The sequence below is a fragment of the Salvelinus alpinus genome, chromosome 14, assembly GCF_045679555.1.
Source record: "Salvelinus alpinus chromosome 14, SLU_Salpinus.1, whole genome shotgun sequence".
Taxonomy (NCBI): domain Eukaryota; kingdom Metazoa; phylum Chordata; class Actinopteri; order Salmoniformes; family Salmonidae; genus Salvelinus; species Salvelinus alpinus.
The window spans coordinates 30508275-30652453 of NC_092099.1; the positions used below are offsets into that span (position 1 = coordinate 30508275).

Here is a 144179-nt window from a genome sequence, read left to right on the forward strand (position 1 = left end):
AGCACACAGATTGAAAGTTGCCTGCCTCTATCTATCAAATTAAATGAGGTCATTTCGTTTGTATAGGTTCTGATAGTGATTGTGATCATGTTGATCGTTGCTCTTGTTACTTATCCTGTAAAGTTCACATTTGATTATTTTATAACTAGCATCTTTGGTTATGATTAACTGAAATACATCAAGGTATTAACAGTCCTATGGACCTCCTCACTTTGCCATCTGCCAGTATTCTTCATTGAAGCCCATGTTCAGGTCATACAGACACTGTCAGTCAGTAGCCTAGTCAACACCAACAGTGGTATTATAGATGAGTATCTCTGAACCATAATGGCCTCTGCTACAACCATCACAAACACAATATATAGAGGTCGATGTGGAATGAGTCACACATATCTTATAAACCCAGTGCAATCAAAATTCAAAATGTATGTCCTATGGTACAACAGCTTATAAAACTAACACTGTAAAAGTGTTAAAAACTGTGATCAGTGTTATTTCCTTATAGTTGCTGGGTGATAATACAATCTACACGGGATCTTCTAATCAGTAGGTTTGCATGGGCGGGAATTTCGGCTTTCCATGGTGACATCACCTTGCGGTAAATTGGTTAATAGACTCCCCACTCAGACCAATTCCAGACATTCTTATTAAAATACTTGCTTGAGAAATAGTTTTTTGCTAGAAAGCTATTTTTGCCCATTTTAATGGAAATCTATTACAGTAAGGTACTTAATTGTTACCCAGAAACTGTTTGATATTGATATAAAAACAGCTGTATTGGGCCTTTAACCATAACCCCTCCAATAAATCCAACACTTTCTGTTGTGGAATGAATACAGACCACCTTTACATAGCTGGCTCACCTTTCATTTTCCCTTCTTCCCCCCCAACACTTTCTATATGGTCTCAGAGCAGACAATACTATCTATAGCCATTGCATGATATTCTTCAGCCTACTGCACAGAAAACAGACCATTGGCAAAAGAAAGGGACCATTCCCATACCTCCCATACAAACTATAGGTCTTTCATCGCTACAGATGATCCCTTATTCATCTAAAAGCACGAGATGATTGCACATTGCTGAGGTCTCTGGGATGATATTGAGATACTGTATAAGCTGCTCAAAAGCCAAAAATAACAACAAACATGATGACGTCTCATGGCATCATGAGTGCTAACACCTGGGATGACATCATTACAACAGATGCACGTATATCTTCCAAGTGGAGGCAAGTAGGGCTGAAATGGTGCCATTGAAAACACAAACACTACAGTATCTTAAATTATATAACGGTTAGATCTAGACTCTAGATTCTAGTCTAGTCACGAAATGTATTTAATTCTTGACATGGCGGTTTTATTTCCTACAACCAGGGGGAATCATTTGAGAGAATGTATTTTGGCTTCTTTTGGACCATTTCAATATGCATTGATGACTGTTATCAAGTCCTTGGCAATACTACAGACTTTAATCTTGGTTTATTTTACAGATTTAAAACCCATTACTTAAATTAGTGTCTTTTTTTCCATTGGCCAGATATTCAACTGTGAGAGCTGGCTTCATTTCACGGGGTTCTAATAAATAAACTGAGTATGTCACAATTCCAGTCTTAGGAAATGATTACACTCTCCTCAGACTTACAATGGCCCCTCTCAATTTGGTACAGTAGTCTTTGTTTGTAACTCTAGAGTCTAAACTGGACTTAATAGGCAGTATCTATTCACAAGACTTTCCCATATTCCCTGTGACAATATTTATCCTCTATATGAGGTCGGAAAAACTGTTCAGTGTGAAAGAGTTCTAAACATAGACGCCCTTGGAACATTGTTCTGACAATCACCAGCAGCTCCCTAAACAACACTGCGTTGTGCAGCACTGTAGGCACTCAGATCAGCGTGCTGCTATTCTCATCTCGACCAAAGTGGACAGCTTCCCAAAGTGCTTCCAAAGTGCACAGCTTCATTTAGTTATATCCAATAACTGTAGAATTTAAATATATACTTTAATGTGCTCAATGTATTTTGATTGATGTGTGAGTGTCCCTCAGCGGCAGTCAGCCGGGTAGACAGAGAAACTCAATGTTTATTATTTTGCTGGGTGGGCTAACCTTGACTTGTCCACTCTAGCGTTAGCGCATTTAGTGTCCACTAGATGGCAATGCTGCCACACACAACTTTTGGATGCTGAGACCTCTACTTTGTTTCGTACTTTTTATTTGGAAATAATTATTTCCAGGAGAATATTCAGCATTAATAGTAAACAATGGATAATTACTTTTGTTTTTCTTGTCTGAGGATCATAATGACCAAAATAAGATATATAATTCTAAATGTGTTTTGTTTTCTCTCTCCTTCTCTCTTACACACACACACACACACACACACACACACACACACACACACACACACAACATTTGTATAATGATTTTATGACCTATTTTGCTAGATGATATAATGATAGAACAATGCCAATCATTCTCGTCTCACCTGGTAAAAGATCATCAGGAAGGGCTTGTCAACCTCATATGAATGACCTTTATCATGACGAGATAAATACTGCTTGTCTTTTACTCCAGTCCACCTTACACAACACCTTTCCTCTGCCACATGCAAAATCCCTGGCCCATACCGCATACACCCAGTGTCATTGATATGTATCTTTGTAGGGACTAGGGGATGCAACTCAGTAATTAAGTAGACCCAATGCATACAAACAATCCTGTAAGTAAAGCCAGGTGATAGTGTGGGGTGACAGCTCACTTAGCTGCATTACAACTGTCATTGGCTGCCTGGACTGAGTGGATGGCCCCATTACACTCAATATGCTGACATGACAAAACTGGGCTGAATCCACTGACTACACAGCAGTAACTAGCTATAGCATACATCCCCATCCCCAAGCAAACAATACATTGTCAGTATCAGATCTCCAGTGAGATTTACATTTACTAATTTCTCTCTGTATAAATCATAAATTGTTTAAGAATTATCCAGGCTGTTAGGTGAAAATCATTAACCATATCCGAAGCATTTAGTTGCCCATAGGGGGCATTGTGGAAGGTAAAAACCAGACACTATTGGTTGAAATATGTCATGTTAGTACTGTTTGAGGCTTGCTTTTCTCTTTTATGAAATTGAATCCTGTTTTATGATGTATAAATATCATCAAGGTCTAATAGCATACTAAAACAGGTTTCGTCCTTCACAATGTTGTTATTGGATAGCATTGCGGTGGTGGTACACATTGGTTTGAATTAAAGTTAGGGCAAACTATGGTTTTGAGTGAGCTGTGTCACCTCTGTGGACAGTGAATAAGAACAGAACATTTACATTTCTATTTAGCTACTGAGTGTGAAGGGTGTATCTCCATGGAAACCTGGAATTGCTGACATTTCAACTAGCAGTACCATTAAAGTAATCTGCATTGCACATGCTGGGGCACACTTCATGCTATAGCAAACACATACATACCCTATGACGCCAGTGCTCTTTTCAGACATATTCTATTTTGGCTGTTGAAATCAGAGACAACGTCACCAAATATCATGTCTGGCTGTGGAAAAGGACCTTTAATATTAATTTAGCCTATATTACAATCTAAAAGCGTTTTTATGTTTACTTTCCAACAAGACTATGTATACATGAAATTAATGTCGATATCATTGCAAATATTGGGCTTCATTTAGCCTTTCTGACATTTTCTTGACCCAAGACATCTTGAGCAGTATTAGATTAGTATTATGCACAGATTATGAGTAAACAGACTGCAGTTTGGATACTGATTGTTGTTGTAATAGAGCCAAATAAAGATAGATTTTCTATAAGAGACAACTTCTCAATCATGAAGGGAATCAAGTTGCTTCTCATCCACAGCTATTACCTGTTTTCCACATTCTTTTCTACAATCACAGTACATTAGAATAAATAACCTCCTAGAGACATAAACTGTAATGCCATTCTGTAGCACTTACTGCTTGAGTGCCTGGTGAGGGAGGGGAAGGAGGAGGGAGGAGATGGAGGGAGGAGAGGAGGGGAAGCAGCAGGATCCACAGGTCATCAACCCTTGACCCCTGACCTCAGCCCTTCAATCTCTGACATCTGTCTGCTTTTCCCGCCTTTTCTCTCCCTCTCTCCTTCCCTTTGGTCTGTAAGGAATTTGACTATAGCCAGAAAGAATGCACTGGAGTAACCCTTTGCATTCCTCAGTGTGTGAACATATGTACAGTACCAGTCAAACGTTTGGATAATCATTCAAGGGTTTTTCTTTATTTTTACTATTTTCTACAATGTAGAATAATAGTGAAGACATCAAAACTATGAAATAACACATATGGAATCATATAGTAACCAAAACATTTTGATTATATTTGATATTATTCAAAGTAGCCACACTTTGCCTTGATGACAGCTTTGCACACTCTTGGCATTCTCTCAACCAGCTTCATGAGGAATGCTTTTCCAACAGTCTTGAAGGAGTTCCCACATATGCTGAGCACTTGGTAGCTGCTTTTACTTCACTCTGTGGTCCATCTAATCCCTAACCATCTCAATTGGGTTGAGGTTGGGGGATTGTAGTGGCCAGGTCATCTGATGCAGCACTCCATCCCTCTCCTTCTTGGTCAAGTAGCCCTTACACAGCCTGGGAGGTGTGTTGGGTAATTGTCCTGATTAAAAACAAATGATAATCCCACTAATTCTAAATAAATAACCGACAGTGTCACCAGCAAAGCACCATCACACCTCCTCAATGTTTCAAGGTGGGAACCACACATGCGAAGATCCGTTCACCTACATGTCTCACAAAGACACGGCGGTTGGAACCAAAAATCTCAAATTTGGACTCATCAGAGCAAAGGACGTTGATGTTGAGATGTGAAATATATTTTGATTTGTTTAACAATTTTTTGGTTACTACATGATTCCATATGTGATATTTCATAGTTTTGATGTATTTACTATTATTCTACAATGTAGAAAATAGTCAAAATAAAGATAAATCCTTGAATGACTAGGTGTGTCCAAACTTTTGACTGGTACTGTATATTTTTATTTTTATTTATCCGTTATTTTACCAGGTAAGTTGATTGAGAACACGTTCTCATTTACAGCAACGACCTGGGGAATAGTTACAGGGGAGAGGAGGGGGATGACTGAGCCAATTGTAAACTGGGGTTTCTTAGCTGACCGTGATGGTTTGAGGGCCAGATTGGGAATTTAGCCAGGACACCGGGGTTAACACCCCTACTCTTACGATAAGTGCCATGGGATCTTTAATGACCTCAGAGAGTCAGGACACCCGTTTAAAGTCCCATCCGAAAGACGGCACCCTACACAGGGCAGTGTCCCCAATCACTGCCCTGGGGCATTGGGATTTTAAAAATATATTTCCTCCAGATAAACATCTTAGCAGAGAATTATTGTAGAGCGGCAGGTAGCCTAGTGGTTAAGCGTGTTGAGCCAATAACCCAAAGGTCGCTGGTTTGAATCCCTGAGCCACCCCCATTCTCATCGACAGGGCTGTAGTGGAGCAGGTTGAGAGGTTCAAGTTCCTTGGTGTCCACATCACCAACAAACTATCATGGTCCAAACACACCAAGACAGTCGTGAAGAGGACACGCCTATTCCCCTTCAAGAGACTGGAAAGATTTGGCATCAAAAAGTTCTACAGCTGCACCATCGAGAGCATCTTGACTGGTTGCATCACCGCCTGGTATGGCAACTGCTCTGCCTCCGACCGCAAAGGGAGTGGGGGAGGGGTGGTACAGTGTTACTGAGTACACAAAGCCTTCCATCAGTGGAGTAATATCTAACAAATGACAGAACATATCCCCAATACACACAAATCTAAGTAGGAATGACTTAAGACTATATACATATGGACGAGCGATGTCCGAGCGGAACGGACTAAGATACAGTAGAATAGTACAGAAAAACAGTATATACATATGAGATGAGTAATGCAAGCTATGTATGCATTATTAAGTGAATGAGATACCATAGAATAGTTTAGAAAACAGTATATACACATGACAGGAGTAATGCCAGATATGTAAACATTAAGTGACTAAGATACCGTAGAATAGTATAGATGTCTGCTCCTGCTCCTCCCCTCCGGCGTACGACGTCGCCAGAGTACTAACCACCGGTCCTGGCACTCATCATTACGCACACCTGGCACTCATCATTAATGCGCACCTGTGATGAATCCCAGGACCGGTGGTTAGTACTCTGGCGACGTCGTACGCCGGAGGGGAGGAGCAGGAGCAGACGTGACAATAGAATACAGTATATACATATGAGATGAGTAATGCCAGATATGTAAATATTATTAAAGTGACTAGTTTTCCATTCCTTAAAGTGGCCAGGGATTCCTAGTCTATGCCTATAGGCAGCAGCCTCTAATGTGCTAGTGATGGCTGTTTAAGAGTCTGATGGCCTTGAGATAGAAGCTGTTTTTCAGTCTCTCGGTCTCAGCTTTGACGCACCTGTACTGACCTCGCCTTCTGGATGATAGTGGGGTGAACAGGCAGTGGCTCGGGTGATTGATATCCTTGATGATCTTTTTGGCCTTCCTGTGACATCGGGTGCTGTAGGTGTCCTGTACACCTGTTGTATTCAGCGCATGTGACAAATAAAATGTGATTTTGAGTAGGTGAGACATATCGTCGCTCCGGATAAGGGCATTTGCTAAATGACTAAAATAAATGTAATATGTAAGTATAGATCTATGTAAGAAGAAGGTTGTATACATTTGCAGGGAATTGTGTAGTCATATAAAAAGTATATTCCCTCTGTGAAGTCAAATTTCACATGAAGGTAAACATACTCAAATTCTGTGGCTGAAAATAGCTTTGTTTTTCTTGTACGATGTGTTGCTGTGACTGGAAAATGGGTCTGTATGACATAACAGCACCAAAGAAACCCTAATGCGTCTCCCGCCTGTGTGGCTGCTTGCAGTGGGGGATGGGAGGGATGGGAGTAGGGGAGGGGTGGTTCAGTGTTACTGAGTACACAAAGCCTTTCCTCACACACACACAGACGCACGTGCATGCACTCACAGAGGCATACACATGTGCTGACTCGCGCACACACACTCTAACACACACACACACACACACAGTAGGCTTTTGTGTTGGTGGGTGGATGGTCTTGGCCCTGCCAGACTGACTCACACCCTGCCTGTGCTCGTAATCTCTTTATGGTATGAATAAAGCAGGAGGGCTTGGGAGCTAAATCCAATATGTTGATGGTACTGCAGCACTGTGAGAAACAGAGACACAGCTGGATAATCCCAGCTAGAGGCTGTGCTTTGCCTGAGCTTCCCAGGCCTAATAACAGGCAAACAAGAGTGGTGTGACTATCAGCACCCTTCCCCCAAATCAACATATTACCATCCCCCGCTCTGTGCCGTCTAGAAAGGTCATGTGACCCTCATCAGTCTCCCGGGTTGGGGGAGGGGAAGTAGATTGAACCTGTTCTTTGTTAGGAGGTCAGCCCCAGCTCCATGGCAGGAAGTGCTCTTTACCACACATACACTAATAGCTGTGCACACAGGCTACAAATAAAGCCCAGCTCTAAGAATTGGTGTACTTCAGGGCAGAACACTATAGCCCACTGGACATGTATCTCAGAACACAACATCACCAGAGGCCTGGAGAGTGTGGCTACACGTGCAGATATGAAAAGTCCATGTTTTTGCTAGTTTGACCCATAAATAAGGTAGGCAGGTAGCCTAGTGGTTAGAGCGTTGGGCCAGTAACCGAAAGGTCACTGGTTTGAATACCGAGCTGACAGGGTGAAAAATCTGTTGATGTGCCCTTGAGTAAGGAACTTAACACTAATTTGCTCCAAGGGCGCCATTCTACTATAGCTGACCCTGTAAAACAACACATTTCATTGCACCTATCCGGTGTATGTAAAAATAAATAAGGGGGTTATAATGTAATAAGACAATGTTTAGTTGAATATGATCAAACACTTTTTTAAATCAAATATCAACATAGGCGTACAGAGGCCCATTATCAGCAACCATCACTCCTGTGTTCCAATGGCACATTGTGTTAGCTAATCCAAGTTTATAATTTTTAAAGGCTAATTGATCATTAGAAAATCCTTTTGCAATTATGTTAGCACAGCTGAAAACTGATAATGGGCCTCTGTACGCCTATGTAGATATTCCCTAAAAAATCTGCCGTTTCCAGCTACAATAGTCATTTACAACATTAACAATGTCTATACTGTATTTCTGAGCAATTTTATGTTATTTAAATGGACAAAAAATGTACTTTTCTTTCAAAAACAATGACATTTCTAAGTGGCTACAAACTTTTGAACGGTAGTGTATACTGAACAAAAATGTAAACGCAACATGTAAAGTGTTGGACCTATGTTCCATGAGCTGAAATAAATGATTCCAGAAATGTTCCATACACACAAAAAGCTTTTTTATCTCCAATTTTGTGCACAAATTTGTTTACATCCCTGTTAGTGAGCATTTCTCCTTCGCCAAAATAATCCATCCAGCTGACAAGTGTGCCATATCAAGAAGCTGATTAAACAACATGATCATTACACAGGTGCACCTTGTGCTGGGGACAATAAAAGGCCTATCTAAAATGTTCAGTTGTGTCCCACAACACAATGCCACAGATGTCTCAAGTTTTGAGGGAGTGTGCAATTGGCATGCTGACTGCAGGAATATCCACCTGAGCTGTTACCAGAGAATGTAATGTTGTTTTAGGGAATTTGGCAGTACGTCCAACCAGCCTCGCAACCACAGACCACGTATAACCACGCCAGCCCATGACATTCCCTCCCGGATTCTTCACCTGCGGGATCATCTGAGACCAGCCACCCAGACAGCTGATGAAACTGAGGAGTATTTATGTCTGTAATAAAGCCCTTTTGTGGGGAAAAACTCATTCTTATTGGCTGGGCCTGGCTCCCCAGTGGGTGGGCCTATGCCTTCCCAGGTCCACCCATGGCTGTGGCCCTTCCCAGTCATGTGAAATCCATAAATTAGAGCCTAAGGAATTAATTTCAATTAATTGTTGCATGTAGCGTTTATATTTTTGTTCAGTATACATAGTCATTGAACACTGGTCATAGTAATAATGTTTGCATACTGTTTTACCCACTTCATATGTATATACTGTATTGTAGTCAAGGCCTATCCTATATAATTACTACAATGTTATATTCAAATACTACCAATAATGTCTATACACACAATAATATACATATATATTTATATCCCGGACTCTGACATTGCCTGTTCTAATATTTCAATATTTCTTAATTCCCTTCTTTTTATTTTTGGGATTTACGCGTAATGGTTTGTATTGTCAGGTAGTACTGCACGGTTGGAGCTAGGAACATAAGCATTTCGCTACACCTGCGATAACATCTGCTAAATATGTGTACGCGACCAATTACATTTTATTTTATGATTAAATTACATAATTCTGTAGTCTTTGTGCGCAAATATTCAAGCTCGTACGGTAACCAAAGGAATGTGTCACACCAATGTAGACCTGTAATGATGTCAACTTGTTATTTACTTTCCAAATCTGAATGACTGAGCAAGGCGAAAAGAGAATTAATCAACCACTATGTGACTCGGCAGGCGAAAAATACAGAACTGTGGGGGAGGGGTATTGACCGCTAAGGCCACATACAATGTCGGGTTGCACCATGAAAAGACTTCAGCTGCTGTAGCCCTTTTGTTTGACTAGATCCAACCAACCCAGGGTTTTTGGCCTTCGTGCATTTTAGTAATTTTTAACAAAACTAAGATTATAATGACTGCAATTCTTCAATCTTGGAATTCTGACTAATTTAAAATATATATTTTGGGATTACCGTTTAGCATATTCTTGATTGATGTCGATCTAAAGTAATACATAGGCCCAGTTTGAAATTATATCACAAAATACGTTTTATATTGGGTTGCAATGAAATTAATCAATAATTTATATTAGACTTTTAAAATGTTCAAATGCAATATAAAAAAGACAAGTAGGCTACCAAAGACAATACATTAATCTAGCCACAATGCTCTTTGATTGTAGTTTTGCAGTGACCATGTTCTGAGACCACATGAAGGCCTACATTATGTACAAGGCAATATAATACAAATTACTTTTTTAAACCATAACAAATTGCACAATAAAGGTCAAACAAAGCCATTCACTAGCACTAGTTGCTCTAGCTGTAAAGGAAATTACTTGTGGTCAACATGATAATAACCACATGGTCATTTAGTTACATTTTACTGGAAGGAATTTCATGTTTTAAATAAGCAGGTTTAAGGTCAGGTGCTAGATAGATAGATAGACTGTCATGACCTACAATAAAATAAATTGTAGGTCATGACAGTCTCTCCCCCCCCCCTCCCTCCATTCAAGTCAATTCAAAGGGCATTATTGACATGGGAAACACGTGTTTACATTGTCAAAGCAAGTGGAATAGACAATAAACAAAAAGGGAAATAAACAACAAGGGAAATAATCTCTCTCCCCCCCCCTCTCTCTCTCTCTCTCTCTCTCTCTCTCTCTCTCGATGAGTGTTTGCTGCCGTCTCTTCGTTTCATTCTCAGAATCGCTGGAAACTCTATTCCACACATCCCCAGCGTTATTTAGACGTCAAGCTTCTTTAAACTTTACATCCCACACAAACATTCGCGAGGAAATATATTTTAGACCGTTTATGTTACCTTCGGAACGCAGAGATTGCACCGGTGTTCAGAACTTGAATTATGATAAGCAAAATGGGAGGAAAGTCGTTTCTTGCTCACTGAAGTTGGAGGCTATCCTAGTGGAAGAGGTGGCGGCAAGTCGGCAACACCACGAGCTCACCCTCTGAGAAAGGTAAGTTAAAACTTTCGCTCAAGTTTAATGAATTGTAACATTGTAATTTCATGAATGATACATTGTTGCATGTAATTACTTGCTGAACTTAGTAACACTGTTTATTATGAATCATTTACTGGGTCACATTAATCACTTTACATGTGTATAAATGTTTCCCGAAGGAACATTGTTCTTTATTTGTAATTTTATTATTATATTAGTAGTTACGAGCTAGGCTTATCAAAACCTTGCCCTTTTATTTTGACATAATAGTCGAAATATTGTATATTTGGGCATAAATGAACGCTTTTGTTTTGAACTACAAGACATAAAATGCATAAACTTTTGGTGGCTATTGTTTCCCAGATTTTTTTATTATTAAGTTTGAGTATTTAAAGTTACTTCATCAGTTTTCTTTCTCATATACTCTGCAAACTGTAATGATATTGGCTACATTTAAAGGGTATTGCACATGCTGATAGTTCGCAATGAGTGGGGGAGGGGAAGTTGATTCAATACACCACCAGACGTTGGTTTCACTAGTAAGTAGCCTGCTGCCACGGTTACTTCTTGTTACAGTATCAGTCAAAATGGTGACATTTAGACCATGTACAAAAACAATCTTCACCCTCATGCCTATTCAAGAAATCATTTAGAATGCTAATTGGGCATTAGATTTTACAGTTGGTTTATTTCGTTATGTTTACACATGACATTACATTAATCTTTAAAGAATGATTATACTGACTGTTGGCACTTTATTTCTGAAGGGTATTGGGGAAGCTTCAGGAACAAAGACTGGGAGGTTTGAAAGAGGCATCATCACGTCATGGGATGTAGCCTAGGCCTATATGGCACCACCTCTAACACCTGTTGATCTGGTGATTTATATGGTCGAGCTGTGATTTTTCTAGATCTAGGTCCTTACTTTAGACACAAAATATGGTGATGTAAAGACTACTTGGGCTCTATATTAACGTAAAGTCATTTCCATCCTCCCACTTAAGTTTATGGGATAATGTGCAGACATGTAAGACTTGACAACACCCACCAACATTCTTCAATGTATGGCAACAGTTCACCAGTACAGTGATACTGGAATTATCTTACTCCAACTCCAAATATGATCTTCCAGTAATAAGGAATTTGAACTAATAAAAGTGTAGAATCCCACAACAAAAATGAGCTCGTTGTGCCTGTGTCCACTAGTTTGGTTGTAGATTAAACCAAATGAGTCATAAAAAACAACTGGTTTAGTGCCATCTATTAAAAGAACAATAGGGGTGTATTATAGCGTAATTGCTTGTCCTCGACGACTCGAGGCTTTTCCATTTGTTGAATTCTACAAGCTATTAGAGAGTGGTAATGTTGGAACCCATTAGTAAGCTATGGCTGTGTGAACCTTGGTAGAATGGCACCGTGTTGGACATGGAGAGGTAACAGTGAGTGGTAACAGCAATGCTAAATCTCCATGATATCTGAATTGGTTTATGCCTCAGTGAACATTCTGTTCTGGGAGATTGTATTGTGATTTTTCTTCTGATAGGCTGTTTCAGAAGACTCAGATAGTTTATACTTGAGTGTCTCAGCGTTCTAGGGGTATATGTCTACTGAAGGTTCAGTGAGCTTGTTTGAAATGACACTACACCTTTTGGCTTTAGTGTTTGTTGACTGTGTGTGTTCATGTTATAAATGAGCTCCAGGGCAATGATACAGTTTATGTTTCAGATGTAATCTTTGTCCTCAGTCAGGATGTAGTTTTTTTTTACAATTACATTTTTCATTTGTTCAAATAGACAAGTTTTACATGTAAAAGAAACATTCATTGACGAACAAGAGAAAGCACCCTAACACATAAAAGGTAGCCTATTACCCTCCATGGCATGGACCAATAACACAAACCCTCCAGTCTCCAATGTCCCACACTATAGGTTAATGGTCATTTAGACATTCTCCTTCAGACAGTAGTTGTTTCATTTGGGTACACATTTTTTAAATTTCGTTACAAATGTGTTGGTTACCTCTTTCTGCAGGAGATAGAGGTTATTTTCTGTCAAACTCCCATTTGTTCACAGCAGTGCTTCATTCCCCATACACCAGCAGTACCTGAAATTAGCCCCACATACAGAAATCCCATGTGAAAACAACCACTCTCAATCTCAGCATTTGTCCAAATGTTTATGCAGCAATATTTATTCCTAATAGAACATGGGAGGAGAGATGGCAAGCCCTCCCTTCTAGAGGGGTTTATTAAGGTTCACGTGGGCCACCAGTGTTGGCAGGCCAATACATTACATAGAAGTAACACTCATTGCAGTACAGCCTTTTTCAAGACTACAGCTATTTATTTGGGACCAGGGGTGGCTGTGCCTTTATGACCTTACAATTGTGTTCAGGCTAGGCTATAGAGACAAGTTGGAGGTCTGTCCAGAGTGGACCGGAGGCCTGAACAGAAACCTCGATGTACATGTTGATATGGCAACTGCTCTCTTGCTCGCTGCAGCTGCAAACCAATGTCTATTCTCGGACCTAAACTGTAATGATTGTTAGAGCCCTTGTTTGAAAGCTGTAGAATCGAGATACCCCCCCCCCCCCCTCCATTCTGCTCCTGTTAAAGCACTAAAGTAATTGATGCATATCCAATCAGTTATGCTGTGAGTTGTGTAAGCGAGCATATAGGATATGTATGTATATACAGTACCAGTCCAAAGTTTGGACAAACCTACTCATTCTAGGGTTTTTCTTTATTTTTAGTATTTTCTACATTGTAGAATAGTGAAGACATCAAAACTGTGAAATAACACAAATGGAATCCTGTACTAACCAAAAAAGTGTTAAACCAATCAAAATATATTTGAGATTCTTCAAAGTAGCCACCCTTTGCCTTGATAACAGCTTTGCACACTCTTGGCTTTCTCTCAACCACCTTCACGGGGTAGTCACCTGGAATGCATTTCAATTAACAGGTGTTCCTTGTTAAAAGTTAATTTGTTGAATTTCTTTCCTTCTTAATGTGTTTGAGCCAATCAGTTGTATTGTGACAAGGTAGGGGTGATATACAGAAGATAGCCCTATTTGGTAAAAGACCAAGTCCATATTATGGCAAGAACAGCTCAAACAAGCAAAGAGAATTAACAGTCCATCATTACTTTAAAGACATGAAGGTCAGTCAATCTGGAAAATGTCAAGAACTTTGAAAGTTTCTCAAGTGCAGTCGCATAAACCATCAAGTGCTATGATGAAACTGGGTCTCATGAGGACCGCCACAGGAAAGGAAGACCCAGAGTTACCTCTGCTGCAGAGGATAAGTTCATTAGAGTTACCAGCCTCAGAAATTGTAGCCCAAATAAATGCTTCACAGAGTTCAAGTAACAGACACATCTCAACATCAACTGTTCAGAGGAGACTGTGTGAATCAGGCCTACATGGCCAAGTTGCTGCAATGAAACAACTACTAAAGGACAACAATAAGAAGAAGAGACTTCCTTGGGCCAAGAAACACAAGCAATGGACATTAGAGCAGTGGAAATCTGTCCTTTGGTCTGATGAGTCCAAATATGAGATTTTTGTTTCCAACCGCCATGTCTTTGTGAGATGCAGAGTAGCTGAATGGATGATCTCCGCATTTGTGGTTCCCACCGTGAAGCATGAAGGAGGTGGTGTGGGGGTGCTTTGCTGGTGACACTATCTGTGATTTATTTAGAATTCAAGGCACACTTAACATGCATGGCTACCACAGCATTCTGCAGCAATACGCCATTCCCATCTGGTTCGCACTTAGTGGGACTATCATTTGTTTCTCAACAGGACAATGACCCAACACACCTCCAGGCTGGGTAAGGGCTATTTGACCAAGAAGGAGAGTGATGGAGTGCTGCATCAGATGATCTGATCTCCGCAATCACCCGACCTCAACCCAATTGAGATGGTTTGGGATGAGTTGGTCCGCAGAGTGAAGGAAAAGCAGCCAACAAGTGCTCTGCATATGTGGGAACTCCTTCAAGACTGTTGGAAAAGCATTCCAGGTGAAGCTGGTTGAGAAAATGCCAAGAATGTGCAAAGCTGTCATCAAGGCAAAGGGTGGCTACTTTGAAGAATCTCAAATCTCAAATATATTTAGATTTTTTAAACACTTTTTTGGTTACTAGATGATTCCATGTGTTATTTAATAGTTTTGATGTCATCACTATTATTCTACAATGTAGAAAATAGTACAAATAAAGACAAATATTTGAATGAGTAGGTGTGTTCAAACTTTTGACTGGTACTGTGTGCCGTGTGTGTGTCATAAAAAAAAGAAAGCAAGAGATTTGTGTGAGGGGAAATACAGAGGAATTCATATTCACATTTAAACACACACTGCAAAGTATGGTTTAGATTTGTTTGTTGACCAATATCACAGTGTAATTGGGTGGCATTTACTGTGAACTCATGATACAATTACAGCATCCGAAAGGAATTCCCAATATGTGTGACATTGTATTGTCCCCAATGAGTTGTGAAGTTGTTTTTAGTGTGAAAAAAAAAGTCTGCGGTGTGTCCCTTCTCTAGTATTCTATTGCTGTATTTTTTTCTTGAGAATCTTTTGTTTGTTGTGAATAGTCACCCTTGAATCATTACTGTATGTCAGTTTCTATTTTTTAGGAATTAGTGTCTTAGACATTTGATTGGAGAGTATATGTTGGAGCTCAGAGAATAAAAATATCACTGTACCCTGCGATTACATCTTGGTAATTTCTCTATTCCAAGCTGTTAAATATTGCTGTGCATGTGACAATTTTTTTTATGTTACATTTATTTAACTTGGCAAGTCAGTGACGGCCTACACCAGCCAAACCCTAACGCGGACGATGCTGGGCCAGTTGTGCACCGCCTTATGGGACTCCCAATCACGGCCAGTTGTGATTCAGCCTGGAATCGAACCAGGGTCTGTAGTGACACCTCAAGCACTGAGATGCAGTGACTTAGACCGCTGCGCCACTCGGGAGCCCAAAAATCTAATCTACTGTAAATCTATCATTAACCAAAGTCCAGTGTATTTTTTCTAGCAATGGGACATAGTCACTGCAGTTAAAAGAAGATAACATTGAAGTTAATAATTCATGGTGTTAGTTGTAATGATTTCTGATGCTCGAAGTTTGTTTGTGTTGATCATCCGTCTGCTCTTGGCCATGGCCAAACTCTGTCTGTTAAGGTTATCATGTTTCCAGGATAACCCTGTCCTTGAATAGTGGCTCTGGAATGGATCCCAAACATTCATGTGTAGGATGCCAGAGATAGTCTACCTCAGTTAGTTGTTATCTCTGCCATTTCCTGCCGTTTGTAGTTTGAAACAGCCATACGCTCTCATAATGATACCACTGGAGGTTCTGAGAGGTTGACTAACACCTAGACACTGTGACAAGTAATACAGACTTTGTCTTGTATCTGAATTCACGGCCCTACCATTTTAACTTACATTTACATTACATTTAAGTCATTTAGCAGACGCTCTTATCCAGAGCGACTTACAAATTGGTGCATTCACCTTATGATATCCAGTGGAACAACCACTTTACAATAGTGCATCTAACTCTTTTAAGGGGGGGGGGGGTTAGAAGGATTACTTTATCCTATCCTAGGTATTCCTTAAAGAGGTGGGGTTTCAGGTGTCTCCGGAAGGTGGTGATTGACTCCGCTGACCTGGCGTCGTGAGGGAGTTTGTTCCACCATTGGGGTGCCAGAGCAGCGAACAGTTTTGACTGGGCTGAGCGGGAACTGTACTTCCTCAGAGGTAGGGAGGCGAGCAGGCCAGAGGTGGATGAACGCAGTGCCCTTGTTTGGGTGTAGGGCCTGATCAGAGCCTGAAGGTACGGAGGCCAACTTCTTCAGTCAACTTCTCAGAAAAAGCTGTTTGGTTGAGATCTGAGATCATTTTTATTCCTTAGATATCTTAAACCCACACCTTGTGATAAGCTAAATGGTAAAGTAATAACCAAATGCAAGCGGTTCCTCTACCATGGTGGCGTAGACTAGGGCACTCGGCCAAACCAGCTATTGGCAGCGTGGAGGTCCTATATAAATAGCTCTGCGTTTGAATAGATAGTTGTAAATCATTACAGGAAGCCTTGGTTTAATGATTAAGCGGGCAGAAAAGTCACTTTCAGTGGAGGTGTATCCTTCCTAAGTCCTTGTTTCAATGAAAAAGAAAGCACTTGAATAAGGAGAATTTTAGACATGTTGGCAAGCCTAACAAGCAATTTGTTTAGACTTAGGAATATTGCGTACACATAGGCTAGTAGCTTTATGATTAAGTTTGGGTTTCTTCTCTGGGTCCTATGTTGGCATTATTGGCAATTTACATAAAGGTTGAATGTTGAATAGCTTGTGATTGATTATGAGCCTGTGATGTCACCATCCCCAAGTGTTTTTACCCACTGTGGTGATGAGTTGGGCAAAGTTGTAAGGGACAGAGAGGAAGATGTTCAAGAGGAAGTAGGAGGATAGGGAGAATTTATTGATTTTGACACTGATCTATAAAGGCGGGGGTACATGTCTGCAATAAACTGTGAAAACTGCATAGAACGGTGTTCTAGTCATAAGAGCCAATATCACTCATCTTCAGCCTGTCTAGGCAGTGTTGAGAAGTATCTCCCATGCATATATCTTTTTGCCTAAGTCTTGGATTAATGGGTTTGGATATATGCACCAATGTCACTCAGGCTTTATGTTACGGTGTTCATGCTTTACAACATGTGAGTCAGAGAATGGGTTGGAATGATGGTCATGCCCAGTATTTCCATGGACTGTTACTTCTTGCCTGTCTGACCCTGGTGCAATAAAGGCTCTGTGGGGGTCTAAAGGTGTCAGCATGCTTCAGTTTGGCTGGCGCCTAGCCAAACCTGGCTAACCAAACGAGTGTGCTCTCATATTCCCTTAAAATATCTTCACTTGAAAAATGAGAAAAGCGGCAATAGTACTGTTTGTCCGTTTTGAGACGCCGTAGCCAGTATACATTTCCTCAAAATAGTCAGAATTAATCTAAGATAACTCATGAAATCTGTCATTTAATTTTACGTTTTTACTGAGGAGATCTTAGTCGGGCAATTTTACATCTAAGATGTTTGGTGCAATATTTCTCAACAAATTTTTTTGCATGGAAATTAGTTGTCTCGTTGACTGACAACAAAGACTTTATTGAAGAATCCCTACTGTTGACCAGTTACCAATGAAGGGGCGTAGACTTCGGCTCCGAACTTTTGCTTGCCTCCAGAATTTTTTTGTGTGCCCGAACAGCCCAAAAACAACCTTGCCAATGACCAAACAAATAAAATGCAGTCATAATATATGCATGCATGGCTTAAATAATACATGTTTTACCGAAATTACATTGCATTTCCTATTCTCTAAATCAGGCTGTCGTATTTGTGTATAGAGTTATTATCCTACCCATGTTAGATTACGGAGACATAATCTATAGATCGGCAGGTAATGGTGCTCTCGAGCTAGATTCTTTACCATGCGGCCATCAGATTTGCCACCAATGCTCCTTATAGTACACATACTCTTCTGTAAACTGGTCATCTCTGTATACCTGTTGCAAGACCCACTGGTTGATGCTTATTTATAAAACCCTCTTAGGTCTCACTCCCCCCTATCTCAGATATCATCTACTGCAGCCCTCATCCTGCACATACAACACCCGTTTTGCCAGTCACATTCTGTTAAAGGTCCCCAAAGCGCACACATCCCTGGGTCGCTCGTCTTTCCAGTACGCTGCAGCTAGCCACTGGAACAAGCTGCAACAAACACTCAAACTGGAAAGTTTTATCTCAATCTCTTCATTCAAACTCAATCATGGACACTCTTACTGACAGTTGTAGCTGCTTTGTGTGATGTATTACCTCTACCTTCTTGCCCTTTGTGCTGTTGTCTGTGCCCAATAATGTTTGTACCCTGTTTTGTGCTGCTACTATGTTGTGTTGCTACCATGTTGTCATGTTGTGTTGCTACCATGCTGTGTTGTCATGTGTTGCTGCCATGCTATGTTGTTGTCTTAGGTATCTCTTTATGTAGTGTTGTCTCTCTTGTGATGTTTTGTCCTATATTTTGATTTAATATATATATTTTTTTTAATCCCATCCCCCGACCCGCAGGAGGCCTTTTCCTTTTGGTAGGCCGTCATTGTAAATCAGAATTTGTTCTTAACTGACTTGCCTAGTAAAATGAATAATAAATAAAACATTAAAGCAAGCTATTGGCTCCATACAATCAATAGTCTAGTCTACTCATGGACGAAGGTGTCTGTCGCCAATCACGTACTGTTATGAGAATCATGGAGATGTGTACCAATAGGCCATCACTGGTTCTGTCAGACAGCCATCTCTTTCAGGGACATGATGGAGTGAATGGCTATTGGATAATCTAATCATAAACACTGCAGTCAGGAATTTCTGTCCTGTTGTCAGATTTGCATGCATGTATTTACAGGCTATGAAATATTTAAAGCTTGTGATATAGCGTGAATGGTACCGGTTGATCCACACAGCCTGTATAGAGGATAATAGTGATGGGATAAAAATTGATACACTAGAGTATCACAATATTATTTTTGACGATATTATATAGATTATATGACTCCAAGTATCAATTCTCAAAAAAAAAAATAGAATTGCAATAATAAAATACCAGTATCGAATCGCAATACATATAGAATCGTGAGAATCGCAATACATATCAGCACCTAGGTATTGGGAGATTCCTGGCAATTCTCAGCCCTAGAGGAGGATGGATCAAGATTACAAGGTTTATTCCACAACGCTGTAATTGCCCTGGTCGTTCTGCTGTCAGAACCATTCTACTATTCTGGTTCTCCCTCGGTTGCTCTGGTAAATGCCAAGAGTCTAAAAATATTGTCACCGGTAGACCTATGCGATGCTAAACAGTGGATTTTGAGTGTAGCGGATCATAGGTCATGTTCATAATGATAAGTCATGATGAATCCCTTCAATTTGCCTAAGTATCTGTCTCTATCCCATGTGTTCTCCAGGGAGCCACAAAATAAAGGTTATAGATAACTCAGGATAAGGTTTCAAAGGGGGGGGTATTTTACTGAAAACTTGCGAAGTTGACGAGTAAACTACTGGAATTTTGCTATCATTCAAGGATTTTATGTTATCTATCAAAAGACTTCATGTGGCTCGTTTGGGTTCTTCAGATTATCACGTGTCTGTAATTTTCTCTGGACCTCTCTCTGGCCTTATCACATGTAAAATATATGAAATAATTAAATCAGATTAAAAAATAGAATGACAAAGCTGTCAAACATTATCCTAAATATAAACCATCAACTTAGTGAAAACCATTGGTGTTTTAAAGAAGGATTTTAAGCCTTGAGACATGGATTGTGTATGTGTGCCATTCCGAGGGTGAATAGGCAGGAAAAAATATAAGTGCCTTTTGAACAGCGTATGGTAGTAGGTGCCAGGCGCACCGGTTTGAGTGTGTCAAGAACTGCAATGGTGCTGGGTTTCCCGTATGTATCAAGAATGGTCCACCACCAAAAGGACATCCAGCCAACTTGACACAACTGTGGGAAGCATTGAGCTAGCATCCCCATGGAACGCTTTCGACACCTTGTAGAGTCCATGCCCCGACGAATTGAGGCTGTTCTGAGGGCAAAAAGGGTGGATGTAACTCAATATTAGGAAGGTGTTCCTAATGTTTGGTATACTCAGTTTGGCCAACATTTTTATTATGATTATACAAACTCGATCTTTGGCATAAATGCAGAAATGATGTCAATGGTCAATATGCATGAAAGTTCAAGCAAGTCGTGTATGGATTCTATCCTGTCCTGTGTGATCTTGTGTAGGACGCAAAAGAACTAGGGCAAAGTTAGTCACTGGTGGTTGAAAAGCTGCCAGCTGAAATGATGCTTTGATATTACTATTCACTGTACTACTCAATAAATTACGCCCTCTAAGTCCCTGATGTAGACCTACTACATCCCTTTAGATTTTACAACCCATGTAACCCTTCAATATTAAAACTACAGAAACACAGTCATCTTCAAACTGTTGTCAGTAAGTCACCTCTATCCAAGCAGGCAGGTGTGGGAGAAGTGGTTTCCCCTAGAGACAGTAGTGCTACCATCCCCCAGTCCCCACAGTTTCCCTCCAAGCCCACACCGCCTGTCGTTGAGTGAGTCATTGAGAAAGGCAGACAGTGATGCAGAAGTACTTGTTGTGACTACCTGATTGTGGCATCATTAGTTATCCTTCCCTACCCCCTATCTCTCTCTCTTCCCCCAATGGTCAGGCGAGACTGCAGCCCAACCAAAGGCGGATTTTACTCATCAGAGCAGTTCAAGAGAAAATGGCTGCTGTTTCCAGGTCTTGTTTGCACATCTGTCAGGAGGTGACTGTACAGGAGAAAATGGGGTCCTTGGCATGTTGGTGTAGAATGTGCCTTCCTCTCTTTTTTGTAAACCTCTTTTTTCTCTCAATTTTGTAGTGTCCTGTTTTTCTACATCAAACACTTTCAAAACCTACACACACTACAGCCAGGCATTTTTCTTAGCTTTACTGTCTTTGTGTTTTATCTCTGAATACATTGATGGCATGATGTCTTATAGCTTATGTCAGGATTTATTCTTTACTTTTACACTTAATTTCTCTTCATATTGGACACTTTGTTGTGGTTGATAAAAATGTTTGGAAATAAGGATACATTTGTATTTTGCAAGGGTTTTGTGTGTTTTCTCAACAATGTTTGGACGTGGCTGTGTTTTCTATTTCTTCAGTATATATCCAATCAGACTTCTCTAATCTGAGAGAGCATATTGCTCTGTACGTGAGTTTCACACCACAAACCATCCACATCCATTTTTAGGATAGACAGCAAAAATTTGCATTTGCGACTTATTACATCCACTCATGGTGACCTTATCATGAAGACTTACCACAGCTTCCCCGGCTTGTAGGTTGTCTGTTTGTTAGATCTAGGAGTATAGTTAAAGCAGTTCATATTTTTACAGTATGAATTTAAGTGGCTGGCATTCCTGTTTGTAGTGCACCAGTGTGGTTATCTACCATCAGTTGACCCTTCCCCAAATTTTAAACCTCACAGTTGGAGAGGGTAAGACATCTGACCTTAGATCAGTGTGCTGGAATGACTGGACGTGTTTGTGGAAACACTGCAATAAATACAGTTTTGAATGGGCTGGAACACTCATGAAATGCTTATATGACAGCAACTCAATTTTGGTTTGAGTCCTGAGATCTTTTTGGTTAAGCCATTTTACCTGTTGCAATGTGTTTACTTACATGGACATTCAACCTGATGTGGTGCTTTTTCCAATGACTGTTTTTTCAAACAATGCTAACATGTTCATACAAACGGCAGCCTACAGACTCACACAAACATCGACGACATCACACCTGCCCAGATCCACCTGCTCACACCCCCATCTCCAATGCCCGCATCACACTCTCCACCACATGGTGTCAATCTGCACCATTTTGTTTCTCTCTGTCACCCACGCACTTTCAACATTTAGATAATAAAGCATTTGACCTTTCCATTGTGTTAACGATGGAGGATTGGTTGATTTCCAGTTAAATATATGTTTTTTCAACATGATTGACAAAGGTATCGTCCAACCCATCGTGTATATCACTGCACCCATATATGCCATGTCTTGAAATATGCAGACAGATGGATTAAAAGTACATTTACATAGTAATACTTCTGACAGCCAGCTTTCTAACTCTGCCCATAATGTTTTTGGACTTTATAGAATTCCCAGATGGGATGGATTATTGAGACATTGTTAGTTTTACACTCAAGACATGACTCGGTTATTGTATAATAAATTCTATACATTAGTTTACACTGAATTAAGTGTACATTTTAGTTAACTAATGTCATTAGTTATGTTCCAACATTCCCTCCATCTTGTGCCAGTATCAGTTATTTTTAAGTCTTAGTTCCAATAGTTTAGATATTTTTCTAAGAGATTGTCAGTTGGATAGGCTCTCTGCAAGGTTTTGTGTAGCTTACCTATCATATGAATATCCTTATCTGATTCAAATAGGATTCCCTCAAGATTGCTCTGATGTCCACACGATTTCACACAAAAAAAAAATGGAGTTATGAAACTTAAGTATTCATGTATTTGAAAATATCTACTTTGGTCAGTCAAATTGCTTTTTAATTCTGTCATGGAAATAAATGTGTTTCCTATTATCAGGTAATTTATGTTTTTATGCCTTTAGTTTTCCATGTGAATTCTGAAAAGCTATCCAAGGATTGTTCTTTTCCAATGAGTTTCTAATGGCTCAGGCAGCTAGTATAGATGCAATTTGGTTCATAGCAACTACCAGTTAATTGGACATCCAGTTAAATTGTGTTGTACTTTGACCACAGCCTCAAGCATAACACTCAGTTACAACCTAAACACCGTAGCCTGGATGAATGAATGACTGGATGGTTGCTGCTGTTGTACTTTGACAGTAAAGTAATCCCCTTTACTGTGCAGTAAACATGCTAATGATTTCCCTAATGAGTCACAGGGCTGACCACCACTGGGAAGCTCATCACTGCCCAGTGGGATGTCCATTTGTCTTCTACTGCAGTGTAAGTCAAGTCCTGGGATATGCTATTGAGGCTATATGCAATTGCTTGGGAACGGTGTGAATGCGTGCATCAAACTAGGACAACCATTTGAACAAGACAAATGTACTTGAAATGGATCTGACGAGAGGCACTACACTATAGTACATTTTGTATGTACCTGATGTACACTTATTACAACCAGTTATGTTTCTTACCAGCTGTTTATGCTGTAATACTTTTTTACGACCAAATCTGTCATTTGGATGTAAGTGGCATGTTATAACCCAACACATTTAAATTGTGTCATTTTTCTAACTTTATCCGCAATGTTAGATTTGTGCAACTGAAGCTGTTTCCTATGCAGAGCTGTGCAGGCCGGGGGTGTCCATATATTTTACCGACACACCTGTGTTGTACAGCTGCGTAGGGGAAATGGTTCAAATCGCATAAAATGGAATATAACATTGCGGATAAAGTTTGGTATGACACAATTTCATGTGTACAACATCTAAAGACCTGCATCACTATACTGAGAGCGTGTCTGTTTTTCAAAGCACTTTGTTTGTTTTTTGTTCATTTGTTATTTTAGCGCCCATACTGCAGAATAATGATGCGGAAGTCAATTGCTGGTTGGGGTAAGTTTCTCAAAAACAAGTGAAATCCCCACAAAGTGTATTACATGTAGGTTACATCTAAAATACAGATTTGGTTGTAAAAAAAGTGAACTTCTCTTTTAATGTCCATTCACCCTCAGGGAATAAACTCAGTCTCATGCAATCTCTTTGGAGAACATTGGAAAGCAATCTTGATTGGTGGGATGTAGGGTTCTATAATGAGCTGATAAATGTAATCCTTATCCTACATGTGGTATTAGAGCCCTGAAGCGTATGGGAATTCCCATGTAAAAAGCCCTATGATCACCAACTTGAAGTTCATAGGAGAACATCAAATTTGGAGTAAAATGAAAGCTAAGTGTCTATATTTGAGAAATTAAGACATATATATACATTTTTCAACCATGTTCCATCCTACAAATTAGGAATAAGCAATGGCTTTGATTTCGGGTCAAATATGGTTAAAGGGGTCTTAGAAGACATCTATCAGTATAATTTACTATATTGTACTGTGCTGAACTATGTTATACATGCTGTGCTGTGATGTCCAAACTTGTGAAACATAGATGGACCGGACCAACCAAATTGGTCTTGTTTTTAAATTTAACCTTTATTTAACTAGGCAAGTAAGTAAAGAACAAATTTTTATTTACAATGATGGCCTACCGGGGAAGAGTGGGTAAACTGCTTTGTTCAGAGGCAGAATGATAAATTTTTTCCTTGTCAGCTTGGGATTTGATCCAGCAACCTTTCGGTTAATGGCCCAACCACTAGGCTACCTGCCACCCCAGGTATCCTAATAATAATAACCAGAGTGTAGAATTATACCCAAAAATGCAAAGGAGGATATTAAAATCTTCTACCTTTGTGTACCTATTAAGGATACATCCCCATGAAGAGAATAATATTCATAATTATGCATTTCTGTGTAGTACAGATCAGTGACCCATGTCGTTCTGTTACCATCCCTCTTACTGTTTTCATCCACTTCACTTACTGTAGTTCAATAACCAAAATAGATTTGTTCAAACTCAAGGTGTCATCATAGCGGACACCCCCTTCTTTCTGCAGAAATAGACATTTAAGAGTTTTTGGAAAACATGGTCACATAAAAAACCAGAGGAAGATTTTACCTTCATTCTGTTACCTAACTTTGCATCTGCACTGTTCTTGAGTAAATGTGTTTTTGTAAAATGTATGGAAATTGTCCCTTTGCATAGAGTTGTATGGTTTGTTTAACTTTGCAATCAATGGCTTTTGTTTGGCATTCTTTTAAAGTGAAAAATTGCAGTCTCATTCTGTTACTTTGGAATTGCCTATGTAGATTGTGTACCGAAAGATATGTTCTTCCAATGATACTGTATCATAGCTGATACTCAAGTCAGTTTACATAGAATTATGATACCCAACGGATAACATTTTCAAATACGCACAAAAAGCTTATTTCTCTCAAATGTTGTGCACAAATTTGTTTACATCCCTGTTAGGAGCATTTCTCCTTTGCCAAGATAATCCATCCACCTGACAGGTGTGGCATATCAAGAAGCTGATTAAACGGCATAATCATTACACAGGTGCACCGTGTGACAATAAAAGGCCACTCTAAAATGTGCATATGTCTCAAGTTGAGGGGGCATGCAATTGGCATGTTGACTGCAGGACTGTCCCAACAGTCCTGTTAATTTCTCTACCATAAGCCACCTCCAACGTTGTTTTAGAGTATTTGGGAGTACATCCAACTGGTCTCACAATCGCAGACCACGAGTAACCACACCAGCCCAAGACCTTCACATCCGTCTTTTTCAACTTCGGGATTGTCTGAGGAGGGGGATGGGGGATGCTGAGAAGTATTTCTGTCTGTAATAAAGCCCTTTTGTGGGGAAAAACTAATTCTGATTGGCTGGGCCTGGCTCCCCAGTGGGTGGGCCTATGCCCTCCCAGGCCCACCCATGGCTGCATCCCTGCCCAGTCATGTGAAATCCATAGATTAGGGCCTGATTAAATTATTTAAATTGACAGATTTATTTCTATGAACTGTAACTCAGTAAACTTTTTGAAATTGTTGCATGTTGTGTGTTCTATTTTGTTCAGTATAATTATGTTTCCAGTTGTTGTGGGGGTGGCGGCCATGGGAGCAGCGTCTCGCAGCTTTGATACAGATATGCCTTCCCTTCTAGCCAGACCCTGCTTGTTATCTAATTAGCCCAAAGAGAAGCAGTTTAGTGGGTTGGCATTGAGCTCTGCAGGCTCTGCAGGCCACCCAAAGTATCACACAAAGGCTTAGCTTAACTAGAACGAAGAAAAAAACTTGTTCCAGCTTTGGTGTTTGTTGTACTTTTTAAAATGTATAATACGTTATTGATCATATTTAAATGTATTGCATTTTGGGTTTTATGATACTCTAAATCAAGCAATGCTTCTCATTCAATAACATGTGGTATGATTATGTATTCATGGAACGCCATAAGGGGAGATTGATTCTCACACCAGCTCCAAATCATAGCACCATCTCTTTTTTTGGGGAGGAAAATTAATGTGAACATTCACACTTAGCCAATATTGGTGGTTATTTCATTTGAGCGCTGCATGTCTGCTGTGCGGTGCAATAAAGCCATAGAGTCCATGTGAAAGAATATCCCAAGGTGAAAGACGTGTGTTATTCATGTTGGGTAACATGTTCGACCCAGCTGGCACAGGGCCCACTGGTAAATTGGGACAACACTATTCTCTGTGTATTTTGCCGCTGGTTCCTGCTCGTTGCTATGCTACCAAAGGGTGACTCTTGGGAGTGAGTTGAGCTCTGTGAGTGGTGTGGTATGGAGGTTAGAGAGGCCTGCATTTCTTACTGACTGGCTCTACTCTGTATCTGGTCTGGAAGGAAGCTTGTCCCTCTTGTCCAGTTATACCCCTCAAGTCAGACTGAAAGCACAAAATATAACAATGGCCATGATTCAGCATTCTAAATGATAGGTTTAGGATCAAGTTCAAATGTATTGTTCATCTCTGAGGAAGTCTTAACTGTTTTAGTGGGGGTGTTTATGATGAATAACTGGCAGTTTTTGAAGAGGTACAGAGGTTCAATTTTTTCAATCTTTGGTCAAATGTTGAATATGATTGGCGCTGCCAATGTGAATAGGAAGCATTTTACAATGTATGGTTGTCTACATGGTATTGACTGCATTATGTGTGGTATATCAAATATTTGTTGTCTGCTTTGCCTTCAGTTTGAGATTCAGCTCTACTCTTAAACCGATACATGGGCTTTGATACAAAATAATGTTTCCCTTGTTGCACCTTCAGTTTCAGAATTTTCTCTCAATTAGAAAAGTAAAGTTTCAGTCTCACCTTTGTATTTCCTTCCCTATTATGCATAATATACTGTGTACTGCCAATTCATTAATATATTGTTGGAAAATGATGAATCATTCCATTGTAGCGAAGCCCTCATTAGCCTGAAGGCTAGCTCATCAGTGGGAACAATAACTAAATTGCTGTGATTCTAAAGGGTTCTGTTTTTATGTTGTTTTTCTTCAGCTCCCAGTAGTTTTGAAAGAATACCAAGTTGAAATGTTCACGTCGGCGCCAATAAAGTGTTATCTGAGAAAGAGATAATGATGTGAAAGTCCCCCAACTTTACCAGTAATTATCCTTACGCCGTGTGCTCTATACAGTTTACTAGATAACGGCAGTATGCATTCAATGCCCTGTAATGCTTTATTAGGCTTCTATCCATCTAGATCAGTGGCCAGGTCACTAATGGAATTGGACGCCGCAGTCGTGTCACAGTAGAGAGATGGGGGAATACTTGGCCTGTGCAGTGGAGATGGATTCGCTGGCTAAGTGACCCGGTCATTGCCATTCTCAGTGGGTCGAAAAGTGCAGCCAATGGGCAAACGGGGGCCCACACTAATGGAGGGAGTTAGTTGCGTTTTCCTTTGTGTGTGCGCTTCTAACCATGGACAGAGACACATTTATGTTCTTGCTTTATCTCTGTATATGAGGACATGGTAGCTTGTCAAGTCATTTGGTTATGATGATTGGGGACCTACCAAGATATACGGTAACCTACATTGTCCCACTCGTTGGGAAGCTTGTTGTCTTCTGAAATTATGTAGCTAGCTGTGTAATGAATCTAAAACTCAATGTCTTCCTCTCTCTCTTCCCTAGACTGAGTCCATCTTTACTACATACAGTACCTCCTCCATCGAGGTGGGCTAAGATACAGTACCTCCTCCATCGAGGTGGGCTAAAATGAGTATAACCAGTGATGAAGTGAACTTCTTGGTCTACAGATATCTTCAGGAGTCAGGTATGTATGACTGCCAAACTTCCTGGAACACTCTGTCTGTGTCGGTGTGTGTCGGTGTGTGTCGGTGTCTGTCTGTGTCTCTGTGTCTGTCGGTGTGTGTCTCTGTGTCTGTCGGTGTGTGTCTCTGTGTCTGTCGGTGTGTGTCTCTGTGTCTGTCGGTGTGTGTCTCTGTGTCTGTCGGTGTGTGTCTCTGTGTCTGTCGGTGTGTGTCTCTGTGTCTGTCGGTGTGTGTCTCTGTGTCTGTCGGTGTGTCTCTGTGTCTGTCGGTGTGTCTCTGTGTCTGTCGGTGTGTCTCTGTGTCTGTCGGTGTGTCTGTCGGTGTGTCTCTGTGTCTGTCGGTGTGTCTGTCGGTGTGTCTCTGTGTCTGTCGGTGTCTCTGTGTATGTCGGTGTCTCTGTGTATGTCGGTGTCTCTGTGTATGTCGGTGTCTCTGTGTATGTCGGTGTCTCTGTATGTCGGTGTCTCTGTATGTCGGTGTCTGTCGGTGTGTCTGTCGGTGTGTCTGTCGGTGTGTCTGTGTCTGTCTGTGTCTGTCTGTGTCTGTCGGTGTATGTCGGTGTCTGTCTCTGTCGGTGTCTGTCTGTATGTCTCTGTCGGTGTCTGTATGTCTCTGTATGTCGGTGTCTGTCTGTCTGCCTGTATGTCGGTGTCTGTCTCTCATGCCATTCATGCTAACCTGTATTTCACAGGTTGAATGAATTATTGAGTTCCTAGCCGCTGTATTTTATTACTCTTTTGTTGGGGCTTTCTTTGAAGCCCGTCATTGGTGAAACGCATGATAGCTCTGGCATTTCAAAATGTATCGCACTGAAAAAGTATACTTGGTACGGATAATTGACTCGCTCCGCTGTCTGCGTTCACTTGTATTTTTTGATAGCATAACATTGACATAAAAAGTGTAGATATGTTTGTATAGGAGTGAGAGGTTTGTGTTGCAGGGTCTCTGGTGTTGTCATTGTACTGACTGTGTTCTCTGTGTGTTCGTTTCCAGGTTTCTCCCACTCAGCGTTCACCTTTGGAATCGAGAGCCACATCAGCCAGTCCAACATCAATGGAACACTAGTGCCCCCTGCTGCCCTCATCTCCATCCTGCAGAAAGGCCTCCAGTATGTGGAGGCAGAGATCAGCATCAATGAGGTGAGACCAGCTGCTCCAGTCCAGGCTGCTTTCTTGGGACACATTCATTAGTGCACACCGTAGCAAAATGTTTTGCAACAGAACACGTTTTTTTTTTGTGTGTGTAAAAGTCCACAGTTTCCTCCCTGTTTCAATCCATTTTCTATTGTTTGGGGCCTAGAGAATAGAACCTTGGACTACCACTGTCAGAACAAACACACACTCTCTATATAAATCAATGGGGTTATATAAGACTGCTTTCACTAATATAGTGAAGTAAATTGATCAAAATCATAAATTATTAAGAATACAAAAATCAATACAAAAATCAATACACTATTGTACTTGGTAAATGAAAACAAATTAAATCCCACCTTTAATGAAATATGGTGTAACCATGGCATGTTTGGCGTTATGTTGGCAGGATGGCACAGTGTTTGATGGGCGGCCCATCGAGTCTCTGTCACTCATCGACGCGGTGATGCCGGACGTGGTACAGACGCGGCAGCAGGCCTTCCGCGACAAACTAGCCCAGCAACAGGCGGCCTGCACCATGGCAGTTGTTGCCGCTAGCAACCAACTTAATGCAACAAAGAACGGAGAGGCCACCGTGAACGGGGAGGAAAATGGAACACACACCATCTGTAAGAATTACTTCCTCTCTGAGCCATTTAGCTGTTGCTAGCTGGTATTTTCGTGTCGTAACTTAGCAGATTATATTTTTCCTACATTATCTCGATACTTACTATGTGAGACAGCTGAATCTCCATAAACCAGCAAACCCAAGCAGGATCAACATCACATTGGTTTATTTGAGCACAGTACTAGTACAGCTTTAAGTGTGTGTGTGTGTGGGGGGGGGGGGGGGGGGGGTTACTTCAGTACAGTGTGGTTTTCACCAAATGTGAGGTCATTAGTGACATGGCATTGAGTGTTGGTGAATTTGATCCTGCCTTTTATTGTGCCTCCCTAACTGTTCAGATGCTTGTAGAGTTCAGCCAGTGAAACCAGAGAGGTGTGGGTCAGGTGACGCATTAGACTAGGGAAAAGCGGAGTTTGTGGATGTTTGTCAGCCGATCCCACTGGAGTTAAAGTCTAATGTGTGGGTGAGTGGCAGAACATCAGGAAAGACTATCTTACTGTAAATAATGATTACTTGTGCCATGGAAATTCAGTACTGAGAGAGATTGGGTAATTTCTTCAAACTATCATCTTTATTTAATATCGATTTAATTATTGCAATAAGTGAGTGTTGGACCGAGTGAGTGTTGAGTGTTGGACCGAATAACCTAACCAAATGCAGAGTACCATATATAGCTGACACTAACAATGCTTGGTTCAACCCCCCTCATGCAGACCAAGGAGCATCATAAACCACTTTGGGTTTATCCTGTCGTTGTCTTAACCCCACCCTGGCTTAGTTCCCCAGTTGCAAGGATGATTTTGAGACAATGAGGGATTGTTCTACTCCCAAGCTATCCCTAGTAAAACACATTATTGTCTATGTAATGCAGTCTAACTCATTTGTCAGCTCAAGCCATCTTTGGTGACCATTCTCCCAGATTAGCTGCAGGGAACTAGAGTGGAGTCCATTAAAAACACAGACACTAACAGGACAGAAATATCCTCCTATTTGTTAAGTATTAATTGCTAACTACTAATATCAAACAAATCAGGTAAATATGTAATTTTTCTTTCACACTTGTCTGAACAGACAGGGATGCTGCAGCCCCTTAGGATTGCGCTGCAGCAAAAACATGTCTGGAAGAAAAACACATTTTATCAATACTGCTGGCAGGATACAAAGATGATTACTGGATTAGCTCTTAGTTCATCTCCCCAAATAGTTGAGCTTTGAACCTGCACAGATTGGGTCAACAAGTATGTTTGATGCGGTAATTGAAAATCTTAGATAACACGGTTATTTAAAAATCCCACACTCTGCTTTTTGAAGGCAATGTTTTAGAACTAGCCTAATTAAAATGATTTGATCTTGAATGGTTACGATTTTGAACGGTGAGAGGTTAAACATCTCAGATGTTTGTCAGAAACGCACTTAATAGATGGAAGCAGTCCAGATAGTTTGTTTTTGAAGCTGAATATGGCACTAGAATAGAAAGATTGAAAATATGGTTCCATTTCCATGTGATATTCTGAATAGTACAGTAGGTACTGGGAGTTGTATGTGTCTAACAGAGGGTGGGTTTGATCTGATTACAGATAACCACAGCGAGCCCATGGAGATGGATGTGGACGTGGAGATCCCAGCTAGCAAGGCCACGGTCCTCCGAGGCCATGAGTCAGAGGTGTTCATCTGTGCCTGGAACCCTGTCAGTGACCTGCTGGCCTCGGGGTGAGTCTCACTGGAATGGGTCAGGGGTGGGTGTAGGGCTGGGCGATATGGCCTAAAAATATATATATTTTTTTCTTCTAACTTATGGGCGATTCACTATCTATATACAGTTGAAGTCGGAAGTTTACATACAGTGTAGCCAAATACATTTAAACTCAGTTTTTCACAATTCCTGACATTTAATCCTAGTAAAAATTCCCTGTCTTAGGTCAGTTAGGATCACCACTTTATTTTAAGAATGTGAAATGTCAGAATAATAGAGAGAATTATTTATTTCAGCTTTTATTTCGTTCATCACATTCCAGAAGTTTACATACACTCAATTAGTATTTGGTAGCATTGCCTTCCACAAGCTTCCCACAATAAGTTGGGTGAATTTTGGCCCATTCCTCCTGACAGAGCTGGTGTAACTGAGTCAGGTTTGTAGGCCTCCTTGCTTTTTCAGTTCTGTCCACAAATTTTCTAAAGGATTGAGGTCAGGGCTTTGTGATGGCCACTCCAATACCTTGACTTTGTTGTCCTTAAGCCATTTTGCCACAACTTTGGAAGTATGCTTGGGGTCATTGTCCATTTGGAAAACCCATTTGCAACCAAGTTTTAACTTCCTGACTGATGTCTAGAGATTGAAGATGTTGCGTCAATATATCCACATAATTGTCCTCCCTCATGATGCCATCTATTTTGTGAAGTGTACCAGTCCCTCCTGCAGCAAAGCACACCCACAACATGATGCTGCCACCCCCGTGCTTGAACGGTTGGGATGGTGTTCTTCAACTTGCAAGCCACCCCCCTTTTCCTCCAAACATAACGATGGTCATTATGGCCAAACAGTTCTATTTTGTTTCATCAGACTAGAGGACATTTCTCCAAAAAGTACGATCTTTGTGCAGTTGCAAATCGTAGTCTGGCTTTTTTATGGAGGTTTTGGAGCAGTGGCTTCTTCCTTGCTGAGCGGCCTTTCAGGTTATGTCGATATAGGACTTGTTTTACTGTGGATGTAGATACAAGGTTCTTTGCTGTTGTTCTGGGATTGATTTGCACTTTTCGCACCAAAGTACGTTCATCTCTAGGAGACAGAACGCGTCTCCTTCCTGAGCGGTATGACGGCTGCGTGGTCCCATGGTGTTTATACTTGCGTACTATTGTTTGTAAAGATGAACGTGGTACCTTCAGGCGTTTGGAAATTGCTCAGAAGGATGAATCTACAATTTTTTTTCTGAGGTCTTGGCTGATTTCTTTTGATTTTCCCATGATGTCAAGCAAAAAGGCACTGAGTTTGAAGGTAGGCCTTGAAATACATCCACAGGTACACCCCCAATTGACTCAAATTATGTCAATTAGCTTATAAAGCAATGACATAATTTTCTGGAATTTTCCAAGCTGTTTAAAGGCACAGTCAACTTAGTGTATGTAAACTTCTGACCCACTGGAATTGTGGTACATTATAAGTGAAATAATCTGTCTGTAAACAATTGTTGGAAAAATTACTTGTGTCATGCACACAGTAGATGTCCTAACCGACTTGCCAAAACTATAGTTTGTTTAACAAGAAATTTGTGGAGTGGTTGAAAAACGAGTTTTAATGACTCCAACCTAAGTGTATGTAAACTTCCGAGTTCAACTGTACATTACCAATCAAAGGTTTGGAAACACCTTCTCATTCAAGGGTGTTTCCTTATTTTTTGTATTTTCTACATTGTAGAATAATAGTGAAGACATCAAAACTATGAAATAACACATATGGAATCATGTAGTAACCAAAGAAGTGTTAAAAAAATTGAAATATAATCAAGATTCTTTAAAGTAGCCACCCTTTGCCTTGATGACAGCTTTGCACACTCTTGGCATTTTCTCAACCAACTTCACCTGGAATGCTTTTCCAACAGTCTTGAAGGAGTTCCCACATATGCTGAGCACTTGTTGGCTGCTTTTCCTTCACTCTGCGGTCCAACTCATCCCAAACCATCTCAATTGGATTTAGGTCGGGTGATTGTGGAGGCCAGGTCATCTGATGCAGCACTCCATCACTCTCCTTATTGGTCAAATAGCCCTTACACAGCCTGGAGGTGTGTTGGGTCATTGTCCTGTTGAGAAACAAATTATAGTCCCACTAAGCGCAAACCAGATGGGATGGCGTATCGCTGCAGAATGCTGTGATAGCCATACTGGTTAAGTGTGCCTTGAAACTGAAATAATCACAGACAGTGTCACCAGCAAAGCACCACCGTGTGTGTGTCGCTCTAGGCTCCCAAGTCCCAGAGATGCTCAACCCAGCACTGACCCAGTCCCTCCCCCTGCCACTCAAAACAAAGAGATGAAAGATCACTTCTTCCTCTATGACAACAAGCAGTTTCAACATTATTTTACTGTAATAGAGAACTTAACCTTTGTAACGATACTCTTTTTATGTCTTCACTCCGGAAATTTAGAACAGAGCAGACCCTAGACCGGTGGAAATCTGTCCTTTGGTCCAAATTTGAGATTTTTGGTTCCAACCGTCGTGGCTTTGTGAGACGCAGATTAGGTGAACGGATGATCTCCACATGGGTGGTTTCCACCGTGAATTAGTAGCCAGCTAATGTTTATATTTAAAGTCTAGCCAATTTGAATATTTTCGCCTGCTAACAAGGTACTGTTGAACTGTTATAAATACACCCTCCTGGCCGTCTCTAAACGTTTGAACAACAGCCTGTTCACTTTGTTTAGATGTTGAAATCAACTGACTTACCTGGATAAAAATATGCATATTTCTCAGAATGAGAACGAGTTGCCAATTTTTTTATGCTCATTGCACATTTATAAAACAGACAGCTAGCATGTAACTGTCTGAGGCTAAAATGCTGCTAGCAGTATGTGGTACCGCAATGCTGCACGTGACAAACTTAGCATTTATTTTCCACAATCATCTTCATTGGTACTCCCGTCGAGTAGGGTCTGCTCTGTTCTACATTTCTGGAGTGAAGACATAAAAAGAGTATCGTTACAAAGGTTAAGTTCTCTATTACAGTAAAATAATGTTGAAACTGCTTGTTGTCATAGAGGAAGAAGTGATCTTTCATCTCTTTGTTTTGAGTGGCAGGGGGAGGGACTGGGTCAGTGCTGGGTTGAGCTTCTCTGGGACTTGGGAGCCTAGAGCGACACACACACACACACTGCCGCACACACACTATGTATTGAATTTTTCTTCTATATTCTATCTGTTTGTGTCCAGGTCGGGAGACTCGACAGCCCGGATCTGGAACCTTATTGAGAACAGTAACAGCAGCTCCACCCAGCTGGTGCTCAGACACTGCATCAGGGAGGGAGGCCAGGACGTCCCCAGCAACAAAGACGTCACCTCACTAGACTGGAATGTGAGTTCTCAGTGGTCCATTCCATCCACGTCTACTGTATCTATTCTTACTTGACTGAAATGGTCTGGAACAGACCATTAGAAGCCATCTACACTGAGGACAGTTAACTAACAGTTCTGTTTTACCCCACAGAGCGATGGGACACTCTTAGCAACCGGATCCTATGATGGATTTGCAAGGATATGGACAAAAGATGGTACGCTGAGTTTTGTAGCTTTTTAATTCAATTATACAACAGTGCCCAATGCCCATTCTGAATCATACTGTTATCTGTGCAGATACATTAAACTCTTGTCTTTCACAGGTAATCTGGCGAGCACCTTGGGCCAACATAAAGGGCCCATATTTGCACTGAAGTGGAACAAGAAAGGGAACTGTATCCTCAGTGCTGGTGTAGATAAGGTATTTTTGATTGAATGCATCATGTCACTCATGTAGCAATCAATTAATATTAGTTCAAGAATGCTGACTGAATTTTTTTGTATACCGCCCAACAATGTTCCTTCAAATGTTTTTGGGCACTGAGCAAATTTCAGTTCTGATGAGAGCTAACTTGAACGTTGTGAAAATTCTGTGCGCGTTTACTATGAACACTGAGGCTGTATCCGCTGTAATTTACTGTTTTAACAGTGACCAAGTAGACTACTGTGGCTATTTGATCATAATGTAGGTCTACCAGAGTGGCCTACCATCAAAAACAATGGAAAAAATGCATCCCATAACATTTTAACATGGAAATAGCTGTTCTATCGTTCAGCCTACAGTAGCAACCAATGTGTGGTGTTCAATGTAGGCCTACATTCCATGAGACTTTTGATAAAAACATGCAGGGCTTGACATTCACCTGTTTATCCACTTGTCCTTCAGACAAGGAGGTGACAACATTTTGTTGTGTTTGATGCAAGAAGCCACTTACAAAATAAAATGCATTATTATTCCCATACCGTTATTACAGAGATAACAGACAAATGCTGCTACCCTCTGCCTATTGGTTACTTAGCTTGTTTAAGCCTGTCTCAAAATACAACACTGCCCCTTTAAGACATATAAAAAAAGCTCTTTACCTGACTCGCTTTTCTAAGATGGCTAGAAATGTTAACGCTGTGTGTTCTTGTAGGAAGCAACCACTCCCACATTTCTTACTACAAATGAGTTATAACTGGACTAATAACTCACCAACCGGCAAAAAATATGAACCGATATGCACACGTGGCTACATGCAGCTCTCACTTTGATCTCAAAACAAGCTCATAATAATTGTGACCACTCATGCTGTAAAACAGTCCAGTTCAAAATGAATGGTACAAATCCATATATGGCAATGGTCTATTGGCATATAGGCCTACTGCAGCTCTGATTAATTATGGCGCACCAGTCTGTGTAGAGTGCAGGGGCCTGAGTCCTGCCTGTCATTGCTATAGAATCCTACTCCGATGCTCTCTGCCTAAAACAAAATCTCTTGCATAGTTTGTTTTTCATACTAAGTCTTGCGAAGTTTGTTTTGTTTCGGTACTTTGCATTGAAAGTGGCTAATATTGAGTTGATTCGATCACAATTCCCACAGTAAAGGGAAACATTGATAGTGTTAACTAACGGGGAAAACTCAAGAAAGTTTAGTGAAGTTCAATCTCATGCTTCTATGCGCAGGCTGATATTTCTTCTGCGCGGCAGTCCCGGGGTAGCAACGTGCACAGCTTAGAGGGAACATTGCCGCCCAATTGTCAAGAGTTTGTACTGCATTTTCTATGTATCTATTGTCATTTTCCAGACGACAATCATTTGGGACGCACACACAGGAGAGGCTAAGCAGCAGTTCCCCTTCCACTCAGGTAAGCCCCCTGTGTCCCGAACAGAAAGATGTAGGACTTCAGCTTCCCGGCTGATGTGAGTTAACCCTTTGCAAACCCTCCTGTCCCTGTGTGCTGCCTCCTACCCACAGCTCCAGCCCTGGATGTGGACTGGCAGAACAACACAACGTTTGCCTCCTGCAGCACAGACATGTGCATCCACGTGTGTCGACTGGGCAGCGACCGGCCGCTCAAGACCTTCCAGGGCCACACGGTAAACAAACAGACAGCGTCTGTGTTCTAACCTCTACATCTCACACTACTGAGGACATAGTCACACTTAGGATTTCTCTACTGAATGTGTTTTCCCCAACTTTTGTACTTCTGTAAAGTAAACAAGATTATTTTGTGACTAGTGGTAGGAAGAGCAGGATGTCTTGTGTTGGTCCTCTACGAGTCTACATGATATCTGCCCATGTGTGATTCAGAATGAAGTCAACGCTATTAAGTGGGACCCGTCAGGGATGCTTCTAGCCTCCTGCTCTGATGACATGACTTTAAAGGTAATGCCAGTGCTTCTACTTCAGGCAAGATTCTGGACACACAATGAATTCCACCTCTTTCCTATGACCATGATCTATATGTCAATATAAGAATGTAATGATTACATAGTGAGTTTAAAGTGTGCTGTGCTCTTCCCCAGATCTGGAGTATGAAGCAGGACTCATGTGTCCATGACCTCCAGGCCCACAGTAAAGAGATCTACACTATCAAGTGGAGCCCCACCGGCCCAGGCACCAACAACCCCAACTCCAACATCATGCTGGCTAGGTGGGACACACACACAGCTCCTAAGCTTGTTCTGGGACAACGTTGTGATTTATTAGTTGAAAATGGGCAGTGTGTGTGCCAGTGAAAGGGTCTCTTGTCAAAAAGTGTCCCAGACATCCTCCCAGGTCTAATAACTGTCAGTGGTTGAGGGACATAAAGCCTATGACCCAGACATGAATGCATGTGTAAATGTTACAGTTCAAATAGCAGAGGTATTTACAACCTCTACTGGCATCCCCTGGGATGGGCCTATATTTCATTCTTGATGTAAAACTGCCATTACTGCTATGACTTGTGAGGAACTTGATAGTTATCTGAGGTAAATGCGGTTATTGTACACCGAGATACAGCTCCTGTCTGATCATGTGATTTTATTTGGTTCTTTACGGACTTTTTTAAAATTTTGTTTTAATCTCCATCTTTTCCTTTGTCTTTGTAAAGTGAGATTTGCAACCTAGCCAGGTTGACTTACACTACCTAATAATAACATTTTGATGAGAAAGTGTTAATGAAAGTCTGCTTCTCTTTTCATTAACACTTGCTTTCAACCGTGTCTCTCCTTTTGTGGTGACAGATATTCACACCATCACCATTTCACTGATCCTACAAAATCACACATCTTGTTTTGGCTCTGTGAATCAGCATTTTGAAATAGAATTTGTGTCGAGCACCAAAGCAAACTTATTGACATGTTTCTTACATTTCATATCCTTCTTTCCATGTGGTGTTGTTGTCAATCTAAAGCTGGAAAAACTACCCGGCTGCTACTTTGTCATAAAGGTGTTAAATCTGTCAAACCCTGTAAATTAACATTCGTATGGAAAGACCAATGATGGCTTGTTGATATGAACATAAACTTAAACAAAGTTAGAGCTTGCATGTATTTCAGTTACAGTATGTCTTTGCATGTTGTAGATGGCAGTTAGTAGATGGAGAACTAACCATGTGCTATGTTGTACCCCTTAGTGCCTCGTTTGACTCAACTGTGCGTCTGTGGGATGTGGAGCGAGGTGTGTGTATCCACACCCTGACCAAACACCAGGAACCCGTCTACAGTGTGGCCTTCAGCCCTGACGGGAAGCACCTGGCCAGCGGCTCCTTCGACAAGTGTGTCCACATCTGGAACACCATGGTGAGTCACCCAGGAGATTATAACAGCTTAAACAGGTTATAGCAGCTTACAACAGTTAGTTACTTGGTCATGGAAAACTCCTGGCCCCAATGCATGACCCAGACAGTGAGATCAGTGATGTTGTAAGGTCGAGCAGGCAACTATGGCCATCTAGCAGTCCTCACCAGAGTTGGTTGTGTTGTGGTTGCAGACTGGAGCCTTGGTGCATAGCTACAGGGGGACCGGAGGGATTTTCGAGGTGTGCTGGAACAGCACAGGAGACAAAGTTGGTGCTAGCGCTTCTGATGGCTCAGTAAGTTGTCATATTTTAGTTGAATTGGATTATAATTTGTGAATCAAGCTGTATATCATTTGTAATGATCTGTTTTCTTTCATTTATGCAAGCACGGTCAATCACACGTTTCTGGATGTTAAAGGGATACTTCGGGATTTTGGCAATGAGGCTCTTTATCTACTTCCCCAGAATCAGATTAATTTTGTGGATACCATTTTATGTCTCTGTGTCCAGTATGAAGGAAGTTAGTTTCGTGAGCCAATGCTAACTAGCGTTAGCGCAATTACTGGAAGTCTATGAGCATCTACTAGCATTCTAGCAGGTACCCATAGACTTCCAGTCATTGTGCTAACGGTAGTTAGCAATTGCACTAGCACTAGTTAGCAACTTCCTTCAAACTGTACGCAGAGCCATCAAAATGGTATCTATGAGTTCATCTGACTGGGGAAGTAGATAAATTGCCTCATTTGCAAAATCCCAAAGTATCCCTTTTAACCAAAGTGAATAAAAGCAAAGCCCCTAATGCTTTAGTCTCGGGACCAATGCTTTCAGAAGTGCATGGAGAGGAACCAAAATAATCCGAACCATAATATGTATTATTAATCATGTTATCTTTGCCCTCCAGGTATGTGTTCTTGATCTCAGAAAATAGCATCCTGGCAGTGACTTTGAAGTTAGACCCTGCCATCAGCAAACACTCTCATAGCTCAAAGCAGGCCTGGCAACATGGAGGACATCCTCATAGGGCGGACACAGGAGACCTTTTAACAACCACAACCTACTTAATGGCAGAGGCAATCCTCAGTTTGTGGATTTGTGTCTCCTGTTTAAAACCACAAAAAACATTTCCTGGGTTAATTAACATACTGGACTAAATCCAATTTATTTTGTTCAGCCATGTTTTTAAAGGTGCCTAAAGAGGAAGTGAAATGATGACCTGCCTCGTGGCCAGCGGCCCTGCTGTTATCTGGCTAGGGTCTGAATCATGAGGAAGAGGGTTTGTACAGGAAGAGGTGTGAGGAGATACAGACTGGTGTTTTGGGTGTGTTTTACATGAAATTGTGAGAGAAAGGTTGTGTTTTAGAACTTATCTAAGCACATGTTAGCCCTATGGTGTCCTGAGTTGAGATACAATATGGGAGACATGAGGAGAGGGAGATTGTTATTGCTGCACTGGCATTCTCAAATGATGTGATGTTTAAATTGTCCTCAGTGGAGAATAGTTCCTGTTTAAACAGTACTTCTTGCAGATTTTTTACAAACGGACTTCTGAAAGTCAGAGTTAAAAAAGGTGCCGCTATGAGGTAGTTCTGTGCTCGCATTTAATAACATCAAGGTCAACCAAAATCACCAAACTGCCAAATTTAACTTCTCTAAGTTTGAATGACATTTAATTCACTTTAAAAAGAAAATATGCAAAAGAATGTGGTTTATAAGCATATATTCTCCCTTCTGGATGTACATTTAATGAATGTAAAGATATGTAAATTAGAAAAATACACAGACTTATATACTGTGTATATATGTTTATATTCAGTACACTTTAACATAATCTTCTAGACGCTCAATACTGGCTAGAGCTATCACATCTTTTCTTTGCTGATACTCAGTTACAAGACCCTGATTTAAATTTAATGCATGTCAGATAGATGTTTCTTTTGTTACCATGTATGTTATTTTATTCTGCCAATTATGTGTGTATCAGGTTGGTGTGTTAAGTCAGGTGGCGCTGAAGTGGACTGTAGTCATTTCACTGATGGCTCTTTACACTTTAAGCCATGGAGATCTGTGCCTCAACGTAACTACATGGACTGCATGGGTAGTGATGAATGGGATAAAGATGAGATGTTACATTCTGTAGGCTCTACCTGTTTTGTTGTGGTTACCCCTGGCTCAGGTCTGGGATGTGAAACAGGACCTGACTGTATTCTGCCCTAATGACAACCATTGAAATGGAAATCGGAACAGACAGAGAGCATGTTGACTGAGAAGGAGAGGATGCTGTGAAAATGTGTATTGTGTTGTCTTAATGTTGCTTTAGTAGCAAAGTGTCATCACTAGTCATCTACTGAGCTTTTCTTACAGTACTCCTTTGTTTGGCAGCGTGATCGTTCTGGTGGAAACCCAGGTTACACGCTGACTGATCAACCAGGCTCTGATTGGTCAAGTGGAAGTCCTGCTGTAGCTTCTAAGCTGTGATTGGTTGAGTTGGGTTGAGGTACCGACATTGCCACCGCCTGATCTAATTGGTCAGATTGGACTTATTATTTGACTTGCCTGTATGATGGATTTAGCTTTAATTGTGTGCAGTATGTCTACTTGTACTTATCGTGGTCTAACGTGACGGTCTTTTCAAACTAACAAGCCACCACTTTGAGAATGCCTTTTTTTCTGGTCCATTCTCTTTCAGTCAAGCTCATTTTTAGAGCACTTTTTCAGAAGGTAGGCTCAGCTTTTGTTTGGATTTGTGCTGAAAGAGGAAGGCCAGCATTTTATTTCATTTTTTTATATAAATAAATAATCGGGCGTTTGATGTTTTTTTGCTGAAAGCCAATATTGTCTGTGTCAGACTGAGAATCGGGCTGTGGTTGGTGGCCATCTTGGCATGTTGAGAAGCCCAGTGTGGAATAAAGTGCTGTGACTGACAGCGATCTCTCTCCTACCCCAGTCTAGGATATGGTCATCTGTTTCCAAGACTAAACAATGAATTCACACTCAATGTCTCAAATAAATCACTCTATTTTGATATGAGAAAACACTGCGTCTGTTTCTTGTATTGTTGTTTTTTTTCCACTTATGCAGCAGAATGTATAGCATTACTATGGTCATGTGCATAATGATGAAGTAGACACTTAGTGTGTTAGTGTAGCACTGTGGGAGATATTTAATGTTATCATTTAGCTTATGATACATTATCAAATTTGAAATGACAATGCACTGAAACCCTGCTTCAATTTGGGTTAAAGATAACACCACAAAACCTCAACAATTGCTTTATGTTTAATAATGTATAAAATAGAATGAAAGTGCAATGTAAAAAATGTAATGTTAAAAACCTTAACTACAAATTGTTTTCCCTTAAATAGCATCTCAGGAAAGATATTCCCATTATTTTATGCTTTTGGGGGCTAATTATGTGAACAAGTCATATAGGCATACATGCTTCTGCAGTAAGTAAGGCACATTTAAAGGGCAGTAATACAGATGTAAGATCTTAATTTGAGCCAGTTTGCTAAAGCAGGAATATAAGGTAGCCTTGGGGACTATTCCATTACTGTACAGGTGATAGTTCAATAATGTAACACCACACTGTCTTTAGCAAATGGCGATTTAAGAGGGCTGTGTGTGTTCAGTGCTGAGACAAATTAACTGGTCCTGTTATGTATCATCACGACATGAGGAGCAGACTGGTGGCCAAATGTGTCATGTTGTTCTGTGACAACGTCAAACCTATGACTGTGCTACAGCAGTAATTAAATGGCAGTTTTTAAGAGCGAAATAACTGAAATGGTACAGGTAGACAGATCATTTTTAACACTGCTGTTGGATCTAAAGAGGTGTCTGAGTTGAGGGTTTTCAAACAGCGGATGGGAACAGGGTCTAAAACTCAGTGGGGGAGAGACAAAACAAGATGGATAGTGGAGGCTGGCAGCAGGTGATGCAGCAGCTTGTGGCTCCAGCTAGTGCCTTGCAGAACTCCCCAATGATTCTCCATCTGCGTCTATATCCTCATAGTCTTGGTGCTCAGTGGAAATGTCGATTTCAATTGTACTAGACTCTGAACCTAGCAAGACAAAATAGGGGATAGGGGAGATGACTGAGTTAAGTGGGTATATACAATATATCCCTTCTCTTACACTTCAAATCATAACTCCCAAGTGCCTAAAATTATCATATGTCCTCTGCTGCTGCTCTCTTCATTCAAGGCATGCACAACAACTTCATACAAATATATCTGGCATATGTTTCAAATGATTGACAAATGTATTTTGGGAATTTTAGAATAGTTTCGACAGGACTCTATTTGCATGTGTTATGGGTTCAAATATTTGGATCCTCTTGTTTAAAAAAAAAAAAAAAAAAGAAAAGTCAAGCCTAACAATTTTCACCTCAACTCTATATTGAAACTTAATTCACATTGGATTTACGATCCTTGAAAGTCATGATTTACATATTTTTATTTTATAAAAAATCTATTAAAATATGCAGAGCCATATTCATAAACAGGAAACACTAAAGCCTTAAATGTTTCTTTATTTCTTAAGGGGTTTTCATTTAAAAGTTAGGATGACTGCCAGGGATCCTGACCATCAATCAAAAACATTCAATATCGGTGTACATTATCTTGAAATTGTGCACACAAACAACTCACTAAGTCTGTTTAAATAGTAGAACATTTTCAATATTTGACATTATGGACTTAAGATATACAGCAGCACATCCCTGTTCACTACATGTTCTACTATACTACAAAAACAGTACAGTGCCTTCAAAGTATTCATACCCTTTGACTTATTCCACATTTTGCTGTGTTACAGCTTCAATTCAAAATTGATTAAAAAAAAATAATTCTCAGACATCTACACACAATACCCCATAATGACAAAGTGAAATTATGTTTTTAGAAATACTCTATACAGTGCTTTCGGGAAGGATTCAGACCGCTTGACTTTCTCCAAAAATGTTTACATTACAGCCTTATTCAAAAATGAATAAAATAAATAAAATCCTCATCGATCTACAAACAATACCCCATAATGACAAAGCGAAAACAGGTTTTTACAAATGTGTCGAGGCACAGATCTGGGGAAGGGTACCAAAGAATTTCTGCAGCATTGATGGTCCCCAAGAACACAGTGGCCTCCATCATTCTTAAATGGAAGAAGTTTGGAACCACCAAGACTCTTTCTAGATCTGGCTGTCTGGCCAATTGGGTGAGAAGAACCTTGATCAGGGAGGTGACCAAGAACCCGATGGTCACTCTGACAGAGTTCCAGAGTTCCTCTGTGGAGTTGGGAGAACCTTCCAGAAGACAACCATCTCTGCAGCACTCCACCGATCAGGCCTTTATGCTAGAGTGGCCAGACAGAAGCCGCTCCTCAGTAAAAGGCCCGCTTGGAGTTACCTGAAGGACTCTGACCATGAGAAACAAGATTCTCTGGTCTGATGACACTAAAGATTGAACTCTTTGGCCTGAATGCCAAGCGTCACGTCTGGAGAAAACCAGGTGAAGCATGGTGGTGGCAGCATCATGCTATGGGGATGTTTTTCAGAGGCAGGGACTCGGAGACTAGTCAGGATCGAGGGAAAGATGAACGGAGAAAAGTACAGTGAGATCCTTGATGAAAACCCACTCCAGAGCGCTCAGGACATCAGACTGGGGGCGAAGGTTCACCTTCCAATAGGACAACGACACTAAGCACACAGCCAAGACAACACAGGAGTGGCTTCAGGACAAGTCTCTGAATGTCCTTGAGTGGCCCAGCCAGAGCCCGGACTTGAACCTGATCGAACATCTCTGGAGAGACCTGAAAAAAGCTGTGCAGTGACGCTACCCATCCAACCTGACAGAGGTTGAAAGGATCTGCAGAAAAGAATGGGAGAAACTCCCCAAATACAGGTGTGCCAAGCTTTTAGCGTCATACCCAAGAAGACTCAAGGCTGTAATAGCTGCCAAAGGTGCTTCAACAAAGTACTAAGTAGGGTCTGAATACTTATGTAAATGTAGTATTACATTTTTTTATATGTAATACATTTGCAAACATTTCTAAAAACCTGTTTTTGCTTTGTCATTATGGGGTATTGTGTGTAGATTGATGAGGAAAAAACAATTTAATCCATTTTAGAATATGGCTGTAACGTAATAAAATGTGGAAAAGGTCAAGGGGTCTGAACTTTCCAAATATATACATACATACAGTATACGTACATACATACATACATACAGTACACATATATCCACATCTTTTAAAAATATATTTTCCTATATTATTTTCGCAGAATCCTATCACCCCTCCCCTAATTGGAGTAAACTAATGAACAACAACACTTAGGCATCTACTTCCAGCTTATACTATATCAATTTTACGGACACAATCTATTTTACAATAGTTATCTTTATTTGCCATATATTTTTAACTGTGATGTTTCACAAAAGTTCTGAACCAAGCCAAAACTGTTACTAGGCCACTCAGGAACAGTGGTGTGTATTCATGGCTGCCAAGGGAAGCCAGGCTTCCCTAAAAAATGGACTAAGAAAAAAGTGTATGTTTTTTGTGTTTTCATAATTTTCTTTCAATTCGCAAGATGCTGAATGTATCTCACTGGAGAAAGCATCCAAGTGAGCGAAACAGTGCCCCTCTGTCTCTGTATGTGTAGCCATCCATCTGATGCTGTCTGGTCAAAAAGATTATGACATTGTTGCCGCCCAAAGCATTGAATACAAGGGAAGCCAGTGAGCATTTGGCCTTCCTTGATTGAAAAAGTTTAAAATAATAGCAAATCAGCGTTGAGCTGAACTGTGAATGGTCCTGGTACGCCAAAAGAAAGTATAAAGGGAAACCAGTTTGGATTTGGAGGGAAACCAGTTTGGATTTGGCTTCACTACTATCACAGAGAAATACGTCATCGATAGAAACAACTTGAATTGTTGCATCTTGTTGTGTGTTGTCTTCCGGTGGCTAGCTAGCTAGCAAAAATTGTCCTTTTCCTAAATTAGCCATGTATGGGGATAGGGATTTGGTCTTATGGTTTAAATTTAATCTCTATACTGGTTAATAATTATAACTGCGATTTTGATCCAACCATAAAATACATTGTTCCCCTGGACTGAGATGAAGGAAGGTCAATATGTAGCTAGATGTAGAAGGCTAATGTTAACTAGCTAAGGTTGCCCATGAAAGGAAATTAGGCTAGCAAGCAAGAATTTTAGCCAGGTCGCCTAGGACAAAAGAGGAGGTTGGCATTGGTATTTCTCTACAAGTAGGGTTAGTCAAAATGTTTTTTCTGCTTGCATGAACACACACACAAATCAGAACCATGGCCAGCCACATCACATTTAGCTTATGTTGATTGGACTAAATTGTTTTTAGTATCTTTAAGTTGTCAGTGTATTAGAGTAATCATAGGTGATATGATGTTGAAGTTGAAATGGTGCTGGAATAGTAGTGTTTGCGACCTGCAGTATTTCTCTGTGGTTCTAAATCAATAGTTGTTTAGTAGTCCGAAATTGTCGGAAACATTAACTTTATTGACCATACTGTAGGTCATGTAACTGTTTGTTACCTGCAATATACTTTACAAAGTTGAATTTATTCTGCCACTGTGTCTTTTTAGTGTCTCAGCCTTAGTTCATATGCCTTACGACCATGATATATGCCTAACAGGTTTAATAGCAAACAAGGCATTTATCACAACACATTGTATTGTATATTTGTCCTTGTGTTTTAGGTTATTGTCCTGCTGAAAGGTGAATTTTTCTCCCAGTGTCTGTTGGAAACCAGGTAGCAGGTTATCCTCTATGATTTTGTCTGTGCTTAGCTCTATTCCGTTTCTTTTTATCCTAAAAAACTCACTAGTCCTTGCCAATGACAAGCATACCCATAACATGATGCAGCCACCACCATGCTTGAAAATATGAAGAGTGGTACTCAGTGATGTGTTGTGCTGAATTTGCCCCAAACATAACTCTTTGTATTCAGGACATAAAGTTAATTTCTTTGCCATTTTTTTTTTGCAGTTTTAATTTAATGCCTTATTGCAAACAGGATGCATGTTTTGGAACGTTTGTATTCTGTACTTCTTTTCACTCTGTAATTTAGGTGGTGAAATCTCTGAGCGGCTTCCTTCCTCACCATCAACTGAGTTAGGAAGGACACCTGTATCTTTGTCGTGACTGGGTGTATTGATACACCATCAAAAGTGTAATTAATAACTTCACCATGCTCAAAGGGATATTCAATGTCTGTTTTGTTTTTTTACCCATCTACCAATATTTTATATATATTTTTATATTTAACTAGGCAAGTCAGTTAAGAACAAATTCTTATTTACAATGACGGCCTACCCAATAGGTGCCCTTCTTTGCGAGGCATTGGAAAACCTCCCTGGCCTTGGTCTTTGTGGTTGAATCTGCGTTTGAAATTCACTGCTCAACTGACCTTAAAGATACAGTAACTGTATGTGTGAAGTATAGAGTTTACGTAGTCATTTAAAAATCATGTTAAAGACTATTATTGCACACAGAGTGAGTTCATGCAACTTATTATGTGAATTGTTAAGTAAATCTTTACTCCTGAACTTATTTAAACATGCCATAACAAAGGGGTTGAATACTTATTGACTCAAGACATTTAAGCTTTTTAATTAAATTGTTAAAAAAAAAAAAGTAAAACATCATTCCACTTTTACATTACGTGTTTAGGCTAGTGACACAAAAGCTCAATTTAATCAATTTTCAATGCAGTCTGTAACACAACAACAATTGGAAAAAGTCAAAGGATGTGAATACTTTGAGGGCACTGTAAATGTCATTTCTTGATGAGAACCAAATCCTTTTGTCCCTGGTAAGTTCTCCTGGCTCAGACCATCATCCTCTACAAGAAATCATCTAAGCTGATCCTGGGGACAATGTCTGACAGTATTATACTTTCAAAACTGGCTTTACTAAGGGAACCTTTGCCTGGTGAGTGAGGCACATTTCTATGGGTCTGAAGCCATCTATAACTTTATAATCTAAAACCAAACCCACGGTGGTATAATATGAAACAGACCAAGAGCAGCTTTATTGGCAGCACCATGCACAGTAGAATCTAGATGATGCTGACCAGTGTGGGTATTACCGGTTTCACCAGCCCTGATACGCTCGGGAGTTACCATTGCCATTCTCCCTGCTCTGCAGCCATGTATGCCCATTACCTTCTGATAGGACGCTGATGGCGTCGGAGGCTGGCTGCCCATTGCCCTTGATGTTCTTGCCAGTCATGTTCTTGGCCTCCTGGACGTGACTCTGGTAGAGCAGGGTGGAGCCCACGATGGGGTTGTAGCCCCCCACGTTAGCCGCCGAGGTGGAGGCTGAATCCCAGGCCAGCTCTCTTCTCCTCTGCAGGCTGCAGTCCACGTCAAAGCCCGTCCAGCCATGGAAGGCCAACGTGTTGAGGAAGCCTGACATGGGGTTCAGGATCCCCTTGAAACAGTAGAACACAGAAACCATCAGGTATGAACAAACCTGAGCCTTCAGTGTAACACACTAACATTGGTGCTGGCCAAGTTTGCTACACAAACAAACGCTTTTGGCTAAGATCGTTTACTATAATCAAAATGGATTCAAAGTGAACCCACCATGATAAACCAAGTGATGATGGCTGTGTTTCGTATATTTTTCAGGTCACTGGGTTTTATGTCCGTCTGCATCTCCAGGTAAAACAGCAGGCTCTCATTGATGATGTTGGGAAGCCAGCTGAAAAGTGGGAATTATGATACAGGTATTGTACATTAATGGCAGGAAAGCATACAGAATGTTTTAGAGGGATTTGTCTTAAAATCTATTGTCGATTAGAGAATGAGTAGTGGTCTGATACTCAATAAATGTTGAACATGGAGGAAACCTCTTCTACTGAGGCTTATTTTTAATAGTGCTAATGTTTTGTTCCATTGCTACCTGGACAGATTCACCCAGGGCTACCTACAAAAGTAATTAAAGTAATTGATTAAAAGTGTAGTAAAAAATCAGTTGAAGTGCCAGTTATTCCATTTGGAAACTTGGATATTAGATTCCAAGGGGCCTCTGCGGGTCTTCATAATGTTCTGAAAGTGTTTTTTTAGAAATACATGGATTTACACTACAGCATTATAAGTATGACCTCTCTGAGTAAAGTCATGGACTTTATGAAAGACAGTCAGGAAGGACAGTTGCCTTAATCAAATTTAACGTGACTTTGTTGCCAAGAGCTGTAATATACAGTACCAGTCAAAAGTTTGGACAAACCTACTCATTCAAGGGTTTTTCTTTAATTTTACTATTTTCTACATTGTAGAATAATAGTGAAGACATCAAAACGATGAAATAACACATATGGAATCATGTAGTAACCAACAAAGTGTTAAACAAATCAAAATATATTTGAGATTTTTCAAAGTAGCCACCCTTTGCCTTGATGACAGCTTTGCACACGCTTGGCATTCTCTTAACCAGCTTCATGAGGTAGTCACCTGGAATGCATTTCAATTAAAAGGGGTGCCTGTTAATTGTTAATTTCTTTCCTTCTTAATGCATTTGAGCCAAGCAGTTGTGTTGTGACAATGTAGAGGTGTAATACAGAAGATAGCCCTATTTGGTAAAAGACCAAGTCCATATTATGGCAAGAACAGCTCAAATAAGCAAAGAAAAACAACAGTCCGTCATTACTTTAAGACATGAAGGTCAGTCAATCCGGAACATTTCAAGAACTTTGAAAGTTTCTTCAAGTGCAGTCGCAAAAACCATCAAGTGCTATGAAGAAACTGGCTCTAATGAAGACCGCCACAGGAAAGGAATACCCAGAGTTACCTATGATGCAGAGGATAAGTTCATTAGAGTTAACTGCACCTCAGATTGCAGCCCAAATAAATGTTTCACAGAATTCAAGTAACAGACACATCTCAACATCAACTGTTCAGAGGAGACTGCATGAATCAGGCCTTCATGGTCGAAATGCTGCAAAGAAACCACTAATAAGAAGAGACTTGCTTGGGCCAAGAAACACGAGCAATGGACATTAGACAGGTGGAAATCTGTCCTAAGGTCTGATGAGTCCAAATTTGAGATTTTTGGTTCCAACCACCGTGTCTTTGTGAGATGCAGAGTAGGTGAATGGATGATCTCTGCATGTGTGGTTCCCACCATGAAGCATGGAGGAGGAGGTGTGATGGTGTGGGGGTGCTTTGCTGGTGACACTGTCTGTGATTTATTTAGAATTCAAGGCACACTTAACCTGCATGGCTACCACAGCATTCTGCAGCGATACACCATCCCATCTGGTTTGCCCTTAGTGGGACTATCATTTGTTTTTCAACAGGACAATGACCCAAAACACACCTCCAGGCTGTGTAAGGGCTATTTGACCAATAAGGAGAGTGATGGAGTGCTGCATCAGATGACCTGGCTTCAACAATCCCCCGACCTCAACCCAATTGAGATGGTTTGGGATGAGTTGGACCGCAGAGTGAAGGAAAAGCAGCCAACAAGTGCTCAGCATATGTGGGAACTCCTTCAAGACTGTTGAAAAAGCATTACTCATGAAGCTGGTTGAGAGAATGACAAGAGTGTGCAAAGCTGTCATCAAGGCAAAGGGTGGCTACTAGAAAAATCTCAAATATATTTTGAATTGTTTAACACTTTTTTGGTTACTACATTATTCCACGTCTGTTATTTCATCGTTTTGATGTCTCCACTATTATTCTTCAACGTAAAAAATAGTAAAAATAAAGAAAAACTCTTGAATGAGTAGGTGTGTCCAAAACTTTGGACTGGTACTGTAGATTCCTCCATAACCATTCCACTTGCCATCAAGCTATTTGTATGCTGTTTGGCTGACAATACAACAGAACACAATACAACACAATACAACAGAACACAGGAGAAATTGCATACTGTGTACTGTGTATACAACAATGAAATGCAATATTCTGGTCTTACCAAATAAAGAAGACCAGCATGATTTTGAAGAAGCGCATTTTTATCTCTGTTCCCAGGCGTCTCTCGTTTTCTGTGTAGATCCCTTGTCGTCCCTTCAATAATGCTGTCACTGAATGGAAAATACAAACGTTCACTTCCTTTCCTTTCTTTCTATTTTGATGATCATCACAAAACCTTTATTTTGAAAAAGAATAGGTATGAAAGATTAAAACATTTAGAGATAAAACACATTTCTGTAGCCCTATACAGTTCAATACAATAGAGCTGTTAGTATTTATCTCTGTATGGAATATCTGATATGAGTGTGCTGGGCCCTGGTAAAAAGTAGTGCACTAAATAGGGAATAGGGTGCCATTTTGGAAGCATATGCCTGTTCAGGGCTCTGTATCATAAAGAGCTTGGGCCGGAGGGGCAGGGTGAACTGACCTGCAGACACAGTCCTGGCGAACAGTGTAGGGTTGACTATAAGCACCAGCATTAGAGGAGCGTAGGTAGTAATGTAGTGAGGAATGGCATGCTGCAGGCCATTTTCACAGCTGCAACACAAGAGAGCACACTGAGAGAAATGCACTGCACATCACACAACCATGCACGTTTCCTCCAAGCAGGGAGGAAGGATCACAGGATAATCAGTAGAGAGAGAAATGTTGGTTTTGCACACCACAATCATCAGGCATTTAAACTACAATATGGCTATTGACTGCCAGCACTGCACAGGTCTTGGAATGCACAGAAAACTGGTCTAACATCAAGAACAAAAGCAAAACATTGTGTTCTTCACTGTATAACCCACACCAGTTAGCACAATATCATACATTCCTCATCATCATGTATTCTGAGACAATGCTCACTCATCCCAGTATGTTGACAGTCAGCAGTACAGTAAACAGTCGCAAGTCTACATTTTCAGTGCATTTCAGAACAACACAAATGTTATGTCATAGACACAGACAAAGCCAACCCACCAGGCACACACTGGTTGAATCAACATTGTTTCCACTTCATTTCAATAAAATGACGTTGAACCAATGTGAAATAGATGTTGAATTGACATCTGTGCCCAGTGGGAAGCTGTTGACATACCTGGAGATGGATGGGTAGTAGAGCATAGCCACACCCTCCACACACAGCAACACAGCCAGACCCCATGTGATCATGTGATAGAGGATGATGGTACTGACGGAACAACAAGACACACATCACGTCATGAGCCAGGCAGAGATTTCAACAGACACATAGTATACGGCACACAATATTTCACTGATTACATATGAGATACATGGTAAAGCCCAGAGAGAAGTGGTATCAGAACCGAAGAGCAGATTTACACATCCGCTTTCTAATGGAAGTGGCATATCATTAGGCCAGTATTAATAATTCAACACAATATTTGGTTTTGCGTTACATCAGAGGCTGTAGTACTTTTCCCCAACTGGAAAGACAGGAGTTCTATATTGAGGAGTTGTAGCTATATTATATTGAAAGATTACAGATATTATATTGATGATAGCGCACATCAGAGGCTATAGTACTTTCCCCCAATTGGAGACATAGTCAAGAGTTTTATTGAGAGAGAACAGATTTGATATAGAAGTGATATAGCAGAAGGTGATAGATGGCAGGAGGAGAGTATAGACTACCTGATTCCTGCAGATCTTCTGACCACCAGGAAGACGTCCACAGCGTAACAGAAGGTCCACCAGAAAGATGCACTGAAGAACAGCTGGATCCACATCTGGGGAACACAAAACCAGATTCAACATCAGAACAACACACTGTATATAAACAATACTTAATCGAGCATCATACAGGATTATAAACATGGTTTAGAATCTCTCCTGAATAAGTAACTAGATAGCTTTTTAATGTAACAAACTAATATACAGTGGGGAGAACAAGTATTTGATACACTGCCGATTTTGCAGGTTTTCCTATTTACAAAGCATGTAGAGGTCTGTAATTTTTATCATAGGTACACTTCAACTGTGAGAGACGGAATCTAAAACAAAAATCCAGAAAATCACATTGTATGATTTTTAAATAATTAATTTGGATTTTATTGCATGACATAAGTATTTGATCACCTACCAACCAGTAAGAATTCCGGCTCTCACAGACCTGTTAGTTTTTCTTTAAGAAGCCCTCCTGTTCTCCACTCATTACCTGTATTAACTGCACCTGTTTGAACTCGTTACCTGTATAAAAGACACCTGTCCACACACTCAATCAAACAGATTCCAACCTCTCCACAATGGCCAAGACCAGAGAGCTGTGTAAGGACATCAGGGATAAAATTGTAGACCTGCACAAGGCTGGGATGGGCTACAGGACAATAGGCAAGCAGCTTGGTGAGAAGGAAACAACTGTTGGCGCAATTATTAGAAAATGGAAGAAGTTCAAGATGACGGTCAATCACCCTCGGTCTGGGGCTCCATGCAAGATTTCACCTCGTGGGGCATCAATGATCATGAGGAAGGTGAGGGATCAGCCCAGAACTACACGGCAGGACCTGGTCAATGACCTGAAGAGAGCTGGGACCACAGTCTCAAAGAAAACCATTAGTAACACACTACGCCGTCATGGATTAAAATCCTGCAGCGCACGCAAGGTCCCCCTGCTTAAGCCAGTGCATGTCCAGGCCTGTCTGAAGTTTGCCAATGACCATCTGGATGATCCAGAGGAGGAATGGGAGAAGGTCATGTGGTCTGATGAGACAAAAATAGAGCTTTTTGGTCTAACTCCACTCGCCGTGTTTGGAGGAAGAAGAAGTATGAGTACAACCCCAAGAACACCATCCCAACCGTGAAGCATGGAGGTGGAAACATCATTCTTTGGGGATGCTTTTCTGCAAAGGGGACAGGACGACTGCACCGTATTGAGGGGAGGATGGATGGGGCCATGTATCGCGAGATCTTGGCCAACAACCTCCTTCCCTCAGTAAGAGCATTGAAGATGGGTCGTGGCTGGGTCTTCCAGCATGACAACGACACGAAGCACACAGCCATGGCAACTAAGGAGTGGCTCCGTAAGAAGCATCTCAAGGTCCTGGAGTGGCCTAGCCAGTCTCCAGACCTGAACCCAATAGAAAATCTTTGGAGGGAGCTGAAAGTCCGTATTGCCCAGCGACAGCCCCGAAACCTGAAGGATCTGGAGAAGATCTGTAGGGAGGAGTGGGCCAAAATCCCTGCTGCAGTGTGTGCAAACCTAGTCAAGAACTACAGGAAACGTATGATCTCTGTAATTGCAAACAAAGGTTTCTGTACCAAATATTAAGTTCTGCTTTTCTGATGTATCAAATACTTATGTCATGCAATAAAATGCAAATTAATTACTTAAAAATCATACAATGTGATTTTCTGGATTTTTGTTTTAGATTCCGTCTCTCATAGTTGAAGTGTACCTATGATAAAAATTACAGACCTCTACATGCTTTGTAAGTAGGAAAACCTGCAAAATCGGCAGTGTATCAAATACTTGTTCTCCCCACTGTAGGTCTAATCTCTTTTATTTCAAATAAGCCTATGTATGTGTCTCCATATGCATTAAGAGTTACATGTATACATGACCATCTCCGCAAATGTCAGTCAGTGTGTTCAAGCCCAAAAACTGGATCAAGGTTGCTAAATGCTCCCTGCGGAGTAATTTACTTATTCAGGGAATTTCACATGCTCTAAATCAGTGGTTCCCAAACTTTTTATAGTCCCGTACCCCTTCAAACATTCAACCTTCAGCTGCGTACACCCTCTAGCACCAGGGTCAGCGCACTCTCAAATGTTGTTTTTTGCCATCATTGTAAGCCTGCTACACACACAGACTATACGATACGTTTATTAAACATAAGAATGAGTGTGAGTTTTTGTCACAAACCTGCTCATGGGAAGTGACAAAGAGCTCTTATAGGACCAGGGCACAAATAATAAAATAATAATAATCAATAATTTTGCTCTTTATTTAGCCATCTTACATATAAAACTTTATTTGTTCATCGAAAATTGTGAATAACTCACCACGTCAATGAGAAGGGTGTGCTTGAATGTAGGTACATTACTCTGCAATATTGGGTTGTATTGGAGAGAGTCTCAGTCTTACATAATTTCCCACACACAGTCTGTGCCTGTATTTAGTTTTCATGCTAGTGAGGGCCGAGAATCCACTCTCACATAGGTACGTCGTTGCAAAGGGCAGCAGTGTCTTAACAGAGCGATTTGCCAAGGCAGGATACTCTGAGCGCAGCCCAATCCAGAAATCTGGCAGTGGCTTCTGATTAAATTCAATTTTCACAGAACCGCTTGTTGCAATTTTGATGAGGCTCTCCTGTTCAGATATCGGTAAGTGGACTGGAGGCAGGGCATGAAATGGATAATGAATCCAGTTGTTTGTGTCATCCATTTCGGGAAAGTACCTGCGTAATTGCGCACCCAACTGAAGCTAATCTGAACACAAGGCTCCCTAAATTTTATCAGCATATCCACTGGGATCCTCTGCCTCTAACCCTATTACAGGGGCTGAGTCACTGGCTTACTGGTGCTCTTTCATGCCGTCCCTAGGAGGGGTGCGTCACTTGAGTGGGTTGAGTTACTGACGTGATCTTCCTGTCTGGGTTGGCGCCCCCCCTTGGTTTGTGCTGTGGTGGAGATCTTTGTGGGCTATACTCGGCCTTGTCTCAGGATTGTAAGTTGGTGGTTGAAGATATCCCTCTAGTGGTGCGGGGGCTGTGCTTTGGCAAAGTGGGTGGGGTTATATCCTTCCTGTTTGGCCCTGTCCGGGGGTATCATCGGATGGGGCCACAGTGTCTCCTGACCCCTCCTGTCTCAGCCTCCAGTCTTTATGCTGCAGTAGTTTATGTGTCGGGGGGCTAGGGTCAGTTGGTTATATCTGGAGTACTTCTCCTGTCTTATCCGGTGTCCTGTGTGAATTTAAGTATGCTCTCTCTAATTCTCTCCTTCTCTCTTTTTTTCTCTCTCTCGGAGGACCTGAGCCCTAGGACCATGCGTCAGGACTACCTGGCATGATGACTCCTTGCTGTCCCCAGTCCACCTGGCCTTGCTGCTGTTCCAGTTTCAACTGTTCTGCCTGCGGCTATGGAACCCTGACCTGTCCACCGGACGTGCTACCTGTCCCAGACCTGCTGTTTTCAACTCTCTAGAGACCGCAGGAGCGGTAGAGATACTCTTAATGATCGGCTATGAAAAGCCAACTGACATTTACTCCTGATTATTATTTGACCATGCTGGTCATTTATGAACATTTGAACATCTTGGCCATGTTCTGTTATAATCTCCACCCGGCACAGCCAGAAGAGGACTGGCCACCCCTCATAGCCTGGTTCCTCTCTAGGTTTCTTCCTAGGTTTCGGCCTTTCTAGGGAGTTTTTCCTAGCCACCGTGCTTCTACACCTGCATTGCTTGCTGTTTGGGGTTTTAGGCTGGGTTTCTGTACAGCACTTCGAGATATTAGCTGATGTACGAAGGGCTATATAAAATCAACTTGATTTGATTTGATGATATCGAATGCGCGACCCGGGCTGGGAAAATTCTGGATCATTGTTACTCTAACTTCCGTGACGCATACAAAGTCATCCCTCGCCCTCCTTTCGGCAAATCTGACCACGACTCCATTTTGTTGCTCCCAGCCTATAGACAGAAACTATAACAGCCCGTGCTCTATAAACGCCCGTGCTCAGGTCTGTTCAACGCTGGTCTGACCAATCTGATTCCACGCTTCAAGATTGCTTCGATCACGTGGACTGGGATATGTTCCGGATAGCGTTGAACAACAACATTGATGTATACGCTGATTCCGTTTATTAGCAAGTGACTATTAAAACCTTCCCCAACCAGAAACCATGGATTGATGGCAGCATTCGCACAAAACTGAAAGTTTTTAATCAGGGCAAGGCGACCGGAAACATGACCGAATACAAACAGTGTAGCTATTCCCTCCGCAAGGCAATCAAACAAGCTAAGCGTCAGTATAGAGACAAAGTAGAGTCGCAATTCAACGGCTCAAAAACGAGAGGAATGTGGCAGGGTCTACAGTTAATCACAGACTACAAAAAGAAAACCAGCCCCGTCGCGGACCTCGATGTCTTGCTCCCAGACAAACTAAACAACTTCTTTGCTCGCTTTGATGACAATACAGTGTCACCGACACAGCCCGCTACCAAAACCTGCAGACTCTCCTTCACCGCAGCCAACGTGAGTAAAACATTTAAACGTGTTAACCCTCGCAAGGCTGCCGGCCCAGACAGCATCCCTAGCCGCGTCCTCAGAGCATGCGCAGACCAGCTGGCTGGTGTGTTTACGGACATATTCAATCAATCCCTATCCCAGTCTGCTGTTCCCACATGCTTCAAGAGGGCCACCATTGTTCCTGTTCCCAAAAAAGCGAAGGCAACTGAGCTAAACGACTATCGCCCCGGAGCACTCACTTCCGTCATCATGAAGTGCTTTGAGAGACTAGTCAAGGATCATATCACCTCCACCCTACCTGACACCCTAGACCCACTCCAATTTGCTTACCGCCCCAATAGATCCACAGACGACGCAATCGCAATCACACTGCACACTGACCTAACCCATCTGGACAAGAGGAATACCTATGTAAGAATGCTGTTCATCGACTGCAGCTCAGCATTTAACACCATAGTGCCCTCCAACCCCGTCATTAAGCTCGAGAACCTGGGTCTCGACCCCGCCCTGTGCAACTGGGTCCTGGACTTTTTGACGGGCCGCCCCCAGGTGGTGAGGGTAGGAAACAACATCTCCACCCCGCTGATCCTCAACACTGGGGCCCCACAAGGGTGTGTTCTCAGCCCTCTCCTAGTACTCCCTGTTCACCCATGACTGCGTGGCCATGCACGCCTCCAACTCAATCATCAAGTTTGCAGACGACACTACAGTGGTAGGCTTGATTACAACGATGAGATGGCCTACAGGGAGGAGGTGAGGGCCCTCGGAGTGTGGTGTCAGAAAAATAACCTCAACTCAACGTCAACAAAACAAAGGAGATGATCGTGGACTTCAGGAAACAGCAGAGGGAGCACCCCCCTATCCACATCGACGGGACAGTAGTGGAGATGGTGGAAAGTTTTAAGTTCCTCGGCGTACATATCATGGACAAACTGAAATGGTCCACCCACACAGACAGCGTGGTGTAGAAGGCGCAACAGCGCAACAGCGCCTCTTCAACCTCAGGAGGCTGAAGAAATGTGGCTTGTCACCAAAAACACTCATAAACTTTTACAGATGCACAATCGAGAGCATCCTGTCGGGCTGTATCACCGCCTGGTACGGCAACTGTTCCGCCCACAACCGCTCTCCAGAGGGTATTGAGGTCTCCACAGCGCATCACCGGGGGCAAACTACCTGCCCTCCAAGACACCTATACCACCCAATGTCACAGGAAGGCCAAAAAGATCATCAAGGACAACAACCACCCGAGCCACTGCCTGTTCACCCCGCTATCATCCAGAAGGCAAGGTCAGTACAGGTGCATCAAAGCTGGGACCGAGAGACTGAAAAACAGCTTCTATCTCAAGGCCATCAGACTGTTAAACAGCCATCACTAACATTGAGTGGCTGCTGCCAACATACTGACTCAAATCTCTAGCCACTTTAATAATAAAAAATGGAATGTATCACTAGTCACTTTAAACAATGCCACTTTATATAACGTTTACATACCCTACATAACTCATCTCATATGTATATACTGTACTCTATACCATCTACTGCATCTTGCCTATGCCGTTTGGCCATCGCTCATCCATATATTTATATGTACATATCCTTATTCATTCCATTACACTTGTGTGTATAAGGTAGTTGTTGTGAAATTGTTAGATTACTTGTTAGATATTACTGCATGGTCGGAACTAGAAGCACAAGCATTTCGCTACACTCGCATTAACATCTGCTAACAATGTGTATGTGACCAATAAAATTTGATTTGATTTGAACTCACTCAGATGCTTCGCTATATCACATTTGACATTGTCCGTAAACTTCAGTTCATTTGCACACAAAAAATCATACAATGATGGAAAGACCTGTGTGTTGTCCTTGTTAATGCAGACAGAGAAGAGCTCCAACTTCTTAATCATAGCCTCAATTTTGTCCCGCACATTGAATATAGTTGCGCAGAGTCCCTGTAATCCTAGATTCAGATCATTCAGGTGAGAAAAAACATCACCCAGATAGGCCAGTCGTGTGAGAAACTCGTCATCATGCAAGCGGTCAGACAAGTGAAAATTATGGTCAGTAAAGACAACTTAAAGCTCGTCTCTCAATTAAAAAAAAAAACATGTCAATACTTTGCCCCTTAATAACCAGCGCACTTCTATATGTTGTGAAAGCGTTACATGGTCGCTGCCCAAGAGTTCATGGTCGCTGCACAAGAGTTCAGGGGCCTTGCTTAAACAAAGTTAACCATTTCCACTGTAGTGTCCAAAACGTCTTTCAAGCTATCAGGCATTCCTTTGGCAGCAAGAACCTCTCTGTGGATGCTGCAGTGTACCCAAGTGGCGTCGGGAACAACTGCTTGCGCGCACGTTACCACTCCACTATGTCTCCCTGTCATGGCTTAGCGCCATCAGTACAGATACAAACACATCTTGACCACCAAAGTCCATTTGATGTCACAAAGCTGTGCAGTACTGCAGAAGAGGATGTCTTCCCTAATTGACCCCCCATAAACATAACGGACATATACCAGGAGCTGTGCCAGGCCCGCCACGTCTGTTGACTCATCCAGCTGTAATGCATATAATTCACTGGCTTGTAATGCAAAGCAGTAATTGTTTCAAAACGTGTCCTGCCATGTCACTGATGCGTCGTGAAACAGTGTTGTTTGATGGAGGCATTGTCTGTATAGTTTTTGGGGCCTTTTCCCCCAGCATTGTCCCAGCCATATCCGCGGCAGAATTAAGTCCTCCACAATAGTATGGGGCTTGCCTATCCTAGCCACTTGGTAGCTCACCATATAAGACGTTTCTAGCCCCTTCTTATTAATGGTATATGTTGCTTTTATACGTCTTACTACTTGAAAGTCATCTTAATTCTCGCTCAAAATACTCCCGTGGCTTATTTTTCAAATTGGCATGTTTTGTTTCTAAATGTCTGCAGAAGAGTGAAGGTTTCATCGTGTTGTGAGATAGTAATTTTGCACATATAACACACTGTGGCTGAGGAAAGGCACTACTCCCAACATAAGAGAACCCCAAATCAATGTAGTTCCCATCATATTTGCCCCTCTTCGATGGTCCAACGTCGCTGTCTGTTGTTCGGTGCTTTCCCGGGTACATACGGACCGTTAGTGGAATTCCCGCGAGAGAGTAACAGTTAATGTGATTGGATGTTAATTATTTGACTAGGCTACCTGTATTTGACATTGTGTTGTTATTTCGATGAACACTAGATGGTTTAATTTTATTTTTGGTAGTGAAACGAGGCTACTCAGGCGGAAAAAACCTCACCCAAATGTATAGCCCCGTTGGAAAATATAAATGAACTGTTTGAAAATGTGAAGAATTTATTTAAAAAATTTAATAATTAAAAAAAATGTGAATCACATTTTTATTTGGCGTACCCCCAACGGCATTGCACATACCCCCAGTTTGGGAATACCTGCTCTAAATAAAGGTGTTGGTTCAACACGCCTGACTCTCCTCAACACCCTCTGCTGTGTGCAGTGAGATGGTTGTTATAACTTCTTTAAGCTTTAGGTATGAAGGAAGTTAGAGGTAGTTTCGTGAGGCAATTAACTAGCGTTAGCACAATGACTGGAAGTCTATGGGTATCTGCTAGCATGCTACTTCTAACTTCCTTCATACTGGACACAGAGACATAAAAATGGTATCCACAAGTTCATCTGACTCTGGGAGTAGATAAAGGGCGTCATTGCCAAAATCCCGAAGTATCCCTTTAACCACCATTTTGGCATGCAAGTGACTGTTCAAATGTAAGATCATAGCATCTGCTAGCCTGTTACTCCCAGTACTGTATATTTGCTGAGCTCATATTTGTCTCCTCTGCTAGGTCAGATGGTTTTCTTGGTTAGGTCACATGGTCAAGAAAACATCTATCATACATACTGCACTGCCGACACAGAACACCTCTGGCCACATGTCGCTGTTGTTGGCCACATTGATCCCTCTGACAAGGTTGGGCAGGCCCAGCCAGATGGATGACCTCACTATGATACCTGGAGGAGACAAACACAACAAGACCTCTCAAAACATCTGACCATCATATAAAGATCTGTTATACAGGATGTCAATGAGGGGGGCTCCCGAGTGGCGCTGCATATCAGTGCTAGAGGCGTCACTACAGACCCTGGCCTGGTTCAATTCCAGGCTGTATCACAATCACAATTGTGTGTGTATCCGTTGCTCCTCCACATACACATTCTCCTCTTAGTCCTTGTGTAATGATTGCAGTGAGACCCCCAGGCCTGTTATAAAATCAAGCTAGTAGGCTAACAATCCATTCTTTGACTGATGATATGTGAGACATATTGGCCTGCAAAATGCCTATTGCATAAATTGTATTTCACTAGCTACAATATCTGGTTCCATTGTCATAAACTGTGATAAACAATCTAAAATTGTACAGTAAAGTAGAGGGACACAATTACAAACGTGGTGTACGCCTACAACTTTGATTAAATTCTCCATGGTATCGACTGTGACGCGAAAGGTGTTCATGAAAAGTAACGGGACATAGCCTTACCTGCACATCCCAGTATATCACATATGCTGATGATAAACAATATTCTCGACGAAGACGCTGGTTTGGGAAGAGGGTACTGTCCAAGGCGCCTGTAACCCCTACGTTTGGGCAAAATTTGTAAAATAGAAAATATCAAACTTAAACTTGCGCTACCGATGCAAATGGCGCCAAAGAAGAGGGGCTGAAAAGTAATGACAAATTCGGTCGATGCGTCTCGGTTTGGGCAGCAGAACGTCTCCAGCCTTGGGGATGCCATCACGGACTCGATGGAAAGAAGCAGGCTACGGTGTCAGGGGAGAAAAGAAAGGAAAATTCATTAATTTAGTCCGTGGAATGAGGTCTGTTTCAAGTGAAAATCACGGGTTGAATCATCATGTGCTTCTATTTAATCCTTCCAGTCAGGGTTTAACTGCCCCACATTGGTAAGAAGCCACATAAGAATGTTGCTCAACATTTGTAGTAAAAAGGCTTAGGCTACTTTTTGTTAAGTTAAATGTTTCCACAAAATTGTCCATGCCTCTATAATATTAAGTATAAATTGCATTATGAGTGTGAGAAAACGTGGAAATTAAGTGTATAAATGTGTGTTCAGGAAAATACTGAATCATACCTTTAATAAATAGCAGATGCAGTAGTACTAGTGGAAAATATGAAATGCACAGTATGCAAACTTTTACCAATTGTACAAGAACATCTGATACTATGCAGTTGTTTGGAGTGGTTTGAATGTAGGTAGGCTACATTAGGAAGTTGAAATAGAGTAACAAAGTTACTAAGCCCTACCCTGTCCAGACAGATCATTTATGAATAGCCTACTATGCAGCACCTGACCTGAGTAGCTAGAGGAGCTGCTACATTCCAGCTCTAAGAGCCTGAAAAGCAGGTAAACCGTTGTAGAAATGATTTGTGGATCAATGGAGCTATGAATATGCATTGATTACAGAGAGGCCATTCAGTGGGTTTATACAGTGGTATTCTAATCCATGCACCTTCTCTGACAAGGCACAAAGTAATGTGTGTTTTAGGTTTACAGTGGCAACATAATAATAATAGTGAATTGTAGGCTATTATGATTTTGGATTTTTGCAGCTCTCTCTTCTCTTTCCTTCTTTCTCAATGAACAAACCTAGCTGCTACTGACATCTGGTGGTGGATAAAATAACTTATGTAGAGAATGTTTTCATTAGATAATCACGTTGCATCCATGAAGAATGTATGTCACAGAATGTGCATGCTAAGGAGTGCCTTGCCATGTTTTCTCACTGTCAAATGTTTGCCTTGATAATGTCAATGTGGGGTAGCAATTCTGGGATATTTAAAAATAAACTAACTTATGTGGATGATTAGTTTATTCTCATGGCGGATCTCATGGCGAACCGGATGCTAGTTTATCTATGCCAGACAATGCAGTAAGTAAGTAAGTAAGTTTTCTGGCGTGTTTCCTCTGTAAAACAACAGCTTATCCTCCAAATGGAAAAAGTAGGGAGCATAAATTGGTTTCTGGCAAATAACTCTGGCAAATTTCTGTGAGCCTGGAATTTCTCCTTGTAAAGTTTAGGCATTTATAAGTCTATCCAGCCATCTTTTTGAACTGCATTTCTTTCCAAAAATGTATTGGATTTTTGGAAACTTGCATGTAAAGTCTGAGTACAACTGATGAATAACCAGGCATGGAAAAGTCCTCCACTGAAAGCATGGCTTTACAGTTTATATCCAAGGGAAAAGTGTCAGTTACGATGTTGACACATTACCCAAACTACAAAAACAAACGTGTACCTGCACATCTCCTACGTATCTTTCCAGCCCCCCCCCCCCTATTTTTCTTACTAAAGCCCACTCCTTCCCTCTAACCCTCCCTCTTTAGCTGGAGGTGATGGGTGTGAACTGTCTGTGATGACAGTGTCAAGTTACAGACCTGCTCAACAGGATTCTACCCACTATCTCTGCCCACAATTGGGTCTAATGAACACCATATGCACTGTAAAAACAAGACCAGCAATGCATTCAAAACCACTTCCTGCAGGGCAGGCTGAAGCTGAGGGGAAATGACATCACAGGCTTTAAGTTGGGATGTGATGTCGAAATCACCCAAAAACAGTTCAGGAACAGACGGGTACAGATAAATGTTGACACCAGCGACAGGTCGAAGTCCAGTTGCTGATGTTACAAAACCAATGGTGCAAGACAGACTACTAGACTGCCGTCTGATTTGGGGAACTCTATAGGTCAACAATGAGACAGGCTACAGGACACAGCAGTGACAACCCGAGGAACAATGCTATCCAGACTGGATCAGTTGTTTTTCTCTCCAACCCTTTGATGAGTGGTGAGTAGATTGCTTGGTGAGATACACTAAAAGTTTCCACTTGTCTATATCTATGCTTTGGCCAATGAATGTCTGTATCTGTGAATGATCCTATAATTGTTGTTCTTCTCTTATAAGATATTGAGTCAGATTGGTCCCCCATTCATGATGCAGCCTACAATGGACGTGTTCTCACACTGAGAAACCTAATAGCGCAGGTAAGGAAGGCACACCCAGGCCCACAGGGCACAAACGTTTATTCCACGTTGGTTCAATGTAATTTCATTGAAATGACATGGAAACAATGTCGATTCAACCAGTGTGTGCCCTGTGGGTCCTTATTATGCACGCTCATGCCTGCAGGCTTTAGTGTAACTGCTATTTGTTATTTCTGTTTATAAAGTAACAATAGCCTTACCATTGTCTGCGGAATGGGGCTGTAGATGGAATGCATCACTTAAGCACAGCATTATTCAAGGGACAGCTTAGCACACTGAACATTCAAAGCAATTTCAATATGGAGAAATGTCTGTCTATTGTTGGCAGAGGGAATAGGATTGGTTTTATATTTGTGTGTCATTTTTCAACCCTCTTCACAGGGAACGTGTGTCAACCTGGCCACTCTAGACAGAGTCTCTCCCCTTCATGGAGCATGTCTGCAGGGACACACTGACTGTGCCCGGTTACTGATAGAAAATGGGGCAAATGTGAGTAAGGAATTTCACTCTAATCTGCACCATCTCTGAATTTGGCTGATTTTAAGACTTATTTACATGATTATGATTCAATTTCAATGTAGAACAAGCACAGGCTAAATACAGGCAGACCCCTCTGAATATGGGTTATAAATGTTTCTGTGGAGGTATTAGGCGATTAACCTCACTCATTCCTTGTCACTTTAACATTACTAGCACAAATCTGTAGACAACAATACCCCAACTGTACACTGAGTGGGTGTAAAGTCACATGTTTCAATAGCTACTGAATTGGAGTGTAACAATTTATTTAACTGTTGAATAGTCTACATTTTCGTTTTTAAAAAGCACTGAGCGAAAACGGAATATCAACAACATAGCTCAGGAAGTAGGAAGCTCTCTCAACCATTTATATGCAGATGATACAGTCTTATACTCAGCTGGCACCTCCCCAGTAGTCACCTCATACAAGTACTTGGGAGTATGGCTTGACAGTACACTGTCCTCTCAGCACATATCCAAGCTGCAAGCCACGGTTAATCTAGACTTGGTTTCCTCTATTGTAATCGCTCCTCTTTCACCACAGCTGCGAAACTAACCCTGATTCAGATTACCATTCTACCCATGTTAGATTACGGAGACGTAATTTATAGATCGGCAGGTAAGGTAGCTGTCGAGTGGCTAGATGTTCTTTACCATTCGGCTATCAGATTTGCCACCAATGCTCCTTATAGGACACATCACTGCACTTTATACTGCTCTGTAAACTGGCCATCTCTATATACTTGTCGCAAGACCCACTGGTTGATGCTTTTTTATAAAAGACTCTTAAGCCTCTCTCCCCCCATCTGAGATCCCTGCTGCAGCCCTCATCCTCCACATACAACACCCATTCTGCCAGTCACATTCTGTTAAAGGTCCCCAAAGCACACACATCCCTGGGTTGCTCCTCTTTTCAGTTCGCTGCAGCTAGCGACTGGAACGAGCTGCAACAAACACTCAAACTGGACAGTTTTATCGGCATTTCAACATTCAAGGACTTAATCATGGACACTCTTACTGACACTTGTGGCTGCTTCACGTGATGTATTGTTGTCTCTACCCTTTTTGCCCTTCGTGCTGTTGTCTGTGCCTAACAATGTTTGTACCATATTTGTGCTGCTACCATGTTGTGGTGCTGCCATGTTGTGTAGCTACCGTGTTGTTGCTCTTGGTAGGCCGTAATTGTAAATAAGAAGTTGTTCTTAACTTAGCATAGTTAAATAAAGGTAAAAAATATATACACTGAACAAAAATATAAACGCAACATGCAATTTAAATTTTATTTTTTCTGAGTTAAAGTTCATATAAGGAAATCAGTCAATTGAAATAAATCAATTAGGCCCTAATCTATGGATTTCACATGACTGGGAATACAGATATGCATCTGTTGGTAGGATACTGTACCTTTAAAAAAGTAAGGGTGTGAATCACAAAACCAGTCAGTATGTGATGTGACCACCATTTGCCTCATGCAGCGCGGAACATCTCTTTCGCATAGAGTTGATCAGGCTGATGATTGTGGCCTGCGGAATGCTGTCCTACTCCTCTGCAATGGCTGTGCGAAGTTGCTGGATATTAGCGGGAACTGGAACACGCTGTTCTACACGTCGATCCAGAGCATTCCAAACATGCTCAAGGGGTGACATGTCTGGTGAGTATGCAGGCCATGGAAGAACTGGGACATTTTCAGCTTCCAGGAATTCTGTACAGATCCTTGCGACATGGGGCTGTGCATGATCATGCTGAAACATGAGATGATGGCGGCGGATGAATGGCACGACAATGGACCTCAGGATCTCGTCATGGTATCTCTGTGCATTCAAATTGCCATCGATAAAATGCAATTGTGTTCATTGTCCGTAGCTTACAACCTGCCTATACCATAACCCCACCGCCACTATGGGGTACTCTGTTCACAACGTTGACATCAACAAACCGCTCGCCCACATGATGCCCTGCCATCTGCCAATTACAGTTGTAACAGGGGTTCATCCGTGAAGAGCACACTTCTTCAGCATGCCAGTGGCCATCCAAGACGAGCATTTGCCCACTGAAGTTGTTTACAATGCCGAACTGCAGTCAGCACGCAGATGAGCTTCCCTGAGACTTTCTGACAGTTTGTGCAGAAATTATTTGGTTGTGCAAACCCACAGTTTCATCAGCTGTCCAGGTGGCTGGTCTCAGATGATCCCATAGGTGAAGAAGCCGGATGTGGAGGTCCTGGGCTGGCGTGGTTACACGTGGTCTGTGGTTGAGGCCGGTTGGACGTACTGCCAAGTTCTCTATAACAACATTGGAGGCGGCTTATTCAATTCTCTGGCAATAGCTTTGGTGGACATTCCTGCAGTCAGCATGCCAATTGCACTCTCTCTCAATACTTTAGACAACTGTGGCATTGTGTTGTGTGACAAAACTGCACTTTTTAGAGTGGTCTTTTATTGACCCCAGCACAAAGCGCACCTGTGTAATGATCACGCTGTTTAATCAGCTTCTTGATATGCCACACCTGTCAAGTGCATTGATTATCTTGGGAAAGGAGAAATGTTCACGAACAGGGATGTTAACAAATGTGTGCACCTATAAATAAGCTTTTTGTGCGTATATATAACATTTCTGGGATCTTTTATTTCAGCTCAAAAAACATGGGACCAACACTTTATATATCTCCATGTAGGTGTGCAACTACCATTCCCAGACACACTTATATGCTTGGAATGTGACAACCAGTGGAGTGTTAACCTTCTCAGCAGGCTATCACCAGCAGTTATGTTGGTTTGTATAGGATGGTAGAGGTATCTGGCAAGATATATGTTGTTGTCTGCGGTACCAGGTGAATGTCCCCATGTTGGAGAAGACCACCCCTCTGTCGGAGGCCTGTGCCCGGGGCCACGCGGCCTGTGTGACCCTGCTCCTCCAGCACGGAGCCTCACCCCAGGGATCCAGCCTCTCAGCCTCCCCCATCCACGAGGCCGCAGCCAAAGGTCAGGGGTCACATTCTTAGCTTTTATCGTCAGCTTTTATCAAATAAAAAAGAGCACCATGAACTCCATTTTTTGTTGTTGCAGTTATTTCTTTTTTTGTAATACCTAGGAGCACTTTGTTAAACCATTGTCAGATTTGATATTTTTTATGATAAAGTGTAATGAGATGTATCATTCCCCAGATTTAGTTACAGTAAGCAGTTTTTCAAAGCAGATCCCACACACTGTTCTTTATTCCATGAATATATCTATGTCCAGGTCACCCAGAGTGCATTGAGTCTCTGGTTCATCACGGGGCAGATGTAGATCAGCACACTGACCAATCAGGCTCGCCGCTCTACATTGCCTGCACAAATCAGCATCTGAGTACCGTGAGGAAACTGCTTCAGCTTGGTATGAAAATGGATTCTCTTTAGTTTGTTGTTATTACGCAGAAAGGATGTATAGATAGAATCTGGACTAGACATTGACCAGTGTGCTTCTATCACAAAGTGCTCAAATATTATAATAAGAGTTATTTACAGTTTACACTTGGCCTGCAGTATATGATACTCTCATTTGACATTTACTGTAGGCTACATACAAAATCCACACATTTACACACAATATCCACACATATATGCTCTCTGTCAGGTGCTAGTGTGAACAGGAGTAAGGATGGGGACTCTCCTCTGCACGCGGCAGCCCGTCTGTCCAACCCTGAGCTGGTGTCTGTTCTCCTGGAGCACGGGGCTGACTGCAACTGCAGAGACACACAGGGCAAGCAGCCCCTGGACCTGGCCCTTGCCAACAGCCCCGTTGAGAAACTACTGGGCCACAGAGGAGGTAGCTAGACCTGTAATGGATCTATCTGATACACAAGATTTTGGACAGAAGATTCTGTGGTGCTTTGAACTGCTGTTGTATACATTGAGTTTAAATACACCATGGATGTGTTTGTGAAAGGATTCTTGGTTCTTGCATGATTTATTAGATTTGCATAGTATTTACATTGTACTTGTGTTATTAACAATATCAAACCCTGAGAACATCTTTATGTTATCTAAATTATGGCTGTTTCTCCTCTGATGGCTGACCAGGAGTGTCTCGTCTGATGCAGCAGTGCCGGCTGTCCATCAGGAAGGTTTTGGGAAAGGCCAGACTTAGTTCAATCCATGGTCTTCAGATCCCCACAGAACTGAAGCAATACCTTCTGTACCAATCAGATCTATAGGGTATATCCATTAAATTAACATATTTTTTATGTTCTCTCTCAATGCATTTCTACTTTCGGTCAATAGGTGGCACCTTAGCACCAGCATCTGTGGAGAGGACGTAAACACTTATTGTGAATGTTGATTAGTGGGATGGTTTGTGCCACATTATCAGATTTGTGCACATGAAAGATATGAGAAAGAGAGAACTTTAGATTTTATGCATTCAGAAATAAATAAATAAATATGTACTGTTACTTGAAAATTGGTGTGATATTGCTCAATGGTAAGATCATAAATGTTTACCAAAGGAATGCCAAATAAACATCATTATTTTGTTTCAAACAATGCCTTTTGGATTTTCTAAAAAGCTTAAAATGTAAGAATCCATTCATGATACTGTAGCTTCGTACACCCATTAATGCATTCATCTATCCATACAATTACATATATATTTACATGTAAATTATGTAAGTATACATACACAGGTACATACACAGCTTAATACATAGTGTATTCAGACCCCTTGACTTTTTCCACATTTTGTTACATTACAGCCTTATTCTAAAATTGACTAAATCGTTTTTTCCCCTAATCAATCTACACACAATACCCCATAATGACAAAGCAAAACCAGGTTAAGACTTTTTTTTGCCAATGTAATAAAAATAAATATCACATTTACATAAGTATTCAGACCCTTTACTCTGTACTTTCTTAAAGCACATTTGGCAATGATTACAACCTTCTTTGGTATGACGCTACAAGCTTGGCACACCTGTGTTAGGGGAGTTTCTCTCATTCTTCTCTGCAGATCAACTCAAGCTCTGTCAGGTTGGATGGGGAGCGTTTGTGAAGTACACCTGGTGTACTTCACAAAATAGATGGCATCATGAGGGAGGGAAAATGATGACCCACTGGGAATGTGATGAAAGAAATATAAGCTAAAAGAGAAATATAGGCACAACTATTTTCAGGTCTCTCCAGAGATGTTAGATCAGGTTAATGTCCGGGCTCTGGCTGGGCCACTCAAGGACATTCAGAGACTTGTCCCGAAGCCACTCCTGCGTTGTCTTGGCTGTGTGCTTAGGGTCGCTGTACTGTTGGAAGGTGAACCTTCACCCCAATCTGAGGTTCTGAGCGCTCTGGAGCAGGTTTTCATCAAGGATCTCTCTGTACTTTTGCTCCGTTCATCTTTGCCTAAATCCTGACTAGTTTCCCAGTCCTTGCCCCTGAAAAACATCCCCACAGCATGATGCTGCCACCACCTTGCTTCACCATAGGGATGGTGCCAGGTTTCCTGCAGACGTGATGCTTGACATTCAGGCCAAAGAGTTCAATCTCGGTTTCATCAGACCAGAAAACCTTGTTTCTGAGAGTCTTTGGGTGACTTTTGGCAAACTCCAAGCAGGCTGTCATGTGCCTTTTACTGAAAAGTGGCTTCCGCCTGTTAACTCTACCATAAGGGCCTGATTGGTGGGGTGCTGCAGAGATGGTTATCCTTCTGGAAGGTTCTCCCATCTCCACAGAGGAACTCTAGAGCCCTGTCAGAGTGACCATCGGGTTCTTGGTCACCTCCCTGACCAAGGTCCTTCTCTCCTGAATGTTCAGTTTGGCCGGGCGACCAGCTCTAATAAGGGTCTTGGCGGTTCCTAACTTCTTCCATGTAAGAATGGAGGCCACTGTGTTCTTGGGGAACTTCAATGCTGCAGACATTTTTTGGTACCCTTCCCCAGATCTGTGCCTCAACACAATCCTGTCTCGGAGCTCTATGGACAATTCCTTTGACCTCATGGCTTGGTTTTTGCTCTGACATGCACTGTCAACTGTGGGACCTTATATACAGTTGAAGTCGGAAGTTTACATACACTTAGGTTGGAGTCATTAAAACTCATTTTTCAAGCACTCCACAAATTTCTTGTTAACAAACTATGGTTTTGGCAAGTTTGTTAGGACATCTTATAATTCACTGTATCACAATTCCAGTGGGTCAGAATTTGGAAAATGATGGAAAATTTCCGAAAATGATATCATGGCTTTAGAAACTTCTTATAGACTAATTGACATCATTTGAGTCAATTGGAGGTGTACCTGTGGATGTAATTCAAGGCCTACCTTCAATCTCAGTGCCTTTTTGCTTGACATCATGGGAAAATCAAAAGAAATCAGCCAAGACCTCAGAAAAAAAATTGTAGACCTCCACAAGTCTGGTTTCATCCTCGGGAGCAATTTCCAAACGCCTGAAAGTACCACGTTCATCTGTACAAACAATAGTACGCAGGTATAAACACCATGGGACCATGCAGCCGTCATACCGCTCAGGAAGGAGATGCGTTCTGTCTCCTAGAGATGAACCTACTTTGGTGTGAAAAGTGCAAATCAATCCCAGAACAACAGCAAAGGACCTTGTGAAGATGCTGGAGGAAACAGGTACAAAAGTATCTATATCCACAGTAAAGCGAGTCCTGTATCGACATAACCTGAAAGGCCGCTCAGCAAGGAAGAAGCCACTGGTCCAAAACCACCATAAAAAAGCCAGACTACGGTTTGGGGACAAAGATCGTACATTTTGGAGAAATGTCATCTGGTCTGATGAAACAAAAATACAACTGTTTGACCATAATGACCATCGTTATGTTTGGAGGAAATAGGGGGAGGCTTGTAAGGCGAAGATGTGCAGCATCATGTTGTGGGGGTGCTTTGCTGCAGGAGGGACTGGTGTACTTCACAAAATAGATGGCATCATGAGGGAGGGAAAATGATGACCCACTGGGAATGTGATGAAAGAAATATAAGCTAAAATAAATCACTCTACTAATATTCTGACAATTCACATTCTTAAAATAAAGTGGTAATCCTAACTGACCTAAGACAGGGATTTTTTACTAGGATTAAATGTCACGAATTGTGAAAAACTGATTTTAAATGTATTTGGTAAACTTCTGACTTCAATTGTAGATACGTGTGTACCTTTCCAAATCATGTCCAATCAAATGAATTTACCACAGGTGGACTTCAATCAAGTTGTAGAAACATCTCAAGGATGATCAATGGAAACAGGAGGCACCTGAGCTCAATTTCGAGTCTCATATTAAAGGGTCTGAATACTTACATATACACTGCTCAAAAAAATAAAGGGAACACTTAAACAACACAATGTAACTCCAAGTCAATCACACTTCTGTGAAATCAAACTGTCCACTTAGGAAGCAACACTGATTGACAATACATTTCACATGCTGTTGTGCAAATGGAATAGACAAAAGGTGGAAATTATAGGCAATTAGCAAGACACCCCCAATAAAGGAGTGGTTCTGCAGGTGGTGACCACAGACCACTTCTCAGTTCCTATGCTTCCTGGCTGATGTTTTGGTCACTTTTGAATGCTGGCGGTGCTTTCACTCTAGTGGTAGCATGAGACGGAGTCTACAACCCACACAAGTGGCTCAGGTAGTGCAGCTCATCCAGGATGGCACATCAATGCGAGCTGTGGCAAGAAGGTTTGCTGTGTCTGTCAGCGTAGTGTCTAGAGCATGGAGGCGCTACCAGGAGACAGGCCAGTACATCAGGAGACGTGGAGGAGGCCGTAGGAGGGCAACAACCCAGCAGCAGGACCGCTACCTCCGCCTTTGTGCAAGGAGGAGCACTGTCAGAGCCCTGCAAAATGACCTCCAGCAGGCCACAAATGTGCATGTGTCTGCTCAAACGGTCAGAAACAGACTCCATGAGGGTGGTATGAGGGCCCGACGTCCACAGGTGGGGGTTGTGCTTACAGCCCAACACCGTGTAGGACGTTTGGCATTTGCCAGAGAACACCAAGATTGGCAAATTCGCCACTGGCGCCCTGTGCTCTTCACAGATGAAAGCAGGTTCACACTGAGCACATGTGACAGACGTGACAGAGTCTGGAGACGCCGTGGAAAACGTTCTGCTGCCTGCAACATCCTCCAGCATGACCGGTTTGGCGGTGGGTCAGTCATGGTGTGGGGTGGCATTTCTTTGTGGGGCCGCACAGCCCTCCATGTGCTCGCCAGAGGTAGCCTGACTGCCATTAGGTACCGAGATGAGATCCTCAGACCCCTTGTGAGACCATATGCTGACACATGCACATTTGTGGCCTGCTGGAGATCATTTTGCAGGGCTCTGGCAGTGCTCCTCCTTGCACAAAGGCGGAGGTAGCGGTCCTGCTGCTGGGTTGTTGCCCTCCTACGGCCTCCTCCACGTCTCCTGATGTACTGGCCTGTCTCCTGGTAGCGCCTCCATGCTCTGGACACTACGCTGACAGACACAGCAAACCTTCTTGCCACAGCTCGCATTGATGTGCCATCCTGGATGAGCTGCACTACCTGAGCCACTTGTGTGGGTTGTAGACTCCGTCTCATGCTACCACTAGAGTGAAAGCACCGCCAGCATTCAAAAGTGACCAAAACATCAGCCAGGAAGCATAGGAACTGAGAAGTGGTCTGTGGTCACCACCTGCAGAACCACTCCTTTATTGGGGGTGTCTTGCTAATTGCCTATAATTTCCACCTTTTGTCTATTCCATTTGCACGACAGCATGTGAAATTTATTGTCAATCAGTGTTGCTTCCTAAGTGGACAGTTTGATTTCACAGAAGTGTGATTGACTTGGAGTTACATTGTGTTGTTTAAGTGTTCCCTTAATTTTTTTGAGCAGTGTATAAGGTATTTAACATTTCTTCAAAAAAAGTAATTTTGTCATTATGGGGTATTGTGTGTAGATTGCTGAGGAAATGTTTATTTTCAATCATTTTTTATAATTAGACTGTAACGTAACAAAATGTGGAAAAAGTCAAGGGGTCTGAATACTTTCGGAAGGCACTGTAGGTTCACACACACCATAATTCTACAGAAAAATGGGTTTTCTCCTGAATAAATTGATATATTATAGCATGGCTATTCCATTGTCACTTAAATATGCATTCAATCAAGCCTTTGTGGAAGGAGATGCCGCCCCAAAGTCTTACCATGAATCAAGATAATCAGGAAAAACTAAAGCCAATCACTGGGAGATAAATGGATGATTGGAGACACAGAAGTGTGTGTCCTGTAAGAGGTGATACATTTAGCCAGAGTGATATATTGATTGCCTTCTCTCACTTTTGTGCGGTCCACTGTACTCCTCATCATACCCCAAGAGATAACACTGGAGATTGAAACAAAAGGTAAATGTAGCTAATGAAGGATCCATCTCTGATACCTAGTCTTCCAGTTTAGAATGTGGAAATTTGACCAGTAATATGGTTTCTGGGACAGTGTGGGGTAAACACCTTTCTATTCCCCTTCAAAAAACTATTATTTACAATACAGTAGGGTGGTCATTATTTAGTTATTTCATAACCAGAGTAAAGGGAGCAATGTTTTTCCATAATAACGGATACTGCGATGACCACATTCATTCCAATTATTGCTTATGAACAATTGATTATTAAACAAGCCCCAGAAGAGGTGTCATTGATGTATATGGTTCATGACAGCCTGTCTGTCATCGTGTCTCTTCTCCATGTCTATAACTGCAACAGGAGATATTGTGCTGCCATGAACATGATTTCCCTATTCTGTGATGATACAGCAACAGCTGCTGAGCCACATACACGGCTTCTCATTATTCGCAATACTCATTACCTCTTCATCGATCCCCTCTCACAATTTACTGCTCGAGGTTAATCATTGTCCCTTCAAAATGTACAATAAGCATCTTGGGCCACCCGTGCGCATTGAGCCAGCCTTTGATTTACTAGTGCTGAATGTTAAATCAATATTGTGGAGGATATTGTGACTTCTGAGACTCCCCGGTCAGACTTATCAGACCCATGTAATTAGTGGCATCTGGGAAATCAAGAAAGAGACTGAGTCTGTCTGTCAGGGGGGAGAGAAGACAGTCGTGTGGCTACACATTTTCAAACATGTAATGAACAACTTTCTCTACTGTAATGACTGAAAGTAATGCATTAGTGGTGAGAGCGAGTGGGAGCCTGCCTGGGAGGATGTTCATATTGGGTTTTGGTTTCGCCTTATGTAACCAACAGGATCAATCTGTCTCTGAGTGGATTCTGACAGACTTGGTCAGGTACTGAAGGAGGTATAGATGCACTTAGAGCTTACCCACCTGCATCTGATGCTTAAGCTTTTACCTAAAGCCCCCTAGAGAACCTGACACTCCATTTGGCTTCGTCCTCCTGCTAAATGCACAGGCACTTACCGCCTCAAATAGCTGCGAAAGCGATTCTCAGTGAGAGCGAAAATACAACAAATAATGCAAGTTTTACACCCACTGCACACATTCTCCTAAAATGATCCAATGACTAATACAAACAGTCCATTGATGCAGGGAGAGAGGTTTCTCGATCGCGTGGTAAAGACTCATACATAGGAACCCTTTAATAGAAAATGGAGAGTTCAAAACATCACATGTGAATGAGGAGAAACACAGAAATAGCACTGTTAGGAAACATGAGGTAGCTGAACGTGATGGGCTTATATAAGAAAAAGAAAAGGCTCCAACCGAAGCAAGACAAAAGCCAATGCACATGAAACAATGATGTCTTCAGTGCCAGACCAAACATATAGCCACCAGACACTGTATCGTTTTGAGGACAAAATGCAATCAACCACCACCAACAGCAGACCAGCTGCAGAGCAGTCAGAACAGAAGGAGTATTTATATCTGTAATAAAGCCCCTTTGTGGGGAAAACATTCTGATTGGCTGGGCTTGGCTTACAAGTGGGTGGGCCTATGCGCTCACAGGCCCACCAATGGCTGCACACCTGCCCAGTGATGTGAAATCCATAGATTAGGGCCTAATGAGTTTATTTCAATTGACTGATTTCCTTATATGAACTGTAACTCAGCAAAATCCTTGAAATTGCTGCATGTTGCATTTATATTTTTGTTCATTAGAATATTCTAAGTGTGATTCCCCTGCGCTGGCTCTGTGGTTGACTGCTCTACGCTGAATCTTGTTATAGATACCCAGCCTTCCCACTGAGCTCTGTGGGTTCTGCCATTTCCCCATCCTCACCAGTAATTGCATGGTATTTTTAGGTTTGCCAGCGTAGGGCGAATTCACACATTGCTATTTTTTCAATTAGGCACCCCTACATTGATGAGGCTTTTATCAAAGAGGGAGGGTGGCAAGGCTGGATCACCGACACTGTTATAATGTTGATGTAAAATTAGAGTCAAAAGAGAGAAGTTTGAGGCCTGCTTCAGGACTGAGATGGTTATCTACTGTATCAGGATGGAGAAGCTCATGTTGGGTGGTGCCTTGTACATGCCAGACACTTATTTTAGCCATTTTATAAGCCAAACAAATTGCAATTGGTTTAAAGAAAAAGTGCACGTTTATTCTTGACCTGACATTTTTATACTGTATATTTAAAATGAAATGTTCATTAGGATCAGAAAAATTTACTAAATCTCCTTCGTCATGTTACATATTACATATTGAAATAATGAATATGTTACATATTCTAATAAATAGACTTAATTTATAATTCCATGATTAGTAACAAAAATACATTATTGATTTCATTTCACGGTATCGAGAGTCTTTAGCTACGGTACCTCTCACAACGCCAAGGAGACTATGACGAATCTCTCTGGGCAACTGACTGACAACTCCACATGTCCCTAGTTCACTGCTACATAATAAAGCGTTCCTCCATTTCATGACGACAGACCTTGTAGAGAAGAGAGTCTGCCTTTGTTTTTGTTTTTATCACCAAGTCCAATATCAGCCCTGTCTGTTGGTTTAGCTTTAAGCTGCTGTAGACAAGGTTGAGTCCAGTCAGGAAGCCCCAGAAAGGTGGTAGAGAGTCAAGAAGCTGAACATCATGACGACCAGCACCAAACCAATCAGGACCTGCTGGACCCACAGACACTGGTCCAGCTTCTGCTCCAGCCTGGCGTTACACACCATCACACGCATCAGCTGCAGAGGAAAGCATTTGATTACTTCATCTTACTAATTTATTCACTTTTCAGTCTCCCACATCAATTTGACAATACTAAAATGTTTCAGAAAACTACACCATTCACTATAATTATAACCCCATGGCTCTAATTGTGTAAAAAAAGATTATACAAAGAAAGTAAATCAAGTTCAAGTACAGTAAATACATTGGTTAATATGCAGTACCTACAGAAAGTCTACACCCCCCTTGGATTATATATATATATATATGTGTATGTATGTATGTATGTATGTATGTATGTATGTATGTATGTATGTATGTATGTATGAATGAATGTATGTATGTATGCATGTATGTACAGTGGGGCAAAAAAGTATTTAGTCAGCCACCAATTGTGCAAGTTCTCCCACTTAAAAAGATGAGAGAGGCCTGTAATTTTCATCATAGGTACACTTCAACTATGACAGACAAAATGAGAAAAAAAAATCCAGAAAATCACATTGTAGGATTTTTAATGAATTTATTTGCAAATTATGGTGGAAAATAAGTATTTGGTCAATAACAAAAGTTTATCTCAATACTTTGTTATATACCCTTTGTTGGCAATGACAGAGGTCAAACGTTTTCTGTAAGTCTTCACAAGGTTTTCACACACTGTTGCTGGTATTTTGGCCCATTCCTCCATGCAGATCTCCTCTAGAGCAGTGATGTTTTGGGGCTGTTGCTGGGCAACACGGACTTTCAACTCCCTCCAAAGATTTTCTATGGGGTTGAGATCTGGAGACTGGCTAGGCCACTCCAGGACCTTGAAATGCTTCTTACGAAGCCACTCCTTCGTTGCCCGGGCGGTGTGTTTGGGATCATTGTCATGCTGAAAGACCCAGCCACGTTTCATCTTCAATGCCCTTGCTGATGGAAGGAGATTTTCACTCAAAATCTCACGATACATGGCCCCATTAATTCTTTCCTTTACACGGATCAGTCGTCCTGGTCCCTTTGCAGAAAAACAGCCCCAAAGCATGATGTTTCCACCCCCATGCTTCACAGTAGGTATGGTGTTCTTTAGATGCAACTCAGCATTCTTTGTCCTCCAAACACGACGAGTTGAGTTTTTACCAAAAAGTTCTATTTTGGTTTCATCTGACCATATGACATTCTCCCAATCTTCTTCTGGATCATCCAAATGCTCTCTAGCAAACTTCAGACGGGCCTGGACATGTACTGGCTTAAGCAGGGGGACACGTCTGGCACTGCAGGATTTGAGTCCCTGGCGGCGTAGTGTGTTACTGATGGTAGGCTTTGTTACTTTGGTCCCAGCTCTCTGCAGGTCATTCACTAGGTCCCCCCGTGTGGTTCTGGGATTTTTGCTCACCGTTCTTGTGATCATTTTGACCTCACGGGGTGAGATCTTGCGTGGAGCCCCAGATCGAGGGAGATTATCAGTGGTCTTGTATGTCTTCCATTTCCTAATAATTGCTCCTACAGTTGATTTCTTCAAACCAAGCTGCTTACCTATTGCAAATTCAGTCTTCCCAGCCTGGTGCAGGTCTACAATTTTGTTTCTGGTGTCCTTTGACAGCTCTTTGGTCTTGGCCATAGTGGAGTTTGGAGTGTGACTGTTTGAGGTTGTGGACAGGTGTCTTTTATACTGATAACAAGTTCAAACAGGTGCCATTAATACAGGTAACGAGTGGAGGACAGAGGAGCCTCTTAAAGAAGAAGTTACAGGTCTGTGAGAGCCAGAAATCTTGCATATTTGTAGGTGACCAAATACTTATTTTCCACCATAATTTGCAAATAAATTCATTAAAAATCCTACAATGTGATTTTCTGGATTTTTCTTTCTCATTTTGTCTGTCATAGTTGAAGTGTACCTATGATGAAAATTACACAGGCCTCTCTCATCTTTTTAAGTGGGAGAACTTGCACAACTGGTGGCTGACTAAATACTTTTTTGCCCCACTGTATATATATATACTTTACATTATATTGTGTTACAAAGTGAAATTAAAATGGATGTAATTGTCATTTTTTGTCAACGATCTCTACAACATATTCTATAATATCAAAGTGGAAGAAAAATTCTAACATTTAAAGATGAATGAAAAATAAAAAACAAAAATACCTTGATTAGATAAGCATTTACCCCCCCCCGACATGCTGACCACACCGCTCGCGTTACGTGCGTGAGCGTTTCAAAATTAATGTACACATACAATGTTATTCAATCATTTCATCCAAACTGCTCGCGAGTGTCTGCATAACCAGGCATTAAAATAGAACTCCAAGTCCCACCTCTCCCATCTCCTCATTGGTGTTTAGGAGCATATACCCACGTGGGTGATTGGAAGATGAAGTGATGTCCACACTCCAGTCCAGTTGCTGGTGGTAATGCACCTTAAAGTTGGTTGCCAACTACCATATGAAGTCCAAAAGAGAAGAAGCCTTGAGGAGAGATTACTAGAAACAAACTCAGTTTACCCTTTTATCTGTGGATTAATTGTCGGAGTAGAGGACCTTGTGCATTTCAGGTAAAATAACGACCAAATGTTTATATCCCAGGACAAATTAGATAGCAACAGCAAGCTAGTTAAATTGCCATGAATGTTTCATGTGTTTCGACCAGTCCCCAAATTAATATAGTTGGTTCAGAGTTCGTTTGGATATTTCAACCTGCGTGTCCTGATCGTGTCTGGTGTGGATGGACAAAATCAACATGTGTGCGATTTAGTCAGTATATGCTTCATTACATGTTAGAAACACCTTTGGCAGCGATAACAGCTGTAAGTCTCCTGGGGTAAGTCTTAAAATAACTTTTCACACCTGTATTGTGCAATATTTCCCCATTATTATTTTCAAAATTCTTCAAGCTCTGTCAACATGTTGGGGACCATGGCTAGCAGCCATTTTCAATTCATGGCATATATTTAACAGATTTAAGTAAAAACTGTAACTTGGCCACTCACGAACATTCACTGAGCAACTCCAGTGTAGATTTTGCCTTCTGATGTGGGTTATTGTCCTGCTGGAAGGTGAATTCCTCTCCCAGTGTCTGGTGTAAAGCAGACTGAAACAGGTTTTCCTCTAGGATTTTGCCTGTGCTTAGCTCCATCCCGTTTCTTTTCATCCTGAAAAGCTCCCCAGTCCTTAACGATTACAAGCATACCCATAACATGATGCAGCCACCACCATGCTTGAAAATAAGGAGGCAGTTACTCAGTGACGTGTTGGATTTTCCCCAAACATACAGCTCTGCATTTATGCCAAAAAGTTTATTCCTTTGCCGTGTTTTTTGGCAGTATTACTTGTGTCTTGTTGCATGTTTTGGAATATATATTCTATATATTTGAATTCTTCTTTTCACTGTCATTTAGGTTATTATTGTGGAGTCTACACAATAATGATACATCCTCAGTTCTCCCATCACAGCCATTGAACTCTGTAGCTGTTTTAAAGTCACCAATGGCCTCATGTTAAACCTGTGGGGTAGGGGGCAGTATTTTGACATCCGGATGAAAAGTGTGCCCAAAGTAAACTGCCTGTTACTCAGGCAGCTAGGATATGCATATAATTGGTAGATTTAGATGGAAAACACTCTAAAGTTTCTAAAACTGCTAAAATGTTTGTCTGTGATTATAACAGAACTGATATAGCAGGCGAAATCCCGAGGACAAACCAACCCCCCCCAAAATAATTTCAGTTTACCACTATTTTCAATGGCTAGTACTATAATTATAAGCCCAAGTCCTCCCAAATCGCAGTTCCTAGGGCTTCCACTAGATGTCAACAGTCTTTAGAAAGAGTTTCAGGCTGGTTTTTGGAAAAATTGTAGTTTTTCTAGGTGGCTCCCATTTTGGCTGTAGTGTTTCCAAGCGTGTGGAGGAAAGCGCGTTCTTTCTTATTTATCTCCGGTAATGAACATACTATTCTCCGTCTTATATTTGATAGTTTATTTGCGTATTAGGATACCTAAGGTTTGATTATAAACGTTGTTTGACTTGTTTGGAAAAGTTTATTAGTAATGTTTGGGATTCATTTTGTATGCATTTTGATGAAGGGAAACTGAGTGGATTATTGACTGAAGCACGCCAGCTAAACTGAGTTTTTATGGATATAAAGAAAGACATTATCGAACAAAAGGACCATTTGTGATGTAACTGGGACCTTTTGGAGTGCAAACAGAAGAAGATCATCAAAGGTAAGGTATTTTTTATATCGCTATTTCTGACTTTCGTGTCGCACCTGTCTGGTTGAAATATGATTTTCATGTGTTTGTATGCGGGGTGCTGTCCTCAGATAATTGCATGGTTTGCTTTCTCCGTAAAGCCTTGAAATCTGACACGGCGGCTGAATTAACAAGAAGTTAAGCTTTATTTTGATGTATAACACATATATTTTCAAGAATGGTAAATATTTGAATTTAGTATTTTTGAATTTCGCGCTCTGCAATTTCACTGGATGTTGGCCAGGTGGGACGCTACCGTCCCGCGTATCCGTAAGAAGTTTTAACATCCCTGAGCAGTTTCATTCCTGTCCTGCAGCTCAGTTCAGAAGACGACTGCATCTTTGATGTGTCTGGGTGTTTTAATAGATCATCCACAGCATAATTATTAACTTGACCATGCTTAAATATGTATTTAATGTCTGATTTGTTATTGTTACCCATCTACCTTTCACTGCCCTTCTTTATGAGGCTTTTGAAAAGCTCCCTTGTCTTTGTAGTTGAATCTGTGCTTGAAATTCAATACTTGACTGAGGGACCTTACATATGTTGTATGTTTGGGTGACAGGGGAAGACATCCAAAAAACATGTCAACCCCTATAAAGTCCATATGACTTATTATGTAATTTGTTAAGCCAAATTTTACTTCTGAACTAATTTAAGGAGGGTGAATACTTATGCAACAACTATATTTTAGTTAGTACATTTTATTACTAGTCACTTTGACATTACGCAGTATTTTGTGGAGATCAATTCCTTTTTTTTCTTCTTTTTTTTTTTTTTTTTTTACAATTAAATCTATTTCAATCCCACTTTGTAATGCAACAAAATGTGAAAACAGTTCAAGGGGGTGTATATTTTCTATAGGCACTGTATAGGTTAATAAGTTATTGTGGGTGGAGGTGTATATTCCAATCAGAGTTCACCGTTGTGTGCAGGTCTGGGTGGCCATTGGCTCCTCCTTCCACAGGGTTGTCACATCCACTCGGATAGCTCAGAATGGGTTTAGTGCTCTCCAGGACGTGACATCGTAATCTACAGGAAGGACAGGACACAGTCATGTCAGAAAGGGCCGGGGAGAGGGGATTATCAGCCTGCTAGGTCACTGACATTCACTAGCCATGCTGAGGCAATCTGTGATGTACAATGCAAGACCACAATGGGTTAAGTTAATCAAAGTTATCTTGAGGTCATTATAGATTTTGATAGTGGCATATCAAATGACTTCCTGCCCCTTGAATGAACTGGTAATAAAAACATATAAAAAGGTATTCACATATTCCCATTCCCATCCATGATGAGACATTGATGGTGATGTACCTGTGATCCATGATCTTGGTTTTGGGCACGTCCTTCCAGAACTGAGCGAGCTCTGGTGATCCAGCACCAGCGTTCTGCTCCATCTCAGCAGCCATGACCAAGAAGCGGTCCTGCAGAGATGCCTGGTAGCCTGCACAAACACATCCAGGGCACTGGTTCTCTCATTGAACTCTGAATGATATTTAATCTCTGTATATTGTTCAGTTTATGTATCTAGAGTCCTACATATGGATGGGATCACCCCACTGCTGCCAGCATCAAAGTCTCAGATATAGAAGTGAAAGAGCTGACTCATTTACAGATACAGTGAGGGTTCTTATCCACTAGAGCTAAGTGAACAAGATGGAAGCGATAGATGGCAGCTGCTAAACATGTAATTAATGAGTTTCAAAGTTAAAACCCAGAAAGAGAGAAGAAAACCCTCAAACTTTGGAATAGTGCCAGAATTCAAATCTTCAAAAAACCCATGTCTAGTACATCAGAAGCCATGATTGACATGTCCATGCTTAAAGGCCTCGGAACTTCTTATCAGCCAAGTCCCTGCATACCAACTCAATGTTGGTCTCAAGTGATTGAGGTAAAAACATTGACCTTAGAGGTTTCAGCCTTCCAGGAGAGTACTGAGAGTGGCTCAATAAAGTTTATTCACCCTCTGTTAGATTTCTGAAGTCTCGGTTTAGGGGAAGATAAGAGATTATTATTTTATCACTCTTAAAATATGTATGTCGGGCAAAAGAAAGCTGCACTCTGTCAGCACTTCCCAAAATGAATAGACTGGACCTTTTGATTATTCTGAAGTTTCTGCAGGAGCATTTGGAAACATTCAAAGGACGAAGTAGGTAAGAGGAGGAGAGACAGTGCCGAGAGATAAGATCAGTACTCTACCGCCATGTAAAGACACCACTATATCCACAGATGCGCCCGGTTCACAGCTGCTGTTGCTGGGCTTCACTCTGTACTTCTCAGGTGCTGTGGTTCGTACCTGTAGAGGGACACACACACTCAGGTCAGCTTGGAGACTGACAACAACATTGTGTATTTTGTGCAAATGCACACCACTGTGTATCAGACAAACACACACACACACACACAAACACACACACACACCTTGAAGGCCACTTGATTCTTGGACACATTATCGAGGATGATAAGACACTTCCTCTCTGACTCTTTGGTGCCAAAACTCAGCTCCTCTGCTGGACTGGAAGAAAAAAAGAGAAAAGACGTCACATTTTACAGAAGAAACAGCACATGAAGAGAAGGTTGCTAGGACTGAATTTGTGTCTAACTAAATAAATGAATGTATTTTTCTTTAAGCCATTGGCCACAATGGCTATCTGGGTGTTCAAAACAAGCAAATATATCTGTTAAAAGTGGATAGCAACAGCAGCTTGCTTTACAGCGTGCTGTTGTTGTTCCTCTCTGTGGTATCTTAGCTTTATCAATCTTTTTGACTAAGCTTCATGTTGCTTCTGTTAGTTTCTGTTGTTACAAATTTACTAAACAGCTGCTGTACCACCATCTACCTCAATATTATTAGCTAACACATGGCAGATTATGTCCATCTGTGCAGGCATGAGTAAACAAAAAGCCTTGTATCCTACAGAGATGCTGAAACCGGTGTGTGTGTGTGCCATTTATCAGAATTATATTCTTCTCTCAACATAAGGAGAGCCTTGATTGACGTCAACATGTTCTTTAGCATATTTTTAAAGGGGGTTCTTTCCAGAGAAATAGCGCCTGACTATGTTCCTCTCGGCCAAACCCTCAGCCTCTGATGTGCTGTGTCTCCTCCTGACCCATATGGAGCTGTCTGTCAGGCTCCTGGGTACTAGGCTGCCTCTGGGGAACATGGAGAATTACACCACATTATTTTCCAGGTTTAGGGTGAAAACATCTGTGATCTGGCATCAAAGCTGTGAAATCCAGAGCAGCAGCGCAAAAAATCCATGGCCTGAGAAATTAGCCACAAGGTGCTCTGATTCGCTCTTCAACACTCAGCACACCCCATTCACTCAGCACCCCCCCCCCCCCCCCCCGCAAGACTGCTTAAACAGGCTCAGGTTTAAGGGATTATTCTGTAATTGGATAATTCAGCCTCAGTGAACACTTCTCCACACAGCGGTGCTGTGGAATCCTGATGGCCTGCTACAGTACCTACTGAAAACTCAGCGAAATGGCTAACAGGATTCAAATCCCTGTCTAGCGCATATAATCAAATCAAATTCAATTTGTCACATGCGCCGAATACAACAGGTGAAATGCAACCTTACCCTGAAATGCTTACTTACGAGCCCTTAAACAACAATGCAGTTAAGAAAAATATTTACTAAATAAACTAAAGTAAAAATAATAAAAGAGTAACAATAAAATAACAAGGCTGTATACAGGGGTACCGGTACCGAGTCAATGTGTGTGGGTACAGGTTAGTCAAGGTAATTAAGGTAATACGTACACGTAGGTAAGGGTAAAGTGACCATCCATAGATAGATAATAAACAGCGAGTAGAAGCAGTGTAAAAAAATGCAAACAGTCCAGGTAGCCATTTGATTAGCTGTTCAGCTGTCTTATGGTTTGTGGGTAGAAGCTGTTAAGGAGCTTTTGGACCTAGACTTGGTGCTCTGGTACCACCTGCCGTGCAGTAGCAGAGAGAACAGTCTATGACTAGGGTGACTGGAGCCTTTGGCAATTTTTAGGGCCTTCCTCTGACACTGCCTGGTATAGAGGTCCTGGATGGCAGGAAGCTTGGCCCCAGTGATGTACTGGGCCGTACGCACTACCCTCTGTAGCGCCTTGCTGTCGGAGGCCGAGCAGTTGCCATACCAGGCATGATGCAACCAGTCAGAATAGTCTTGATGATGGTGCAGCTCAAAACATTTTTCAGGATCTGGGGACCCATGCCAAATCTTTTCAGTCTCCTGAGGGTGAATTGGTATTGTCGTGCCCTCTTCACGACGGTCTTGGTGTGTTTGGACTATGATAGTTCGTTGGTGATGTGGACACCAAGCAACTTGAAGCTCTCAACCTGCTCCACTACAGCCCCGTCGATGAGAATGGGGGCGTGCTCGGCCCTCCTTTTCCTGTAGTCCACGATCATCTCCTTTGTCTTGATCACATTGAGGGAGAGGTTGTTGTCCTGGCACCACACTGCCAGGTCTCTGACCTCCTCCCTACAGGCTGTCTCATCGTTTTCGGTGATTAGACCTACCACCGTTGTGTCGTCGGCAAACTTAATGGTGTGGAGTCGTGCTTGGTCACGCAATCATGGGTGAATAGGGAGTACAGGAGGGGACTAAGCACACGCCCCTGAGGGGCCCCCGTGTTGAGGATCAGTGTGGCAGATGTGTTGTTGCCTACCCTTACCACCTGGGGACAGCCTGTCAGGAAGTCCAGGATCCAGTTGCAGAGGTAGGTGTTTAGTGCCAGGGTCCTTAGCTTAGTGATGAACTACAAACTACAATGTAGAAAATAGTAAAAACCCTTGAATGAGAAGGTGCCCAAACTTTTGACTGCTACTGTAGGTATTACAGACTCGGCCAGGGACAGGTTGAAAATGTCAGTGAAGACACTTGCCAGTTGGTCAGCACATGCTCGGAGTACATGTCCTGGTAATTCGTCTAGCCCTGCGGTATTGTGAATGTTGAGCTGTTTAAAAGGTTTTACTTACATTGGCCAAGGCATTATCACACAGTCGTCCGGAACAGCTGGTGCTCTCATGCATGCTTCAGTTTTGCTTGCCTCGAAGCCCGCATAGAAGTCATTTAGCTAGTCTGGTAGGCTTGTGTCACTGGGCAGCTGGCGTCTGGGCTTCTCTTTGTAGTCCGTAATAGTTTTTTAGCCCTGCCGCATCCAACCAGTGTCGGAGCCAGTGTAGTAGGATTCAATCTTAGTCCTGTATTTACGCTTTGCCTGTTTGATGGTTCCTCTGAGGGCATAGCGGGACTTCTTATAAGCGTCCAGGTATGAGTCCCACTCCTTGAAAGCAGCAGCTTTACACTTTAGCTCCGTGCAGATGTTGCCTGTAATCCATGGCTTCTGGTTGGGGTATGTACGTAGGTCACTGTGGGAGCAAGGTCATTGAACTTATTGATGAAGCCGGTTGACTGATATGGTATACTCCTCAATGCCATTGGATGAGTCCCGGAACATATTCCAGTCTGTCCTAGCAAAACAGTCCTGTAGCATAGCATCTGCGTCATCTGACCACTTCCGTATTGAGCGAGTCACTGGTACTTCCTGCTTTAGTTTTTGCTTGTAAGCAGGAATCAGAAGGATAGAATTATGGTCAGATTTTTCAAATGGCGGGCGAGGGAGAGCTTTGTACGCGTCTCTGTGTGTGGAGTTTTTTCCCACTCATTGCACATGTACTGTAACATGCTGGTAGAAATGAGGTAAAACTGATTTAAGTTTCCCTGCATTAAAGACCCCGGCCACTAGGAGCGCCACCTCTGGATGAGCATTTTCTTGTTTGCTTATGGCTTTATGCAGTTTGTTGAATGCGGTCTTAGTGCCAGCATCGGTTTGTGGTGGTAAATAGACAGCTACGAAAAATATGGATGAAAACTCTCTCGGTAAATAGTGTGGTCTACAGCTTACCATGAGATACTCTACCTCAGGCGAGCAAAACTTTGAAACTCCCTTAATACTTGATTTCGCACACCAGCTGTTATTGACAAATAGACACAGACCACCACCCCTTGTCTTACCGGACGGAGGCAGCTGTTCTGTCTTGCCGATGCACGGAAAAACCAGCCAACTGTATATTATCTATGTCGTCATTCAGCCATGACTTGGTGGAACTTAAGATTAGTTTTTAAATGTCCCGTTGGTAGGATAGTCTTGAACGGAGCTCATCCAGTTTATTCTACAATGATTGCACATTGACCAATAGGATGGATGGTAGAGGTGGGTTACCCACTCGCCAACAAATTCTCCAAGGCACCCGGACCTGCGTCCCCTGTATTGACGTCTTCTCTTCATGCAAATGACGGGGATTTGGGCCTGGTCGGGTATCTGGAGTATATCCTTTGCATCTGACTCGTTAAAGAAAAAAATCTTTGTCCAGTTCAAGGTGAGTAATAGCTGTTCTGATATCCAGAAGCTATTTTCGGTCATAAGAGACGGTGGAAGAAACATTATGTACAAAATAAGTTACAAACAACGTGAAAAAACACACAAAATAGCACAATTGGTTAGGAGCCCGTAAAACAGCAGCCATCTCCTCTGGCGCCATTCTTTAAAGTCTCTCATTGTACATTCCATAGGGTACGGCTCCTCTAAACCGATTGTTCCAACTTCCTTCCTCTCCACATCCTCCTGTATTTATTCTTTGCCCCAGTAAAGTGTTGAGGAGCACAGCGCTCCCCTAAGCCCAGAATGACTCTCTAGACTCCAAGAAACCTTTTGACAAACATATTCTGAAGATCAAAGCCTCCCCTCTCATGCCCCTCCCCTCTCAGTGCGTTCTGCCTTCCTCGTGGTCTCACTGGAATCAGGACTAACACAGCTCAGAGACATAATTGCATCTAATACGTAGCCCTGAGCTGTCAAATCTCACATCAAAGAGTCAGCTCTCCAAAAAACTGAACTAGACAAAAATGACTAGGGAAAAGAGGAATGATCTGATTTGACATCAAAATAGCCATCAATGGAGGTAGCTCACAAGTACTGTACCTGAAGTCAACCTCAACTTAACAACAGCACCCCATACAGGTCACCTTAAGTCAACAAATTCTTATAAAATGATTAGGAAAGATAAAGTTCTTTCAAATAAAATAGAACACTGAATAATGCCGCTCTATAATCAGCCTCAAGATAAATGATACATCAGCTTCAACACAAAAGAGTACAAATAGGTAACAGAATGACCTTAAACTATGTTTTGCACAAAAGTGTCACCCGATCACTAATGCAACATTCATTTAGCCATCCAATTTGCATGATGGGAACTACTGGCTGCTCCTTGGTCAATATGGGAAGTCATCGTCGGTATGATCAATCAATGAATTCCATTGAATATCACAGCACAGTAATTAACTGCACCAACTGATTTCCACGCAATGCACCATTGATCGCAGGCATCCTTTATTTCTGTTCAGATACTACAAGATCAATCGATCCATCCAGGTGCAAACATATCGATATCTTTCTCTGGGCTTGAGTGTCAAAAACACATTCATCCTAAACTCTACAACCCATTCAAATCCTGCCCATGTGGATATGGATTAGCTACAGTCTAGTCACTGTGCTACCAGTCCTGCTATTCTTTAAGCGTCGAGTGCAGCTGAGAGATGCTGAATTCCAAATCAAACCCTAGTCCCTCCTGACTTTCTAGAAACTCTTGTATATCTGCAACTATTGGATTAACAATATGGTGAAAATTCCACCCAGAAGGCAAGGTGAAAGAATTAACATATTGCTTATACATTTTCAATACTTTCTGAGATACAGGAGTGCCGAGCAAGTAAGGGTTGATTTGATAGTCAGCAAGAGAAGACTAAGAGAGGGCTGCATTGAATACCTGACGTTTAGAAGAGGGCCCTTGAATGTGGTCAGTGGCTTCCTAGCTCCCTTCGTCCGACAGTCTCCTTTGTCGTTGTCATCCAGCTTCAGACTGCTCAGACTCTCCTCAGAGAAATACACCTGAAACAAGACAACAGTTGATCATTCATCAGTTCATCATTCTAAGTGCTTTGTTTGGAGAGGTGTTCTAAAAGATACATATTCTCATAAGTAATCTTTATTCATTTCTAAATAATACTATTAAATGCTTAACTATAGTCATCCAGAAGCGGCGCTCCTAGTGCCAGGGGACTTCAATGCAGGCAAACAAATCCGTTTTACCTCATTTCTACCAGCATGTCACATGTGCAACCAGAGAAGAATATATATACAGTGGGGAGAACAAGTATTTGATACACTGCCGATTTTGCAGGTTTTTTCCTACTTACAAAGCATGTAGAGGTCTGTAATCTTTTATCATAGGTACACTTCAACTGTGAGAGACGGAATCTAAAACAAAAATCCAGAAAATCACATTGTATGATTTTTAAGTAATTAATTTGCATTTTATTGCATGACATAAGTATTTGATCACCTACCAACCAGTAAGAATTCCGGCTCTCACAGACCTGTTAGTTTTTCTTTAAGAAGCCCTCCTGTTCTCCACTCATTACCTGCATTAACTGCACCGGTTTGAACTCGTTTCCTGTATAAAAGACACCTGTCCACACACTCAATCAAACAGACTCCAACCTCTCCACAATGGCCAAGACCAGAGAGCTGTGTAAGGACATCAGGGATACATTGTAGACCTGCACAGGGCTGGGATGGGCTACAGGACAATAGCCAAGCAGCTTGGTGAGAAGGCAACAACTGTTGGCGCAATTATTAGAAAATGGAAGAAGTTCAAGATGACGGTCAATAACCCTCGGTCTGGGGCTCCATGCAAGATCTCACCTCGTGGGGCATCAATGATCATGAGGAAGGTGAGGGATCAGCCCAGAACTACATGGCAGGACCTGGTCAATGACCTGAAGAGAGCTGGGACCACAGTCTCAAAGAAAACCATTAGTAACACACTACGCCATCATGGATTAAAATCCTGCAGCGCACGCAAGGTCCCCCTGCTCAAGCCAGCGCATGTCCAGGCCCGTCTGAAGTTTGCCAATGACCATCTGGATGATCCAGAGGAGGAATGGGAGAAGGTCATGTGGTCTGATGAGACAAAAATAGAGCTTTTTGGTTTAAACTCCACTCGCCGTGTTTGGAGGAAGAAGAAGGATGAGTACAACCCCAAGAACACCATCCCAACCATGAAGCATGGAGGTAGAAACATCATTCTTTGGGGATGCTTTTCTGCAAAGGGGACAGGACGACTGCACCATATTGAGGGGAGGATGGATGGGGCCATGTATCGCGAGATCTTGGCCAACAACCTCCTTCCCTCAGTAAGAGCATTGAAGATGGGTCGTGGCTGGGTCTTCCAGCATGACAACGACCCGAAACACACAGCCAGGGCAACTAAGGAGTGGCTCCGTAAGAAGCATCTCAAGGTCCTGGAGTGGCCTAGCCAGTCTCCAGACCTGAACCAAATAGAAAATCTTTGGAGGGAGCTGAAAGTCCGTATTGCCCAGCGACAGCCCCGAAACCTGAAGGATCTGGAGAAGGTCTGTATGGAGGAGTGGGCCAAAATCCCTGCTGCAGTGTGTGCAAACCTGGTCAAGAACTACAGGAAACGTATGATCTTTGTAATTGCAAACAAAGGTTTCTGTACCAAATATTAAGTTCTGCTTTTCTGATGTATCAAATACTTATGTCATGCAATAAAATGCTAATTAATTACTTAAAAATCATACAATGTGATTTTCTGGATTTTTGTTTTAGATGCCGTCTCTCACAGTTGAAGTGTACCTATGATAAAAATTACAGACCTCTACATGCTTTGTAAGTAGGAAAACCTACAAAATCGGCAGTGATCAAATACTTGTTCTCCCCACTGTATATATATATATATTTTTTTTTTAATAACTCTAGACTACCTTTACTCCACACACAGAGACGCATACAAAGCTCTCCCTCATCCTCCATTTGGCAAATCTGACCATAATTCTATCCTCCCGATTCCTGCTTACAAGCAAAAACTAAAGCAAGAAGTACCAGTGAATCGCTCAATACGGAAGTGGTCAGATGATGCGGATGCTACGCTAGAGGACTGTTTCGCTAGCACAGACTGGAATATGTTCCAGGATTCATCCAATGGCATTGAGGAGTATACCACCTCAGTCACCGGCTTCATCAATAGGTGCATCGACGACGTCGTCCCCACTGTGACCGTACGTACATATCCCAACCAGAAGCCATGGATTACAGGCAACATCCGCACCGAGCTAAAGGCTAGAGTTGCCACTTAAGGAGCGGGACACTAATCCGGACTCTTATAAGAAATACCGCTATGTCCTCAGACGAACCATCAAACAGGCAAAGTGTCAATACAGGACTAAGATTGAATCTTACTACACAGGCTCTGACACTTGTCGGATGTGGCAGGTCTTGAAAACTATTACGGACTACAAAGGGAAACCCAGACGCAAGCTGCCCAATGATGCGAGCCTAACAGACGAGCTAAATGCCTTTGATGCTCGCTTCGAGGTAAGTAACACTGAAGCATGCATGAGAGCACCAGCTGTTCCAGACGACTGTGTGATAACGCTCTCCGTAGCCAATGTGAGCAAGACCTTTAAACAGATCAACATTCACAAAGCCACGAGACCAGACGGATTACCAGGATTTGTACTCAAAGCATGCGCGGACCAACTGGCAAGTGTCTTCACTGACATTTTCAACCTCTCCCTGATCGAGTCTGTAATACCTACATGTTTCAAACAGACCACCATAGTCCCTGAACCCAAGACAGCGAAGATAACCGGCCAAAAAGGACTTCTGCCTTGTAGCACTCAAGTCTGTAGCCATGAAGTGCTTTGAAAGGCTGGTCATGGCTCACATCAACATCATCATGCCGGAAACCCTAGACCCACTCCAATTCGCATACCGCCCAAACAGATCCACAGATGACGCATCTCAATCGCCCTCCACACTGCCCTTTCCCGCCTGGACAAAAGGAACACCTATGTGAGAATGCTGTTCATTGACTACAGCGCAGCCTTCAACACCATAGTGCCCACAAAGTTCATCAATAAGCTAAGAACCATGGGACTAAACACCTGCCTCTACAACTGGATCCTGGACTTCCAGACGGGCTGCCGCCAGATGGTAAGGGTAGGCAACAACATCTGCCACGCTGATCCTCAACACTGGAGCCCCTCAGGGGTGCATGCACAGTACCGTCCTGTACTCGCTGCTCACCCATGACTGCGTAGTCAAGCATGACTCCAACACCATCATTAAGTTTGCCGACCACACAACGATGGTAGGCCTGATCACCGACAATGATGAGACAGCCTACAGGGAGGAGGTCAGAGACCTGGCAGTGTGGTGCCAGCATAACAAACTCTCCCTCAATGTGAGCAAGACAAAAGGAGCTGGTCATGGACTACAGGAAAAGGAGGGACGAACAGGCCCCCATTAACATTGACAGGGCTCAAGTGGAGCGGGTCGAGAGTTAAGTTCCTTGGTGTCCACATCACCAACGAATTATCATGGTCCAAACACACCAAGACAGTTGTGAAGAGGGCACGACAACGCCTTTTCCCCTCAGGAGACTGAAAAGATTTGGCATGGGTCCCCAGGTTCTGAAAAATGTATTGAGCTGCACCATCGAGAGCATCCTGACCGGTTGCAGCACCGTCTAGTATGGCAGCCTCTCGGCCTCCGACCGCAAGGCACTACAGAGGATAGTGTGTACGGCCCAGTACGTCCCTGGGGCCAAGCTTCCTGACAACCAGGACCTATATACTAGGCGTGTCAGAGGAAGGCCCAAAAAATTGTTAAAGAATCCAGTCCCCCAAGTCATACTGTTCTCTCTGCTACCACACGGCAAGAGGTACTGGAGTGCCAAGTCTAGCACCAAAAGGCTCCTTAACAGCTTCTACCCCCAAGCCTTAAGAGTGTTGAACAATTAATCAAATGGCCACCCGGACTCCTGCTACTGGCTGTTTATTATATATGCATTGTCACTTTACAAATTACCTCGACCAATCTGTACCTCCACACATTGACTAGGTACCGGTACCCCCTGTATATAGCCTCGTTATTTTTAGGTAATTTTCTTGGTGTTACTTTTTGATTTGATTATATTTTTGTATTTAATTTTATTTAGTAATTATTTTTTTAAACTATTTATTTAACTGCATTATTGGTTAAGGGCTTTAAGTAAGCATTACACGGTAAGGTCTACCTGTTGATTTCAGCAAATCTGACAATTTTATTTATTTCAAATTATAATCAGTTAAATACATTTTGGGACTGTGTGTGACAGGTCATTTCATTTCCTAAATAAACACATCAATCCCCATGATAACCCCTGAACCTTGTTCACAGTATAGTGAGGCAACAAGAAGAGGAACCCTACAAACACATTTCCTGTGAGAACACATGGTCCCATGACAATGGCTAGTCAGCACTTTCACTTCAATAAACGTAAACCTTCGCCCACATCCAACTTCCTCCCTCATACACCCACCCACACAATGAGTTCACGAGACCACAGAACAGCCGATATAAACACGTGGTTTGTTCAACGTTGGCAGAAAGTTATGGAAAGACAGGTGAAAGGTCAGTTGTGGTGGGACGAGAGTAATTTGGCCTCTATAGTATATTACCAAGGCCAGTCCCACAGCTTGAGTGAGCCAGATGGGAGATAGGGAGAGGGGGAGTGCAGCAGGAGAGAGAAGATGTGATAGGATGGGAGAGTTGGAGGAGAGGTGACTGGGGTGTGCCTGTGATCCGTGTACAAGCACTAATGAGTCAGATGGGGAGTGTGTCTTCTACTGTGATAAGCAACACACACCTCCACCAGACCGCTGCGACACACACAGATGACACAATAAAGACATCAAGAGACACTTGAGCTGCTTCTGAAATGTCTATTTTTATTCAGTGTTCAAATCAAGTGCAATACACAACAAGGATTAATTAGCTACTGTTGAAATGTACATGAGCATAATTGACTGATCTGTTGATTAAATAAAAAATTACAGCATTTCCGTTGATTAAATAGACTATCAAATAATTGCATAAGAGTTACAATCATAACTAAATCAATTGTTAATCAAACAGTGAAAAACAAAATGTTCAGTTTATCATTCTGGTTAATCAAAACCAGGATCAAAATACTATGACCTACCGTTATTGATCACCAGCCCCGAGAGTTAAAATGTATTTTTTACACAACGTTTTCACCAAACATCTTGCAAGGTAAGCTTAAATCTGGTCTGTGTTTGAGCTATATGGGGGATATCAAATTAATCCTTAGGTTGGTAGGAACAAATATAGCCTATTGTCAATGTTATCTGATGATGTATGACTTAATGGCAACATCGAATGTCTACCGAGTGACTATATCTTTGCGCATGAAAGATATGATGAAAACACTTCAATATCCCACGTATGTCCCCCGACACCACCACAATGTTTGAGAGAGGTTGGTGTTGTAGAAATTTCTTTTTTTTAGAGAACAATAACTTTTAGGCACATCCAGTGTGCAAAAACAGTGCAATTACCACATTCGGACACTTTGGAGAGAAGGACACTTGAATGTACCCTGGATACCCCATAACACCACCACAATGTTTGAGTGAGGATGATATGGTAGAAATTGTGTTTTTAGACTGAAAACTTTGCATTTAGGGATTGCAAATATGTAATAGCACTGGTATTATCTAATTTACAGACATATGCCACCGTGGAGAGGTTTAGGGACACTTGGAAACATCCCGAGACCACACCTGACACCACTTACTAAAACATCTGCCCATTTCTAGTGGTTAGGTCTATCAATCCCATATGTTTTCTGATATTGTTCACATGTTGTGGAAGCCACCTGATGCGTTTCCAGTTCTGGGCATCAATAATTCACTTATAGCTTGTCAATGAAAGATCACTTTCAAAATAAAATAACGGTTATTTTGTATGTGCTTGATCTTGTGTTTTCTGAACTATGTAACTACTATATATCTTCTGATCATTTCCTCACAATCTTACAGATTACTTCTTTCCAAATATACCAAGTGTTGGCATGTCAGAATCATGTAATTACACATGAATAGCAGTTACTTTTGGGTATCTCTATTTAGGTGAAAATCTACATTTTGCCATTACATCTAATATTAATCCTACTGGCTAAAATGAGAAATCACCCAAAAAATGACATAGGGTTAGGAACAAACATTTAGAAATGAAAAAGGACCGTCTTGCCACTACGCAAGCTGGAGTGAATAAGGCTGATCTAGGCAGCAGATACAATATGAAATCCATACATCCAGAAATGTCTAAGACATGTAGCCTGTATGAAATTCTTGTTTTGATAACATGATTTGTAGGCAGCGTCCCCAAGCAGACCGTGGAATGACTGTTCGATGATCTGTGCACAGTTTTTGAAATGTTATTCATCTGGATTTCGCCTATCGAGAGGATTAAATGCATAGAAATATAATGAATTAAATGGACAAGTCATTGACTTGAATGGGGACTCCTATCTGATAGCCGAATCCGGATAAATAACTTTTGAAAGACGGGGCCCTGGAGTGGTTATTGACAGTAAGGCACAATACAGATGATTTTTGAAAAGGTGCTCTCTCGTCGTTTGAAACGGTGTCGATACACAGAGGTAGGTCTTGCAATTACAGGTATATCTGTCATAAGGTAAGTGCAAATATGCTAACATAAGTGCGGTAAAAATACCAAAAACTTTAGTGCTGTTGGTAGTATGACTGTATAATTATCTTTCTCTAGTATTATAAACATTGAGTACATTCATCATTATAATACAGTAGATAAGCTCATTTGAACTGAACACAACAGTAATGATACAATACAGTATGGTTTTGGATTAAAAGGTCAGTACAATACATTTAGGCATGTATACACTTGGCACACTTGCTTTCTTTTCACTACAGAAAAACAATTTCCCTAATGTTACATTAAGTAAGATAAAACACTCAAGTTGGATAAAATACCACCATGCTATAAAGCTGGTCACTGGGACAGGCATCAAGGTTGAAAAACGTTTCTTCTTTTATGATGCAGTATTGTGAGTAATGTATCTGATAGCCTACTTGATTGGCTATGAATCTCTTCAAAAACATAATCAAATTCCAAATCATCTCACTGAGTCCGAAAAGTGCAACACATTGTAGGGTTCAAATTTGAAATGTTTGATCCAGATCCATTTTGGATTCAATCAAAGGCTGAATGAGTCGATGATGGTGATTAGATGGCAAGGGTGGGGTACTCACACATTCTACATGAGTAAAACCCTCAGACTGCCCTTTCAGACTGCAGAACTCTCCAGGACTCAGTACTTCTGCTGGTGAGGCTAAGAGCATACAATGGCTTACCAAAACCAGCCCTTGGTTCAAAACAGAGAGAAAGGCAATTAGCTGATCGCTCTGGGACGCTACTGTATCAACACTGTTGAGACACACAGATATTGATTCAGGAGGCAGGACAATGTTTATGTAGAGAGAGGAGTAGCAGAACATAATCATGACGGCAGAATGTGTGCAGACAGACAAACTGTAAGCAATGGATATCATGATTGGAGTTAGGACCCTAACCTTAATCACAGCAAACCAAGAGATTAGCCTATAGCCTAAGTAGATTGTTAGTCAGAGTCAACAAAGACCATTGTGCTCACTCGCGTGTATAGATGGACTCATTCACATACCACTCGATCACACATATGCCTACACACAAAACCACACACAGACTGGATAAGGCTCGGGTTTTGGTTTGCCAACCTGATTTATTATAATCTATTACAAGACATTCCCTGATCATGCCAAAGAAATACCCAGGCTGAACCTGAACCATACACAAACCATACCGTTCCCTCTGGGGTTGCGCAAGGCAGGCTGACCCTCCCTGACCATAAATACATAGCTACACTCCAATGCCACAGCAGAGTGTGTAGTTTGACTCCAGGTCTGTATGTTACAACACCGTCAGCAGGCCATTCCAAGGAAAGGGTTTGGGTGTGAATTATTGGTCCTTGCTATCGGGGATTCTTGGGACATCCCTACCCCACTGAAGTTGAAATGTAAAATGTTTATGATTAGGTAAGCGTTATGGTTAAAGTTAGTGTAGGGACGTCCCAAGGATTTTGGATAGCCCTAACTATGTTTATTTACCGACTCATTTGCATATGTCCATTTGTAAATCTAAATATGTTGTGCATGACTAATGTGGTCTTAATTTACAATGGGGACTTTGACGTTTTAGGCTCCAGGTGCTTAAGAGGCTCATGCGAGCAGCTTCGCGACGCGTAGCTGCCGGGGCCACTCTGGAGCATAGGTCTGTGTATCTGCGTGTACGCACGTGTGTGTGTGTGTATATGTACAGAGTCCCCTGTGAGCTACAACAGTGGTGCAGGTTAGCCAAATGGCTTAAATGTAGGGTTTGGTGGCATCCATATTGTCATACCGTTCCTGTACCATACCAGGGTATACTGTATTACCGGAAGTGTACACAAGGGCCGAAATAAATAAAATTAATATATATATTTTAAAAATCATACCATTGGTATTTCTAAATTCCCACAGTATACGGTACATCGCACATGCCTAATTAAAGTTTCAACAAAAGTCTGCTTTGACACAGCACAGTCACAGCATAGCCATAGTGCCCCGTTGTCTGACAATGTAGAGACAACACAACCCTCTGCCAGGAATACAGGACACATAGCTAGCACAGCTACACCCAGAGAGCTACATCAATAAACACCCAACACTTCACAGCACTACCATCCAGTTGACATTACACTAAAGAATATGAAACAGGTAGATCTACTCATGTAGGCTAGTCTTCATATGACAGAAATGACAGTAGCATATATCATAGGCTACAATGTGTGTTTGTTTTGCTTGTCACACAAAGTAGAGGCTAAATAGATTGTGCTGTGGATGAACAGTGAAGACCCCAAGGGAAGAGAAAGAGGGGAATGTGTGCAGCATATGCCAGTAATGATGTGCTGACTGTTGCTAGGGTACAGCAGCCTAACGACAGCAGAGAGCACTAGATGGTGGAGGTTGTCTCAGTGATGGGCCCTGGCTGCACGGTGGCCGGCCGGCAACAAAACCATTAGTGGTAACACAAAAGAAAGAAAGTAGGCCCCGCGGGTGTATTCTGGGAACTGCTTTAAACACTGCTGTGAAGTCAGGTAAGCCGAACGACGCATGCGGGTAAAAGCGGTCTCCACCGCAGCTAGGAAGAGCTTCTTTGACGGCAGTCAGACTTGACACATTCTCAATAGCCTGATGAGAGGAGCCATGGGTTGAGTGAGGTAGACTGAGGTAGATCCAGAGAGTGGGACTGCGATGTGCGCGTACAGTCAGTCAGTCGACAGGAAGGATTAAGCTGCAGCTGGAGACATGGGAAGTCACCTTGACCGAGACAACGAGGAGGAGCTTAACAGCTGCCAAATCAGGGCATTAGCGCCTCAACCATTCACAGCTCTCTCCACAGAGGACCCTGATTACATAATGTTATCTCACACTAAACGTTGAGAAATGAAAGGGTCTGGGAGTAAAACGGCACATCAAAGTGAGGAGTAACTGAACTGAACTTCTTCTAACGTCTTATTTGACTGTGGACAGGGTGTGCTTAATGGTAATTCGAGCTAATGATGAAGATAAAATCTGTCTGCTGTTTCTAAGAGAACCCCATGCAGGGTTAAACCGTCAGTAATCAATTTTAGCTCACTGCAAATACTAACTAAATTCACTCTACTGTTAATGAGTAATAGCATCCGCCATTATCAGATTTAATGGCAGGCTACCTTAGAAACACGACAACATCTTGTACTAATTCTAAAAATCGAATGGATAAGTAAGACTATTTAAGCCAGATTAGGAGTTTATATGCAGCCACAGCGTGAATATACAATGTATCTGTGCGTGTTGTTGTCTTCCTTGCTGTACCGACATTTAGAGAGGAGGACAGAAAATACCAGAGTTGATAAATAAAAGGGGAGGCTTTGTACCTTTTTGGGTTTGACAGCGACCTCGGAGCTAAAGCTTGACTCCAACTCCTTGCCCTCTGATTCGCCCTCCTTGCTCTCATTGTCATCCTCGCTGACGATTGGTCCGTTCTCACAGGTGGGTGTTTGGAAGTCATCGTCAGGAAGGGGAGGATAGCTGTATTTGAAGGGGTCCTGGAATGAAGTCAGAGATAGTATTAAGTCAACCATCCGAAGTAATGTGATAATGACCAAATATTGATTAGTCACAGGCTAGGCACATTTTCTCATGAAAAGTGAGCGGAGGAATAGAGGCAAAACCTGTAAAATGTTGACATTTGAAAAAGGGAATTCATCAGATGAGATAGTAAGATGAAAATGTATGCAGCCAGGTAGATCAATGGACAGCGTCACTGCCATCTTCAGTGAGTTAATTACTGCAGGTACATACTGTTCCACCCATGTGAAGAGGGAGGTACTCAGAGTCAATAAGCGTCTGGATCTCATTTTTGGATGCAAACTTGAGCTTGCTGATGGCTTCTGGACCCAACCATGTCTTCACAATCTTCCATGCAGCTGAAAAAAAAAAAAAAAAAAAAAACGGTGTCCCAACGACGAAGTCCAAACTACGATTCGATTATCATAAAATCCTTATGGGTACTAACATTTCTATAGCAAATATTTTGAATAACTACATGACTCACCATTCATGATCCATGGCATGTCAACAATGATCATTTTGGCTGAAATGACAAGATAAAACCATATCTGAGAGGTAAAATGTCATAGACAAGCTTGTAGCATTAGCCACAACACAGAATCATATGATGCCATGTGCGTTGTTTTAAATCCATTTATTAAAACTAATTTCACACAATGCGTGTCAATGATAATACTAATTATGTAGGCCATCTGTGTCATACAAAGTTGATCGATCAACCTGTGAATGAAATCCATATTGTTACACTTTTTATATACTTACATAGAAACTTTGGATAATACACTTTGAAGCAATTAATGATATACTTCACAAAATCCATGTCCTGAAAAAGAAAAAAAAGTAAATGAACACGACTCAAAAAGTACAGTGCTATACAGCCTCAAAGCAGGCTTTGACTAGCAAAGACGTTTTATGGGTTTTCAATAGGGAAATTGTTTGCTCAGCCTAAGATATTTACTGCCGCAAGCTGTGCAATGACCCAAATCACCACCATTGAAACTTTGTCACAAGTTCTACTGAACAGAGCTGTAGCCAATCCATTTCATACTTTCAAACACCTTCCCTCAACTCAATCATATGAAATATAATTCAGGCACCCCATGAAACACCATAACTAAGGCAATGGCTAGTCTACTTGCATTGCGCTGATTGTATTAATCACAGTATTTGCTGACACATTGCAGTTTGGTTGTGTACTGTATGATTGAGGAACCTTGATTAAAAGGTTGTATAAAGTCGCTCTCCATAACAAGCCTTAGCTGCGATAACTACGCACAGCTTGGAAACTCAAAGGTTTCCTTTTCGTGTGTGCAAATGTGTTCTCTAAACAAACCAATGCTATCTGTCCTGAGTCTCCTGAAACAAGGACAAAGGTTGAATTCATACAAACACACGAGACTACCGGTATCTAAAACTCTCCAGTCAGTTGAATGGATTACAGCTACCTTAAAAGCCTCCTTCATGAGAATTCACTCAGTCATGTTTTCATTACCATATTGGACTATTATCGTCAGACAACACTATCAATCTAGTCATACCCTTAGGAGGAGCCTGTCTAGATCCCACCCCCTACAGACACATTTTTTTAAGTTAATGAGATAACACTGGCTAGGCCTGTTCCAGCCCACACAGGGCTATTTCAGAAAACTTAATTGAGACTGCTTCCCAAACTGATCTACTAATCCACACATTTCATATTTGGGTTTTGTGAAGTTATTTATTCTCTCTCTGGCTCGTGTGTGTTTAATTGGTGCATTTCTCCAAGAGAGTTTGGCCTGTGAAGCAAGCTGACAGAGGAGAGTGCCTGCTGGGAGGCTCCGACAGACAAAGTCAGTCTATGGATTAGGTAGTCAGTCGATTTGGATTGACCAAACGGATTTAAAGACCACTTTAATCTCCAACGTAAGCATTGAAGAGCATCAATCCCTCCAAGTCCCTGGCTCAAACAGCAAGCAAAATTAGGATGCTCACCAGGGCTTCAATGACACTCATAACCACCCACAGAGTTAGGCCACATCTTTTTGAAAAAGGGGCAAACATGTTTAATTATGAGGACAAAAATTTACAAAAATAAAGCTCGCCTTTAACCTATGTAGAGTGGATCAACAGTGATATTGGTTGAAACCAGTGCTATTGATGTACTGTAGCAATGGATGAAATTACAGTGATTCTTCAAACACTATCAAATAATAAGGGCAGGTGACAAATACATGAAATGACTACAATGTTAATCATACAGGTAAGTGTCCACTCACGATATTGCTGATCCCTGAATCAGCCATGTCGAACACAACAGTCAGTGGCATCCCTGGCTCTCTCTTAGCATAGCGCTCCAGCCAGAAGGCAACATACTTCTTCTTGTCCATGATGGTCTTTGCATCCTTGGTATGTAGCTTGACTTTGAACCAGACTGAAAACACAGACAAAGGTATTGCATTCAATAATCTCAACATATGTGGCAAACATATTAAAGAACAATGACTGAACATTTTTTGTATCCTTTTGTAAGGGGTATCAATATTGTGTCAGTGAGCAATTATTAGAGAAATCAATTATACATATGGTACCGTATGAGCATATTGAATCAACATACAGAGCTTGTTGCCTTCCTTGTCGTAGCCGTGGAGAAAGACAGCCCCCGTCTCAAACATCCACTTTGGAATGCTGCTCTCAGTGAGATCTGAAATAAGACAAAACTTTCTTGGCCAAAAATCTAATAGAGCATTCAATAAGAATGTTACATAATAGGAACAATTACTGGCGAAAATAACTTTCTTAAAAACCAAAGTATTCCTAACACCTCTCTTCTATTCAAGACTGACAAAACATGTCAACAAGTGACAATAACTCATATCAGATGTTGTAAATCCAATTTCTGCATGACGCCGATTTAACAAACTGACTGTTGTCTGGATTAAAACCTTGTAATTGCATGACTAAAATGCCACAATTTACCAGTGAAGCTTATAGAAGATTGTCTCCGGCTTGTACGGATAGACTATGAAGCCTTTCTCTGAGAGAAGGCCAAGAATCTATCCCACATTGGCACACAAAAACAGCTACTGATGAATCGTCACAGTGTGGTGATACTGATAGGCCTAAATAAAAATGCTCTTTATAATTTGCCTGTATTTGAATATAGTTAGGACACTACTTTAGCAGAGTGTAGAATGTGTGCTGTTCCTGTTTTCTACACTCAACCTTAAAAGGAGAAGTTTACTTTTTACAACCAAATCTCTATTTGATGCAAATGGCATGTTATAGAAGGGTCCAGACACTTTTTTTGTAATTTAACTTGGTTTTGAGAAACCACCCACTTGCAGTATGGGGGCCACAGATTAACATGAACAAAGGCTCCAAAAACACCCAAATATGTCCTTTTAGAAACAGCAAAGCTCTCAGTATAGTGATGCAGGTCTTTAGATGTTGTACACATGAAAGTATCATTCCGAACATTTATATGCAATGCTAAATTCCATTTTGTTGCGACTCAATCCCACCATGTCTAACAAACAGATTATCTGTCGGCATTTATAAAATTGTACCAAAACTTCCATCACAGATTTTTTAAATAATGGTATGACTTTACTCGCATAAAAACTGTGGATGGAAACGTGGTTATTGACAGAGTCACTACTTTCCGCTTCTTTAATCCCTGAAAATAAGGACACCTGCAATGGAATTAGAGGTTAAAAAGGTTAGAAAGAGGTTAAAAATTTGCCCAGTCTCCTCACCATTCAAACCAAATTCTTTCCTCCACAGGAAACTGTCGTCAATCATTTTCAAGGCATCGTCAACAGAGTATTGTCGCCATGTCAGGTATGCCTCCACCAGAGCGTCATCCTTCTGTAGCCTGTCCACATCTCTGGAGTCATATTTGTCAGATTCTGTGAGGGATAGAGAAATTAACAATTTATATTACTCATATATAAACTAAAAACCTACTCCAAAAACACACCTATGAGTTTGTTGTTTCTAACCTTTTGCGACAAGACCCTACCATAGAGTGCAGACAGCAATTAGCCTACTGTATGTAAAACAAAACAGGGGTGCCTTGCTACTTGAGCTACCTCATTTACTAAATGTAGCTGTTTAGGAAACAAGTGTTCTTTCAAAGAGGGATTGGTCTTTCAAGAGCGCTTATCAGGGGACTGAAAGGTATAGTATAGTCTTCACTTCAAGTAGGATACTCAAAATAACAGGTTTTTCTATTACAAAAAAACAAGTTTACATTATAATCATGGTGTGAACAGAGACATGTCACTGCCAGTAGCCAAACCAATATTCATTCATCAATGAATTAATGTATCAGAACAATCTGTCAGAAACTGAATAGGTATGATGATGATTACTATGATAATTATTGTTTACAAGTGGCACATGTGAACATATGGCAACAGGCTACTATTTCAAAAGTATGATCTGTTCTCAGTCAAATATGTAACGTTAGCTAGCTAACGTTAGCGAGCTAAGTAAACTAGATTGATGAACTGAAATCGAACAGCGCATAGCTTTTTGGCTTTTAGCTAACTAGTTAGCAAATTATGTTATCCGTTACAGTAGCTAGATTATGGGGTGTTGTGTCAAATGTTATTTTGCTAGCTAGCTAACTGGACTGTTAACAGGCACTTACCTTGGACGTACTCATTCTTGAACTTCTGTTTTGTCTCCTCAATTTTCTTCTCAATGTCCTGTTGTAAGAGAGATAAGTTTGCCATGTGTAATGTTAATGAATATTATCATAACAAATAGCCAAGCAAAATATATGTATTCTTGTTTCTAAAATGAGCTGGTGTGCTACCTGCTCTGATTCGAGCTGCCCAACTTCCGCCATGTTCAAGTGACTCTGTTCAAGTGACTGCTTCTGTGGTGGCTACATGGAAGTTGATAGATGAATCAGTACTACCCACTGATATACAATATATGTTGCCATTTTTACTCTTGGCTAGCTCGTCAAATATATACATAAATATATGATATCTCAGGTCCATTTATGCAAATGTAAAGAACATTGCATGGAATAATTCAAGCCTCTTCAACGTAAGCATTGATGACAAAGCACGTAAACAATAGTTTATCATTGGTGCTTTCAAGACAACAGGGAATTCGGAAAAAACAAGGTCAAATCATGACGTCAGTGAACTTCAGGTCGTAAAATCGGAGCCCCAGAGATTCCATGTTGGATGACCCGTTCAATACGATATTTCCCAGTCGGAGCTCGTTTTTTTTCTCCATGGTTCCCAGTAGTTATGAGCGCACTGAAGTCGGAAGTCGGAGTTTTCCGAGTTACCAATTGTTTTGAGTGCGACAACTGTTCACGTGTATGTTGTTGGAAACAAGACTGGCTATCCCACAATGCAAAGTTTGTTACGTAATTGAACGCGTTAGATTTTGGTCACGTGCTTCGCCGGATAGGCGGCAAATGCTGACCACAATTTGTTGCAGGAAGTAGATGCAGAGGGTTGAGAACGTTATATGAGACTTGTATAACCTTATATATATATATAATAACTTATATGAACCATTTTGGTATTTGGCCATGAAACACTCATCTCACCCATCTTCTACGCAGGCGACATGAATCAAGGGCACATTGACTGAGTGCTGGCGCGATATTTTGACTGTGAATATTTGATAGCTAACTAACGTTATTTGACAAACTTTTGCCCCATTACTGCAGGTAAGCATCACCGGTTCATCTTTCATAATTGTATCGCGAAATCACGTAGTTAGCTAGTTAACTACATGTTTGTTCGGTGCAAGTTTGGGGTTTAGTGCAAGTAAGTTAACTAGCTAACGTTACAGTAACTGGCTACTATAACTACAGTACACCAGCTGAGCATTTCAGTCAGCTGATTAAGCTAATTTAGCTTGTTAGACAAGCTAGACTCAACTAGAGTCATGTGTATATACTTTTCAGGTGACGAAGAGGGGACACAGATGACACCTGCTGAACTCATCCTACTGTGGATAAAAGTATCACAATGACACATGACAGTCCCAAACACACGAAGCTGCTCTCCTTCCATGGTGATATTCTCACATTTCAGTGCAAACTCTCCTATCCCAGAGATGGTGAAAGTCGAAGAGGATCAGAATTGGCTTTCAGCAGACTGACATTTCAACGGGATGGCTGCACTTTCTTAAAGGGGAATGGTGGTATGGCCGTCATCAACAGAAATAGTTCATCTAATGTTGATATAGTGGCATGCACCTTTGCCCTACATGTGAAAAACAGAGTCACTTCGCCATGCATTTTACTGATACAGAGCAAGAAGGGAGATGTCTTCAAGTACAGCCTTCTCACTCTGAGCAGCTCAAATAGATTAGAGCCACATATGGAGTTTAAACTGCCATACCGAATGAAAGACAATGTTACTATCTTGCAAGGCCCTACTGTATTATGGAGCCATGCAGGTATTGTCTTCTACACATCACTGCAGGCAGGTGAAGTTAGACAAATACCTATCAAGCTCTCTCTGAATTGTATTGGTGAGTTTCCCCTCAACAAAAGAAAAATATTCATACTAGGTTACCAAACACAATCAAAAGAATGTCTGAAAGATCAGTTGGACGCTCCAGGCAGGAGCAAAACCATGGGGTATTTTGTAGAGGACGGACAAGTATTTAATGCAGATCTGATCTTACCTCATGCCTATAGTTCCATCACACAGTGTGTATTTGTGATCTCAGCTGAAGAGGTGAACAGTGTGTTGAAATCAACTGTGGTGGCAGCGACCAGTAAAAAGCAGTTGGTGTATTTTGAGAACGGCATTCCCAGAGAGGTATGTCTGCTTCCCTTTGAAGAACCTCAACACATTCAGATGGTCAACACTGGACGCAATGGATGTCTGTTTGCCATCTATTTCAACGATGGACAAGTCTGTGCAGTGTGGAAAGATACTTTTCAGGTATTGTTATGCTATTTTGGGTGAGCTATCATGCTTACTGTATAATTCTCATGGCCCTGTTCTGTCTCCCACAGGTAGCATCATGCTGGTCAGGTGTGAGCTCCCTACATGTGGATGACTTTTTGAGCTGTGGAACAGATCAGATGCTGCTGGTCTTTGGAAGCCAGAGCCCTCCTGTGGATCCAGTGGATCTTTTCCTCATCACAGATCTCTGCGGGACAACCTATTCTGTGAGACACTATTTGTTCTTCCTTACCAGTTTTATAACACCCAACTTATACCCCTAAATGTTGTATGTAACAAAGTTCATATCCAGTGTTTTGTAAACCAAATGCCTAAAGGTACCATTCTGATCTTTAAAGATTGTTGTGTGTTTCAGCATGGACAGGAGAGCAGTGAAGGACAGCAGGCATCTGACACGGCTCAGGAGAACTACCTCCTAACTGTCCAAGCTCTACAGTCCAGACTACAGGTATATTATTACATTCAGGAGAACAACATCACAGCTGTTATTCTGTAGGTGTGTATTTGGGTGCTAATGAGAACAATGCGTCAATTATTAAGCAGTTGTCATGTTTGGTGTGTATTGTCCAGATGCAACGATATTCCAGTTTATCCAAGATGTTGCTATTTTCCACTATGTTGTGTTTCTTTAGAGTGGCCTGACCTTGCTCCAGGATTTTCAGAGCGATGTGAGGGTGAAGGAGAGGGTTCTACGCCAGTCAGTCCAAGCCCTCACAGACCTGGTCTCAGGAAGAGAACACATTCTCACCCAGACAGAGCAGGTGATTGTCAATAGCCTAGTCATGCTTATCTTTATTACATTATCATGATCTTTCTCACATTATCATGATCTTTCTTACATGACAATTCAATATATGCCAGATGTATGTAACTGTTATCATATTGGTGTTGATGGTAGTCTTTGATCCTCTAACAGGAAGGCCTTGTTTCTCTATGGGATGATGAGCCAGAGGACGAGGCCATTCATGAGAAGAGGCAGGTTATGCCAGTGGTGCCACCACCTCTAGTGGACAATCTTTGGCACCGTGTCATTGAAGACCGCTTGATTGTGGGCGTGATACTATCCACAGAGAGTGCCATGTAAATATACTTCTCTCTCTATATCAGATGATATTTTCACTGTCAGGTGAGCTCGTTTGAGAGCCCTATGAACATTGCATCTTAATTTCCTCAGTTACGTATCATTGAACATCAATTGTTAGTAGTTAATTTTGGCACTTCTAATTTTATTGATATCTTTTTAATTTTATGGAGCTGAGGGCATGCCTATGGTAATGATAGCGTCAGTGTTAAAGTAATGATAGTATGTGTTAATGGGCTCAGTCAAGCATGGATCCTGCCTGGTGAAAGCCACTGACCAGATGTTAGATCCCACAGTGGCTGACCAGATTTCTTTACCTACCAACAAGAGCAATTCCCCAAACCAAAAGACAGAGGTAAAAAAGCCAGAATATTGATCTTTAAATCCACTCACTTAAATCACACCCGAAAGATAATGTTTCCTCTCCGGACATTTGTCTCACTAGCTAGGTTTCAATCCAATTGGTGACAAATATTGTAAAATCTGCATATGCGCAAAACAATATGAGCATTTTCACATCAAAGATGTGGTTTCATCCAATTGACTTTTTGTGGACAAAAGGCAGTGATGACTTAATGCACATAAATTACTTTTGCGGTTAAATTCCCATGTACCGAGAGAGAGAAAAAAAGGGTTTCCATCGCATTTTCAATTCTACTGATGATTTTGTCACAAAAAATGTTGCCTTTTTAAATAGCGAATGTTCCCACTCTGGCCTTGGCACGTGCGCTCTAGCAACAGCTTACACATATAGTGCAGGTATAGCCTACATCAGTGGTTCCAAACCTTTGTCCGTTACTGTACCACCAACAGAATTTTGCTCTGCTAGGGGTTACCCCCTCGTGCATTTTACCAGTAGTCCAATGGTCTTGAATCTTCTCAAGTACCCCTTGGTTGGGAATCTCTGGCCTACATGATAAGATTATTATTATTATGTCAAACGACAGCCAAGCATAGATCATAATGTCACCAGAATATTGGAAAAGAGCATCAAGCTCATCGCTGTGTACTTTCACCACCCTGTGAACTTCATAATTTATTTAATCTGTAGCTTAATAAACTGCATGCTTTCCTGAGTTGTAGTGAGAGGACCACACAACATATCGCGTGACTCCAATTTTACTTCGATATGATGGTTATTGTATCAATATGTGCGCATAAAGGTGTTTCCACCACCATTTCTTGCAAAATTAATTGTACCGATACAAAAAGATTCCATCTTGTCTAGCGTATTTTGGTTTGTCGACCCTCGCATAAAAAGTGAGATGGAAACCTGGTTAATATCACAGAACTTATACAACTTAGATCATGATTGCATTGATGAGGACATATAGCAAACAAAAGTAACATCAAATGCTGTTTATGCCTGTGAAGTGCACTCAAAGCAAGACTGAAGGGGATATCAATAATGTCTTCCCTTCCACCCAGTTGCCTTGCCTCAGCCTCCTGTAGAAGAGCTACTATTAGGAGCCAGTCTTACTCTCTCGGGCGATAACTCTCCAGACTTTGAGAAATTACTCTACAGCAGCCACATGCCTATCTGGTCACCATGGCAACATACTCTCCAACAGCCCTCAGAGCGATTTCTGTGGGAGCGCAGAGCAATCAAGAGTCCAAGTTGCGCCACCTGTTTTGTTTTAACTTGGGCGCATGTCTTGAGGATGGAGAATATCATCCTTATGGTGGAATTGCTTGGGGGCCCTCAGTGCTGCTGCTGTGGGTTAACATGGTACTGGTACAGCTCAAGTAGTACATAGGCTCTCCAGACAGTTTGAGATCACTCATCTGTTTGTTCTTTCACACGTTCTTTTGGTCTTTCATTTATTCACTCACTCACTTCATTAATGCTAAATGTATTTGATTCCCTGCGCGGCAGCCTACTGTGTCCAAGTGATTGTTACTGACGTGTTATACACTGAACAAAATTATAAACGCAACATGTAAATTGTTGGTCCCTTGTTTCATGAGCTGAAATTAAAGATCCCAGAAATGTTCCATACACACGAGAAGCTTATTTCTCGAAAATATTGTGCACAAATTTGTTTACATCCCTGTTAGTGAGTGTTTCTCCTTTGCCAAGATAATCCATCCACCTGACAGGTGTGGCATATGAAGAAGCTGATTAAACAGAATTATCATTACACAGGTGCACCTTGTGCTGGGGACAGTAAAAGGACACTGATGTGCAGTTTTGTCACACAACACAATGCTAAAGATGTCTCAAGTTTTGAGGGAGCGTGCAATTGGCATGCTGACTGCAGGAATGTCCACCAGAACTGTTGCCAGAGAATTTAATGTTCATTTCTCTACCATAAGCCGCCTCAACATCGTTTTAGAGAACTTAGCAGTACTTCCAACCGGCCTCACAACCGCAGACCACGTGTATGGCGTCATGTGGGCGAGCGATTTCTGTCAATGTTGTGAAGAGTGCCCCATGGTGGGGTCATGGTATGGGCAGGCATAAGCTACGAACACAATTGCATTTTATCAATGGCATTTTTTATGCACAGAAATACCAATGACATGCTCCTGAGGCTCATTGTGAGGCCTGTTTATTTTAAGGTATCTGTGACCAACAGATGCATATCTGTATTCCCAGTCATTTGAAATCCATAGATTAGGGGCCTAATTTATTTATTTTAATTTACTGATTTCCTCATATGAACTGTAACTTCGTAAAATATTTGATATTGTTGCGTTTTCTATTTTTGTTCTGTATATATTTTTGTTCCAGCTCAGCAGAGAGTGTTACTTTATCCATCCTGAGAGAGAGAGGCCAGAGCCAGACGCCTGCGGTCATCCAGACCCACAGCCAAGCGTCCTGGTTCCCCACACCCAGCCCCTCTACACCCAGCCCCTCGTCTCCCTACTCTCACCCAGAGCCAGCGGCTAAGAGGAGCAGGCGGGCCGGTGCCAGCGGAGCCCGTGCCACACACCGACTGGCAGTGACCGCTGTGACTGACCTGACCCCTCTGCTGACCTCTGGCAGTGTCAAATGCCCCATTATGCTCCATTACGTCCACAGACAGGGATCTTCGGCCTCTGTAACCGCTCCAGGACCAACGGTGGTCCAGTGCGGTCAAATCCAAGTTGATATTCAGGTCAAACACCACCCCCAGCTGATGACCAACAGTCAACTCACCACAGGTAAAACTGTGACACTTTATATCAGTGGATGGTCAATAAGTAAGAGCTCTGTAACTCCCTGTATGATAATTGATAGTCATTTGTGTATGCAGTTAAAGACAATATGTGGACATCTTCACATGTCTTTTCTTAACAGTATAATAGTGTTGCTTACTCATTGAATAAACAGTTAATACAGTATGTATGTAGTGTGTTCACTATTTTATTGCATTCTATTTTCTTTCCTGTCTCTCTAGATGAGGCTAGAGAAGACCTACTTAGCCTATTGGCTGTGCTGGATGCCTGGACCTTCCTGATCCACTCCCCTGACCACACCCTGTGTGATGTGGCTGGCTGGATCCAGACAAGCATGCCCTGTGAGAGGCTAGAGATTAGCCCACACTACCTACTGGCCAATCCTGCTGGGCCATCTGCTGTCATGCTGTTTCACTGGCAACACAAAACACCTTTCCTGGGAGAATTATCCGTCCACTGCAGGTAGCTAATCTTTGCTTACAATGCCGTTTGATATGTTCAACGAATTAGGAAATTATCCACGAGTGATTTAAGTTACTTAGTGGTGGGCCATGCATGAATGTTCCTTAATCTAAATATACTGGAACATTTAATGGTGCTGTAATATTTCAATGGTATAGTGCGTTTCGATACAGATAAAACACAAATAATATATATATATATATATCTCTCATGATATTTACATAATTGTTCACCTGTAGCCAGTTCAAGGTGCTGCAGTTCCTCGACTCCCTGTTTGGTTTCCTGCCAGCATCCTGCTCTATCCTGCACCTCAGACAGGGGGGAGGAGACGGGACGGCACCACGACTGGCCCATTCCCTGGAGAAAGAGGTACTGTCACTCAAACAGGGCGTGTTGTCTTTGCTCCATGGCGAGGAAGAGGAGATGGAGGAGGCGAAGAAGAGCAGTGGAGTGAAGAAGATGGAGCCCCATGATCCAGGCTCTGCTGAGGGACTCCAGAGGTGCAGGGAGGAGTGGCAGCGGGACAGGGAGAGGAGCAGGAGGCTGTTGAGCCCCCTGGTGGGCGTGGAGCGCTATCGCAGGTTGACCCAGAGCCTAACCCAGGTACAGCTGGAAGGAGATGTAGCCGCCCTCCTAGAGACACAGACACTAATTTAGGCTTGCAATGCATGGACATGCACACTCAGTGGCCAGCCCAGATTCTTCGGTTCATGGGAACGTAGCTCAATTGGTATCAAGGGACCTAACGGGTGCCAGGAAAACATTCCCCACACCATTATACCACCGCCACCAGCCTGTACCGTTGACACCAGGCAGGATGGGGCCATGGACTCATGCTATTTACGCCAAATCCTGCCATCAGCATGACGCAACAGGAACCGGGATTAGTCGGACCAGGCAAAGTTCTTCCACTCTTCAGTTGTCCAGTGTTGGTGATCGAGTGCCCACTGGAGCCACTTCTTGTTTTTAGCTGATCGGAGAGGAACCCGGTGTGGTCGTCTGGTGCAATGGCCCATCTGTGACGAGTACCGACAAGTTGTTCATTCCGAGATGCCGTTGTTAGCTCGCACGATTCTTGCCGTTCTCATTTGACCTCTCATCAACAAGCTGTTTTCGCCCACAGGACTGCCGCTCACTGGATGTTTTTTGTTTGTCGCACCATTCTCTGTAAACCCTAGACACTGTTGTTTCTGAGATACTGGAACCGATGCGCCTGGCACTGACGATCATTACACGCTCTCATACCACGTCTCTCATACCACGTATCTTAGATCACTCGTCTTAGATCACTCGTTTTGCCCATTCTAATGTTCAATCGAACAGTATCTGAATGCCTCGATACCTGTCTGCCTGCTTTGTGGCCGTGGCTTGCTATACGTGACTCACTGTCTGTAGGAGCGAACCATTTTCGTGAATGGGGTGGTGTACCTCATGAACTGGCCACGGTAGTGCAGTAGTTCTTTTTTATTTCTATGCCTTCTACAGGATTGTATGGTTACCTTCTTTTGGTTTCTAATATTCTGTATGTTCCTGTTATCAATGAAATGTTAAGATTCAGTCCAGATGATCACTGTCTTATGCCATGTTGAACTGAGTGCTACCTTATGCGTTGTCATTGGTAATGAGAAGTTACAAACCTGAGATGCAATTCACCCTGTAGGTTACTGTAATTATTATGTTAATCTCTCATACTGTAAACCTGCCTGTACCTATAGTTCCTCAGATGTACGGTCCATTAAAAAAAGTATTCATACCCCTCGACTTATTCCACAATTTGTTACAACCTGAATTCAAAATTGATTAAATGTTTTGTTTCATCCATCTACACTCTATAATGACAAAGTGAAAACGTTCTGAGAAATTGTTTCAAATGTATTAAATACTGAAATCTCATTTACTTAAGTATCTCTCTTTGTCAATACATATTAGAATCACCTTTCGCAGTGATTACATCTGTGAGTCTCTCTGCGTAAGTCTCTAAGAGCTTTCCACACCTGGAATGTACAATATCTGCCCATTTTATTATTTTTTTAAATTCTTCAAGCTTGTTCTTCATTTAAGTCAGCCTTGATGGGGTGGAGCATTGCTCTCTCTACAGTAGTTTCTGTTTCGAGAAGGGGCTCAGCCTAATCGGTTATTTACTTGTCGCTTCACAACAAGTAAATAGTTTCACTTCCTTTTATTAGCACCTCTAAACCAATGGTGCTTTATTTCTACTGAAGTAGCAGAACAGCAGCACAAAATGTTTTGTTAGAGCCTGAATTAATAATGGACAAAATAAATAACAAACATCTCATCCATCTAAACACAATACCCCATAATGACAGTTAAAAAAAAAATTAAAAAATGTTTGAAATGTTTCTTATTTACATAAGAATTCACACCCCTGAGTCAATGCATGTTAGAATAACCTTTGGCAGTAATTACAGCTGTGAGTCTTTCTGGCTAGGTCTCTAAGAGATTTGCACATCTGGATTGTACAATCATTGCCCATTATTTTCAGAATTCTTCAAGCTCTGTCAAATTTGTTGTAGGTCATTGCTAGACAACAACTTTCAAGTCTTGACAGATTTTCAAGCAGATTTAAGTCAAAACTGTAACTCGCCCACTCAGGATCATTTGCTCTCTTCTTGGTATGCAACTCCAGTGTAGATTTGCCCTTATGTTTTAGGTTACTGTCCTTCTGAAAGGTGAATTCATCTCCCAGTGGTACAGCACACTGAACCAGGCTTTCCTGTATAATTTTGGCTGTGCTTAGCTCCGTTTTCTTTTTTGTCCTGAAACTCCCTAGTCCTTAATGATTACAAGCATACCCATAACATGATGCAGCCACCACTATGCTTGAAAATATGGAGAATGGTACTCAGTAATGTTGTATTGGATTTGCCCCAAACATAAGGTATTCAGGACAAAAAGTGACTTGTTTTGCCACTTTTTTTTCCCAGTATTACTTTATTGCAATATGTGTTCTGTACCATCTTCCTTTTCACACTGTCAATTGGGTTAGTATTGTGGAGTAACTACAATGTTGTTGATCCATCCTCAGCCATTTAAACTCTGTAACTGTTTTAAAGTTACCATTAGCCTCATGGTGAAATCCCTGAGCTGTTTCCTTCCTCTCCAGCAACTGAGTTAGGAAGGATGCCTGTATCTTTGTAGTGACTGGGTGTATTGATACACCATCCAAAGTGTAATAACTTCACCCTGCTCAAAGGGAGATTCAATGTCTGCTTTTTTTGTTTGTTTGTGAGGCATTGGAAAACATCCGTGGTCTTAGTTTGAAATTCACTGCTCGACTGAGGGACATTACAATTATCTGTATGTGTGGGGTACAGAGATGAGGTAGTCATTCAAAAATCATGTATAACACTATTGTTACACACAGTGAGTCCATACAACTTATGACTTAAGCTAGTTTTTATTACTGAACTTATTTAGGTTTGCCATAAGAGGTTGAATAATACTATTTTTATTATTATTATTTTATATAAAAAAAACATCTAAACAATATTCCACTTTGACATTATGGGGTAGTGTGTGTGGGCCAGTGACAAATATATGTTTAGTCCCTTTCAAAATCAGGCTGTAGCACAGCAAAATGTGGAAAAAGTTGAGTTGTGTGAATACGTTCTGAAGGCACTGTATGAATGTGTGCGCGTGTGAATGCATGTCTCCCTTGGACCACCTCCTGTGCTTCACACCTCTAATCTGTGTGTAATAGCTACTCCTCTCTCCCCTCAGACCGGCAGCCTGTGAAACACTGTGCTGCTGCTGTGCCCACTGGGAGAGACGGGCTTCTTACTCTGATCTGAAGTGTGAAACACTGTGTGTTCAGAATGAAACTTTAGGAGGTGACGGGATGGCAAAGGTCTACACCTGCCTCCCTGGTTAGAAGCTGAGAAATCTTTGTGTCTGTTCCCGTTATGGCTCAGTTATGTTTTCTGTAAGACGCTATAAAATAAGTCCATCTTGGATATTGTCTTGTGTTGACCAAATGTAGTACAGTTACTATGTGTGCTCAAACAGCAGCTTTCCTATGAGTCCTCATCCCAGGCTGTTTGACTAAAGGTGTGGTGAGACGAATGGTGTAGTTCTACCAAGTTTTTGGCCCCTAGTTTTGCGAAGTTCGCCCCTGGAGGACCCTAGGATGGGGATGTGCCGTTTTGGTTCTCGTAAAGTCAGATCGCGACACAGCAGCTCCTGTCTGTGGCACACTGTCTGACCAGAGAAATTCCACTTTTCTCTCTCTTTCACCACAATGCTATCTGTGCTCCAATGCCTAAGGCTGTTATTGGATCCAGGGCTCTTGGACTCACTGTCACAATACTTTTTGTCTAGAAAACATAATTGGAGAACATTGTTGTAGGCACTCTTTGTTTTCACTGTCATGGGATTCTTTGCAAAATAATAAAAATAAAAAGCCATGCAATTCAAATGATTCAGCTTTGAACCTGTTTTGTGAGAACTGTATCATCTGGTGATACCTGCCATTTGCGTTTTGTTCTGCTGTCTGTCTTTTTCACAACAATCACACTAATTCACACCTTCAGCCTCCTTCAAACACACACAGGTTTTTAGGTTTTCCTCTGGGGTTAGGTATACAGCGCCTGCACTGAGGCACCTGCTCGATTTGTTATGGTATCAGCTGGGGATGGTTTTCTGCCTGGAGGCCTCTTCAAACCTCACTGCCTGGCAGGCTGAGGGGAATGCATTGGGATTTGTTTTGTCATCCCATTATTGCAAGCTAACTTTCGTTAAGTTTGAGAAGGATGACTGCAGGGCATCTGCCCTCGATCCACAGAAGTGTTTTCATCAGAATGAAGAATGTGGTTCCTGACAGAGGAATGTCATCAGGTGCCATTGCAGACGAGGACCAGACATGAAGCTTGCATATGCAACTTCTCCGAAGCCAAAATATACTGAACAAAAATATAAATGTAACATGCAACAATTTTAAAGATTTTACTGAGTTAGTTAACAAGGAAATCATTTAATTTAAATAAATTAAATAGGCCCTAATCTATGGATTTTACATGACTGGGAATACAGAAATGCATCTGTTGGTCACATATACCTTAAAAAAAGGTAGGGGCATGGATCAGAAAACCAGTCAGTATCTCCTTTGCATTGAGTTGATCAGGCTGTTGATTGTGGCCTCTGGAATGTTGTCCCACTCCTCTTCAGTTGCTGGATATGATGTGATGGTGGCAGATGAATGGCACAGCAATGGGTACTCAGGATCTCGTTACAGTGTCTCTGTGCATTCAAATTGCCATCGGTAAAATGTAATTGTGTTTGTTGTCTATAGCTTATGCCTGCCCATACCATTACCCCACCGCCACCGTGGGGCACTGTTCACAACGTTGACATCAACAAACCGCTCGCCCAAACGACGCCATACACGTGGTCTGCGGTTGTGAGGCTGGTTGGACGTACTGCCAAATTCATTGGTAACAGCTCTGGTGGACGTTCATGCAGTCAGCATGCCAATTGTACGCTCCCTCAAAACGTGAGAGATCTGGCATTGTGTTGTGAAAAAACTGCACATTTGAGAGTGGCCTTTTATTGTCCCCAGCACAAGGTGCACCTATGTAATGATCATGCTGTTTAATCGGCTTCTTGATATGCCACATCTGGATTATCTTGGCAAAAAAGAAATGCTTACTAACAGGGATGTAAACAAATTTGTACACACAATTTGAGAAAAATAGGCTTTTTGTGCATATGGAAAGTTTCTGGGATCTTTTATTTCAGCTCATGAAACATGGGACTAACACTTACATGTTGCGTTTAATATTTTTGTTCAGTGTAGTTTGAAGGTTATTATAGGGCAATTCTGCCACTTTTCAAACTCATCTCCAGCACCATACCAGAGTCTATATATGTGAAAATGGCACGTTTCTATGATCTGTGGTTAAAAAGATAAGAAGAAAGGTCCCAGAAAAACTGCTTTTCAAAATCTGCAATGAGTCCAGAGGGAGGGTATCTCCTTTCTCCACACGTCACTCCGAATCTCGTAGTGTTTGAAAATCACTGTTTTTAAAATGTCATCAGGTAGAACTTTTTCACTTTTTTTTCCTACAAAATGTAGATATGTGCTGTTTTCACATATGTAGACACTGGTATTGTTCTGGATATGAAAATTTGCTTGAAAAGTGGTGGAATTAGCCTTAAAGACATGAAGGCAATTTGCCAGTCATTCCAGATTTAAATCCGTTGACAAGACAACATGTAGCCTAGTTTCCATCTTGTACAGTTTTTTGGAATTCTTATGTTGCTGAACATGAATCACAATTTAATAATCTATTAAGGGACAAACAATCCCCAGATACTTGATTGACTGTTTCCAGAGGCATCATTGTGGTAATGTTAACACCAGCAATGATGAGTGTTGTTGGTGGAGAGAAGTCATTGTTTATGTTGATTCTGAGTGACAGGAGGTCAACCTTGATCGCTCTGCTCCTGGCTTGGTTAGTATAGCTATTGACTGAGGTTTCTTTCGCTGCAGGACTATGTCGCAGGTTGACGTTTATCAGGATGCATTTTGTCCTAGAGGCAGAGCTGAGAGATTTACACTAGATGGGCCAGTTGCAAAGTCAAAATTGGCTAAATACGTACAAAAAAAAATGCTTTTTGGTCTAAAGGATACTTAGGGATTTTGACATTAGGCCCTTTATCTAATTCCCCAGAGTTAGATGAACTACCATTTTTATGACTTTGTCCAGTATGAAGGAAGTTAGAAGTAGTTTCACAAACCAATGCCAACTAGCTTTAGCACAATGACTGAAAGTTTAAGGGCCTCATTGCCAAAATCACAAAGTATCCCTTTAATTTATGGTTAGGCATAAGGTCAGCAGTGTGGTTAAGGTTAGGTTTCAAATCAGATTGTGACTGTTTTTGTGCCAGCTAGTGACTACCCTCCAGTACATTAGTCATCCCAATAAATGCCTGTGACTCTGTGTCAAATCTATGTGGAAATACATAGGCTTATTGATTACAATAGAGAAGTAGGCACAACTATACCAAGTGTCTCTACATTGAAGATGTATTTCGACTTCACCTTGACTAGTAGTCGCGGAAGTACTCTCTCACCCTGTGTTTATTGACTACAATTCCAAGTGGCACACTTGCAGTATTCCAAATACAACATTTCTTATGCAGATAGTCTAAAAAATAAATACTCTTAAAAGCGCTTCCCAGTAATGTGTTTGAATGGAACCATCACAAACACTTTTAAAGTAGACCTCAGACGTAAATCCCAATTGCGTTACTTTATCAAATATCAATCATGTATTATGGTATTTGTTCAATTTAGCGACTCCCCTGTGTTCTTTCCTTATCACATCCTAACACATTTATATTAGTTTCTGATTTGACTACTTCTTCTGACTGATGGGACATGCCTGACTCAGTCAAAGTGTAGGGTTGCTCAGTCTAATTCCTCTAATTGTACATGTCCCATTAGGAGCATAAACAGTGTTTATCAGTTCTCGTTAGAAACCATATCTCTGAGCAGTACAACTCTGTGATTAGAAAGGGATATTTATTTATGCACTTTGGAGTAGGGATTTAGAATGACAGAATCGTTGTGCTTTGAAAAATTCCTAAGAGCAGGTAAACCAGTCTTGGAAGGCCTGGAGGGGAATCAAAGCCTCTAAAGGTGGGAATTGAATTGACATTAAGTGGTTTTGGTAGTTAGTTTGTATAGACTTGGGGGGGCTGTTTTGCTGTTCCAGACAGAATAATGGGTTAACATTGGTTTGAGTTGGATGACAATGATAATAGCTTTGTTGTGGTCATCTATAAGGCTGGTTTAATCACTGGAATAACATAAAACAGTTTTCATTTGTCAAAATATTCATCTCCCAGCCTTTTAAAGAGGAGAAAGACAAAATATATTCTGTGACAAAATGATCCACCAGTTTTCAAACTCAATCAATCCCCACTTTCCCCACACACTGGCCTTTCCATTTCTGTGCAGTTGCTATGGAAACCCTGTAATTTCTTTTTTTCTCCCTCCCAGACCGTCTAGAAGCCTAATGAACGATTGGAAGTCGTATTTCCTCTCTGAGACAATTAAGATGCTATCTATTTTTACACTTTATTCTGAAAATAATTGTATTTTTTTATAAGCTGTCACTGACTGGCTATTTCAATAAGACTGCATCCTTGCCTTTTAGACCAATAATGAACAGTGACGTAAAGTGTCACCTACAGTAAATGGGAGGTATTATTTGTAGACTATTAACATTATGAATCAGTTTAGAATCCTGATGTGAAACACTCAACCACAGTTGTATGCATTATTTTGCTTGGATAGAGTCAATCATCTCCAATAACACACTTTGTGTTGGATGTGGCTCAACGTTGATCTCTCACATTCATTTCCAGCATGGTAATAAGGTCCAGTGAATTAACTAGTGGGAAAGGTAAGTCCAGTATACAGTAGAGCAATGTTATCTTTTCTGTCTAATTAAGATGATTCACATGGTCATTTGGTGTCAGGGAGCATAACATGATTCTCTCTGGGCAGCAGTGATTTCCATGGTTTTCACATTAAACAACTTCGGAGACAATTGCACTGAGTGGAGACCGTTTAGGAGGTGCTACCACTTAGCCCCAGGTGTATGTCTAATAGAATGTTTTTGCCGTGGCAGTGAAGCCACTCTGGCATTTTCTATTCAGGTGGTGTCCACACGGGTAAACGCTACCTGCTGTGATGTCTCGCCAACACACCGTGAGGTCCATTATCCTACATTAGCGGAAGCCCGCTGTCGCCCCAGGTCTGTGTCACACAGCGCGACCTGGATAGAGAGAGAGCCCAGCCAGGCTTCAGCAGTCACCCTGAGTCATTGGCCAGGTAAGAAGAAAGGACAGTTGTTGTTTTTTCTCCTCTAACTTTGTCCCAAGTCACCATAGAGATGTCTGTGCTGTCTGTTTTACTAGATTTGTCTTGGTTGGTCTCTAATCATTATTTATGGGTAATGATTCCCTGTTGCCATCCCACTAGAAATATTGAACTCTGTAGTCTGCATCATACTTCTTCTAAAATGTGATCAGCTAGTTCCATACGGTACACATCATGTGAAGTTCTGACAGTCTGTTTGAAGATGGGACAACACACTACCATGATGAGGGAGAGGGCAAATGTGGTGCACACTCAACTTTATTGATGTACAGTTTCTTAAACAACCTTTTTCAGAAACAGCATTAGTTTCCCCTAGGACTTCTTTCAGCAGCGGTGGCAGAGTAGGGGGGGGGGGTCTTCCTGCGGTGCGCGGGGATGAGATCTTCTGGGGAATACATCTATACATCTACATTGCGCCGCTGCTAAATGCATATAGGGGAAACACTGAGCATTCAAGAAAATACTTCCCTTGTAGTATGTCAGGAGTGCAAGGACCAATAGCTGCTCGATACCATTGTGTTATGAGGATATCCTTCATAGTGGCAATACTGTATAGTATACAATGTTAACTGTAATACGTACTGCCCAAAGAGGGAATGCATTCAGCAGTCCTCAGAGGAATCTTAAGAAGTAGAATAGAAATCTCAGTATTTAGAAACATATCATCTGCCTTCATTACAATAAACGTTTCATTACAATTAAATCTACAAAACGTACAGCCCAACTCTAAATATTTATCTGTGATACAAACAAACAAATTATTTGGCAAAAAGGGAATATTGAGTAGTGGGATATTGTCTGTGGGTCAGTAGTTTGTCATGTACCCTGTCATGTACCCTGTGTGGCATATTTAAGAATAGAACAAGAAGAAAATGAAATGCAAAAAATGGAGTTTGAAAATAGCGATGATACGTTGAATAATGAATTAGGTTAGATAACATGTATGTAATGATGATGACTTGATATAGAGTTGAAGTCGGAAGTTTACATACGCCTTAACCAAATACATTTAAACTCAGTTTTTCACAATTCCTGACATTTAATCCTAGTAAAAACTCACTGTCTTAGGTCAGTTAGAATCACCACTTTATTTTAAGAATGTGAAATGTCAGAATAGTAGAGAGAATGATTTATTTCAGCTTTTATTTCTTTCATCACATTCCCAGTGGGTCAGAAGTTTACATACACTCAATTAGTATTTGGTAGCATTACCTTTAAATTGTTTAACTTGGGTCAAACGTTTTGGGTAGCCTTCCACAAGCTTCCCACAATAAGTTGGGTGAATTTTGGCCCATTACTCCTGACAGAGCTGGTGTAACTGAGTCAGGTTTGTAGGCCTCCTTGCTCGCACACACTTTTTCAGTTCTGCCCACAAATGTTCTATAGGATGAGGTCAGGGCTTTGTGATGGCCACTCCAATATCTTGACCCTGTTGTCCTTAAGCCATTTTCCACAACTTTGGAAGTATGCTTGGGGTCATTGTCCATTTGGAAGACCTATTTGTGACCAAGCTTTAACTTCCTGACTGATGTCTTGAGATGTTGCTTCAATATATCCACATAATTTTCCTGCCTCATGATGCCATCTATTTTGTGAAGTGCACCAGTCCCTCCTGCAGCAAAGCACCCCCACAGCATGATGCTGCCACCCCCGTGCTTCACGGTTGGGATGGTGTTCTTCGCCTTGCAAGCATCCCCCTTTTTCCTCCTAACAAAATTATGGTTATTATGGCCAAACAATTCCATTTTTGTTTCATCAGACCAGAGGACATTTCTCCAAAAAGTGCGATCTTTGTCCCCATGTGCAGTTGCAAACCGTAGTCTGGCTTTTTTATGGCGGTTTTGGAGCAGTGGCTTCTTCCTTGCTGAGCGACCTTTCAGGTTATGTCGATGTAGGACTCGTTTTACTGTGGATATAGATACTTTTGTACCTGTTTCCTCCAGCATCTTCACAAGGTCCTTTGCTGTTGTTCTGGGATTGATTTGCACTTTTCGCACCAAAGAACGTTCATCTCTAGGAGACAGAGCGCGTCTCCTTCCTGAGCGGTATGACGGCTGTGTGGTCCCATGGTGTTTATACTTGCGTACTATTGTTTGTACAGATGAACGTGGTACCTTCAGGCGTTTGTAAATTGCTCCCAAGGATGAACCAGACTTGTGGAGGTCTACAATGTTTTTTCAGAGGTCTTTACTGATTTCTTTTGATATTTCCAAGATGTCAAGCAAAGTGGCACTGAGTTTGATGGTAGGCCTTGAAATACATCCACAGGTACACCTCAAATTGACTCAGGCTAATTGACATCATTTATCAGAAGCTTCTAAATAATTTTCTGGAATTTTCCAAGCTGTTTAAAGGTACATGTAAACTTCTGACCCACTGGAATTGTGATACAGTGAATTATAAGTGAAATAATCTGTCTGTAAAAAATTTTTGGAAAAATTACTTGTGTCATGCACAAAGTAGATGTCCTACCCGACTTGCAAAAACTATAATTTGTTAACAAAAATTGTGTGGAGTGGTTGAAAAACGAGTTTTAATGACTCTAACCTAAGTTTATGTAAACTTCCGACTTCAACTGTACGTTGAAGGGGAGTGGAAAATACAAACCACCTTTAGGCAAAATTTTACTGAGTTTTAAATAAATAAGTGCATTCACTTCTGACAGACAGCTGAGCGAGAAGAGACGTTGCTTTGTGAAAGATAGGGAAGCCTACCATTTATCTCCAAATCCATGATAAGGCTTTGGGTAGCTTATAAAAATGCAGTATCTAACTGTCAATCTGGATTTAATCTCTTCACACATGTAGGCCTTATAGATGTGTGTGTGTTTGGTTTTACTATCCTTGAGGGGACCAGAACTCCTCACAAGGATAGTAAAACAAGGACAATTCAATCAAGTGGGGACATTTTGTCAGTCCCAACAAGGAAAAAGCCTTTTTTAGTCTTAGACTTGGGGTTAGGGTTAAGGTCAGAGTTAGGTTTAGGGTTAAGGGATAAAGAAAATAGGATTTTGAATGGGAATCAATTGTTTGGTCCCCACAAGGATAGTAAAACGTGTGTGTGTATACATTGTGCTCGTTGCCTAATAAATAGAACTGCTGCTTGTAGAAACAGTGAGGAACTGCAGTATAATTGTATAAAACTGCTCTAAATCAACCTTTATATGAAAACCACACAAAAGTCTAACCCTAAAGCCCAGACTACTCCACATACAAATGCATGGAATGTTGCTCCATTGCAAGGTTGCACAAATGCAAAGGCAGTATTGTCTCATAAAATTTGGTCCACCTTTTTACATCATTGCTCTGTGCCTTGAGTAAAAACCCAGTAGAATCTCCAGGATGCATTAACACATAGGAATATATCTGTGCCTCACCAATTGTTCACTTGTTTATCTAAAACATGTGCATTAGTCTATTCGATTTTGCTTGAACACCTATCAATTATCCCTGAAAGAACACCACCACCCCCAGCTTCACTGTGCCTCTGCTCCATGTACAGTCCCACAACATAAAGTAGTCTCACTGTGCTGTCCAATCATTTCTCATTCAGTAAAATTAGAGTGAGAGAGAGATGAGAGTTCCATAGGTAAATCCTGCCGGGCAGAGTGACTACCCTGACTGCATGCCAATGTCCTCATGCCTGATGACCTTGTATGTTATCCAGTAGAAGATGTTGAAGAGGAGGAAGGCCATAGGGAAGGCTGCTCGGGACACAGTGTCAATCCTCTTGGCCCTGTCCACAAACCTTTTCCTTATCACCTCTTTCTCTTTAGGGGTTGGTGGTGCTGGGCTGGGGTTTGGGACAGCGTTTTTAACAGCCGACCCATCCTTCAGACACTGAGTCATGCCGTAACCAGAGAAATTGAAGCGGCCATCCCTCATGTCATCATCCTGGTGGAACAAACCAAAGGCAGAACCATGGTGAGTATGCTTCTGTTCAATGGAGAGAAAGAGTTTCATACACACTCCCATGTGCACACACACTATGACATTGTGGTGTATGGCCAGTAGCCATGTTCTTGCGTCCTTTTCTTGGCCCGTGACTCAGGTGTTGTACCCTTTACCTGAGGATGCCTCCAAGCGACATCTACAGCTGCTTCATTAACACTGGGGACACAGCTGAATGTCTCCCAGATACACCCTCCCTCCCTCTGCTGCAGCAGCAACAACAACAAGCTAACACACTTAGATAACCTTAGATAACCTGACACACTTCAGTCAACAAGTCTCTGACTGCCCTAAATGTTCATTCAGCCCAGCTTCATCATGTCACACTTCCTTTTGAAAGACACCATTCATATGTTCAGCCATGAGGCCCTGGGATTTGGTGTAGCAGTTACTGGCACCGCCTGCCTTTGGTGCATGTAAGCCTGTGTAAGCGAGGGATTGATCGAATCCTGGTCGCATATTGCATTTTCAACACACATTTTCTCAATCTTTCCTGTCTCTCCCCATCTCTTCAATCGCAATTTAAAAAATACTAGAGTGGAACTCCCACTCTTTAAAAATGGTTAATGAGTCTGGGCTTTGCAGTGACTGTTCTAAAGGCAATCCCACTGGGCACAGACGTCAATTGAATGTCTATTCCACGTTGGTTCAACGTAATTTTCTTTGAAATGGAGTAGAAACAACGTTGATTTAAGCAGTATGTGTCCAGTGGGATGCTCCTCAAGACTAGACTGTTTACCTTGTGAGTCCGCCTCTGTCTTCGCCTCAAGCGAAGTAAATCCTTCTGTTGCCTGGAAACAAAGTTAACCCCAGCATATTCCAGTAGGGCAGCGAATACAAACAGGAGACACACGGCCATCCAGATATCAATGGCCTTCACATAGGACACCTGTGACAAGAAACAAACAAACAATAGTTTACTGGGACTGCATAATCCTTGTATGTCCTGGTGTCATGATGCATCGTTCAATTAACATTTCAATGGGATTATTATCTTCCCTCATTGTGCTTTGTTATGTTAATCAGAGTTGATGTAAATTCTAAATCACCGTAATTAGAGGGGTGGTATTTGCTAACAAGTGCTTTAAACTTTCAACGCTGAAATTGATATGAGTGATTTCAGCGATAGCACTGGAAGGAAATAATTGCTGCTTCAATTACCAAAATAACATAAAGGAAACAGTAGCAGTTAGACTGAAGCCTTCATCTCCCAGCCGGATGTGAGATGGAGGCTAGAATCTGAAGGATGACCTCTTATTCATCCTACAATGACCTCGTCTGTCCCTCAAAATGACAGGTCATTTATGCATGGAGAGAAAACAACTCAATGTTGTTGAGTGCTCTTTAGGCATATTGAGCTTTTGTTGCTCTGAGTTGGGCCTCTCAAAGTTCTCTCTTAATGTTTATCAGCATTTTTTTCATGTGGGCCTCTTTGACGTGGCCGAGCCCTCCGTGGTCATGTGTGGTCCAATGTGTAGGAAAATTATTGATCTTCAAGAGATGACTCACACTGGAGGCCTCTTGCTAGCGTAAGTGTGAATAGCAATTTAGTGTTTGACAGTGTACTGTCGCTGTGTATACACTACTGTTTAATTTAGTAATGTTATATCACCACCTAAATCACTGTTCTAACAAGTTAAATACATTTCTTAAATATATTGTGATAATGTAATGTTTAAAGGTCTCTGTTTTGCAACTTATTGATTTAAAAAATGAAAGACACAAATGCATTGACATTCGCTTGATATAAATCAATTGATTGCTTATCTATTGCCCTAGGCCACTTGAATCAGAACCCAATACTCAAAATTAAGGGAAGCATGGAGACTTCAACCTTAGGCATATTTACATTTCATGAGCAGTATCTGATTATGTACGACTTCAAAAATGAGTAGGAAATGGAAGATTGATTGATCTGAACATGGCCCTCTCTCCTCCATCAGATTGTCCCCTCACCCTGCTTTGGGTTAACAGGATTACCTTGGGAAGGGAGGCTCTGGAGCCGGAGCTCTGGGTTGTCATGGTGAGCACGGTGGTGATGCCCAGCGCTACCCTGGCGGGCGCGGCGTCCATGTTGATCCAGAAGGAGACCCAGGAGAGGATGACAATGAGGAGGCTGGGGATGTACATCTGGATCAGGTAGTAACCCATCTGTCTCTCCAAGTGGAACTTCACCTCAATGCAGGTGAATTTACCTGGAGAACAAAACACACTGACACCTCAGATCAGGGACGGTGTGGTGAGAGGTGTGGTGTGTGTGCGTGAGAATGTCTGTGTGTGTGTGTGGTTCTCTGACCGGTGTTGTAGCTTTTGGTACAGTATCCCAGCTCCTTCTCATCTCTCATGATAAACTGGGGGAGGGTCAGCCCTGCGGCCACCTGCACCGGATTTTTGTCCTTGCTCTCCCACTCAAAGATCAAATCATTCATGGTGTAGCCAACTGAGGAATGAATGAATACAGCAAAGATGTTTGAGATGTTATTGCATTTTTACAAAACATATTGCATGTGCTTTGCCATGTGGGATGTAAGGAGCAGACACTTACAGCTCTCCAGTTGCATGGTACAGATCTGCATGTCCATGGGAAAGTTCTTCAGATCCATTGGACAAGATAGAATGAGAGTCAACCTTTGAAGAAGAGACATGTAAAGGTAAGGAGTCAACTGTGCAGGCATTCTTTGTGAATGTACAAACAAATGATATAAATTATGTAGATACTGGCTTATTACATTATCGTGTTCTATACCTCACTCAATAGATGCATGTAATGTAAAAGTAAAAATCTTATATGGAACCTAATTTTTACTGTTTCAAGATTTAAATACAAGCTCCCTACAATGTATGCCTACTGTGTACAGTATGTGATAAACATATGCTCCTCTCCTGCAGTCAATGCTCTTTCTCCTTCCCCTCTGAGAGCCTCCTCCTCCCACACAGCATGTGGGATTCCCTTCAGCAGGTTCTTATCACACTTTCATTACTGGACAGTTATTGCGTCTGAGATGTATTGTCGTCTGCAGTCTGCTCTCTCTCTCATCTCTTCTCTCATGAATGGAGCGAGCGGCTAACCACCTTTCATCTGTTCTCTCAGAACCCCTGCCTCCCTCCACACCTGGGCTCCCCCATCTGAATCAGCTCTCCAAATGGACAAAATTGAGCTGCATTATTTCGCTGCCTTGAGGTTTAAATCTGAGGCGGAGTTGTGTGACTGAAGTGATATTGAAATTAAATGAAATTTAATGTAATGTTAGTGTAGTAGTGATTTTTGTAGGAGGAGGCTATTGTATGAAGGTTACCCATGTCTCATCTACTACGAGTGGGCTGCATCTACTGCGAAGTGATTCCATCTTACTGATCCCATGCAATGCTAGGGAATGAAGCAAATGCCCAGTGGAAATTAATAGCCTACATGAGCGGCTTTTTTTCCCATACTCCGTCCCTGAACGTATTCTAAACATCTTTGGAGAAAGATTCCCTGTAGCCTTTGGCTACTCTAGTAGTTTGTGTTTCTATGGAGACTCTTAGTGGAGACCATATTGCAGCCAATTCCTCCAGGTAAAGGAATGCTTTATTGAGATGAATCCCATGAAACCAGAGAGGTAGTCTTTGATGTTTCTTACAAAAGTAATTACATGTGCGTTAAGGGCTTGGAAGTAGACTAACGTTAAAGGGAATCTCTGTATGCTGAAATCTCACTGGATTTTAATATTTTCTTTGTTTGGATGTTTCCAACAGGAAATGTTCTGCGTGATCTTGTTCTACATCTCTCCAGCCTATTTCACTTATTTCCCTAATCAATAGAGTTGAGTCCACCATTCAATGCATGCCCCACATCTGACCTGATACTGTACAGGACGGTACCATCTTTGAAGACCCTCAGGAGCTTGTTGTCTGTGGTGACATCATGGAAGTTGGCGCCTTTCTCATTGGCGAAGAACAGGTCAGGTTTCCAGATAGAATCCAACATGGACGGATCCAGGTCCAGAGAGGAGTCTGGGTATTTGCTGTACGCCAGCCGAGGGTCTCTCCACTTCTGTCGCAGGAAGATGTTCACTCTGTAATCCTTGAGGAAATAGTGAAATCTGCTTTAGAACTGCTTTATTTTGACATATAAACTACTTTTGTCTATCTCCATTAAATATACAGTACTCTACTTTTGATGACTAGAATATGTTGTGTCATAGTCAGTGAATACAATGACTGGTCACTTACTCATGAAAACATTTTTTTGCTGTGGACTTTTACATATTTAGAATGATAGCGCTACTAATACAAAACAACATTATCCTCTTAATATGTAGGCCAAATGCCTGCCTCAGGTTTTTGGTTCCATCGTAGTGACATGCAGTGTTACATTTGGCACTAAGGCACTAATATTGCACCAATGATACCAATATTAATATTAATATCAATGCTAATAGAATAGTGACACTGTGGGACTACCACAACCTTAACTAGAGAAATTGCTCAATATTTTTTTTTTACATAGAATTGTAATATGATAAATGATAGCATGAATGAATGGATGCAATACATGGATTTCAATGCATATTTGTATGTTTGTAAATCAGCTGGCAAAGTACTGTCATTGCGATATAACTATTGAATGGGATCTCAATGCCTATTCCAGGTTTGCTATTGTTTACCCCTTGGGCAGTTGGAAGTCTTCAGATATTACACCTGATCAATCTGCTTAAATCTCACACCTACAGCTATTGGCTGCAATTAAAGTGAATTATGTGCTTGCATTCACTGTGTAAATTATTAAAACAGAACTAATTTAACACATGCACAAGGGAGTGTCATGGGAATAGCAATCCAATATTGCCTTGAGTATAGTGTGCTATACTTGCCCCCTGGAGCTGCCAATAGACTAAGGGGATGGGACAAAGTGAATCATCGCACATGAAGAAGCAAACGTTGAAAACATCCATAAACTAATAGGAAAATTAGCTCATGAACAGTAAAGAAACTATTTGGATTGGATGATTTAAATCTTAAACTCCAGAGGAGAAAAATAGCCAGGCTGTAGACAACATGACCAAGCACAACACTCCAACTCACCATTGTAGTTTCTGCTATAGAACCAAAGCTGTTGATAAATATGTTGCAGGTAACATTAACTGGGGGACCTGCAGGTTGGAGGACAGATAGCACATTGACATGTTTGACAGGGAAGAGGTAAAGCAAGAAGACGTTCGGGACACTTACCATGCTGGCCTCTGTGACCGAGCCCAAAGCTGTTGATAAAAATATTGCATGTAACGTTTACAGGGGGACCTGTGAAATGGAGTGAGAATGAGGTGACAAGAAAAGGTTAATACGTTTTGTAGCCCTTAATTATCATGTGCCATCTGCACGGGGTGCTTTAGCAAATAGAGGTGAGAGAGGTTGAAGAAGATAGTGGTGCAATATCTGTTGGACGTAACTTGAGTGTAATAAATGTATCTATCACCAAAATATGGGCTGTATGTATTTCTGTCAACATAAGAAAGGCATGTTGTTCTCCTAAGCACGCCATGCAAGTCATAAAGCCACAGATAGTCGTTGACTAATCTCATCACCAAGTGTTTGTCTTCAAAAGCAGGCCTGGTACAGTAATAAGACCAGGTTAAAAATGGTGGGATCATTATTCAACAAACAGTGGTATCATTCAGAAATACTGACTTACTTCAAAAGTATGGTCCCTGGTAAGTGGGGCTAGTCATTGACTAAATCAATAAGGATGACAAGGAATGTTTTACTGGATGGGGTTAAAGGACAGACAAAAACACATGCTGAAAGACAAACCGAGAGACACGTTGACACACACATACACACACACACTGGCATTAAACAGTGGCACATGCAAACAGAACAGTTAATTTAGTGTCAGACGCGTTACGCTAATATCTTTGAGGACTGGTGGCAGAATGACTGGTAAATACATTAACAGTGGGAAAAAAATTGTAGGAAATAGTAAACCCTATGTCATCTCAACGCCCTTCACTGACATGAGTTCTCCAAGCAGCCTTCACTGACATGAGTTCTCCAAGCAGCCTTCACTGACATGAGTTCTCCAAGCAGCCTTCACTGACATGAGTTCTCCAAGCAGCCTCAGACAGCAATGACCCTTTAAAGCAGCGCCAAATCTTGGTCTCTGTGTTAAGATGTGAGCACAGTGCCCTTCCCCTGTGTATTCATCAATATTCAATGTGACGTGGTGGTATTAATATTTGCCTCTGTTTGTAGTCGGGCAACTACATTTAACGTCAGTAACAGAAACATTTTACGGAATAACTCTGCACAACAACCTCGGCAAGGAAATGTAGGTCAGGCTCCAGCAGCACTGTGGGGAATAGTTGTGACACAGTATGGTTTGTAAGTGATAAACTAGCATCATCTATGTATATCCCTGTATACTGTACATGGATGTGCAAATGTACTGTAAGTGTGTGTGCGTGCGCATGTGTTGGTGTGGTATTACACCTCATTAGACTGGAATTCTCTATCTGCCAGAGACTCTGTCCTTCATCATTTTACCAGACAAGGTAAGATCATGTTTTTCACTCCAGACTTTTTTTCACCTCTACTCCAGCATTCTCCCATATCCATAAACTGATTAAAATTGTTTCTGCTTTTCAGAACAGACAAGTCTTCCCCTGATCTTAAGTCAATTTCTGAGGTCTTGTCTACACTTGTTTTCCATTCTCCCAGACGGAGTGGATAGATCTGGGCCAATGTTTCTGGGTTGAGGCTGAGTCTTGCTGACCAATCTCAGACTGGGTTTCCTGTGCTACTCTCCTCACAGTGGCCTTCTCTTCAGCATTGTTCCACCACTAGTCTCCCAGCCCTCCTGACCCAGCCTGCCTGCCTCCCTGTCTGGGGTGTGCCCCTGTCTGCCGTTGACGTTTATTGTCATGAATCTTGCACTGGAGGAAGAACTGAGCAATTTCCACTATATGAGCCAGCTGCAAAGTCAAAATTGGCTATATTGTAAAAATAATGAAAACAAAAATGTAAGGTTAGGCATTAGGCTTAGCAGTGTGGTTAAGGTTAGGTATAAATGAATTGTATGACTTTGTGGCTGTGCTAGCTAGTGACCACTCTGCAAAGCTGCCTCCAGGGCAAGATTCATGACAATAAATGCCAACCTGCTCCCTGAGCCCCACCAATGAGTTCCCTTCCCTCTCCTTACTCAGCTCCATCACAGTGACAGATGCTGTGTCTCTCCCCCTCACCACAACACAACAATAGAGGAACTCAACAGCCCACAGTCTAGCTAGAGGGAACCAATCCCTCATCTGTGGCTGTCACTGTGGCACCACCGTTGGTTTGGGGCCCACATCTATAACTTTAAGCTCATTATTGTTTTTCTAGTGTTGAATACTGATGGTAAATATAGCTGTTGCACACTGTAAATGACAATTGAGGAAATAGCTATAGTTATTGGGTGTTGTGGTGGTGGGCTGAGATACAAAACTATATCTAGCCTACTGCTTGGTTCTGGTGTGAGCCCTTCATGTTCGATAGCTCAATCCCATAAATCCTACAGGGATGAGGATGTCACTGTCTACAGGTGTGATTGATAGCCATTCTTCTTTAAATATTTAAGGAGTGGGTTCCATCAATAGACAAGTACATAATTAATGTTCATAATGGGCCTTATTATTGACTATTGAGGGGTTTTTAAGTTGAGAATGTATTCATTGTTCAAAATATGCCCTACTGACTGTTGAGGGTGTGTTCAGTTGAGAATGTATACACCTACATCATAATATGTAAGGGATGTCAATACTTTAGAAAATTAAATATAGCCATATAGGTGGATACAATGATAATCCCAGATGCATTTTATGCAAAGGTTTTGTAATCCACACTAAACAAGTCATAAGAAAGTCAAATAAAAACCAACCTTTGAAGTTCGGTCTTATTCGTGCATCATAACCCGATGTTCTACCCATCAATGAGTCCAGAAAGTCTGAGGGAGACAAGTTAGTAGTAGATCCTGATCTGGACTCATGCTCCTTGGCATCCACCACCCTGTGAGAAACAAATGGAAAACACCTACTTAGTCCAAAGTGTGGGGAAAACATTTCTATTTAAACACAACCAAATATGATCCTGGCCTGAATAGGTATGGAGAGAAACACAAATGGGATTCAAATTCTATGATTATGAAGAATTATAATAGTGTGGAACACCTTGGCAGACAAGGTGTGCAATAAGTCTCTTGTCACTGTAATGGAGAATTGGCATCGTGACTCTCCTCATTGTATACATATAGGCTATGCACATTTTGAAATAAATCACTCCGGCATAGGCTACTATAATTTCAAAACGTTTTGACAACGCCCACAGAGTTAGAGGCAGTGATTAGCTTGGCTACACATCCTAAGCTATATTTTCAGTCCAAAGACTGAACATTAAAGCTGTATGATTTCTACCTTCCATTAGTATTATTGTAACTTTGAGGTCCATGGGGAAATAACGTGTTCATTTTAGGTAGGTTCATATTAAATTTCCTAAACTTTGTTTTAATGGCAACGCACACCTTTTCAAACAATGAACATTACAGTTGAATAGACTACATATACATACATCCAAGAAAGTATCTAATTCGATTTGGAATAGTTTTATTTGTTTATGTTAAATGGCCAATAACGTAGCCATTCACCTACCTGCTGTTGTTGGTCCCCATTAAACATGCAAATAAAGCAGTCAAGACTTTGATAAAGGGGCGATTCATTCCTCTTGATTTTTTATTTCTTCACTTCTTTATTTCTTCCATATGTGAATGCTGGTCAAACACAATCCAAGCAGCAGTATCGCTTTATTTCTGACCAAAGCGCAGTTGGGTGTTCTCGTGGCACACAGAGAATACGCAGGTGGCATTCCAGTCCGTAGGATCATAGTTTAGTTTGATGAAACACTGGTTCCCAGAATCATAAATTCTGAGTCATTGCCACCAAAAAAATAACCTGTAAAAAAAACGTCGTGAGGTGACACAATTCACCGAGTCGTCAATGAGGCGTTCTCACTTTCATTCAAAAACTCACTGAAAACAGATGTATGTTCTCAAAAACATATAGCGGTGTTGAAGCATAATCTTTCCTTGCGTTGAAGACTGTCCACTGCTGGAATGGAGACAAGTGGACGCCTCTTCCGATTCAGCACTTGGATAGCTCCCGTTACCTTTGCGCGCAAGCGCACCATTTAAGAACTGGAGGACGCGAGTTGATTTTCAATATGTCATATAAATGAGGAATACAACATTTTAAAAATAAATTCAAAGTAGCGTTGTTAATTATCCAAATTCCTGTGTTTCGAGTAAAATCCCCCTGAGAGCTGTCCATAAAAAGGTATGGATATGGAAGTGCTCAGGTCAGGAGGGACTGCACACAGATGTTGTGTGCCAGAACATCTTGTTGTCAGACAATAGTTTTCTAGAATGTTTCATCACCTGACACTGGCTGGCTGGCTGCAACCTGGTCTCAGAGCACTTCATATTATTCTGTAAGTAAATGTAAGAAACTCCATTTAGTTTGATATATTACGTTTCATGTGGTATGTATTAATATGTGGATGTCCATCACCCATTTTGTATGATATTATATGAATTACAATTCGTATTATAAGGTAAGAATTTGCAAAAAGTACTATATGTTACGAATTGTAGCTAGCTGTCAAACGTAGGTAAGCAGTTGCTTATCTACAGATAGTTTGTTGATAGTATAACCATCTGTAGATCACCTATGTGGGACTATCTGAATAAAGTGTGACCCAAATGACTAATGTTTTCCAATGGAGACACACATAAGGCAATTAACCACCCAGAAAAGAGAGAAATACAGCATCCTCTGTGAGCAGTAACAGGTACACTAACAACGTTTAGGTTGGTGCTGCAAAACCAGCATCAACCAGAGTCTAAATGGATTGCACTATAAACCAGGCAATGTAAAATCCTCAATTCCACATAGAGCAGCAAGCAACAGCAGCCAATCTCACTTGTATCTGGGCAGTTTTATGAAAGAGAGGCTTGTCCTGCATTGTGCCTTATTTTAATGGGCATAGGAAGTCCTGGGTGAGGGAAAGAGACAGCTCTAGTCGGGGGATTAGGGTGTTTTATTATTGTTAAACCCACAGATGGATACATCTCTCTTTCCTTTTGGCGACGTGCAGAATGGGATTTAAATTCCTTAATTATCTGACGGTTATCTGATCCACCTGCCCAAAGGTCCTTACTGATGGGATCTAATGACCAGTTGGAGTGGGGACGGGAGGTTGGAACATGGTCAAGCCAATTGTAGCTGTCTTTGGACTCGGAGTGACTACGGACGGGGTCAGTGTGTCTGATCCTCTATACATTGTCTCATTACTTATTCATCATACATCCTGTCTGGGTTTATTTAATGAGATATGGGAATAGTTTCTGGTTGATCGGTGAAACCTTCTCTAAGATAACGTTTGCCAAGATGAGGGTTTCTCAATAGGAATGTTAAGAGATTTTTCTGGGATCTGAGACAAGATATGTTTTGGTGTGTGTGTTGTGTACAAAAGTCTTCCTATTCACCGAAAACAGGATCGGAACTATTGCAGCTCATTACAATAGGCCAAGGCTACTTTAATAAAGATTGGGAAACACCCCCGGCTGCATGTTTTGGTTTTTGCACTAGCACTACATAGCTGATTCAAATGACCAACTCATCATCAAGCTTTGATTGTTTGAATCAGCTGTGTAGTGCGAAGGCAAAAAACTAAACGTGCACCCAGGGGGGGCCCCAGGACCGACTTTGGGAAACCCTGACCTAGATGATTCAATATTGGTCTGATGACTCAAAACATACTACATTTTTTCCTCTACATTTTCTAATTTAAAATATAATTTTTAATGGCTGTGACTGGAAGGTTTATGTATTGTATACTCTGTAGTGCAAATCAAACTGATTCATCCATTGAAAGTCTCTTAACCTTTCATTGCCGTTGGGGAGTAGAGCATGTCAATTCGCAGACGCTCTAATGAAAAAGAAAGGACACACCTCAAACCAGAGCAAGTCATACATCCTGTACCATGAGATCCAATGTGACACTTGTAATTTGGTTCATACAATTAAACAGGGGAGGAGAGAAGGAGGAGGAAGATGGAGTGGATTATTTCCTCCTGGGCCTCAGACAGTCTCTCACAGCAGAACAGCACAGCAGAGGAGCTTGAAGCTGAGCCAGTCAGTAACAGAGTGCCAGACTGAGGAGTAATATTGCCCCCAAGCATGTCACAGCATTCAGCCATGTGTTGTACCAAGAAGTAATCTCACACAGCCTATGGATGGCTTGACATGAATGAGAGAGAGAGAGAGACGTTTTCACACTGTTGTTGTTATTGTTGTGTCTCCCTGTCTGCTCTCCAGCCTTCCCAAGTGGAATGAACATCATTCATGCCTTTCGACCATGATGATAAGGCACTTGCAGCCTCCTAAATGGCTTACACAGTTTGAATTCAGGACAGGTCCATGCTCTTATATAAATACTTAAGAAATGAGCAACGCTAAATATCTAAATCGGATTTGATATGTCAATCTCACTCGTGTGTGTGTGTGTGTGTAACTGTGACTGTGCGTGTGAGTGAGTGCGTCTCTCTGTCAGTCAGTCAGTTATCCCCTTATCCCCTGGCTCCCTCTGGGTGGCCAACCTTCCAGCATTTACAGTGATGTTCCTCTGAAATCTGTTTCCAGGGCAACCAGGGCACCAAATACATTCCCAGAGGCATCTTGCTGGTGTGCCTTTTGTTTATACTATTCATATCTGAGAGACAATTTATCCACTCCTACTTACAATATTTGAATATGCTAACTGAAAAAGACGGTGAATGACAAAGGGAAAATATATTCAGTGACAAACGATTTTCGAAAAGATTAATTGAATAACCTCACATTGTCCTTATTAATACATGCTGTTTTATCCAACCTGGACTCAGGAGTAGATGTAACATAGTAAAAGTACATCTGTCCCCCTCCATTTAGTGTGATATGATAAGTTTCATATGGTATGATATATTACGAATTCCAATTTCTTGTGGCTAACATTAGGTAGGTAGCTGACGTTATCTAGGTGGCTAACGTTATCTAGTGTTAGGGTAAGGGTTAAGTTTAGGGTTAGGATAATGGTTAGGGTTAGGGTTAGTGGATAGTCAGTGAAAATGTTGTTGACAGTTATTGACATCTACAAACCATCTACTTGGGACAAGCCAAATAAAGTGTTACTGTCATTTGATATAATTTAAGATATTTCTTCACAAGGAAATTACTCTGTGTACTCTAAATATAGCATTTTATCAAATTGATTGCAATATTAAATACGTTATCCATCATCTGTTAATCGCACCGTCTTAATCAAATTCACTCTGGTTTGCATAGTTGGGTAAAAGGAGAGAGAACATTCAGGATCTGAATAATGAATAAGTGAATGTGTTATCTCCATCACTGTTCTCCAGTGCCACAGTATGGTATGCCCAGGTTGATGAGCTATTATGAGGGAACAGGCTGTTAATGCGGGGCATGTCCACTTGATGGCTGTGGCTTTAAATCGACATGACATTATCTTCAGAAGAACATACTTGAGGCAGTCACCTGCTGAAAGCCTCTGCTTTCTTCCCAGTCAGGGCGAAGCAGTTCCAACGACCCTCTCCAATAAGCAGAGAGAGAGAGACAGAGAGAGAGAGACAGAGAGAAGACAGACTGAGGGAGAGAGATAGAAAGGGAAAGCAGAGAGCGAAAGAGGGAAGTAGAGAGACAGAAAGAGAAATGGAAAGAAAGAGAGAGAGATTAGGTGGAGAAGAGAGACAGAGAGAGACAGAGAGAAGAGAGAGAGATAAACCTGGGCTACGGAGCTCACCTGGAAACAACAAGCAGGCTTGAGCCTCCCTGATGCTCATGTTCAGTGGAGCGGAGCATCAAGTGTTGGGGAGTATCCATTGCACCATCGATCCCTTGTATTTTTATTCCACTTAATGACTTTCTCGATGTATCATTCATCCCATGAATTTAAACAAAGAGAAGAGGTGAGGTGGATTGTTATTGGTGGTTATACAGTAGCTATACTGTGGTGAGCTTTACTAACTGGAAAGAGGAAACACACAAATATTTAATTAGAGGACTCATGAGGAGAGGGGATGGTAATGAATTCTACATAGAGACAACATCCCTCAATAATATCCCTGATCTTTTTCTCATAGTAAAGTAACGTGAAGCTATTTAGCAGAATCTTACCATATCCACTGAAGATGACAAACACAATATGACAAGACAGGGGCCCTGGTTTCAGTGTGGAGATATGGAGCTTCCATGGGCTTTCTAATATATAACAATATTAAACAAGCCATTTAACAGACACTTTTATCCAAAGCGATGTATGGTTCTATCAGAATATCAAATGTGTACGCTTACACACAGCAGTGTTCTAGAATATTGGACCGTTGGCTTTCATACTTTTGGAATTTCTCAGTGCAGCTCAAGCAATTTCTCCAAATGTCAACACTTTTAATTGAATAGAGGACACATTGGTTGGGAATTGTGAGGACGTGCCCATCCGGACGCACAGTCATACGTGTGTATGTGTGGTCTCAGAGCTGCATAGCTGTGTCACAATGGGTCGCCGGACTATCGCGTCTCAGCGTCTGTGGACTATGATTTACACTTTACAGTCATGCATGCATTCATTTTACGTTCGGGTAGTCCCAAGAATCTAACCCACTATCCTGGCATTGCAAGTGCCATGCTCTACCAACTGAGCTACAGAGGACCGCTTTCTGAGCGAGCAGACAGTCTGTGGTGTGCATGATGGATCCAGGTTGAGTGACCCCCTCAGGGCCTATAGGAGGATGCTGATCTCAGGTGAGGAGTGGGGGACTGGTGAGGAGCCCACCTGTCAATCACAGCCCTCTCTCCCCATCAGCGGGACCAACATGGCAGTCACTCAGCCTTCCTTTCTACATCACTGAGCACTAAAACCCCACTGATCCCCAGTCTAGACCCTCAGTAGGCTCCACGCTCCATACTCACTCTGGTCAGTCACAACAAAACCCTCCCCTGTCTGTTTATCTATCTGTGTGATTACAGTGTCTCTGTAGCAAATACTTACTGAGCTGGGCTCCCATGTCCTTAGGGGATATATGGCATAAGACTGAGCACAAAAATACAAGGTAAACAATGTTATTGGGATTCATGTGGTAGAAGGAGCAAGCACATTGAATTGAGTGTATTTCCTGCTTGTTCTCCAAAAGTAATTTGGGGTTACATGTTGATACAGAGTCCATTGCATGGATTAGCTTACCTGCTTGCCTCATTGCCTCTCATGTCTAAGGTTTAGGTTGGAATCTCTAGATGCAGTCACCCAAATCCAAAAGCCAGACATTTCTCTGGTCCAACGTCTGCATTTCTCTGGTCCAATGTCTGCTTGACGCTGACACTGGCTCACAATTAATCTATTTCTGGCTGGCAGGCTTTTCTCACTGAGCAATGTCACTGGAGCTGTACATGACTGTCAGAAGGATGAAGGGGGAGATTGAAGATTGAGCACAATTCCAATTGCTTAACTTGTTTACATCAGCTCTCCCCTCAGTGGAGCTTAGCAGTATGTTAAAGACCCAGTTACCAACAAGACGGAGACCGACAAAGGAAGATCACTTATTTTCATGTTCTTTAATTATATTTTATTTGAGTCTCGTCTCAAATCCTCAGCGGCTTGTGTAGGATTTTACTGTAGGTTGAGATTCCAACCCAGTTTGACTCATATTCCATATGTCCGGTTGGATATTCCCTGTGGTAAGGAATGTTGACTGATACAACTGCTTGTTACATCCGCCGAGGTCTGTCAGAGGAAGCTGGGAAATTCCTCCCTTGGTAGTTGCTGTCACTCTATTTCAGCAGTCCTCAAACCTCTGCTCAGGGACCCCAGAAGGTTCACAATTTTGTTGTAGCCCTGAACTAACTCACCTGATTAATCTAGTCAAGGGCTTGATGATTAGTTGACAGTTTGGATCAGTTGTGCTAGCTGTGTAATAGTTCAAATACATGGTACGTCGGGGTTACTTAAGGAGAGGTTTCAGAACGCCTGCTATATTTTATAGCGGAGCCGGAGGCTACGAAAAGTATGTATGTGCAAGAAGTATATCTATGGGCTGTAAACACATAATACAGCACATGATGTGCTTGTACCAAACATTGTTTCATAAAAGTGATTAACATGCATTCTGTCAAATGGAAGGCTATGCTTAAGATGACTGACTGTCAGACACTGAATATGCTCCCATACATAGAGTAGGGTATAAGTAAGGGTTGCGGCTATATGCGCTATTAAGAAACTGAACAAATGCGTAAAATCAATTTGTACCTGTACTGTACATTGATATTATGCTGTATGTCACTAACGCTATATTACACAATATCATCATCATTCATGGATGTATTCTATTAATGTATATTAAATTAATGTATAATGCCGAAGTCCTGTATAGGGGTTTAAACTCATTGCAGTAACAGGGCTAACACTGCTTTCATTATTCAGTGTCTGGAGTCCTCACTTGTCATGTTTTCCTGCCCACATGTCATGTTTGTCATGGTGAGAACAGTCAAACAATGACTCATCCATTTCCTGCTATATTAATCTAACAAATTGCATTTAATTGACAAAACTCTGTGTGAGAATGCATGATAAATAGACCAGATATGTTACGCAGACTAGGCTGAGGATTCTCTACATATTTTACTCATTACTTTCTCATTAATTAAACCCCTTCATGATCAGTATCTTTATTTTGATTCTACTGCAAAAATAATCCTGAGGAAATTTAACTTAATTTTTACAAATTTTAAAAGCACCTCCACAAACTACTGGAGCTACATTGGAATGTACACTGTATATACACTAAAGTATGTGTTCACCCCTTTAAATTACTGGATTCGGCTATTTCAGCCACACCCGTTACTGACTGGTGTATAAAATCGAGGACACAGCCATGCAATCTCCATAGACGAACATTGGCATTAGAATGGCCTCACTGAAGAGCTCAGTGACTTTCAACGTGGCACAGTCATAGGATGCCACCTTTCCAACAAGGCAGTTCGTCAAATTTATGCCCTGCTAGAGATGCCCCGGTCAACTGTTAGTGCTGTTGTTGTGAAGTGGAAATGCCTAGGAGCAACAAAGACTCAGCCGCAAAGTGGTAGGCCACAAAAGCTTACAGAACGGGTCAGCCGAGTGCGGAAGTGCGTAGCATGTAAAAATCATCTGTCCTCGGTTGCAATACTCACTACCAAGTTCCAAACTGCCTCTGGAGGCAACATCAGCACAGAAATTGTTCGTTGGGAGCTTCATGAAATGGGTTGCCATGGCCAAGCAGCCACACACAAGTCTAAGACCACCATGTGCAATGCCAAGCGTCTGCTGGAGTGGTGTAAAGCTCGCCGCCATTGGATTCTGGAGCAGTGGAAACATCTTCTCTGGAGTGATGAATCACACTTCACCAACTGACAGTGCGACGGACAAATCTGGGTTTGGCAGATGCTAGGGGAACGCTACCTGCCCGAAAGCATAAAGCCAACTGTAAAGTTTGGTGAAGGAGTAATTATGGTCTGGGGCTGTTTTTCAAGGTCCAGGCTAGGCCCCTTTGTTCTAGTGATGGGAAATCTTGATGCTACAACATACATTCTCAACGATTCTGTGTATCCAACTTTGTGGTAACAGTTTGGGAAATGGCCCTTTCCTGTTTCAGCATGACAATGCCCCCGTGCACAAAAGCGAGGTCCATACAGAATTGGTTTGTCGAGATCGATGTGGAAGAACTTGACTGGCCTGCACAGAGCCCTGACCTCAACCCCATGGAACACCTTTGGGATGAATTGGAACACTGACTGGGAGCTAGGCCTAATCACCCAACATCAGTGCTCTACCTTACTAATGCTCTTGTGGCTGAATGGAAGTCCCTGCAGCAATGTTCCAACATCTAGTGGAAAGCCTTCTCAGAAGAGTGGAGGCTGTTATAGCAGTAAAGGTGGAACCAACTCCATATTAATGCAAATGATTTTGGAATGAGATGTTTGATGAGCAGGTATCCACATACTTTTGGTATGTAGTGCATTATTACTTAAGCCTCACTAACTTTCTCGCTACATAATTATTATAAGCTTTAAATGTTACATGTTAAATTGGCTGCAAATTCATACCTTCGTGTGAATAAAATGTGTTTTGAATGCACCAGTCTTTAATGATACGTAGTTATGGAAATATATTGAAAACCTACATTTTGAAAACCAATTCCAGAGCCATGCAGCTACTGAATACACAATTATTACATAGATAGAAAATTAGTGAGGCTTACAGTGACTTGTCTTTGAAGTAAAGATAGTCTCCCCCTATGAAAACAAGCACGTCTAGGTACCGATTTGACAGCAGGTAATTACCGGTTCATTTCAATTACCACCTAATTTCCTATGAAACACCAGGTAAATACTAGTGGACGTTGTGAGATGGCAGGTCATTCCTGTGTTGTGGGGCCTGTGCTGTGGGGAGCCCAGTGACGTGGTACGTTGAAGGGTATGATCTGACAGGACATTGATCTAGTCTATCAGGCCAGGTCCAGGAGACAGCCCAGTGAGCTCTGATTACTGAAGGAGAGGTTGCTATGCTTGGCTTCACTCCACAGAACTAGGACTAGCCACTGGTCAGTGCCAATGAATAACTGAATATATCTGTGGAATCATTTTCTTTACTCTAAATGTATAGGTCCTGGAGTTTTTGTTTGGATAATAATATCACTTTTCTCTATTTTTGTTTCTCTAAAGTTACTGTCAATCAATCAAATCAAATGTATTTATAAAGTCTATTTTACATCACCAGATCAATCAATAAGATACAGTATCTACTGTATATGAAGACATATGCCTACATTATATTACTTAATTGTATTCTGGTCTTGAAGAGGAATAAATATAAGGTATTATTTTCATAAGAGCACAGTTCTTTTACCAATAGCTGTTGTGTGTCTGTGGAAAGCTTCAGTATCTCTTACGGAAAAACCACATAAATTTCACGTGATCTCGTGTGATCTCATGTGATTTAATGTGAAGTTAATATGATAACGTGGCAACAAGTGACAACAAGTGAAGCAACATGTGATAAAATAAAATTACACGTCACAAAGTGAGCACATGTGAGAACATGATCTCCTATGAAATTCATGTGAAACATAGTAAATGTGACAACGTTGAATATAAGGTGCGATCATCACTGCGCTTTGATAGGTGGGGTAATGTACGCACTTTACTACCAGACCATCAGGTCAGGTACTAGCTACAGTAAATGACTGTGAATTTAACATTAACGTCCTGTGAACCAGCTGACATTAAACTATTGGAAAATGCACAGTAACCTCAACAGTGCAGCTCTTGATTGTCACAGGTTATTACAAAGCTTGCAGAAATGTCAAAAGACGTGCTCAACCTACATCTTCTTTTTCTTCTTCTTCTTCTTTAAATTTGCATTGGCGGATCGCAACCAACTGAAAGATGCATACAGTGCCACCTACTATACCGGTCATGGCCTCCCTTTCATCTGTTTTTCTTATCTAGCCCTGTGTTTCTGCCTACTGTTCTGGAGTGTGAATTTATTACACTTTGACACAAAAAGGGAAGGGAAAAGAATGGGGCAAAGGGAAGAAGAATTGCCCTACCAACTAACCCTACAACCATTAAAACCTCACCACTATTCCACTACTTGGCCCTATCTGATCCTACACCAGGCAGACAGCCTGGGAGGACGAGACACGATCGTTCAACACACCTTGTAACTCCTCTGCAGTAAAATCTTGTATGTCCAAGTACGTCTCTGCAGCTGCCACCACATCTATTTTCTGGGATTTACGTTCCATTTCTGTGGTACACTTAATAACCATGGCTATGAATGCTAAGAAACCAACCTTACTGAAAAACATGTTATTCCTATCACTCTCTATTGGCCTCTGCCTACTCACAGGAATCCTCTTAGGATCCCTCACCCTGTACCCATCTTCCTCTACTACTCTCTTCACTGCCTCAGCATACAACACCTTCTGTACTACTCTGATCCTGGCAACCTCAACCTGCCTTTCTCTCACCGGAAACTTCTGATCTCCAGCACCATGGGTACCCCTACAGTTCACACACACAACTTTTTCCAAAGATACTATACATTCCTTTGTCTCATGCTCTCCTGTACACTTCTCACATCTAGGAATCTCCCTCCTAAACACTGCTCCAACATGACCATAAGCTTTGCACCTTAAACACCTTAATGGGTTCGGAAAACAAAAGCTCTCACAGGATAACTGACACATCCTAACGTGACTTTTTCGGGTAAAGACTGAATCATGTGTCTTTTTTGTTTTCAAAAACTCTGTAGCATTCCCCTAAATATTCATTACTTATAATACATATCTGCACTGAGCAAAAGAGTGGCATCTGCACTGCTATTTTAATTAACAGTTATTCTGACTATTCTCTCATCATTGATTTCATTTACTTATTTCAATTTGTGGGTTTTCAATATAGTTGTCTAATGTTGGTGGGGCATATTAATCTGTTTAAATGTCACTCCTGAATCTCTATTATACATAGAATTGTTTTCTTGAGTGTATTCTAAATAAAGCTGAGATTGACTTTGAAATAAAAGTATAGGAAGACAGTTGAATGTTGAATGTTAAAAGCACTGTGTGTGTATATCTCGTGAGAAAATTTGAATCCACATGTGAAATTGTGATTTTCCGTTAGGATACACTACTGTATGTGCTTGTGGCCGTCAGATTGCTAAAAGGTTTCATGATGTGACAGAAAAATTAATTCAGCCCTTCAGTACCATGTGTGTCTCTCTTTTGGCAAGGGGAATCAAATCAAGTTTATTTTATATAGCCCTTCGTACATCAGCTAATATCTCGAAGTGCTGTACAGAAACCCAGCCTAAAACCCCAAACAGCAAGCAATGCAGGTGTAGAAGCACGGTGGCTAGGAAAAACTCCCTAGAAAGGCCAAAACCTAGGAAGAAACCTAGAGAGGAACCAGACTATGAGGGGTGGCCAGTCCTCTTCTGGCTGTGCCGGGTGGAGATTATAACAGAACTATGCCAAGATGTTCAAAATATTCATAAGTGACAAGCATGGTCAAATAATAATCATGAATAATTTTCAGTTGGCTTTTCATAGCCGATCATTAAGAGTTGAAAATAGCAGGTCTGGGACAGGTGGCGGTACCATAACCGCAGGCAGAACAGTTGAAACTGGAATAGCAGCAAGGCCAGGTGGACTGGGGACAGCAAGGAGTCATCATGCCCGGTAGTCCTGACGTATGGTCCTAGGGCTCAGGTCCTCCGAGAGAGAGAAAGAGAGAATTAGAGAGCCAAGATTTTCAAAATGTTCATAACTGACAAGCATGGTCAAATAATAATCAGGAATAAATATCAGTTGGCTTTTCATAGCCGATCATTAAGAGTTAAAAACAGCAGGTCTGGGAC

At 41.6% G+C, this 144179-nt stretch overlaps 6 protein-coding genes across 7 annotated transcripts; 3 read left to right on the forward strand and 3 right to left on the reverse strand.

Moving 5' to 3' along the window:
- The first annotated feature begins 10591 nt into the window (after window positions 1-10591).
- On the forward strand, window positions 10592-41979 carry LOC139538751 (F-box-like/WD repeat-containing protein TBL1X). The gene is made up of 15 exons (XM_071341142.1): window positions 10592-10870; window positions 28231-28372; window positions 29364-29509; window positions 29913-30132; window positions 31709-31841; window positions 35053-35194; window positions 35327-35390; window positions 35499-35596; window positions 36963-37023; window positions 37134-37255; window positions 37470-37544; window positions 37685-37812; window positions 38779-38944; window positions 39135-39236; window positions 39844-41979. The coding sequence occupies exons 2-15, from the start codon at window positions 28315-28317 to the stop codon at window positions 39868-39870; spliced, it is 1542 nt and encodes a 513-aa protein (XP_071197243.1). The 5' UTR covers window positions 10592-10870; window positions 28231-28314; the 3' UTR covers window positions 39871-41979.
- A 99-nt stretch (window positions 41980-42078) lies between these two features.
- On the reverse strand, window positions 42079-62001 carry LOC139538752 (G-protein coupled receptor 143-like). The gene is made up of 9 exons (XM_071341143.1): window positions 61623-62001; window positions 60986-61095; window positions 52533-52627; window positions 51976-52068; window positions 51319-51428; window positions 50893-51001; window positions 48558-48675; window positions 48135-48402; window positions 42079-43002 (listed from the first exon to the last, which is right to left on the reverse strand). The coding sequence occupies exons 1-9, from the start codon at window positions 61876-61878 to the stop codon at window positions 42899-42901; spliced, it is 1263 nt and encodes a 420-aa protein (XP_071197244.1). The 5' UTR covers window positions 61879-62001; the 3' UTR covers window positions 42079-42898.
- Window positions 62002-62980: 979 nt separating this feature from the next.
- On the forward strand, window positions 62981-69183 carry LOC139538753 (ankyrin repeat and SOCS box protein 9-like). Its single transcript, XM_071341144.1, has 8 exons — window positions 62981-63039; window positions 63487-63948; window positions 64066-64145; window positions 64527-64634; window positions 67495-67645; window positions 67904-68038; window positions 68279-68470; window positions 68725-69183. The coding sequence occupies exons 2-8, from the start codon at window positions 63855-63857 to the stop codon at window positions 68856-68858; spliced, it is 894 nt and encodes a 297-aa protein (XP_071197245.1). The 5' UTR covers window positions 62981-63039; window positions 63487-63854; the 3' UTR covers window positions 68859-69183.
- Window positions 69184-76183: 7000 nt separating this feature from the next.
- Window positions 76184-104508, reverse strand: LOC139538755 (motile sperm domain-containing protein 2-like). The gene is made up of 15 exons (XM_071341148.1): window positions 103972-104508; window positions 103804-103861; window positions 102905-103057; window positions 101764-101850; window positions 101426-101580; window positions 99933-99993; window positions 99655-99693; window positions 99402-99526; window positions 98975-99145; window positions 88838-88959; window positions 83425-83518; window positions 83203-83299; window positions 82318-82447; window positions 81924-82032; window positions 76184-76792 (listed from the first exon to the last, which is right to left on the reverse strand). The coding sequence occupies exons 1-15, from the start codon at window positions 104002-104004 to the stop codon at window positions 76649-76651; spliced, it is 1578 nt and encodes a 525-aa protein (XP_071197249.1). The 5' UTR covers window positions 104005-104508; the 3' UTR covers window positions 76184-76648.
- Window positions 104509-104604: 96 nt separating this feature from the next.
- On the forward strand, window positions 104605-112563 carry LOC139538754 (Fanconi anemia group B protein-like). 2 transcript variants are annotated; one of them, XM_071341147.1, is made up of 10 exons: window positions 104605-104850; window positions 105091-105662; window positions 105864-106081; window positions 106156-106311; window positions 106461-106553; window positions 106738-106866; window positions 107022-107185; window positions 109921-110333; window positions 110570-110810; window positions 111050-112563. In XM_071341147.1, exons 2-10 carry the CDS (start codon window positions 105155-105157, stop codon window positions 111465-111467), a joined length of 2340 nt encoding a protein of 779 aa, XP_071197248.1. In that variant the 5' UTR covers window positions 104605-104850; window positions 105091-105154; the 3' UTR covers window positions 111468-112563. The 2 variants fall into 2 exon arrangements, with proteins under 2 accessions (XP_071197248.1, XP_071197246.1); XM_071341145.1 differs by having other exon boundaries at window positions 105091-106081.
- Window positions 112564-119937: 7374 nt separating this feature from the next.
- Window positions 119938-133008, reverse strand: LOC139538756 (glycine receptor subunit alpha-2-like). The gene is made up of 9 exons (XM_071341149.1): window positions 132329-133008; window positions 131563-131690; window positions 128733-128800; window positions 127508-127731; window positions 126214-126296; window positions 125965-126108; window positions 125649-125863; window positions 124408-124557; window positions 119938-123611 (listed from the first exon to the last, which is right to left on the reverse strand). Exons 1-9 carry the CDS (start codon window positions 132394-132396, stop codon window positions 123330-123332), a joined length of 1362 nt encoding a protein of 453 aa, XP_071197250.1. The 5' UTR covers window positions 132397-133008; the 3' UTR covers window positions 119938-123329.
- Between the last annotated feature and the right edge of the window lie 11171 nt (window positions 133009-144179).

Excerpts from the sequence above, each read along its gene's own strand:
- LOC139538753 (XM_071341144.1), top strand. The coding sequence starts at position 63,855 with ATGAGACAGGCTACAGGACACAGCAGTGACAACCCGAGGAACAATGCT. Across the intron at positions 64,635-67,494 it reads TGATAGAAAATGGGGCAAAT|GTGAATGTCCCCATGTTGGA; the intron begins GTGAGTAAGGAA and ends CTGCGGTACCAG. Across the intron at positions 67,646-67,903 it reads CCACGAGGCCGCAGCCAAAG|GTCACCCAGAGTGCATTGAG; the intron begins GTCAGGGGTCAC and ends ATCTATGTCCAG.
- LOC139538752 (XM_071341143.1), bottom strand. The coding sequence starts at position 61,878 with ATGGCATCCCCAAGGCTGGAGACGTTCTGCTGCCCAAACCGAGACGCA. Across the intron at positions 51,429-51,975 it reads TACTACCCATCCATCTCCAG|CTGTGAAAATGGCCTGCAGC; the intron begins GTATGTCAACAG and ends CTTGTGTTGCAG. Across the intron at positions 48,676-50,892 it reads ATGCTGGTCTTCTTTATTTG|CTGGCTTCCCAACATCATCA; the intron begins GTAAGACCAGAA and ends CCCACTTTTCAG.
- LOC139538754 (XM_071341145.1), top strand. The coding sequence starts at position 105,155 with ATGACACATGACAGTCCCAAACACACGAAGCTGCTCTCCTTCCATGGT. Across the intron at positions 106,082-106,155 it reads TGTGGAAAGATACTTTTCAG|GTAGCATCATGCTGGTCAGG; the intron begins GTATTGTTATGC and ends TGTCTCCCACAG. Across the intron at positions 106,312-106,460 it reads TCTGCGGGACAACCTATTCT|CATGGACAGGAGAGCAGTGA; the intron begins GTGAGACACTAT and ends TGTGTGTTTCAG.
- LOC139538756 (XM_071341149.1), bottom strand. The coding sequence starts at position 132,396 with ATGAATCGCCCCTTTATCAAAGTCTTGACTGCTTTATTTGCATGTTTA. Across the intron at positions 126,297-127,507 it reads ACCGTCCTGTACAGTATCAG|GTTGACTCTCATTCTATCTT; the intron begins GTCAGATGTGGG and ends TCTTCTTCAAAG. Across the intron at positions 125,864-125,964 it reads TACCAAAAGCTACAACACCG|GTAAATTCACCTGCATTGAG; the intron begins GTCAGAGAACCA and ends TTTGTTCTCCAG.
- LOC139538755 (XM_071341148.1), bottom strand. The coding sequence starts at position 104,004 with ATGGCGGAAGTTGGGCAGCTCGAATCAGAGCAG. Across the intron at positions 103,862-103,971 it reads GGCAGCTCGAATCAGAGCAG|GACATTGAGAAGAAAATTGA; the intron begins GTAGCACACCAG and ends CTCTTACAACAG. Across the intron at positions 76,793-81,923 it reads ACCCAGACCTGCACACAACG|CTGATGCGTGTGATGGTGTG; the intron begins GTGAACTCTGAT and ends TTTCCTCTGCAG.
- LOC139538751 (XM_071341142.1), top strand. The coding sequence starts at position 28,315 with ATGAGTATAACCAGTGATGAAGTGAACTTCTTGGTCTACAGATATCTT. Across the intron at positions 29,510-29,912 it reads CAGAGATCAGCATCAATGAG|GATGGCACAGTGTTTGATGG; the intron begins GTGAGACCAGCT and ends TTATGTTGGCAG. Across the intron at positions 37,813-38,778 it reads TCCAACATCATGCTGGCTAG|TGCCTCGTTTGACTCAACTG; the intron begins GTGGGACACACA and ends TGTACCCCTTAG.